The sequence below is a fragment of the Gobio gobio genome (assembly GCF_949357685.1).
Source record: "Gobio gobio genome assembly, chromosome: 6".
In the NCBI taxonomy this organism is placed as follows: domain Eukaryota; kingdom Metazoa; phylum Chordata; class Actinopteri; order Cypriniformes; family Gobionidae; genus Gobio; species Gobio gobio.
The window spans coordinates 14692868-14835130 of NC_137102.1; the positions used below are offsets into that span (position 1 = coordinate 14692868).

The window sequence follows — 142263 nt, forward strand, 5'->3', positions numbered from 1 at the left end:
GTAGTTTAAGCATGTGTCCATTTTTTAATCAACATCTTCCAGTTTAGATTGTAAATTTAATCACTTTCATGTTTTTAGTACATTACAGTACATTTACAGTGACTCAAAGGGAAAAAAGAAGGCTGTTAAATTTGTTCCATTCCTTATTTATGAAGGTTACTCTCAGAGATCGAAGACATTTCTGGCACCAGCTCAAAAACCATTTCACAATCCAAATGAAAGTGTCCAAGGGCAGACTGTGAAATCACATGAGCTGGAGGAATCTGTTTTGTGGACCCATGAACCCTCTAGAGAAAGAAATCAGGCTGTCAGTATGAAGGGTTTTGTGGAATCGAGGCCTTTACCTACTTCCAGTGCTCCTCCCTTCAAGACCAGGTACTCCTTGCTACATCTTGATTGAGTTAACGAAATGTGCTGGTGGAACAAGCAGTTCTTACTTTGTGTTTGAAATGTATATTGGCAGTAGAACAATAAGTGGGTAAACAAACTGCATTTATGTCGCTGTTGTTAACATAGGTTGTTCAGAGCTCCCACAAGAAGGATCTCAGGGAATGGTGAAGATGCTTTCCTAAACCATATGACGTCAACAACGAATGACACTGGTTTGCTGGGTCAGGTTGCTATGACAAGCAGCGGCCCACAGACTACACATGCTGTTGCTACTTGTAGTCCCTTTATTGGTTTGGGCCAAACAGAACAAAACTCTGATGTACATGCAAACACAAACCATAATCTCCATCTTGGTTTCAGTCCTGCACAATTTGAAGGTAATATAACACTATTAGTTAACAGGAATGCCATTATACAGAGTTAGTTCATGTGGAACAGTCCATATCGCCAGATATGTACTACATTAACCAGCTATTCTATATGTAGTTAAACCTTTGTACGTTTTATTAGAGTAAAATATACATACAGCCTTTTAGGGCATACGTAAAAACTATAACATTTCCATACATAGAGAACAATTAGTGCTATACTGAATATTTGTCCCATTTCTAATACTGATGATGTTTTTAAAGGATCATCTGGAAAAGGAGCACTCCGCTCAGTCTCTGAAATTCGTATCCTTCTCCATTCAGCCCAGCTGCTAAGAAATAATATTTAAATTCTATTAAGGACCTCATGAAATCAAAGTTTTGCATTAGCAATGAGCTTAACTAAATGCTTGTGTACTCTTAAAAACTGACAAAATTCACTTTTAGATGATATTAAATTTAAAAAAATTATCATCTGGGAATACAGATAAAAAAAACTTGGATGTTGCACTAAACAGATTTTTGTCCAATTAACCAGGACAAGTTCTTTACGTTTCTGATTCAATAGCGAATATATAGGAAGGACATCTCTGATTTCATGGGGATTTTAAATCACTCCTGTAAGTCTTTTTCAATGTACATTTATACCTTTGGACTGTGAATGGTGTATTTATTGTCATGTTCATTGTTTTCCTTAATATACGTGTAGCTGCTAAATTCAGAAGTGTGTTTAAAGAATTCCCTTACTTTAACTATGTGCAGTCCCAGGCATTGGATGATGTAAGTCTCTAGAATTTATATCTATATAATGTAAAGTTCATAAACCCAGTATGTGGTAGATGATTGGTCTATTTCAGGTTCTGTACACCGATAAAAATTTTGTTGCCTGTGCTCCCACGGGCTCTGGGAAAACGGTGTTCTTTGAGCTGGCCATTGTTCGACTACTGATTGAGTCTTCTGAGCCCTGGCATAGGGTCAGAGCTGTGTACAGTAAGTTACAAACTGTAATTATTGTTATTTAAGCGTAGTAGGATTATAAAACAAGCATTTTTATTTGAGTCATTTTATTCAGTAATTTATAACAAATACTGTTTGACATTTTTTGGTTTATGCTTTAGTGGCACCAATTAAGGCTCTTTGCAGTCAACGATTCGAAAGCTGGAAACAGAAATTTGGACCTCTTGGACTAAACTGCAAGGAGTTAACTGGAGACACAGAGATTGATGACATTTTTGAAATCCAGGATGCTCATCTAATTTTTACAACTCCAGTAAGTTGCCACACATGGTACAGTCTAAACATCAAACATCTTTCCAACAGGTCTGAAAGTTTTTCTCCCCTTAAAAGGAAAAATGGGACAGCATGACAAGGAGATGGAAGGATAACTGTTTATTGCCATCTGTTCGTCTCTTCCTCATTGATGAGGTCTGATTTATTTACCCCCACATGATCTGTATTTGAAAATGGATGACAGTGATTAATTAATCAATGACTTTTTTTGTCTGCGTCTAAGGTACATGTGGTGAAAGACAAAACCCGTGGAGCCACTCTTGAGGTTGTGGTCAGCAGAATGAAAACCATGCACTCGTATCACCTGGCTGTAAATTCAGAATCAAAAGCATCTGTGAGATTTGTGGCTGTCTCAGCTACCATCCCAAATATCCGTGACGTACGTGCCAAAGAAGTCATTTAAATGAATCTCTTTATCTGTGTTCAGGTTCATTTAGATCATTCCTGTGCTGTTCTCTACAATTTTGAAGGTATCTGAATGGCTCTCGGATGAGTCAGGGCCTGCCACTTGTCTGGAGATGGATGATAGTCACAGGCCAGTGAAACTGAGGAAAGTGGTGCTTGGGTTCCCCTGTGGAAGTAATCAGAATGAATTTAAGTTTGATCTTTCTCTTAACTACAAAATAGCCAACATTATTCAGACCTACTCTGATCAAAAACCAACCCTTGTGGTAAGTGAATCTTTGTGAATGCAAATGTGTTGGGTTGGGTATTTTAAAATGAAAATTGATATAATACATTTATTTGAAATTAACAGTTTTGCTCCACAAGAAAAGGAGTTCAACAGTCTGCTGCTGTGCTTGCCAAGGATGCCAGGTTCATTATGAATATTGACCACAAACAAAGGTACTATAGTCACATTACATAGGCCAAAATTATACATTTCCATTTTGAAATAAATTAAACTTATATCATATGATTTTGGTCTGGAGATTAAATCTATATATACACTCTGCTCCTGACAGTGTCCTTAAATTAAACACACCTGAACCAGCTAATCAAAGTCCTACTAGGCATGCTAGAAACTTCCATGTTGCGTCCCAATTCGCATACTATCCGTCCTAAATAGTATTTGAAATTAACATTAGCTTGTTTCAATTCGAAGTATGTTGAAATGAGTATTCCCCATAGATACCCGGGTGGTCTACTTTTTTCGGTTGGAATCCGAAGTAAAGATTCCTTTGCGTGTTGGACAAGGATTCAATTAGAACTACCAACACAAGTAAAACGGGTAAATAAAAAAAAACGACGAACATGGCAGATGTGAAGGACCGACAGTTAAGTAGAGAGGTTTAGATAAAGGGGTTTGAGTGATTAATAATCAGTATCTAACCTGACAAAAATGTATTTATTCAATGTTATCCACATTATATTTAATCTGCAACAGCATTTGTGAACTTTTATAATGATTCGTTTGGTCGTTAACTTTTCAATGCATCGTTATTCAAACACATGAGGAGAGTCTCCACATGAAAGACCCACAAATGGCAGATCAATGTGCTAATATATTTCTCTCCAAAACGGTAGTAAATTAAATTGAATTGAATTTGGGGGATTTTAACTGTGACAGAATGATTGACCGGGCAGTTTAAACAGTGACAGGATTGTGCAACAGCGGTAGGGCTGAACGATACATCGAATTTTCATCGTCATCGCGATATGAACTTGCGCGATGAACACATCGCAACAGACAGCCTGACACGATGAATAAGGGAATACAGTTTATTACATGCGCCAATCTGAGTAACGTATTCTGAATACATGGATTACTTCCACATTGAATTGCATTTTATAAGTGTAGGAATGCGGCCATCAAATCCTGCTTACTAAACATATATTATAAAATATTTAGCTAACGTCAAACGGGGCCATCGTCTCTTGGGCTGGTAAATCAGCACATAGGAGAATGTAAAGTTGCACGTCAACTAAGCAGGGAGCACCGGCGGTGGTCGGCCAAAACACTTTTTTTTTTTGTATGTGAAGCTGTTTTACGTGAATATTATGACACAAGTGAAGTACAAAGCTTTATTTACAAAATAAATAATAGGTTCGCAATTGAATGTTACATCACAGCCATGGAAACATATGGATTCATGCCGAACAAGAGGGGAAGCTTTGTGTGGTGAGCCAAATTTAAGTTTGCTTGCGTTTTGCTATCTGGTCACACAATTTTCCACGAATTTAACAATAGGCTTACTCCATTTTATTCTACTGGACATGGAATCTCTTATTTATTTTCCTAAATCCTCATTTACGTCTCTCACAGGGGATTAAACGTTTCTTCCTTGTTTGATTTATTTAGGAGTAGGCTATATTCGCATAATTTACTGTGGTAAAGTAGAAAACGGAGTAGGACATACATTTTACTTCAAACTTTACTTTATTTAACACAGTTTGTGCTTGCTATTAGACTTGGTCAAATTTATGTGTATAGCGTATTTCATACACGCCGGAGATTTTTAGTTTTGCTTTCTCTCACAGCGCATAATCAAACAAAGCCTAAGTTCTTGACCCTGCAGAAGATAATTTCGTTCTTTTTTTTTGAAGATTTAATTTCGTCACATTTTACTGCAAGTATCAGTTTTGGAACATCAGGAGAAAACATGAAGGTATTAGAAAACGATGCTTCTTTCCTGCTCGTGTCATCCCTTTCAGCGCAAAGAGGCATATGACACACGCCTATGGGGAAATATAAACAAATTTTTCCTTTAACTAATATTTAACTAATATTATTTATATTTCGATTATTTACAGATATTTATTTAAATGTTTTACAGGCTGTAGTATGTTGTTTCACTGACGGAAGTAGGCCTACTAAAAAAATACGCATGTTTGAGCCTTATATTTTTTATTTTCAAAATGTAGGCTATTTAATTGAGGTATATATGAATACACCTCAATCTCAATTAAATAGCCTACATTTTGAAAATAAAAAATATAAACAAATAATATATTTAATGAATATATAACAAATTTATTAAAAATATAGGCGTGCGTGAGTGTGTAGCCGCCCCCCCCAACCACCACGCCACTGCACAGTTGCACTGCCGTGTTATATTTCGTTCTCCCTTCTCTTTCTTTAATATGAAATGCTGTTTGAATTTCCAAGATAGAAACGCATTCTTGCCCTGGCTCTGTTGTTCTGGCTCCATCTCTACCTCTAGCTCCCGCTGCTCCTCTTCCGACTCCATTGTGACTGATCACGCAAACCGTGCATTTTTTCGTTTTCATATTGGGGCGTTCTGAGAAATGCATTGAGTTGCCTTAATTTATTTAGAGAGTAAATAAACTCATGAAACAGAGAAGTATCGTTAATGTTATCCATTGATTTCAACAATGTAACTGTATTCTAATTATCAACTATTTAAATTGTAACTGTAATGGAATAGTTACTCATAATATGTATTCTGAATACGTAATGCCGGTACATGTATTCCGTTACTGCCCAACACTGAACACGACCTATTAAAGCACTAAGACATGGGAACAGTATAGCTAACATTCACATTTGAATATTAATCACAAGTCATATCGTCATCGCAATATTAAACAATGTTATCGCACATCGCAGCTTTTCCTCATATCGTGCAGCCCTAAACAGCGGTCTGTTAAAGACGCAATTATGACGAAGTAGTATGTCCCAAAGCTTGGGTATTATTCTGCTACACACTCAAAAATACTTTTTCTTCACAAAAACAGTACATACGTTTAGGGCATAGTATAAGTAGGTGAATTGGGCTGCAGCACCAGGCAGTTCTGTTGAGGCAAGTTGGAGTTAGTTGGAGCAGGACAGTGGCCCTCCAGGATCGAGTCTGGACACCCTTGATATAAATACATATTTGAGCATGTTGTTGACCTTCACAGATATATTAACTGTACTTTTAAGATTACTCTTGAGATGTGTACATGTCTTGGTTTAACTTTTCTTTTTCATAGACTGATGAAATATGCAAACTCTCTGCTTGATGCAAAACTCAGAGGTGTGTACGATAATGAGATTTCTTCTTCTGTAAGACATTCATGAATACATAGGTCACTGTTTTATGAAGGTAAACTAAACTATTTTCCAGATCTATTTATTTTTGGCATTGGATATCATCATGCTGGCATGGATGTGTCAGACAGGAAATTGGTTGAAGAAGCCTTTACAATGGGTGACTTGCCAGTGTTATGTAAGTTCTGCAAATATATTTTCACTCATGTACTTTTGATTGTTCATTATTCAGTATATAAAGTATTATTAAACAAAAGCACACATAGGAAAACCTTTTTTCTTATATTCAGTTACAACCAGCACCCTAGCCATGGGTGTGAATTTGCCAGCCCACCTTGTGGTAATCAAATCCACATTGCACTATGTTGGTGGTGCATGTGAAGAGTACAGTGAAGCTGACCTGTTACAGATGATTGGGAGAGCTGGCAGACCACAGGTACTGCTAACAAATTCAGAGCATGACTTCAGGAGGCCTCCCCTGGCATTCTGGAGTCTTTATGTGTATAGGTTGTAATAATACAACCGGTTGTAAAATGAACTATATTTTACTCAATTGGAAGACATGAACCTATCAAAACAATCTACAAAAACATGCATATGTTACATATAAAATAAGTGGGAGCTCCATAAGCTGCAATAATATGAAGTCAAGCCCTTTGGCTAAAAATCAAGTGTCAATGCAAACATAGAGCTGTTACAGTATTAAGATTGAGACTGCAGTACACACTGGCCTTGTTTTTTGTTTAGTTTGATACGACAGCGACCGCAGTGATCATGACCCGGTCTCAGACAAAGGACAAATACACAAATTTCTTAAGTGGCATAGACAGCATAGAGAGCAGGTATGTACCATCTAAAATGCATTTTGTTCTTGGAGGAATTTGTATAATCCCTAAACATATGATGTAGGCTAGTTGATTTATGTGTTATCTATGGATGTGATGAGTACAACATTATGAATATTTTCAGCTTGCATACAAACTTGGTGGAGCACTTGAATGCAGAGATAGTTCTCCACACCATATTTGACGTGAACATGGCTCTAGACTGGATCCGCTCCACCTTCCTGTACATCCGTGCTTTGAAAAACCCCAAACACTACGGTAAATCCTAAACCTTGTCCACTCTAGTTATAGACATTAAAAGCACTACTAGCTGTTTTTTTTATTAGTCTCATATTTTGTCACAGGTTTTCCCCCTGAGCTTGACAAATGTGGAATTGAGACAAAACTTCAAGGTAGGAAAAAATGATTAGCTGATTTGAATCAGTGAATCAGTTGATAATCATTCATTTGAAAAACCTACTAGACAGGAACTTGTGGTGTGAAAACGATTTACACGGTGTGTTTCAGAACTGTGCTTGAAGAACCTCAACTCTTTGGCCTCTTTTAACCTGATTACCATGGATGAAGACATTAACATCAAGCCCACAGGTAACTGATATTGCTCTTTTTCCCATTCAAAATATAAAAGCTTACCTCATCTCTTTGTATGAGTATTTTAATGACCCTACCGATTTTGACTTTGATTTGTTCATATAAATGAAATGTACACACACAGAGACTGGAAAACTCATGGCCAGGTACTGTGTTGCCTTTGACACTGTGAAGCAGTTCAGTAGGGTGACTGGAACAGAGACATTACCCGAGTTGGTAAGAAAGCGTTTCCTGATCCATTGCTATTTTCTTCTTTGGAACAACATCTACTGAAAGAAAAAAAAAATTCTCACTTTTGTAGATTGAAATGATATCGAAGGGTAAAGAATTTAGTGATGTGCAATTGAGAGTAAATGAAAAGAAAACCTTGAACATGCTGAACAAGGATAAGAACAGGAACACCATCAGGTCAAAGTTGTCTTTAACTACCCAATTCTCATAGTTAACATACAGTTTATAGGTGGACAGAAGAATGTCAGCTGTAATATTTTCTTTTTAGGTTTCCTATGGAAGGAAAGATCAGAAGTAATGACATGAAAGTGAATTGGTACGGTCTAGCTTGCTATTACTGTTTGAATGTACAATTTTACCACTTTATTGGTCTGCATATTTCTTTATTTATGCATGCGATTATAATCTCATCCTAGTCTGATTCAAGCTCAGCTCAGCTGCATTCCCATTCAGGAGTTTGGACTCGTACAGGACACTGGAAAAATATTCAGAAATGGAAATAGAGTCAGCAGATGTATGTTACTAACATAATCTTGCGTAATGTATCTCTTTAAGCTTTTATTGTCAGTCTGATAATATGGCCATGAAATTGCAAATGTACAATTCTTTCTTGTGCCACTTTACTGAACATAAAATTATTTTACTTTTGATCTCTGCCAGATTTGACTGAGTTTCTCAGTCATCACTCCAAATCGAATTTTTCAGCTCGACTCAACTCTTTAATTCTTGCCAAATGTTTTCGTGCTAAACTGTGGGAGAACTCATCTTACGTCTCCAAACAGATTGAGAGGATAGGTCAGGGAGCACATCTAAAAGTTTATTTATCATCATTGAAAAAGAATAAGTGAATGAATCGAACCCACTGATTAAAAATGCAGTATATTTGTTGAGACGGATGTATGTGTTTCTATATTTGGGGTCTTCTTTCCTAGGATTTACACTCGCTACTGCTATGGTGAATGCAGGGTTTACAACATTCAGCAAAATTGAGCAGACCAGTCCCAGAGAACTAGAGCTAGTAAGCCAAAATTTCCTCCATAGATTGTTTAGGAGTTTAGAAATACATTTATTCATGATGAAGTCATGGTGTCCCTTTCTGTTGTTATAGTAGTAGTACTGACATAATTATTATTTATTTTATTTTTTTCAGATTGTGAACCGAAACCCTCCATTTGGGACTCAGATTAAGGAAGCTGTCGGCAAACTTCCAAAATATGAAGTTAATTTGAAACAGGTATGTTATACGATATATATATATATATATGTAATGAAATTATATATATATTACATTGCAGTGTCATTCTTGGGTAGTTGTCATAGAATAAAGTTGTGGAAAGTTGACAACATGTAATTATCCAAATAGAAATAATTTTAAATAGCCTTTTGATTTAACACTAATTGAGAGAATACATTAAATATTTGTACTTAAAAAAAAAAACAGAAATAGTGAAGGCAAGCAGATGGTGAAATTTGGTGAAAAATATCTCCACAAAAATAGCAACCTATTGCAGGGCCTAGAATACATATTTTCGCATATAGATTCAAACAAATTTTAAGTTAATATCTTAATGATGATTAAAAAACACTGCAGTTTGAGCTATCTTATTTTAACAATTTCATATATAATTTTATATGATCCAATATTTTTCTAGATTTCTCGATACAGTCTGTCCACAGCTGAGATTGTGGCCACAGTGAACTTGCAGAATTTTAAGGAGTTGGCATCGAAGCGCACAGCAACAGACCACCATTATGTTACTCTCATTATCGGGGACTGTGACAATAATGTAGTTTTCCAGCAGAAAATCATGTAAGATCTCTGTGATTGAATAATCATTGGCAAGTTATCTTAAAAAAAAATTTTTTTTTAATGTGTAAGAGATCCATGAATTGTTTTTCCAGGGACTCATTGCTCTTGAAGTCTGGGAGCTGGTCAAAGAGAATCGAGGTGACAAGAACACCTAAGGGAGAGGAGCTCAGCATTCATTTGATCAGCTCAGAATATGGTCAGTGGTCATAGCTGATGCCTGGCAGCCACTTAAACAAGCCATAATGGCTTTTTGGATGTTCAGATAGTCATTCAATAAAATATGAAATATTTTACACGTAGAGTGATTGTTCTATCTGGTAATATTTTAGAGTAATTAATAATTGTTGATTGTGTAGTGGGTCTGGACGTACAGCAGAAGTACAGTGCCTTCCACTCCGAAGTGAAGAGGTTTGGAGCTGAGTCCTGCATCAGAGAGAGCCCTACATGGAGAGTGCAGAGGATTCTCGCCACATCGAAGAGACAAGGCCCTACGTCGACAACTCCTGATTCTTCAAACGGAGGTCAGACTTCTTGACAACACCAATTTAATCAGACCTCAGATAGAGTTACAATACATTTGAACTAGAATTTGTACCATACCAGATATAAATAGTCTGATAAATCTGCTGAAACTAAATTATATATATAAATGCTTTTGGCTCAAACACTTTGACACTTTCAAAGATTGTATTTAACCTTAATGTAGACATTATCATCATGGATCAAGTTGCTCCAAAAACAGTTAAGAGACAGTGCCATCATCTCTGCAAAAACAAGGAGCTCTGTGGACACGAGTGCTGTGAGTATTGAGATTTCTAGATGATCTGGGATTGTGCCGTCATTAGCAATGTTTCCATCCAAAGTTGTGAATGTAACTAATGCCAAAATTGGAATATTGCTTAAAACATTTGCAAATAAAGCACTGTTTATATCCAGTCATTTGAAGAGAACAAATGCGTTATTTTATGATAAACTGGCGACAATTATCACTAAGAAAATTGGATGTTGATGCAGTATGAGAAGCCACTGTATAGCCTATAATATATTACTCCTCAGAGCGCACCGACGAAACGCAATAAATGCGGTCATGTTATCTTGCTTTCTGAAACGGATGCCTGCTGTTTGGGAAGAGGAAGTTATGAGAGGTAATTATACCGAACCACTTTGACAACAGACTCAGAAAGACCAAAACAGCATTTCAGAGTCCAGTTATGCCATCCCATCGCAAGTCACGTCTTTTTTGATGCGCATCGAGGAATTTATTCAGTAAATGTGTTTTCATCGTAGTTAATGCGCATGTTTTCTATGCTCATTTTTAGAATTTATGCACGTCTTGGCGTTTCCATCCAGCGTTTTTTATGCAATATCCCAAAATACGCATTAAAATACAGTGGGGAGAACAAGTATTTGATACACTGCCGATTTTGCAGGTTTGCCCACTTACAAAAGCATGTAAGAGCTCTGTAGACGGAATCCAAAAATCCAGAAAATCACATTGTATGATTTTTAAATAATAAATTTGTATTTTATTGCATGACATAAGTATTTGATCACCTACCAACCAGTAAGAACTCCGGCTCTCACAGACCTGTTAGTTTTTCTTTAAGAAGCCCTCCTGTTCTCCACTCATTACCTGTATTAACTGCACCTGTTTGAACTCGTTACCTGTATAAAAGACACCTGTTCACACACTCAATCAAACAGACTCCAACCTCTCCACAATGGCCAAGATCAGAGAGCTGGGTAAGGACATCAGGGATAAAATTGTAGACCTGCACAAGGGATGGGCTACAGGACAATAGGCAAGCAGCTTGGTGAGAAGGCAACAACTGTTGGTGCAATTATTAGAAAATGAAAAGTTCAAGATGATGGTCAATCTCCCTCGGTCTGGGGCACCATGTAAGATCTCACCTCGTGATCAATGATCATTAGGAAGGTGAGGGATCAGCCCAGAACTACACGGCAGGACCTGGTCAATGACCTGAAGAGAGCTGGGACCACAGTCTCAAAATAAACAATAGTAACACACTACGCCGTCATGGATTAAAATCCTGCAGTGCACGCAAGGTCCCCCTGCTCAAGCCAGCGCATGTCCAGGCCCGTCTGAAGTTTGCCAATGACCATCTGGATGATCCAGAGGAGGAATGGGAGAAGGTCATGTGGTCTGATGAGTCAAAAATAGAGCTTTTTGGTCTAAACTCCACTCGCTGTGTTTGGAGGAAGAAGAAGGATGAGTACAACCCCAAGAACACCATCCCAACCATGAAGCATGGAGATGGAAACATCATTCTTTGGGGATGTTTTTCCCCAAAGGGGACAGGATGACTGCACCGTATTGAGGGGAGGATGGATGGGGCCATGTATCGCGAGATCTTGGCCAACAACCTCCTTCCCTCAGTTAGAGCATTGAAGATGGGTCGTGGCTGGATCTTCCAGCATGACAACGACCCGAAACACAAGGCCAGGGCAACTAAGGAGTGGCTCCGTAAGAAGCATCTCAAGGTCCTGGAGTGGCCTAGCCAGTCTCCAGACCTGAACCCAATAGAAAATCTTTGGAACTGAAAGTCCGTATTGCCCAGCAACAGCCCCGAAACCTGAAGGATCTGGAGAAGGTCTGTATGGAGGAGTGGGCCAAAATCCCTGCTGCAGTGTGTGCAAACCTGGTCAAGAACTACAGGAAACATATGATCTCTGTAATTGCAAACAAAAGTTTCTGTACCAAATATTAAGTTCTGCTTTTCTAATGTATCAAATACTTATGTCATGCAATAAAATGCAAATTAATTAAAAATCATACAATGTGATTTTCTGGATTTTTGTTTTAGATTCCGTCACTCACAGTTGAAGTGCACCTATGATAAAAATTACAGACTTCTACATGCTTTGTAAGTGGGCAAACCCGCAAAATCGGCAGTGTATCAAATACTTGTTCTCCCCACTGTAGTTGGATGTAAACATAGCTATCTGTGCTTCTTGATGACCTAGTTTCCCTTTTAGGCAAAGTTGGAGTCATGAAAAGGGCTCAATCCAATTTCTCCTCATACCTTGACAATCTAAAAATGAGGAATGAGAGACTCCATGAGACTCCTGTGAAACGTTTGAAGGTCAGAATTCTGACTATCAAGGGTTACATGTACACAATTGTCAAATTCAATTCAATAATAGTTTAATAAGAGTACACTTAAATGCCTAGAATTTATTTTTGTAAGATATACTGTATTGTGTCAAAGTCTTAATCTAGTTTTCTTGAGTTTCCGTTTAGACGATGATGAATAATGGGACCGCAGCTGTAAGCATGCAGCAGTTCTCATACAAATCCAAAGACACACTGCCTGCTGCCAAGAGGTATTTTCTGCTGACAACAAAAGTTGTCCTATTATTGTTGATGAAGTTGATATTGTTGGTATTATTTCCTAAAGTTGCCATTTATTCTTAAAGGTTTGAGGGAAGTCAGTGTTATACTCAAAGTACATATGAAATCAAGGAGTTAGAGGCCAATTTTGTCACTCCACACGAGAATTTGTCTTCATACCATGATGGTACTGTATGTTTACTCTCATTCACATACACTCAAGTTTGTTGACAGAAAATACTGCAGTTACAGTGAATGTGAGGTTAGAGTTTAATAAGAAATCTCAGAACTCTGATGTTTCAATTGTCAAACTACAGGTTACAATGATGAGCTGGGAGACTTTTATTCTGAAACTGGAGATCCAGCAATAGAAAATCCCCAACCTTCTACTTTTCCTCAAAGTATGATACTTTAGAGCTTCTAATGTTTGCCTCATATTGTTCATATTAATAATAATAATAACAATATTACCATCATATTTTCAGGCACTTTGCTTTACAGTCAGCTCAAGCCACACAACGATGGACAGATGCACAGAGTTTCTCTTAATAAAGCCAGTGTTTATTCTGTCCATGCAAACCCAGACCACAGTACTGAAATTGGTGACCTCTGGTCTGGGTCCCTGGATGTGACCTTTGACCTGGGAGCAAATTATTGGGATGATTTTGATGATGGTAACCTGGTTGATGCTAGTGAGGTGTCCTGTGAATCCCAAATATGTAACCTGATGACAGACCATGATGAACCTACAAAATCTGGTTTGTTTATTTTTTTTTGTATGTCAGATATTGGTAAAATTTTAAATGTTAAAACTTTCTTTTTTGTATTTTTGGTTTCAGCCTCACAATGTCCAGCCCAAATCTTGCCACAAAGGTAACTGAATGAAGAGGAAAAAATGTCTCCTTTCAAAGCAGGAGTAGGCTATATGTTATGGGGTATTTTTAATATCACTCACTAAGTCACCCATTTTCCCACTGGCTAAAAGCTTGTTTAATAGGGTTTCAAGAGCAGTTATTCTAGGATTCAGAGGGTGCATAATGTTACTATATAATATCTGCTGAACTATCCTTTGCTTTCGGTCTAATGCCTCTGAAAATATGTTTACTTTTTTCAGGATCCTACCAATGGCTATTACACCTCAGACTGTAAGTGTACATACAAACATTTCCCTCAAATTTTTCAAGACAATATGGTACCATACATTTTGGTGGCACTATTTAGAAAGCACACAATGATTGTGTTTCAGTCACACATAGTTAGTAATTTATTTGACAGACTGTGTGCTTAGAAATTTGTATGAACTCCCTCTCAATCCAGAGTCAAGCCAAAACACCTTCAGTCCAAAGAAGATTTGATTTCTTCTCAAGGGCAGATGTGGTTCTGAAGGAAAACACACCTGATAGCAGGTATTTCAAGAAATAATGACCTAATTAACTTTAGTTATCATATTTCCTGTTTACAATGTTAACATTGCTTAATAATTGCAGGGATCACGCAAATGACACCAGCGATGAGACCAGTGTTTTTCTTGGTATGTTTGATGGCCTTTTTTAGAGTTGTTGTGAAGGATTCCTGACACATTTAGCACTACGTTGTAAAGACTCCAAGTTCCTCTGCCATTTGTTGATTTTCTGGTGTAAAGACATTCTTGGTTTAATGGCACTGTATGGACAATTTGCAGCAAACAATGTGAAATATAATGACAAAAAGTTGTTTTCTTTTGCGTCGCAGCAACTTATAATATGTTGGCAAAGAGCTTTCTATCGATTTTTAAAAAGGCTGCACTGTATTTTAATGTTTAATATTTCAAATCATATTCTTAAATATCATTTCACTAAAATATTAGAAGATTGTTCTATAAATATCACATGAAATAAAAATAGATTGTCAAAATTAATGCAGTAATGAATGAGAAAAGTGTTTGTGTCTCTCTCTTTTTTTATTCTATAAATACACATTTGTCTTTTAACAATTCGGTTAGGGTAGAGTTTTAATTAGTTTTTAATTAAAAAACAATAAAAGTCTATGATATGTCCCTATTTAGATAGCTGTAAGGTACTTTGAGTTTAGTTTGTGAGGACATTCCTCTTTTCCCTTTCTTCTCCAGTCTCTGTAAATTGAAGAAATTGCTTTGAGCTAGGCCAAACAATTCAGCTGCCATGTCAAGTACAGGTGTGGCAAACGTTTATTAGAATTCCAAACAGCAAATTAAATTATCTCAAAAACCTGACATTCCCACCTTAACTGACCAATTTACCCATATACAATCAAGACTTTTCTATAGAGACATTAAAAAACAATGAACACGTTTTTACTGCGATTACCCCCAAAAATGAATTCAGTTCATCAGTGCAATTACATAGTGCATTACATAGGCCTAACATGAATTTCTTTGTTCTTCTCTGACTCTCTGGACATGGGCCTCTTCATCTTGTGCCCTGCACTGGGCTGGGGCGTTGTATATATATCCTTCTCTCATATCAGTGTTGCTAAAATAGAACATGCTAGTTAGTTTACAACCTGTACTTTTAAAACTCAATATATGTTACAGAACGTCTATAGATAGATAGCTTTAAAATGCAGAGACTCACGTTTGCATTCTTTTGAATGCGATGCACTTCAAAATTCCTCCCAGAAGTAACAGAGCTCCTCCTACCCAGGCTATATAGAGGGCGGGACCAAATGTGTACCTGACCATTCAAAACAAAGATGGAGAAAACAGGAAGTGATGCGATCGGCACATAACAGACACCCGTTGAACATCTGCCAGTGGAAAATCGATGGTTTTTGATCTTACTTGGAAGCAAATGAATCAATTCCTCCCATGCCATTCGCACATTGTACCCCTCCCTTCTCTCCTTGCTTTTGATTGTATGGGCTCGTCGTGAAACTAGGCACAATTTGATCAGCATACACTGATGCTCCAGAAATATCACAAAGGCCTGAAAAGAACAAAGATGATACGGACCATGTGTATTATAATGGCAATTATTGTAACAGTTTAATCTGTAAACCTAATAGAAATGGATAAATGATAGATCAGTGGGGTTTAGTGAGTAATGAATAAGCGTTTGTTTACCAGCAATAATAAACATGATCCCTGCGCTTAGCATCAGTTTGGCCCTGGTCAATAGCGCCATATTTCTCATTTTGAGGCACTTTAGGCAGAAGAATCCGATGAACACTGCGATCATACTCACTAAAATTGCTACCACCAATAAAGCTCTTATAGCCTGAAGGAGGTCTGAAAAAGAAAACACACAGGATATTAAAGGGCCTTTGAATCCGTGCTTTTTGTTTGATTTCTACCTGATATTATTAAGTATGGTCTAGAGCAGATGATAACAAAATCAGATACAAAAAAAGTGTATATTTTAATGTAACTTATTATTGAAAATCATTTCACATTGCTTATCATTCCTCCAACACGTCTGGCACAAATTTCACCCTCAATGCTAAGTGCTGTTAGAGGTTCAGAAATTAACTCTGATGTCCATTTTCGGTTTGTACAAAATCTCACTCAATCTCAAAATAAAATAAAAAAATCTCATCTCACCTGAGTAGTTCAGATGGCTGTAGAGAGCTTGGCACTCAGTGAATCCAGAGCTGGACACCTCACAATCCTTCCACAGGCCCTTATAAGTGTAGACGGACGTTAACTTGTGCTCCTGCTGGTTTCTGGCGCACCAGACATCCATAAGCGTGGCTGCGAAAACTCCAGTCGTACCGATGACGCCTGATACAAAACCTGTGGTCTGCAGCATGGTAGCACTCATTCTGCTTCTGTCTTCGGTTCTCGGTTAAAGATCTGGTGACAAGCGTTGAGTTTAACTGAAGCTGGACAGAGTGAGGCTGCTTTTTAAAGTGTGAAGGCTCGCATGCACACTCATAAAGTGATGCTTGTGATGCGCTTTGAGTGGTCATAGTTTCACCTACTTTTAACAGAAACATAAAAGGAGGATTTTAATCATCATAATCTGTCTGAGCATTAACACAAATTACACCTGAGGTCACTTGTGTGTAATATCAAAGAACCGGTCAGGCACACCTAATCGTTAGATCATTTTGACTCAGTGAGTAAACATTTGGGCTAATTCAGGATTAATTCAGCTTTGCTTTTTCTTCGCCTCTGATTGTTCCTCTGAATACTAACACTGATGCATGAAGAATCAGCAGATGATGAAAAGAGTCTGATAACAATGAGTAATTCATTACTTTTGTGAGGAAAGAAAACAAATGATGAGACATTATAAATGGAATGAGCAAAGATTAAACATTTTTAAAGCATTTAATTGCGTGGTAAGATGCACGTGATCAGGTGTATGTACATTATCCAATACATTTATGTAAAACCCTTAACTCAGTATAGTTAAAGCACATTTACAGCCTCAAATCTTTTTGGATATGGTGTGACGAGCTTTGCAGTGATGATTGTCCTTTTGAAAATTTCTCCCATCACAATATATGATCATGGAGCTCAACCAGTGTGACCATCAGCTTCTTGGTCATCACTCTAACCAAGGCCCTTCTCCATCGATTGCTCAGTTTGGCCAGGAGACCAGCCCTAGAGAGAGTCCTGGTTGTTCCAAACTTCTTCCATTAAGGATTAGTTTTCCCCAGTTCTGTGTGTTGATACAATCCTGTCTGAGCTCTACAGGCAATTCTTTCGACCTCATGGCTTGGTTTTTGCTCAAATATGCATTTTAAGCTGTTAGAGGGTTGAGTGCCTTTCCAAATCACACCCATTCAATTGAATTTGCCACTGGTTAAATGGACTCAAAGGGTAGTAACATCTGCAAGTGAAATTGGAATGGTCCTGAGGTAAATTTCAAGTGTCCCAAAAAAGGGTATGAATACGCAATATCATTATTGCAGGGTTTTTTTTATTTTTAATAAATGTACAAAGTTATCCTAAATGTTTTTTTGTTTTTGTTTTTTGCTTTGTCATTATGAGTAGATTAATGTGAAAAAAAGTAATTAAAAGTAGAAAAAAACGAAGAGGTTTGAATACTTTCGCAAACCACCGTATTACATATTAAAAGGTTACAAATATTACAAGAATCTTATGAGATGGACATAACACAAAACTAAAGAAAGGCTTATAAAAACCATATATGGCTAAGGCAGATGGTTCTATATTTTCCCACCTATTACAGTTACTATTTATAAATTATTAATATTTTATTATAGACAGTTGAATTGTAGAAAATGTGTAATTAACAAAAACATAAGGGGTTGTTTAGGCTAAATATACATGTTACTGTCTAGAACATCAATAAATGTATTTCAGTGGCGAAGGATAGAGAGAAGGAAAAAAAGTGATAAAGATTTCAGGATATAAGAGGCAATAGCAAATGCAAATCGGTTACAAAAAAAGTTACAAGACAATTTGTTTACAATTGAAAAGTGTTTTTTTATTGATACAATGTTTTTTCTTTTAGGATTTCAATTACAGCTTTTGAGTAGAGAATTGTTGCCTGAATATAATTCATGATTCATAGGACCACAAGACCATATCAATAACCAGCAATAATCAAATAAAGACAAACTGTGAAATTAAGACATTTTAAAATGAAATCAATAAACAGTATAGGTATGTGGAATAACAAGCAATAAGCCCCATGAAGCTGTGATTTATAGTGAATTTAGCACAGGGGGGTTTCTAACAACGCCGCTGAGCTGTTCTAAATTCACAAATAACCACGGCTTCACAGGGCTTATTGCTTCATTTGACAGGTTCAGTACTGTGACTTTGTAACTGGACCAAATTAAATTCAAAGTCAATATTAATGTTCTGTTCTGTTGTATAAGATATACAGTATAAACTGAGCAGCTTTTAAAACAAGTGTGTTATCTGAGATGGACACTTGTGACCCTGGAACACAAAACCAGTCATAAGTTGCACAGGTATATTTGAGGCAATAGCCTCAAAATTATGAATTTTTCTTTTATGCTAAAAATCATTAGGATATTTAAAATCATGTTCCATGAAGATATTTTGTACATTTCCTACTGTGAATACATCAAAAATGTTTTATTATTATTAGTAATATGCCTTGCTAAGGACTTCTTTTGGACAACTTTAAAATCGATTTTTCTGAATATTTAGATTTTTCAAGAAAATTCCAGATTTTCTCTCGGCCAAATATTGTCCTATAACAAACCACAATGGAAAGCTTATTTATTCAGTTTCCATGTTTTTTCGTTAAAATAAGAAATGAAATGACATGACTGGTTTTGTGGTCCAGGGTCACACTTTTACAAATCAGCAGGTCATGTGATGTATCATTATTTTTGTTTTGGCATTTTAGAATGTAGAAAATATCTTTGAAAGAGCCACTGCATTTTCATTCATACTACAATTTTCAGGTGGAGGTAAAATTTCAATATACAAATGACTCTGATCAAATCAATTGATGTCTGGCATTTGATTTTGTTAAAATTAATCTTTGGCTCTGAGCATTGAGTAATTATATAATTTATAATTATTACAAAAATCCTATGGGCTTCATTAATCAATGCGGAAACAAATGTAAAATTCCAAAACTACATAACTAACTCACTAAATAAATAGTTGGTGTGCTATTAGTATTAATACTATTCTAATTATTAATAAAAGTGCTGTACATTTTTAATGAACATTTAACCCTATTTTAGCTGCACTTGAACTTAAAGTGAGAGTTAAAAAATGTCCTCGATATGAGTCCCATCTTAATGACCGAGTCACATCGCTGTAGAGTTCACTGCGGTCTTGCTCATACCTGGAAACACTATATAGGCAAGCGGAGGTGTGAGACTGGAAGAAGACCAGGGCGAACAGTTACAGGGCAGCAGGTATCCGGGGTTTGCAGGGGACAGGTGAGTGTGCGCGTACTGACCGGGGCAACCCAGACTCCCGATGGACCTGTGTCCACTCTGATAGCCTAAAGCTGGAGAAAAAGCCAACGAGCCTGGGGTCAAAGCAGGTTTTTCATGTTGGAAAGCATAAGTGGATCGGCTCGGCTCAATGAAAGGATGTTGCACGGACGCAGCTGAATGGAGGGGTCGTGGTTTGGTCAAAGCTGAGATGCTTTGAAAGTCTCGCTCGCTGTGAAGCGCTAAAGACAGCAGCGTGTCCTTCCTCAGCAGTCCTTTAGGTTTGCGTCTCGGTCGGTATTTGTAATCTGGATGCTCTCTCATGTGTTGCGCGCGAAGTCTTTTGGCCTCGTCGATGTACGGTCTTTTTTCAGACTCGGAGAGCAACTTCCACTCGGCACCGAGTCTCTTGCTGATCTCAGAGTTGTGCATCTTCGGGTTCTCCAGTGCCATCTGTCTTCTCTGACCTCGCGACCACACCATGAACGCGTTCATTGGTCTCTTGATGTGCTCCATGGGCTGCTTCGCCATATTCCTCGAGTTCATTTGCTGCTTTGCGTCACGGATGGGAAAAAAAAGTTGTTATAATAACACCTGAAAGTATATTGAAATCATCTGTGGAAAGAGAGGGTTCCTCCTCTGGTGACTCTTCAGATGAAATCTGCACTGCAAATCTATTTGATGGGGATGGAGCGGAATGAACGCGCTGTTGGAAGGGCAGGATTATTTCTTTTCAACTAACAGTGGAGTGTGTGTGTGAACGACCTCTTGGTTTGTGAGATATTTGTTTCAAATCTCTGTCAAGTGTAGAGAGTTTCAAAGGAAGCTTTGCAGCGAGGAGCGCGCGCTCTGACACATCACCTCTCGCGCCCAATCAGCGCGTGAGCGACACATACAGTTACAATGACAGCAGAAAACCAGTGATTTCGGCAAAAAAGGGACTCAATGAAATTACAATTACTTTAAAGCTCTCTATAAAAGTTTAGGTAAGCCGCTCTCTTGAAACACGCGCGCGCGCACACCTAACTTAACTCTCGAGCGCGAGGACACTATTAAGTGCTGTCCTTGGTGCTGGATTAATTACCATAAAAGATGTCATAGCAATATGTCCATAAACTTTTTTTTTTCCTCAACAGTTTAGCTTAAAAGCTATGAATGCGTAAGGGAAATTGTATGCTGTGACACTTTGTTTTATAGTCCCTTTTTCTTTTAATCACCTGGTCAGTTCATTTCAAATGCTCATGCGAGTGAATGCATTTCTAAAAGTACAAACATTTCATGTAGTCTCTCAATTAATTTGAGCTCATAAAACTTGACAGTGATAAAAGAATAAGGAAAATGCTGTTTTAGATTATTTGATGATTAAATGCTGTTTTACATTTGTGAAGCATTTGCTATTCATCTGAACAGAATAATGTTATTTCGTTTTTAGATATTCTAGGATTTTTTTTTAAATCTCATTTATGTAACAAATTAATTTAGTAAATTAGTAATTAGTAAATTCACTAATTATTTACATGAATTGAAATTCATATAATACTATACAGTATATTCACTCTTTTGTTTGAGTTATTTGTTTGTCACACCGATCAAATGAATTTCCACCTGCTTTGCTATAGCTGAACTAGTCACTGACCAAGGCTTGTTTTTAAAAGGTCAAGGTTTTTTATGCTTTTTATCTGCATAGCTGTTACAAATGTATGGCCAATATGAATTTAGAAATAAAAAAGATGTGTTAAATTCTCAAACAAAAACACTTTCCATATTACCGTATATTATTTTTGTTTTCATCATAAACTGATCGATGTCAAACGATTAATCGCATCTAAAATAAAAGTTTGTGTTTACATAATACTGTGTATAATTATTATGTATATTTGGATACATGCACAGATGTATATATTTAAGAAATATTTGCATGTTCTGTATATATATATTTATATAATTTATATATAAATATAACACATTTTTCTTAAATGTATACATGCATGTGTGTGTATTGAAATATACATAATAATTATACACAGTACACGCATATTATGTAAACACAAACACAAACTCTTATTTTGGATGATCACGATTAATCGTTTGAAAGCACTTCCTGAATGTACCCTTTTTTAAAATATGTAAACTTATAGTGATTTGGTTAGTATGCAAAGTGCATGAGAATGACTGAAGTCTAAAGAAATGTTTTTGCATCATGTTCAAAAAGGAACATCTGCAGACTCCTGGCTATGCTGGCCATGGATAAGCATGTTAGCCATGAATAATCTTTCCGTGTCAAGGAAAAGATACTTTCCTAATATATGTCTGGAGCCCATTGCTTGTGTGAATTGTTCAGATAAATGAGAGAGAGGACAGCTAGTGATTTGCTGTGTCCAGCGTGAGATTTTATTTTCTGCACTGAGGGATTTCTGACACAGGGGGGCACTGGTCATGCTGTGAAGCTGATTGCTTTTTATTTGCCTTTTACAGGTAGATAATAAAAGCTATCAAATCTATATCCTGCTTTTTTCTTTCATTGCCTCAAGTAGGATGAAAAGAGCTTTGCATACACCTCTAAATAGGCACAGACACTATATTGCCAAAAGTTTTGGGACGCCTGCCGTACATGCACATGAACTTTAATGACATCCCATTCTTTATCCGTAGGGTTTAATATGGAGTTGGCCCAACCTTTGCAGCTCTAACAGCTTCAGCTCTTCTGGGAAGGCTTTCCACAAGGTTTAGGAGTGTGTTTATGGGAAGTTTTGACCATTCTTCTAGAAGCGCATTTGTGAGGTCAGACACTGATGTTGGACGAGAAGGCCTGGCTCACAGTCTCCGCTCTAATCCATCCCAAAGGTGTTCTATAAAGTTCCTCCTCACCAAACTCACTCATCCATGTCTTTATGGACTTTGCTTTGTGCACTGGTGCAGGAAACTGGCCATCCCCAAACTATTCCCACAAATTTGGGAGCATGAAATTGTCCAAAATGTCTTGGTATGCTGAAGCATTAAGAGTTACTTTCACTGGAACTAAAAGGCCAAGCCCAACCCCTGAAAAACAAACCCCACCATAATCCCCCCTCCACTAAACTTTACACTTGGCACAATGCAACCAGGCAAGTACCGTTTTCCTGGCAACCACCAAACCCAGACTCGTCCATCGGATTGTGATTCGTCACTCCAGAGAACACGTCTCCACTGCTCTAGAGTCCAGCGGCGGCTTGCTTTACACCATTGCATCCCACGCTTTCAATACCGTTATCAAAATACCATTTCTTTTAAATATCATGTCAAAAGACATTGAGAAGGATTATACGGAAAATGCAGTGCTTAGGGAAAAAAGGCATTGACAGGTAGTCTACACACCCATTAAAACTAAGTATTAGTTTAGGGTGTGCACACTTATGCAGTTAGTTATTCCAAGTTTTTTTATTTGATTTATCTTTTCTCTGAAATGTGTCACTTTGGTTTTCAGTGGCATTGCACAGATTATAATTTTCTACATTAAAGGTGCAAAACTTCTGATATGAGTTGTCTTTGTTTAATTTTTGACATCACAAAAGCCAGCTGTTTAACAGGGGTGTGTAGACTTTTTTATATCCACAGGTATGCCCCAAAGTCCTTTGATTGCTCCAAATTATTTCAAGCAATATCTACTCTATGTAGATATTTAGGCATGGAATAAAACCTCTCTCTTTTCTGGTGTGGTAAAGAGCTAGTGACACCTTCAAGCGGTGCGTTTTGAAAACCTCTTCCAGAGCAATCCTACAGATTTCCTCTGCTCTGGGGGATAAAGCTTGTGCTTATTTTAATCATATTTAAGAGAAGTCAAGCTTTGCTTTAATAGCCTTTCATGGAAATATTGGTGGTAAAAATGTATTGGAGGAATGAAGGGGGCAGCTCAAATCCTGAGAGGTGTCATGATCTATCCCTAGCCACTCTCTCGCGCCTGTGAAATTAATACTACAGATAAAGCTGGGAGACATTATTGCCTGCCTATCTGCTAGCCCCAAATCACAGCAGTCAGCAGTCAGTTAGAGACATTTGCAATAAGACATTTCTTCCAAAAGCACTAAATGCAGGCTAAAGATTTCAAATGTGCTACAGCAAATTAAACGGAGCTTTTACGTGAAAGGTGCCCTGTAAGCATTGCAATACTTACTCAGTATGAGTTAATGGGGGGTGTACACAGAATACAGAGATGCAGTTCTTTGGTGGTCACATATTAGTGTCATGTCATTACAGTTAAATGCTTAAATGCTTAATCCAGAAGGTCTTATTTATTTTCACTACCTTTATTTTCTGCTTTAACAGAAGCTGTGTATCATGGAATGTTACTTGCTTTGATAAGACCTGGTTTGGCTAATGAAAGAACATTTTTAGAAAATGTACATGCAGTTTTTGAATGCAATTTTCCGTCTTACGAGAAATTTTTGTGCGTGGGTGAGAGAATAATACAATCTTCAGCAATTGATATATTCTTATGTATAACTATAAAACGGTTAAATTTGTAAATAGACTTTACAAATGGGCAGTTTGAGTAAACTGTTAGTAGCTTATTACATTTATTTACTCATAAAAGAAAAAAGTAAGCATCATAGAAATATTGCGATTTAAAGGCATTTGCAGGTATGTATTTATAAATTAAATTGATATTTTAAAACAAATCTAAGAAAATACAAATTAATTCAAATATTTTCATTGCTTTCCTGTCTAGGCTGTGATGTTTAAACCTCAAGCCACCCTCACATAACAGCCCTTAATCCCTTCTTCGTGGACACATTTGGGCACGAAGGTCACAAGTGTGATTCCAACATTTTTTTTTAAAATAAATGTTATATCACCATCTTTGATCAAATTAATTATATCAATTTATGCCTTTTTTGTGATTTTGGGGGTATTAATGAATATATTTACCTCTAAAAGTACCATATTTTTTATTGTAAAATATGCTTATTTTTATGTTATATTTAATATTTCTTTAACTTCAGTAAAAAAAAAAACATATCAGCAAGTCCAGAGAGCCAAAACCTAAAAATGTGGTGACTTTAGTGACATCTATGATGGTATTAATTATTTTTTAAAGCTACAATATCAATAGCCACTAGATGGCAATATAACTCAATTGCTGCATATGGGCTGAACTCTGTAAAACAGTTATTGGCTCATTTAATTCATTTGTTTGTGTATGTGTGTGACTGTGTTTTATTTGACAGAAATACAAAAATAAAACTCACTCTGTTATTGGCTCATGCAATGGCTTTCAATGCAATGCTTTTGTGGATGTTTGCGTGTGTGTGTGTGTGTGTGTGTGTGTGTGTGTGTGTGTGTGTGTGTGTGTGTGTGTGTGTGTGTGTGTGTGTGTGTGTGTGTGAGTGTTTGCCACATTGAGAATGTTGTATAGGCTCACTCCTTCATTTGTGTGTATGTATGATCTGCATTGTGTTGGATTTATTGATTTTTATTGGACAAATAAAAAAAATATGCTCGGAATTACAGTTTTTCCCATTCATTCCTATGGGTGCCCATTTTTGTCCACGAAGAAGGGATTAAGGACTTTTTTTTCAAGCACTTAACATTGTAGAATCGAATCGATTTTTTTTTGTTCATGTGGCAAATTTAGGAAAAGTAGCCAAGTCTTGTACCGCTCAGATTAAAGAAAAAAAAGAAAAAAAGATTTTGCCCTCATTTGTCCAAAAGATAATTTTGTATCTGTGAGAATCCGATCTTATCTGATTAATTTGATGTTTAAAAGACTGTATGTTGGCTGTATAATTTCTTAGCTTATTGTCGAGTCGTCTTGATGATATTTAATTATGAAATTAAAATTTGGGATATGAAATCCGAGCATCCATAAAATACTGAAATAAATATTATGTTGAAGAAACAGTTGTTGAAAAACATTTAGAACAAATTTAGAGCTAAAATCTTAAAATACAAAAAAAAGGCAATCACGTAAATAATAGAAAATAAATTAACCCGCTTTCAATCATTTAAATGAGACGGTTTTGTGCATAAATTCTGAGACTGATGGGACTTTTAATTTGTAACTACGTGACTTCATCGTTTCTTACTTCACACTTGTGCTTTGCTGTCGGCGTCAGTGAGAGTTCCGGAATCTCAGGAATTTGGGCTGTTCGTCTCCTCAACCCCCTGCAGTACCGAAGTCAAGATTTTCCGCGCCTGAAAGGTATATCTAATCGTTTTATTCAATTCATTTCTGTGCCTCAGATCACAGGTCATGTTTTATCCGTTGCGTGACTTCTGCTTCTCTGAAGATTAGCGTGTCACTCACTCGTTACCTCAGTTGAATGAGATCCGTTAACAGAGGTGTGTCACTAGTGCGCGAGAAAGAAATCAAACATCACAATCCTACATCATCCTACGACAACAAAAGCACTTGTTGTGCACTACTTATTCACACTTTTCCCGCGATAATCTTAAGAATGTGTTTTTTCCCCTGTCCAAAGTCGTTTTCTGTTTGCTTACTGGAGGAACTGAGGCGCTGTTTTCGTGTAAAGCTGCTTTAAACAATATGTAACATTACTGTAAAAGAGCTGTACTATACGAATAAAACACATTGATTGTATACTATCAATGCTAACCATTTCATGTTTTATAATGTACGTCGGCGGATTATTAAAAAAAGTGTACTATATTCAGAGTACAGAACAAACTATCGTTTTATATCTAAATAAAGAGTCCTTATTTCGTATTAAATATGAAGAATCGTATTCATCAATGTCTGCACGTTTGATTCACATTGATTTATATGATCTCTGTCTGTCCCCGAGTTCTTATCATTATGTCTGGGGCATTTCATCATGTTTGAGTCCCAACCCTGTCTCTCAACCTATTGTTTCACTTCTACAAGAATACATACGGCTAAATCAGTCATTCTCAGCCTTTTTGACTTTCCAATGTCCCACAATAATTTCAAAAACCCCATGAGTTTTTTCTTCTTCCACTGCATTCAACAAACATACAAAAATATATACACCAAAGTACTTTTAATTTATGCTATTTGAATTAAAATGAGTAAACAAGACCTTGGTTTTAGTGCTCTTACTGGTTAATGTAAAATGGCTGGTGCAGGTTTGTGGTGCGACTGATGCTCGCAGACAGGAAATGACTTCCTGTTCCTGTAGAGCTGTGAAACCTTTCTCTTTATCAACAGCTTTTCTGTGCCTGTAAGTTCAACTCGTTCTGTGACAACGATAATTTTAACACTTGAATTTGTTCTCTCATGTGTTGTGCTTACATCCATATTGTAAATAAGCCTGGTTTCTAAAAATATTTTTGCAGGTTTGGTTCGAGCTCAAAATGTCTCAAGCTGAAAAACTGAAGGTAAGGAAATGAGAGCTGACGAATGGATGTTGTTGGTTTTAGTTTTATGTGGAGATTGATGTGCAACGAAATGGGAGACGTAAAGAATTCAATTGCATTTGAGATAATCAATTATTATAGACTTTTTTTAATCAGTGTGTTCATAGATTGTTCTGTTCTCTTGTGATCAGCAGGGACAGTTTACAAACCCAGAGACTCCCGGGTATGTGGGGTTCGCGAATTTGCCAAACCAGGTACACCGGAAATCAGTGAAGAAGGGCTTTGAGTTCACTCTCATGGTGGTGGGTAAGTAGCATTGATGTGATGTTTTGAATGTACCTGATAAACTTGGAAATATTACCAATAAACACCAATGAGTCTTTTGAGCAACTTTTTTGTTTCATATAATGAAAAATAATATTTGTGCGTATGCACAAATTTGTGAGTGAACAAATTGTGATTCACCTATAACTTTAGTACCAAAATGCCCCCCCCCCCCCCAATAATTGGAAATGGGCAAATTGCCCCCCTCCCAATATATGATATTTCTTAATGTTGTTCTCCATTACGTACCACTTTGTTTGTTGTTTGTTGACAGACCGTTAAAAAAAGATACATTTTAGTCTGGTCTGCCTCAGCGGTCTAACAGCGCTCGTCAATGTCAAAATGATGGCCAATCAGATCAAAGAAGGTGGGGCTTAAAGCGCACATTGCAGGTTAAATTGTTTTCAAAATTAATATATAACCTTGTATGAAAATACCATATGAAAAAAGTTAATGCAGGATTTATAATATGTACATTTATTTATATATGTAACATACAGTGATGCAGAAAATATGCTATCATTTAACGAGGCATGAATTTTTAAAAATGTTTTTGACATATTAGACATACAAACAAGAGTGAATGTGTGCATATTTTTAATAAAATATTATTTGCAAAGAGTTTAAATGGATTACTTCACAAATATATAGGCTATAATTAGACCATATAATTATACCCCTCCCCCAATGTTCAAGACATGGTTATGGCCTTGCAGGAACAACTTGAACCACGTATCCAAATATTCATATAATCAAATAATGCATGTCCAGTGTTTCCCACAGACTTACACTGTGGTGGCACTAATACTGCAATACAAAGCAACAGAAAAATATGCTCCAATGCAAATATTTCAAACTGCGAAGAACTTTATTTACATAATTAAATTGCGTCTGAACTACCTGGTGAATCCAAATCGCTCTCTTCATTATCGATTTGTTCCTGACCCTCTCTATCTGTCCCGAATGGGCCAGTAAAAAAATCCTTAGCGTTGAATGGAATGCTAAATATTATTTTGGCTTTAATAAGATTTTCCCAATTAATAGGCAACAATAAACCTGTGTCCTCCATGTTCTTTCTGAAAACAAAGCACTTAAACACTACAAGCTCGTAATCACGACTTCAGAAGTGGGAAGTAGGAAATATCCAATAGCATGTGAAGGCATCATTAATACAACTCCGTATGGGAACATACAGGGAAATGTCACGTTCTAGAAACATCAGTCTTTTTGTAGAAGGAAACTTAGTATTTCATGATTGAATGGTTATTGTGTAGTGAAAGTGACTGTGGGAACAAAAGTGTTTGGCAGCAGCACAGTGCTGATGAATCGTAGTTTTTTTTTTTAAGGCGACTGGACTCTCCCCTCAGCCCTGTGTGTGAGTGTGTATGTGTACAGCTGTTGACACGCAAATGAGATCTGCTGTGGGGGGAGGGTGGCCGCTCAGCAGAGCCCATTGTACAGTCATCCCATCGTCTTAAAATAAATCACAGAGGAATGCAGAACCTCGGCCGCGAGCCCTTTCACTGCTGCACAACTTAAGCAAATGATGGAAGACAGCTTGACTGAGACATGGAAACAAAAACACTGATTATTAGAGGAGCAGATGATAAAACACTGAAGTCTGTAATGTTTGCTTTGACATTATGCTGTTTATTAGTTGCGAAGGGAAATGCAGTCTGCCTGTCAAAGTGTGTTTGTAGTTGATATGATGATTTCATGTTTGTTCATTAACACTTCTGCTGTTTTCAGGTGAGTCGGGTTTGGGGAAGTCCACGCTTATCAACAGCTTGTTCCTCACTGATCTCTACCCAGAGAGGGTCATTCCTGGTGCTGCAGGTGAGAGTTTTAACACCGATGAAATGACATCAGTTGTTATTGTTCAGGTTTTTATCCATGATGGGGAAGGGTAAAAATAGTGGGCTGATATCTGAGGCAGTTTTGCACAAGGTTGGACCATGGCCTTGTTTTATGAGTCTTGTCTGGTGAATCTTTTACGTGTGCTCTTGTTGTACAGAGAAAATTGAGCGCACGGTGCAGATCGAGGCCTCAACGGTGGAGATCGAGGAGCGCGGAGTGAAGCTGCGTCTCACTGTGGTCGATACACCTGGGTACGGTGACGCCATCAACAGCCAGGACTGGTGAGGATTGCTTTGATGGTCAAATATTCTCAGCTCACATACAGTCATAATACATATTGTGTATGTTGTGTGGTTTTGGCTTGATTTCCCATTTAATGCTCGTTATTTAAAGGGACAATTCAATAATTTTTTTAATTCTAATTAGTCCATGTAATACAAGAGAATGGATTCCCACATTGAAGTTTAAAATATTGCTATTTTTCTTACACGTACCTAGTGTTTTGCTTCAGAAGACGGTGATATGTTCACTGGGATCGTAATGATTAGTCCATTCACTTGCATTTACATGTAACATTCAAAATTTTGAGGTCAGTAAGATTTTATAGGTCACTTATGCTCACCAAGGCTGCATTTATTTGATCAAAATACAGTAAGATTGCAACTTAAAGGTGTATTGTGTAAATTTTAGCAGTATCTAGTGGTGAGGTTACCCTTCCCTTTCGAAGCACAGAGAAGTTACGGTGCCGTGCCTAGAAATCTAGACGCACCCTAGTGGCAGCAAATGTAATTTGCAGCCAGGGTAGACTAGCAACTCTCTGTTGGCTTGCGAGCTGGAAAAACCAAACTCTGGTCAGGCCAATCACATCGTGTATAGAGTCGGTGGGCGGGCTTAACATAATGACGGCAGAGTTGCGGCGGTTCCGCGTGCTACTTGTAAACATAGAAGCTGGCGAACAGCGGTCTTTAGAATCGGCTTTGGACGTGACTCTGGAAGACTTGGAGTTAAGCTTTTCTTTGAGAAAAGAACAAAGAACGGCACTGAAGTCATTCTTAAGAAAGGAAGATGTGTTCAGAGTTTTGCCGACCGGATACGGCGACAGTTTAATCTATCAACTAGCTCCGCTTCACCTTCTTCATTGCTCTGGTTGGTTGTAGCGCTATCCTATTGCGTGCAGAGGGAATTTGAAAGACAACCGTTTATCCCGCCCCTCGGATTGAGCAGGATTGAGCCCTGCCAATGGTAAGGTCCCAGACCCAACATCTTGATGTGGGTCTGGCTTGTCAGGCTAACGGTGGCCAACACAGGACAAAGATATCGTTGTCTGAGACAGCAGAGAGTAGCTAGCGCTCTGTAGAGTTTGTCCGTTTAGGGCTACTGTAGAAACATGGCGGCGCAAAATGGTGACTTCTCTGTAAGGGAACCCGCGGTGTATGTAGATAGAAATGGCTCATTTTAAGGTAGTAAAAACATAACGGTTCATTATGTAAGGTCTTTATACACCACTGAAAATAGATCCTCAAAAATATTATGCACTGCACCTTTAAAAGATCTGTTTCTGGTTTAATATATTTTCAAATGTAATTTATTCCTATGATGGCAAAACTGCATTTTCAGCATCATTACTCGAGTCTTCAGTATCACATGGTCCTTCGGAAATCATTCTAATATACTGATTTGGTGCTGAAGAAACATTTCTTATTATTATCAATGTTGAATACGGTTGTGAAATTTCTCTTTAAGAGAACTTTGGTTGACACGAAACACTTGATAGTGTAATTGGAGACGGTCTTTGGTAGGAGACATGAAGACTAGAGAGTGCATTGGAGGAATGAAGGAAGAGGTTTTTTTCTTCTTGAGCTCTGGGAATGCTGTTCTGCTAGTGTGGAAGTGGTGAGACAGGAAACATGTGTGACCTCTTCCTGACTGCTCCCTGACCCACTTGGGCGCAAAAACAGCAAAGAGAAGATATTCAATTGCTCATGTCTGAAAAAGGAAATGCATGCCCTCACATATTTATGCATTTGGCAGACGCTTTTATACAAGCGAAAATTTACATTTTAATGCCCTAGTTTTGTACCAGACCAGAGTCAACGAAATATATCACTACAATGTGCGTTAAAATAACTTCAGCCTTTTTACTTGAAGGCCTGGTGCATTTTTCATGTTTTTACATAGAGGTTATTGAGTGCAACAGTGCCCTAAGCACTTTTTCAGCGGCCTTGGTTCTGAAAGTATTTTTCCCATAATTTTTTCCATAGGGATTTAAAAACAGTCTTTATACACAATTGTAAAACTTATATTTTTAACTGTTGTTTAAACGGTTGGAGATGAAGATCCCTGATCATTCTTCCAGTTTGTACTGCACATTTTTTGAATGTGTTATTTTGATGGAGCTGTTAAAATCTGTATCTGACATTAATTATTTTCCTGGACAGTTTTAACACCATTATCGCATACATCGATGACCAGTTTGAACGCTACTTACATGACGAGAGCGGACTCAACCGTAGGCACATTGTGGACAACCGTGTGCACTGCTGCTTCTACTTCATTTCCCCTCTGGGTCACGGGTGAGATCTTATATTTAACAGCTAAGATGCTTTTTATGACACCTTCTATTGTCATAGGTGTGAGTTTAAGTGTTCACATGTCTCATTCTCCAATTTTGTAGACTGAAGCCTCTAGATGTCCAATTCATGAAGGCCATTCACAACAAAGTGAATGTTGTTCCTGTTATTGCTAAAGCAGATACGCTGACGCTGAGGGAGAGAGAGAGACTCAAGCGCAGAGTAAGCATTCAGATTTCTTTCCAAACATGGATAGATCATAAGTTTGGCTTGTTGGCTATATGCATCTCTTTACATGCTCTAGATTCTGGATGAAATTGATGAGCACGGCATTAAGATCTATCACCTCCCTGATGCGGAGTCTGATGAGGATGAAGATTTTAAAGAGCAGACCAGGATTCTCAAGGTATGTGGGTCTTATTTTTTTCCCCTTTAATTTAAAAAGACTGTTCAGCCAAACTTTAAAATGGTCATTTTCTCACCTTCATTTTGTTCCAAACCTACGAGTCTTTTTCATATAGAACAGAAAAGCACCATTAAAAAAAAAACACACAAGCACCATGCACTACCATTCAAGATTTTTATTATAATACTTTTATTCAGCAAGCACGCATTACATTGATAAAAAAAGACTGTAAAGACAACAATGTCACAAGATTTCTGTTTCAAATAAATGCTGTTCTTCTGAACTTTCTATTCATCAAAGAATCCTGAAAAAAAAATCTAACAGATCTCACAAAATATTAAGCAGCACAACTGTTTTCAACAATGATTAAAATCAGAAAGCAGCAAAATTCTGCATATTAGAATGATTTCTGAAGGATCATGTAACACTGAAAACTGAAGAAATTATGCTGAAAATTCAGCTCTGCATCTCAGGAATACTTTGTTTTATACTATATTCAAACTTTTCAATTGTAATATTTCACTATATTACTGTTTATATTGTATTATTGTAATTAATGCAGGTGACTAAAAAAAGTGTCATAAAAGTGGTCCATATAATTTTTACTATATTCCAAGTCTTATTGTAGCATTATGTGAGGAACAGACTGAATGTTGTAGAAGAATGAAGATTAACACAAGTCAAACTAATTTAGACCAACATGAAGGTGAGAAAATGACAACAGAAATGTATTTTGGTCATCTTTTTACTCCTCTCCTGAAAAGTAGGAAACCGATCTAAGCATCCAAGCTAGGCCGCATTCTGTTCTAAGTTTCCTCTGGTCTTTCTGTTGTAGGCCAGCATACCGTTTGCCGTGGTGGGATCCAACCAGCAGATTGAGGCTAAAGGGAAGAAAGTGAGAGGGCGTTTGTATCCCTGGGGCGTGGTGGAGGTGGAAAATCCAGAACACAACGACTTCCTTAAACTTCGCACCATGCTAATGTGAATAACTTTATGTGCTGTGTAATGTTCTAAAACTTTTGATTTTACATAAATGAAAATGAGGTTGTGAGGAAACTTTGTGTCAATCACAACATAATTTGTTTCAATTATATAGCGCTTTTCTGGGTACTCAAAGCGCTTTACATATAGAAGGGGGGAATCTCCTCAACCACCCCCAATGTGCAGCATCCACCTGGATGATGCGACGGCAGCCATATTGCGCCAGAATGCCCACCACACACCAGCTTATGGTGGAGAGGAGACAGAGTGATGAAGCCAATCAGTATAGGGGGATGATTAGGAGGCCATGATGGACAGATGCTGGGGTTACACCCCCTACTCTTTTTCCGAAGGACATCCTGGGATTTTTAATGACCACAGAGAGTCAGGACCTCGGTTTAACGTCTCATCCGAAGGACAGTGCTTGTTACATTATAGTATCCCCATCACTATACTGGGGCGTTAGTACCCACACAGACCACAGGGTGAGCATCCCCTACTGGCATCACTAACACCTCTTCAAGCAGCTAGCTAGTTTTCCCAGACGGTCTCCCATCCAGGTACTGACCAAACTCAGCCCTGCTTAGCTTCAGTGGGAATCCAGTCTTGGGCTACAGGGTGATATGGCTGCTGGAGATGACAAAATGTAATGCTGAAGAAGAAAGAGTTGTACCTTTAAACAGTAAAATCATTAAATAGACTACTTCTGTCCCTCTCAGCCTCATTTTCATTCTAGGATAATGTAATTTATCACTGTCATTATTGTTTAATGATAGTTATTGTAATCTGTGCAGCACCCACATGCAGGACCTGCAGGAAGTCACTCAGGACCTTCACTATGAGAACTTCCGCTCGGAGCGCCTCAAACGGGGCGGCAGGTTGTCCTCCCATGGTTACATTCTGCCTCTGTCGCCTGCGTACGTACTGCTCTGCCTGTCTTTCTCCACCTCCTCCCTCAACCTCCATGAAAAAGCAGAGCTTTGTGAGTTTAGTCACAGATTATTTGAATATCCCGACACCGTCAGGACTAAGCAGATGTATTGAAATAGCACAACTTTACATAGTCACTTCTCATTTTTTGCTAAAGACGCTTATAAACAGAAATAAAAGAAGAGCAGCTTTGGTTTAAGTTGAATAAACTGTCTTCCATATACGTACTCTAGTCTAGAGAGACGAAAGCTTGAGTTTTAATGTGTGCTGTGTTGACTCAGTCTCATGGATCTGCAGCGAGCTGTGGGATCTGTGTTCATCAGAGGATAGGAGGGGGAGGTACTGCTGGGAGCTCAGTCACAGCTCCACCTGTCCTTCAGCCTGACGCTAGCACTGCTAGCCTTCTAACACAGACTCGATTTCACTCTCGCTCACACAAATGCTCAACTTCCGTAACTTTCTGCTCAGCTTATTACACGCTTGCACTACTAACTTGGGTTTGTCTTGCTCATCTTGCCTAAACCCTGCACCGCAAAACACTCTGCTGGTGGTTTACTAATACAGTTTTTGTTCAATCACAATGTAAATCTGCTGTGTAATCTCAAGGGCTGTCAAATTTTTTTTCTTTTTTCAAAATTAGCAAAAATAAAGTATTTAAGTCCCCCATATATTCCTATCAACGGAGCACTTACATTTTAAATTGCAGACATTTTTTTCAGTGAGATAAGCGATATATAAAATGTTTATATATATAATATATATTTAAAATTATATATATTTGTATAAATATAATTATATGGTAACACTTCATTTTACAGTGTCCTTGTTACTGTAGTAATAACTTTAAGGTTATTTGCATGTAATTATGCATAATTTAAACCAACCCCTATTCCTAATCCTATAGTAAGTACATGTACGTAGTTCATTATTATTATTATTACTCTGTACTTAGTTATAATTGTACTGTAACATGGACACCTTCAAATAAAGTGTAACCATATATATATATATATATATACCTATTTATTTGAAGTATTAATATTATCTACATTTATTTTCTCAGCAAATATCGATATGCAGTTAATTCTGAATAATTGACTTAATTTGCATGCCGTTTATTTCAATTAGAATTTGACCACATTTGACAGCCCTAGTAATTTTGTTTTGCCAACAAGATCATTTAATTGTGAGATCTGTGACATAAATGATCATTTATTAAACTTCTCTGCCAAGTGAAGCTGTGTGTGTGTCTCTTTACACCTGCTTTGTGTTGTGCAGGAACGGTCCGGAGCCTGAGGAAATGGACAAGGATATAATCTTGCAGGAGAAGGAGGCTGAGGTACGGTCTCTCAAACCAAACGCAGGCAGAACGCTAATAACACGACCGCTTTAGTGTGAAGGTCGGTGTGTGATTCTGTTTGTGTCTCTCTCAGCTGAGGCGGATGCAGGAGATGATCGCGAAGATGCAGAAGCAGATGCAGAAGCAGGGAGATGAAGACAGCCCACACATGTGAGAAACACGGTAAGAGCACATTACAAACACAGAAATTAAAGGGTTAGTTCACCCAAAAATTAAAATTCTGTCATTAATTACTTACCCTCATGTCGTTCGACACCCGTAAAACCTCCGTTCACACAAATGAAGATATTTTAGTTGAAATCCGATGGCTCAGAAAGGCCTCCATTGGCACAATGTACTTTACACTCTCAAGACCCTTAAAAGGTACTAAAGACGTCGTTACAAAGTCCATCTCACTACAGTGGTTCTACAATAACTTTATAAAGCGACGATAATAGTTTTTGTGTGCAAAAAAAACCTAAATAACGACTTATATATAGTGATGACCGATTTCAAAACACTGCATCATGAAGCTTCGAAGCGTTATGAATCAGCGAGTCGAAATATGATTCGGATCGCGTGTCAAACAGCCAAACTGCTGAAATCACGTGACTTTGGCGATCCAAACCGCTGAATCGACTCACTGATTCATAATGCTTCGAAGCTTCATGGGGCAGTGTTTTGAAATCGGTCATCGCTAAATAAGTCGTTTATTTAGGTTTTTTTTTACCCACAAAAACTTATCTCGTCGCGTCATAAACTCATTGTAGAACCACTGTAGTGAGATGGACTTTGTAACAACGTCTTTAGTACCTTTTAAAATATACATTGTTACAACCATCTAAAACATATTACTATATAAACATCGTAGAGTAAACATTGTCATTTTTCATCAGCATTAGTTCATAAACAATTGCCTGGCATAAATGTGCGCTATTCATTGATTGTGAACCGCTCTGGAGCGCTGTATTGGGGATGCGTGAGCCTGTAGAGCGTGCAACAGCGCCGTGTTTTCCAGCGGTTAGACCAGTTCAAATCAAATGTGCTTATCTGTTACACAGGACATCAGTTCTGACTGGATCTCTTCCCTAATCGTCCCTCCCTAACAATTGTCTCATTTTTATTTGTTGAAGAAAATGACTGTTGATTTTCGTTATAGTTTTTGTCATCCAACACTAGTTTTTATTTAGTTATCGTCTCGTTTTCGTCAGTGAAAAAAGGAAATTAACACTGTACAGGTCGAGACTGGATTTGCAGACCGGATGAGATTAAAACGATGATTTGTCTGCAGTGAAGTTTTGCTGATGCAAGTACCTGGCGTGTGTGTGTGTTAGTGATGCGCCACCGATCAGGTGGGCAAAGTAATAGAATATAACATTCATATTAATTGTGGGTGGATGAGAGCAAAATCATTGTGTTTGTTTGATAAACACATTTTGCGTGAGCCCTGTGGGCGGATTACGGTTGCTGTTTCTCCACAATGGTTTTTAGTTTTTCAAAACAATTCCCCACATGTACTGACTGGGGAGCCGAAGCGTTTATCCAATCATAGCAGTGGGCGTTTACTTCCAAGTCTTCAGTGCAGCATGCCCATAAAAACCGAGCGTTCCAGGAGAGAGGCTCAAAACCATAGACTCTAAAAAAATATGGACGTAGTGTCCGTGACGTCACCCATAGGATTCTGATAAGGCGTTCTGAAGCGCAAAGTAGGGACGAGCTGGCCGTTGCCATCATAGCAGCGCGTCATCGCGCATCACTCCCGGATAACAGAAAATGGGCAAAAAGGCGGGACGTGGGCGGAGCTTAAGTGACGCGATGACTAACAGACAGCAGATAAATGGCTATCCACCTGTCACTCGAAGTGGCCACGCCCTTAATTATGCAGAACTTTAAGGCTTTATATAATGTAAACGAATGAGTTATAAAAAAATTCCCCCCCCTCACAGTTGTCATGAAGGGCAAAATTAGCCGTATAGATCAAAACCACAATTTGTACCAGGCTGTAAACATGTTTTATTCTGCTGTGAAGTTGGCCATTTTAACATGGGGCTCAATGAGATTCTGCTCCCTTCTGGAGCATGTCCCTGGCGGCCAGTCCATGAATTGCAGTTTAAGGCACTTCCGTATTGGCTTCAAGAGAAACTGCGGGAGGTTGCCGCTTGCTCAAAACCAGGATAGAAAAATAGCCTATTACTAATTCATTATGAGGTTTTTGAATGTAAAAACCACGCGAACGTAATACATTGACCTCAGACAACAGTATAAATTTTTTTTAAACAGCCAGTTCATGACCCCTTTAAATTATACATTGTTAGCTAACTGCGTGATTTGTATTTGTACATTTCTGAAATAAATTACTTTGACAACAGATCACTCTAAATTGTAATGTAGACACATGCACTTTCTTTGTGAATTGATTTTTGCTGTTGCAGATGTAAGTTGAGATCTTCAAAAATCTGTGGTCACGATTCTGTCCCTGACACATTATGTATAAGCAGTTCTGCGATCTGAGCTGCTCTTCAACATTTGATGTTAAGATTATATATTATTGCATTGTAGTCTCTTTTACTTTGTAAAAATGTAATATTTTGAAATATAATTTCACTTATGTTTCAGAGAAAGTTGGCAATTTATTTGTTATAAAATATGCAATTAGGGAGCTTGTTTGTGTTTCTTATAGATGCTGACTTGTCATTCGAGCTTGACCCAGTCAGACGGAACAAGAGGAAGTGTTGCTAAATGTGGAGAAAGAGGAGAGACTGGTCCTCAGTTCATCTTGCTTGCATTCTCTTAGTTTCTTTCAATCTTGTATAATGGTTTTCCCCCATTTCTTTTAAGCAGTGTTAACTTTTTTTCCCTCATTTTATTCAAATACTGTTGCTAATATTCAAAAAAAATTCCTGTTCCAGTAACCAAAAATGAAGAACAACCATCAGTAATTAAGAAAAAGTGTGTTTTTTTTCTGTTACAAGAGCCAAATTCTGCTGTAGAGCAGCTTTAGTAGTAGTGTAGCTCCAGACAACTCTAAACAAACACTGTGAAAATACAAGCAGCTGTTGAATTTGAGTGTCACAGTGGCAGTTGTTGCACCATGTTTTTGGAGAAATCATTTTATACTGTTTGTAAGTATTGCCAGAGAGATTGCTGTTCCTTTTCAGGAGGTTTTTTCTCTCGTCCCTGCATGAAGTCTTGAAATATATTTGCTGTTCAGTCGAATGGTCCCCTAACGGATGCAAAACATTATACTGTGACCCATGATTCATTCCCTATGCTGTCTAATGAAGGAAAATAATCTTTTCTCTGATGTTGATGCTGGTTTTGCTTATTTTTATTTGTACCAACCTGAGTGGATACGGTCATGTATTTACAATCAGACATTGTTCTGGTATGAGTGCAATGTAAAATTTCCTTTGTGGAGTGGCATTTGGATACATTGAAATACGCTGTTGTGCTCTTTGAGCTTGATGCATGCCAAATTTGTACCTTCATTTAGGATCTATGGTTAACTTTTATCTTATTCCTGTGGTTAAAGCAAATTTGCATATCATATATATAAATAAATTCTGATTCAAATGTTACAATTAAATAATACCTGAAATGTGGGTTTATATCTGTTACACAAAAAGCAAATATAACTCTTAAACAGTTGAGCTTTACTTCCATATTTGGTCATGAAAACGGCAGTCGCCCACATTCCAGTTTTAATGTTACTCTTGAGAACTTTCTATTAAACCATTATTGTCTATCATCTTGTAATAAAATTTTGTATTAAAACAGTTTTGGGAGCTAGCCTTTTTTCTTTATGGGTGTTCAGATATCAATTTGCTGGTGATTATAGCAGGAAGGACTTGTCAAAATGGTGGAATGGCCTTTTTTCTCTTTACTTGCCGACTAATTACAAAACAGTAGCTCTCAATGGCCACTAGAGGTCGTGAGACAAAGAAATCATTGTACCAACGAAGACCTCAAAATATTTCGAGGTATTTCGAACGAAGTAATATCGTTCTTTCCGAATCAAATTAGGTTATGTAATTTTGAAAGTGTGAGGGCGTGAGTGGCCCGACCTATTGACAGTACGTGGATTAACGGGCTTGAGCTCAGATGAGGAGGACAGTCTCGTGAGACATTTACATTTATGCATTTGGCAGACGCTTTTATCCAAAACGACTTGCATTGCATTCAAGGTACACATTTCACAATGAAAGATAGATTGAGAAACGGAGCAAACATGATACAAGTAACCATTGGAATATAAATTGAGTGTATATAAAAACAGAGGACATCTGAGAATATTTTCAACTGTCTGATAACTGGATATTATATTTAATAGTAATAAAATGTCATGCGTGCTTTTTGCACAATGGTAACTAATTACTATTTTACTACAAAAATACATCGTTTTGTATACGTTTTGGCTATTCATAAATAAGGCCATAGACTCCCCTACATGTATTTATAAATATAAATGTCTATGCCCCTGGTCAGCTGAGGACCTTTCTTTATGATGCACATTTTATCATTTTTTTTTAAATGAAATATATTAAGAGGTCTAGACAAATGTGTAATTACCACAAGCCACAACAATAACCACACAAACACAATGTTTCCATAAACACTTTATAATAGGATTTTGATCTAACAGGTAAACACAGTTCGCTCCATGACATGGCTTTTTCTCTTAAATACTTTCCATTCTATAAAGAAAACTGTAAAAATATTTAATCATAACTAATTAAAAGTTCTCTGGGAGTAAGAGAGGGTGGATGATGGGCAGTTGTATTGTGGTCCTGATGGGGCTCTGATGATTTCGGGTGGGCGGATGGAGGGAGGAGCAGCAGCAGAGGCAGGGCTTCACCGTGATGATGGCGTGGTGTTGCCATTCAGAGCAAACCTGGTACAAAAGAAGCGTGTTTTACAGTAAAATGGGACATTTGCACTCATAAGAGCTTTTCACTTTTTAATGAATCAACCCTGGGTCATTGTAAACCCTTGGTAAAACAGAATCCTGGGTTGTCTTGCTTTACATTGCTCATAACCTATCCAGAATTAACAATTAATCCTGGGTATTCATGGACTTTTCAGACTACAAAAAGATGAGAATGAAACGGTCTCTTTTTCACTCATGTCGTGTTCAGTCACTATTTGACATGTTTCCCCCTCAAACATTGACTCTACGGTTTATACAACACGCAGCGTTTCTGTGACTGTCCAGAGCTTGTGACTATTGGTTGTTGGTTTCTAAGCATCTAGTCGTAACCAGACATGTTCACAAGTCCCTCAAGTTTTTTTGTCCAAAGTCTTAAGTCTTTGGGCTTTGAGCACATGGTCTGAAGCGGCGCAGGTGCACTTTTGCTAGTTTAATGACGGAAAAAACAGTCGGCGCACCAGGCGCGCGGTCCAAAGCGAGTCTCTTAATGAGTCACGGGTGTGTTTTGGGCGTAATGTGCATTAAACCAATCAGGGTCTCATCTCCCATTCCCTTTAAAAGCCAGTTGCGCTCACACCATGGTGGATTTGCTATTTACATGGCGGAATTTTCAAGCGGAAAGTCTGAACGCTTCTCTAGAGAGGAATTTATTTTTAATATTTAAAAATGTTTGTGTGCCCTGTGTGTGTAACAAACAGCGTACGCACGTTGTGCGCTTGCCTAAATGCCATATTATTAACATGCCCTTAAAATAACCAAAAATACTGCGCTATTGACTTTAAACCAGGTTTTTGTTGGTCTGTTGTTTTCAGTTGCCTTAAAATAGCAACGAGCCAACAATGCGCCTGAACACACCTCGTTTCCAGACCAGCACGCCTATAGACGAACAGATGGGCATTTGCTATTTAAACAATGTGGTGCTGGATGTGATTGTGAAAATGCGTCAGGCTGAAACTTGCAAAAAAACACTTGCGTCGCATTGCGCCGGGTGTATGATAGGGCCCTTTGAGTCAAATCTCAAGTCTTTGTTTTACTTTTAACAATAGTACTTGCTAGTGTTTGTAACTAACAATGTTTTGAAACATCAATACTGATTTCTCCTTCAAAAATGTCTAATAAAGCACACAAAGTATTTCTTAAATCATTGATTTATTTTTATTCACAATCCAAAAAATATTACATTCAAACTATATAACATTTTACCATTTGGAAATCAGGGACAGTCACCATGAGATTTTTTGTTGTTGTTGTATTTTTAGCTATTTGAGTTGCCATAATTTGCTGTAGTTCTCAAGCAATGATGGGTAATGTAGTCTTCCAGTGTGCACCGGCGGTAACAAAACCCATGTATAAACAAGCGTTACAGTAAACAACACAAAGAACAACATTCCCGTCTGTGTGTTGTTTGTGATAAGGCGATATCATAAATGCACCCCAACATGAAAAGGACATGGAAACGTGTACTTCTTGAAAATGGACAACAAGCCTCTTGACAGCTGTGTAACACTGCAGCTCCCCTTTAAATGAATTGGTTTTCAAATTAAATGACACAAACACAAGGATTATCACAAGGTGAAACTTGGCTACATTGTTACTGTTTGTTGTTCATTTATATAACGGCACTTTTCCAAAGGGTGATGAATATGTGTGCCCTTAGAAGAGTCCCGGGCGTATATATAAAAATGCTGGCTTGGTGTGTTGAATGAACAGGAATTTAGGAAAATGTTTCATGCTGTCATATGGGGTAGCAAAACGAGAACGTAATCGGGAATGTTATGGTTTGTGTGCATTATGTCTTTGATCAGTGTATGTGTATGTGAGCACCAGAGTCCAAGACAAATTTCCCCATTGGGGACAATAAAGTGCATTGGCTATACCAAAAGTCTCTGTCATGTCCAAGTCAAGTCTTGAGTCACTTCCACGAATCCAAGTCAAGTCGACTTAACTCGAGTCTGCGACTAGAGACTTTCCATCTTTGGACGTAAAATTCTATACCACTGTACTCTTTCTTCATACAGATCTGCTCACCTGCACACTCTCTCCATCATATGCGTGACCAGGAGGTCAGAGATGCCAGGGCAGGACTCTTCTGCCAGGTTGAAGGCATTCTCCAGCTCCTCTATGGCACCCATTCCTCCTCCACATGCCCTTCTCTTCTCCTTCAGCTGGAGAACAGATTGACTTACATTGAACTCCATAACATATAGAGTTTATCACCCTTTATTACTTTACTGCTACGTTATCTGCTGCCACCGTGATAAAAAGCTTAAAGCATACAGCGAGAACTCCAGTCAGGATAGGTTATATGAGGTGAGAGTTTGATATTGTGTGTTTTTACCTCTCTGAAGATGGGAGAGACCAGCGCTGACAAACATTGTGACTTAGGCTGCCTCTTTACTGTCTCAGCTGCCTGTAAAACAAATTTGAGTGCAAAACATTACCTTTCGTGTAGGGATGTCAAAAGTACTGGTCAATACTAAAATAAAATGGTGTAAAACAGGTACACAGAAGTGTTGTTTTAGTATTATTGAATTTTTTTCTATTTTCATTTAAACTTGTTGTTTTTACCATTTAAAAAAAAAAGTCTAGTTTTTATTAAGTTTTAGATATCTTAGTTTTAAAACTAAATGAAAATGAGAAGTGTTGTATTGGCACATTCATTTTCTCTGATGCAGGAATTGTATCTATGTACACTGGGCCTTGCAGTGTAAATGCAGCCTAATAGACCTTATGTTATTATATATTAAATATTAAAGAGAAAAAAAGAACAGCGTATATGCAGAGTATTTAAAAATCTAATTTAGGCTTTAAGACCTGCACAAATAAAATCAATACTGTGTGTCCATAAAGAACAAACCCATAAAATCTCAAAATAAATCATGTATTTCATTAAACATGCGGCACATTCATCGTTTTATTCAATGTTTACAAATGTATTGAAACGATGGTGTTTGAACAAAAAGGCAATAAAGGAAATAAAATTAGCACTTTTACAGCCATTTGCAACATATTGAGATATAAACATCATAATGTAAAGATCCTCATAATTCATCACCAGTAGATCATAAGCAGGGATGCCAGGTCAAAACCTGCATAATTACTAATCGAAACTAGTCCATTTGCATTCCGGGGGGGGGGATCACTTTCCAGGATGGTTCGCTTTAAAGGAACACGCCGACTTTTTGGGACTTTAGCTTATTCACTGTTTCCCCCAGAGTTAGAGAAGTCCATACATACCATTCTCATCTCCGTGCGTGCCAAAACTCTGTCTGACGCACCCACCGCTAGCCTAGCTTAGCACAAAGACTGGCGGTAAACGGCTCCAGCTAGCCTACTGCTCAATAAGTGACAAAATAACACCAACATTTTCCTATTTACATGTTGTATAGTTACATTGTGTACTAAGACCGACGGAAAATTAAAAGTTGCGATTTTCTAGACCAATATGGCTAGGAACTATACTCTCATTCCTGTGTAATGATCAAGGAACTTTGTGCCGTACCATGAGTTCAGCGGTGCAATGATATTACGCAGCGCCTGAAAATAGCCCCCAGTGCACACTCTGTGCAAGCAGATTGTCACGTTGTGTAGCGCAGTGTTTCCCAACCGGGGTGCCGCCGAGAGCAGGGGTGCCGTGTAAAAGTCCTTAAAACTATTTTTTTTTCTTCAAATTTTTCAAATAACTCTCTCTTTGTAAACTTTGTTCAATGCATGCGAGTGCTGCCGGATGTTCGAATATGACCAGTCATTTTCGCCGTCATCACCCAGGTGTAGTGCCAGAAGATGCGAATGAGAAGTCGCGTGCTGTGACAATTTTTCTTTGTGTACTCATCCGAAAGCGCGCACACATCTCACAGCGCGCAAATATTGAGTTATCTTTCAAGTCTTGCTTTTGAACAGACAAACTCACACAAAAAGTATGTCAACATGTCCATCTTGATGAGTATTCTAGCAGACAGTCTGTATATGCCTTAAGTAAACTTTATACAGTCGAGAAAGACAACGCATATCCGTGCATTAGGTCTTAAAGGGGCAGTAGCCTTTGAATTGAATAGCTTTTGTAAGTTTAATAGGATTAATCTTTAATTTATACACTCAAATATGCAATGTTATTTTACATTTGATCAATTTCTGTACCTGAAAACTAATGTTAGACGTACCTGAAAAACCTGAAAAGCATAGTTTATTTTATTAATATCTTTGCTCAATAGTATTTATTTGTGCTGCTGCTTGTATTTAAATTATTTGTTCTTATTATTTTCTTTATTTTTATTTGACAGAAGTCCTTTTTTCCCTGAACATAGCAAATACTGAACCGTACCGAAAACGTGAACCTAAAACCGTGATACAAACCGAACCATGAGCAATCTTTACCGTTACACCCCTAGCGTAACGTATGAGAGGGGGTGCCACAAAATGGAGAACATTTTCAAAGGGTGCCATGACTGAAAAAAGGTTGGGAAACACTGGTGTAGCGGACCCTGTCCTAATGATGGCCAGACTTTACTGAGGTTTCATGGAGTTTATTGAAACTGTTTGTTCTCCAAAAAAATCACCGTAAGAGCTGAACAAATAAAGCAAAGAAGTGTGCATTAACACCTCGGCTCGCACACAAACTCTCTCTTATCATAGCATTATCATTAACATACAGCGATATACACAAAAATACTCATTACAAATGACAGTAAACAAGCACATACACACCTTATGCCTTTTCGGGGGGTGCTTAACAAATTGAAAACTTTGAATCTGCCTAACCACTGCACAGATAATGCAATAAACCTATTTAAACACACAGAAATGTCAAAAATGTATACAAAAAACAAATTATAAAGTTAAATCACAATGAAGTCTGTTACATGGAAGTTAGCCTATTTTCAGGCGCTGCGTAACATCATTGCACCGCTGAACTCATGGTACGGCAGTAAAATTCCTTGATCATTACGCAGGAATGAGAGTATAGTTCATAGTCATATCGGTCTAGAAAATCACAACTTTAATTTTCCGTAGGTCTTAATACACAATGTAACTATACACATCACAACATGTAAATAGGAAAATGTTGGCTTTATTTTGTCACTTATTGAGCAGTAGGCTAGCTGGAGCCGTTTACTTCCAGTCTTTGTGCTAAGCTAGGCTAGCGGTGGGTGCGTCAGACAGAGTTACGTCACGTACCGAGATGAGAATGGTATGTATGGACTTCTCTAACTCTGGGGGATAAAGTGAATAAGCTAAAGTCCCAAAAAGTCGGCGTGTTCCTTTAAACTGCGGCAACAGTGTAAAAGTAGCAACACTTGGTATAAAGGCATGGTATTCATCGACTGCAAACTGCTATGAAACCGTGAGCCTGTAAAAGCCTGCAACAGTGCTGCATTTTGACCTTAAATGTGAAACGCTCACATTTATTTAATTAAATCACATCCTTTTGAAGTTTAATAAATCACATTAGGCCATGTATCGTGAAATGTAAGACCTCATAAAATCTATGATTAAGACTTTTGTTATTACATATATTATAGAATTTTTGTGACCTTGAATTTTTATCAAACTGAATTTAAGTCTTTTCAAAGACCTGCAGGAACCCTGGAATAAAAACACCCACTACTCCACATTTCTGTCTTTATTTCTGACTGATTATTTGAATAATTATGCGAAACATTTGAAGCAATGTTGCGTCTTTGAGAAATTAAACATTTCATTGTTTTGTTTAATTTATTAATATTTAATTTGAACTTTTTTACTTCATATTACTTTTGCTGTGATATCAAAATTGGTATCATGAATAGTGAAATTTCACTATTCAAATTTTAGTATTGTGAACTTTGTGTCTACAACGACAGGGCACAACCCCAACTGATGCATTTCCAAAACAAATGTTGAATGTTGAAATCCTCACCTCTGTGTCTGTGTTTGTGTAGCCCTTTTGGAGCTTGTTCATGGAGCTGGGTCGAACTGTGGGGAACGTCCACATGGGACACTGGTCTCTGTCATCATTATCGCCATCCCTGTTTGAGTATGAGGAGAAACAGAGGCTATAACTCACAAGGATCAATTCACCAGAGATCTAATTAAAAGGACACGGCTCAAGTAATAGGAAATGAATAATACATCATGATGAATTAGAGGGCCGTTATTGATTGTAGAGTATGCGCATTATAATAGATAGATGGATGACATACATGTCAGAATCATCAGAGCTAGACTCGTCTCCATGGCCTTCAGACTTCCAGCGGCGATATCGGTCAATCAGCTCTGTTAGATAGGAGGTTTTCTTGGTGTAGCGTGTGATGAATTTGTGCTTCAGTAACTCCTTGGCGGTGGGCCGCTGCACATAACCAGAATAGTGATTCCTTGCTCAGGATACACAAGGTTTTTATTGAGTCATGTCAAAAATCTTGAGATGTCTGACTACAAGTGCTTGATCATTTAATTGAACAAGTTGTGTGCTATATTACAGCTACTTTACGGTTCAAAAGTAATAATTATTTTATGTTTTTGAAAAGTAATGCCCACCAAGGCTAAATATTTATTTGGTAACACTTTACAATAAGGTTTTATTAGTTACCATTTGTTAATGCATTAGTTAACATTAACTAACCATGAACAACACCTCTGTTCAGCATTAGTTAATCTTTGTTAACGTTAATTAATAAAAATCCAGCTGTTCATGGTTTGTTCATGTTAGTTCACAGTGCATTAACAAATGTTAACAAGGCTTGAATAATGCGTTAGTAAATGTTGAAATCAACATTAACAAAGATAAATAAATGCTTTAAAAGTGCAGTTCATTATTAGTTCATGTTAACTAATGTAGTACCATTTATTTGATGAAATATTGTTAAAGTGGTGATGAATTGAGAAATCAACTTTCCTTTGAGCCTTTGATATATAAAAGTTCATCGTGATATAAGAATATCCTGTAAATTTCGGAGCTGAAAACTTCCTTGTTAGTCAAAGAAAAGCTTTTATAGACACCAGGCCCAGAAAACGAGAGATCTCAGAATATTTCGACCATTGACGTCATAGAATGCAGAAGCGCCGCCTCAAGCCCGCCTACGACTCGTGGAGCTAAATGGGTCACGCTATCGAGCAATAAACATGCTGGTTCCAGCTCACGTGCGCAAGACATTGCGTATTTGTTCGCTTCATTTCACCGAGGAATCGATTGTAAACAAGATATAGGTCGAGACTGGATTTGCAGACATATTGAGATTAAAACACAGTGCTGTGACTTCTATATTGGATCCGACAGGAACGGTGCAACACACTTATGTGAGTAAAACATGTTTTTTATATGTGTTAGTATTGTATTGTTATAGATCGCTTGATATCTATTGATTACATACCTTAGCACGCTGTCACAGGCTTCTTTATTTGAGGTGTTATTGGTTCATTTGTGATCAGACTCGGACTTGTAATGTTATGGGCCAGGGCTCGCAAAGCCCAACGTCCCGGGCCTATGTGTTTTTCAGACGGGCTACTAAAACGTATCACCGGCCTGCCGACTGGCTATCTTAAATAGTGAAATAACATGCGCGTGTGTACGGTTTGCAGTTATATTCACTGATTGGGCCGGCCAAGTAATACAAAAATAACATTCCAATCAATCGCGGGTGGATGAGAGATGAATCACTGTTTTTGTTTGATAAAGATATTTTGCGAGCCCTGTGAGCGTTTCCCCAGACGCTTTCAAAACAATCCTCACATGTACTGAGGGGAGCTGAAGCTCATTAAATATGCAAATCTTATCCAATCCTAGCCGTGGGCATTTACTTCCACGTCTTCAGTGCGGCACGCCCATCAAAACCGAGCGTTTCTTCAGAGAGCCTCAAAACCAAGGCAAAAAATAGTCTATTACTTATTCATTATCATGTTTTTGAATGTAAAAACCACGCATATGTCATAAGTTGACCTCAGACAACAGTTTACATTTTTTTTAAAAGCCAGTTCATGACCCCTTTAATAATGAAATAAACTGTTTTCTATTCTCCTATATTTTAAAATGTAATTTTCAGCATCATTACTCCAGTCTTCAGTGTCACATGATCCTTCAGAAATATTTATTATTATCAGTGTTTTTGCTGCTTAATATTTTGTTGAAACAGTGATAGACTACTATTCAAAAGTTTAGGGTAAAAGAAAAAGTTTGGGTTAAAGAAATGAATACTTTTAAAAAATAAATAATACATGACTAAATTGATCAAAAGTGACAGTAAATACATTTATAATGTTTTTTTTAAACTTTCTATTCATCAAAGAAACCCACAATATATTAAGCAGCAAAAACTTACAAAATGTTTAATAAGAATTATTCATAATTGAGCACCAAAACAGAATATTAGAATTTCTGAAGGATCATGTGACACTGAAAACTGGAGTAATGATGCTAAAAATTTAGCCATCAAAGGAAAAAAATTACAAAAAAGTAGAAAACAGCTCTTTTAAATTGTAGTAATATTTCACAATATTACTTTTTTACTATATTTTCCCATCAACTAAACGTGTTTTGACCAGTATATTGCGGTCATCTGGATAAATTCAGTGCCGAATACTCACAAAGCGAGGGTCTTTATTGAGGCAAGCCTCCACAAACTCTTTGAAGGGTTTGCTGTAGGAGCCCTCCAGCGTTGGGGGAGTGTTCTTGGGAATGAGAAACAGCACTCGCATCGGATGCAGTTCCGAGTTTGGGGGTTCCCCCTTTGCTAGTTCAATAGCTGTGATTCCCAAGGACCAAATATCCGCCTGCAGCCAAAAAAGCAAACCAAACAGTCTTCATTGATCTCCACTGGATATCATACAAATATGTATATGATTAGCTGCTACTACGCTACAATGTAAACTCTGTTAGTGACTGGTTTCCATGCCTACCACTTAAAAAAAGAAAGAAAGCTGAATGCTTGGGAACAGTTTTACCACTCCAGCCTTTCTGCCAGAGTGTTGAACGTGTGTTTTCACAGCTCTGCAGACACATTTGCACATTAATATTCATATTGTTCTTGTGCACGCTGAGAAAAGTCCATTTATCTGGATCTCCGCACCTTGAAATCATACGCAGACTGTTTGATGACCTCCGGAGCCATCCAGAAAGGAGTTCCCACAAAAGTGTTTCTCTTGATCTGGGTGTCTGTGAGCTGTCCCGCCACCCCAAAGTCTGCCAGCTTCACATCCCCCTGCTCAGACAGCAGCACGTTGGCAGCTGCCACAAGACGCAATATGAATCATCAGCACAGAGTTCAGATTTCACACAAAGCAAATGATTCAATATGAAGCCATTTCTAGCTGGCCTGATTGAGTAGGCAGACGTGCATTTTATCACACCTTTGATATCACGGTGAATCTTCCTTTCCGAATGCAAGTATTCCAGTCCCTTCAGAATCTCCCTTAGAATAGTGGCGATGTACGTCTCCTCTAGTGGTCCTGGTTTCAACTGAGACGTGTGGAGGAAAGTAGAAGACAAATTCAATTTCTAAGTCGAAAGCTGAAGACTCGTATGATCACATGAATACACACGCAAGCCGCTGTTATTCTACTTACAAGATCTAAAGCAGAGCCGCCTCCTAAATACTCCATGATGATCCACAGCTTAGTTCCCTATAGACAAGGGCAAAAATAACAAGCACCATTTCTTCAAGTGTCACATGACATTTGTTGTATTTAGTGGTCATATTTCAATGTGACTCCAGTAGGCATTTTATCATGCGGCTTAAACTAAAGGTTCTTTATTGCATTGATGGTTCAATGAAGAACCTTTAACATCCATGGAAACGTTTCCATTGCACAACAGTGGAAAATGTTCTTCAGAGTAAGAAAAAACATGGTTCTTCAACCTTTAACCGTTGAGTAAAATGTTTTTTGGGGAGCCTGAAATTGTTGTTCTGTGGCATTGCTGTGAAAACATTTTAGGAGTAAAGGTGCAGAAGAATTTGTCAGAAATCATGACAGATCTTGTATTTTGCATGTATGTCAACATAAAGGATTATATAATAATAAATATATATATATATATATATATATATATATATATATATATATATATATATATATATATATATATATATATATATATATATATATATATATATATATATATATATATATATATATATATATATATAATATATATATATATATATATATATATATATATATATATATATATAAAAAATTCCAATTGAAACAGGATATTTAATGACAGAAAATATAGGGTGGGATTGAGATCATCCATAAGAAATGGATTGGACAATGGACATTACTAACTAAATGAGTTTGGGAAGGGCTCAATGTTTGGCATAGCCCATCAGTCCCTGCTTGCAGATGCAGTTATTACACCATTGAGCAACAATGAGCATATTTTTCCTTTTGACAACCATTCAAATTAGTTGAATATTGACAAATTTTCAAGCAACATTGAATCTGAAATATTTCAGGATATTATAGTAGATGTTTTTTTGGTGTGTGTGTGTGTGTGTGTGATGCAAACAGCATTATGACATCATTAGTAACATGTCATTTCGGTTAAGGTGATTGACTAAAAACAACCTGGCATCAGAACAGAGAAGCCATGAGTAAATATGGCATATTTAAATTAAAACATGCCCACACTAGCTAAACAAGAGCTACTGAAATGAATGAGAATGCTCCTTGTAGAAACCTAGCTATTTGGGCATTGGTTAACATTTTTCAATATCTCACATGGCTTAAAGGGATAGTTCACCCAAAAATTATCCCATCATTTACTCAACCTCAAGCCATCCTAGGTGTATATGACATTCTTCTTTCAAATGATTACAATCGGAGTTATATTAAAAAAATGTCCTGGCTCTTCCGAGCTTAATAATGGCAGCTCAAAATTTGAAGCCCAAAAAAGTGCATCCATCCATTATAAAAGTAATCCACACAGCTCCGGGGGTCAATATAAAGAAGCAAATTGATGGGTTCTTGTAAGAAAATTATCCATATTTAACACATTATAAAGTAAAAGATTTGGCTTCTGGCGGACCGCCTTCTGTATACAACTTACGAAGAAAGTGTAGAGACTCTCGCAGTTCAAAATGCTTACGCTACTTCCGTTTTTTTAAAAACTTGTGTTAAATATGGATATTTTTCTGACAAAAACCCATTGATTCGCTTCAAAAGGGCTTCATTAAACCCCCGAAGCCGTATGGATTACTTTTATAATAGATGGATACACTTTTTTTTGGGTCTTCAAATTTTGGGCTGCCATTCTTAAAGCTTGGAAGAGCCAGGACATTTTTTTTTTATAACTTAAATTGTATTCGTCTGAAAGAAGAATGTCATATACACCTAGGATGGCGTGAAGGTGAGTAAATCATGGGGTAATTTTAATTTTTGGGTGAACTTTCCCTTTAAGTGGTGACAGCGGAGGAGGAAAGTTACTTCAGAAGAAGAACAAGGTATTACATTTTGATAAAAGGTTAAAAAAAATGTCTTTAGAATAATGCATTGATAAATCATTTCAACATGCATTAAGAAAGTGATTTAATGTTGATTTTAAAAGATGCTGTAATAACGTTCAAAGAAAAAAACTCTTACTATTGTTTGTCTGTACACGCCTGAGATCCCAAACAATGGGAGAGTGTACCTTCAGATATGAGCCATAGTATTTGGTGACATAGGGGCTGTCACACTGGCTGAGCACCGTGATCTCCTGCTGAATGTCCTCGATCTCATCTTCCGCCTCCTCCAGGTCGATGATCTTGATGGCCACCACCTCTTTAGTGCGATTGTTGATGCCCTTGTAGACCTCACCAAAAGACCCCTTCCCAATGCGTTCCTGCTTTGTGAAATACTCCTCCGGGTCAAGTCGGGAATTCTGCGCGAGAGAGACAGTTCAGTTATGATGTGAGATACAATGAAAGGTGTAGAAGAAAATCAGTGAGCATTTACTATGGACCCTTGACACCATCATCCTTTGGGATGCTCTACTTTATGTTTAAGCAACATATTAACTATTTACATATATACAATTATATAGCATTTCAACTAAATGAAACAGATATGACATGAAATGTAACAATAAACAGACGTTGCTTTCAAAGGATCTCCATTAAAACAGTTACACAATGTCAAGACAGCCTTCAATTACTCTTAACAGAGAATGTCATGACATGACAGGCTCCCTAAACATCACTGTGATTTGACTGATTATGAGATTAATACCCCTGCATGCAGGGTGAACACACTCGGCTGGGCAACGGATTTACCTGGTTCTGCATGTCGCGGAGGTGCGCCATCCTTACGGCAGGTCGGTGTGGATGAGAGCAGATGTAGCCCTTTCTGCCAAAGGAGGGGTGCTGTAAAACTCTTTAAGGTTTTGCTGTTCCTCCTCCGATCCCCTGCTTAGCTAGCTAGCTTTTACATACAAAAACACCTCTGCATGTCCTGTTCGTCTGCCGTGTTTTCGGCCTCCAATCCCCTGATGGCGGACCCCGCAGCCAGGCGAGAATGACAGTTAGGTGTCGTGTGACTCCATGTATGAAAGTATCTGCGTAGAAAATCGCTTTCCGCTTGTAACTGTTTTATATTGATCAACGCACGTTCGGGCGGCTCTTCATTTATTGCTTGCGGGAGAACAAAATAATAGGAGCCACAGCGCACGCGCAGCTTCTGATTCATGGAGCGGGGAATTGTGGGAGTTGTAGTTATACTTGCAGCAGGGACAGAATTTAACATAAACATGAAAACATTATGTACATTTCAGAACTCAAAACTTCCTCTCGGTAAAACAACAAAAACAAAAGAGCATGTATGTGCAACAAGCTGCACAAATTATTTAGTTTATTCAGTGATACCTATTGGGTGATGAGAAATGGCCCACCCAATCACTATGTGGTAATAAGGAGAAAGCAGGATAAATGCTATAATTTCTAAACAAGACAACAACTAATGATAAGAGTTTGTCTGCAAGGGTACTGTTTAAACGCACAGTTACCTTACAAATATTTATAAAGTAAACCTGACTCTCAGTTTTCTTCCACTCAAGATGGAAGAAATATATCTATATACTATATTATACTATATATATTTTTTTATTTGATTCACTTACGACTATTTTAATTCCATTTCTGTGTAAAGCACTTTGAATTGCCACTGTATGTGCTATACAAATAAACATGTCTTGCCTTGCCTAAAATGAGGGTAAAATTGTCACATCTTGTGATGTTCCTGGCTGCATGTGACCCATTTCCTTCAGAAGGATCCCAGTAAAAGTCGGCATGAAACGGAAGTTGTGATTATTCTTTCCTTCCTTACTGTGACGTATATCTGAGTGAAATGGCTTCTCAAAGAAGAAAAAAAATGTATGTCGGGACTTGATTTTGTCAATTTAGAATGGATTGGAATGTTGTGGTTTGCTACTGGTCAATCTCATGAGAGTGACAGGTTGTCCCGCCCTCACGCCAGTAAACATGCCATCAAAGAAGAGATGTCACTGCAAGAGGGAGGGGAAGTTATTTTGATTAAGTTACATGGGGACATGAATTCAAATTAAAAAAAGAATGATGTTCATGGATAAATAATTTATTATAAATACTGCAATATTCCATTAAAAAAAAATCGAGAATTGTGATTTTGATTTCACAGTGACTTTAAAGTCGGTATGAAATGGAAGTTGCGATAGTCTTTTCTTCCCTATTGTGATGTTTAAAAAACTTAGGGCGGGACAGGGACTTGATTTTGTCCATCGGGAATTGATTGGATCAATGGTTGTGGTTTGCTATTGCTGTGGTCTCATATGAGTGACAGTTTGTCCCGCCCTCGCACCAGTAAACATGAATTTAAAAATAATAATATTATTCCAAAATATTCCATAAAAAAATAAGATTCGTCAATTTTGCTTTCATGGTGACTTTAACTAGCTAAAGGCCTATTACCACTTAAATCTACACTAAATACATGTATATGGCTTAACAGTATAATACGATTGCATAAAAATGTAATGTTCAATAAATACAGTACATAGGATAATGTGTACAGTACTTGGAGCATGAGCAGGATAAACTAAATAAAGTCTATGAATTAAAGTTTGCATTCATTTAATATCAAAGGTATATGGGTCAAAACAAACAGTTTTGCTACCCACTGGATCCACACAAGTACTTTTTTTTTCGTCAGATTACATTATTTTAGTTATAGTATGGCATTCAGTGAATGAGCCTATATGAATAAAGCATGAATGAAGGTGACATTCCTGTAAACTTGCAAGTGAACTCTTCTGGAATTAACACTTTCACCAACATGTGAAATATGACTATCAGATAAAGATATATATGCACATACCCACACCGAGGTTCACTCACGAGTCAAACACAGGACTTTAAACTGTTGTGTTGGTTTGTAGTGAGAGGATTAGCTCGCTAAACATAGACAGATAATAACTTACACGGTCACCACTAGAGCAAAGCATGAATGAGCTTCCCACTGATCATTAGGGAACAATCATTTTATGAAATTAGCATTTTATGTGAAGCCTTCACGTCTGGGTCTGTTTGATAAAAGCCTCCTCTTTTAATATGAGTGTGATTTTAATATTAATACGAAAGTAATATTAATGTTACGTGATAGCCTACTGTATTAATTTGACAGCCTAGGATTTGATCTGATTGTATGAGAAGTTTAATGGACTAAACGTATTGTGAGCCGTGCCAGGATGCCATAGACTGTTTATATTTGGACTAAGCCGTTCACTTGGTTGATTAGTGGTTACCTAAGCGTTCCAGGTAGAGAGAAAAATCGCTTCCAGTGCCCGTTGCGAACAGCAACCTCAGACAGAACGATGGCATTATAACAGAAAGTCCATTTCAACATGCGAAATATGGAAGAAGAGACATTTAAGATGAGAAATGATAAAATCGGTAAGCGCAGCGGAAGTTGGTCGATCGATCAGCGTAAATCAATTTGCTAGCGAGGGATTTTAGTTAACGTTAGCTGTTCAGTTGTTTTTCCTGATTGGCTATTGACGTTTCGGCGAACCTGTTTCATATTTAATTTGTATAAACTTTCGTCGTTGAAATGCGCTTCGTATTGTCAGTGGAGTCTGTGGGGTGTTTATGTAGGCTACCTGTCCAGTGAACACGACCAGTGAAGTTGCTGTAGCTCGTGCCAGACAAACATGCGGGACATGAGCGTGTTTGAGCGATCCCCCGTGACCGTGTTCGCCGCGGAAATGATGGTGTTTGATCGGACTCTCGCGGACAAAGAGCTCGTCTTTCAGTCCAAGGAACTTTGTAGAGACTTCATTCACTCCAGACTCATAAGGGAAGGTCTCAGCTGGTCAAAAGTCGAGTCAGACCTGCCCGAGCCACACGGAGCTCTTCTAGATGTATCTGTGGTGCTTCTTAAACTGGGTAAGAGAACCAGGAGTGAGTGTGAAGTGATGCTCGTAACAGGTGTGATGACATTTCTGTTCTTTCTTTCATTCTTTTTGTATATTTCTTTCTTTCTCTATTGTATTTGGGAAAGGGATTAATTTGTCTTTAATATCACAATGTTATACTGTGATTTATAAAAAAGTGTGTATCAAAGCTGTAAGCACACATTGTGTATTCGGGGGGACCAAATGTTGTTTTTGGTCTGGAGGACATATACCTCTCATTGTCTATTGCAGGGGTTTTCAAACTTTATGATGCCAAGGACCCCGGCATATGATGAACCTTTTATGAGGGACCCCCTTCCTAAAAAACATCTATTTTATGTATGAAAAAAACATTTAAACTGTTAGATAAGTAGGAAGTGTGACATTATAAATACAACATACTGTTTCCAAACGTAAATCGACTATGCTTAATGTTGGATGTATAAACCCGAAGAAGAACATTTTCAATTAAAATTATTTGTATTAGCAACTTTAACAATAAATGTATGTAAGCAGCTTGCGTACTGTGTTAAGAATACTGCCTTACAACCCCAGTTAGCAAGATAAAGGGGACTATAGTGTGTACAATTCTGGAAAGTATGTATACGGCCAGAAAGGAGAGAAACATTTGGTAATGGAACCGTTAGAATTTTCGTTAGACTTCATCTATTTTTGCTTTGTCTTTTTAGTCTTTGAAATTTTCCGGGGACCCGTTAGAACATTCTGGAGGACCCCAGTTTGAAAACCCCTGGTCTATTGAGTGTATATTTAAGGCATTTTACAGGTTTTGCTTTGTTTTACAGGTGATGAACTGGAGTGTATACGCCCATATGTGTACCGTAATATCGCAAAACAGCTGAACATCAGTGTAGCAGTTGAGGCTGTGGTGTCAGATGCGTTTCTCTCTGTAGCAACAGAGATCCTAGCCATGGGTAAGTGAGCTTGAAGACAATATAACAGGTGTTTCATAGGCAGTGTTTGTGGGCATGACCTCACTGGCCCTGCATTTCATTTTATTTATATATGTGTGTGCTTTTAAAGTTGGCATGAAATGTTTTCCATCCAGAAACGTCATCAGAGAAGAGATGTCGTTTCAAGAGGAAGGGGAAGTTATTTTGATTAAAGTTTACAAGGGCATGTGAATTTAAAAAAGAAAAAGAATGATGTGTTCATGAGTAAATCATTTGTAATAAATACTTAATGTTCCATAAAAACTATTTTGATTTCATGGTGACTTTTTTTGTTATTATTATTAATACTATTATTATATTCTGAACGTAATTGGCAATTGAGGCTATTTTGGGACAAAAAAAAAAAACCTGCAGCACTGCACGAGGGCATCTTTACTATAAATGGAGGGAATTTGGAGATTGTGGGATTCGTTCCAAATGTAAATGAAGCGATAGCCTGAGCAGAGTTTGAGCTCAGGACATTAATTTATTATGTTTATGTTTTCATTAAATTACATTAAAATTGTCTTTTCTGGAAGAGCTATTGACTTTAACCTATTATTGGGTTTCAGTAGTGTGTTTGAGAGGGGCACTTTGATCATCAACATCTCTTTGGTTTAATGACAAGATCTTCAGTGCTCTTTTTTCGGAACATGGAAAAAACCCAAAAAAGGACATACCCACATTCTTCTCTTTGCACATATTTGGTCACATATTTTATCTGGGTTCTGCTTCTTCTTGATGTACATGGTGGTTGTGAATGATAGAGTCCAAAACCATGGCAACATCGTTCTACTCTGCCCGACAATCTTCCCACAACATTTCTATCTTCTGTAGTAAGATATAGATCTGTGAGGAATTATCTTAAATGAATGCTGAAGATGAAGGAACGTAAACAATTGGCGTCGTCCCTGACTCTTGGCTCATCATTAGTGATGGCAGTGTGTTAATGCTGAGACTTAATGGTGTTAGCCTTCCTGTTACATCATCAGCACAGCAGAGCTGCGCCTCTATGTAGTTGAATAGATTTTCAAGGAAACTAATCTAAACTGTTAGGTGCTGTTTTAGATCTGCCCTGCTTTTTACTTCGAATGTTTTTCATGGTGGAAAGTCTTTGTTGTAAGTTGTAGACACTAATTGGAGGTTGCCATTTCTAAAATAACTATGAATGATGTACAGTAGTTTAACTATTAATTCATTTAAATGACCTTTGAAGGCACTCTTGATTGAAAGAGCGTAAAGAAAAGAGTGTTTTGTGGTGGAAAAATGGTTTGAATGTTTTGCGATACTTTAACATTTAATTTGCATTAAATATGAGCAAATCTAGGACTCGCAGCCCTTACAGAATTCTCATTATAAATATGATTCATGCGAAAGCAAAATAGCGTTCTAGTTCTTCTCACAGAATTTCTTTCACTTTCAAGGGATTACATGGGGCAAAGTGGTGGCCATCTACGCTGTAGCTGCTGGGCTGGCGGTGGACTGTGTGCGACAGGGCCATCCAGTCATGGTGCACACCATTGTGGACAGTCTGGGAGAATTTGCACGTAGGAGCCTGGTCCCATGGCTCAAAAAGAGAGGAGGATGGGTAAGTGTTCATTCTCTGCACTGCCTTCTGCATAAACCAAGATTGGTCCTGACCTCTAGAGGCCATATGAGGAAATGAAGTATTGTTGTTACCCACCTGTAGCCATTCTGTGTTAAAAGTGGGGTTAGTGTTATTCCAAAACTGCTTTAGCAAAGTGTCTCGGGCCGTGGACCAAAACAAACTTGTAGCCAATCAGCAGTAAGGGGCGTGTCTATTAATGACGGGGAGAAGAGATCGCTCAGTGCACGTCGTTATTCAAAATACACGACACAGGACGGACATTAGCCGAGCGACGACAGAAAGAGAGATGGCAGATAAAAAACAAAAGAAGGCTTCCGATCAGGCAAGAAGTATCAGCTTTCCAGCACTGGAGAGAACTCATTGTAACATTGGTTTTGTTTTGTTTCACAGAACTAATATATGCTGGCTTTTGCTTAAATATGTTTGTGTGTCATGTTCGCTTGTTTGGCCATTTGCAATCGTATCGTCGTTCACTTTACTGATGATAAAGACCCATTCATTTCCACATCCTATAACGTTAAACCACTGTCTGTTTCAAGCGTCAGCTCACAGTGTGTCTGAAAAGTAAGACCATAAACTCAGAATATATGTTTGATTCCTTTGGTTCCTCTTTTCGTGATCGATATAACCCTCTAATCTTGTCATATTTGTAATATTTTCGTATGTTGGTCTGTCGTGCTCGTGCTAGCGAGTTGTTCATGAGAACTGTGTTTGTGTTTTTGGGATGTAAGGGATGACTTTTTTTCACTGAGCATTCGATCTGGATTACCATAGTAACACACATTGCTTTCACTTATTGATGGCATCATACCCTCGGCCAGCTGGCACAGCAGATTCCGCCATAGTCGTTGCCTGGGTTGCGTATGTGTGGGGCGGAGCTATCAAAATAGGGGCGTGTTTGTTTTGGTGATTTGAAAAATCAACATCGGTTACTACCAGAAAGCACTTACCCCACCTTTAAAGGCGCATTTAATTATTTTCTTTGTGCTACTGTAATTTCATACTAAATATTTAAAAGCATGCTACGATACTACCCCCAGAATTTCTTTTAATTTTGAGCAAGAATAATGTTGCAAAAGATTTCTGTCTCAAATAAATGCTGTTCTATTCATCAAAGATTCCTGAAATAAATGGATCATGGTTTCCACAAAAATATTAAGCAGCACAATTTTTTTTAACATTGATGATAATAAGAAATGTTTCTTGAGCAGCAAATCCGCATATTAGACTGATTTCCGAAGGATCATGTGACACTGAAGACTGGAGTAATCAGAGATTCTTTCAAAAACATAAAAAAATCTTATCGACCCCAAACGTTTGAGTGGTAGTGCATGTGATCGCATGTCAAATGACAAATGTTTTCTTTTCATCTTTCATTCCAGGGGGACATTTCAAAATGTGTGGTGAACATGGACTCTAGAGTGCATGCCCATTGGTTATCAACAGCTGTGTTAACATGGAAGGAGTTCATAAAGACCATGTACGTCCACCTGACGAAGTAGCCTTGTGCAGGAAGTCATCCTGTTGACTGACAACTGAGAATCTTTTCCTCCCAGAACTATTTGAACGGTCCATTGTACGGTTTGTGGAGCCCTGGGGAGCAAACGGCCCATGACAAAGGATATAGCACATCACCCAGGTTCAACTGCACCTTAATCTTAATCTTTTACTTTTTATTATTTCTTTAAAATATATTCAAAAGAGTGAAACAAATACTATGAGCTGATATTGTGTGGAGGGGACGGTACTGTGAGGGAATACTGTTATATTCATTGTTGGAGTGTCTTCCTTACTTTAAAATGACTGAGAAATAAGGTCTGCAGGTAAAGGAGCTCCTTTCGTGCTGATGATGCATTGCATGGATTCATTCTACTGATATTTTTATATTCAATAACTGTGGCATGAGTGAAACATTTTAAATGTTTGACCATTTTCAGATTTGTTTTATTTTTTACAAAATTGCTTATGATGTTTGGAGTGTCACTTTGCACTTTCAGTTGTTTGTACAGTTTATATGGTGTGTGTGTAGCACTATTGTCACCAGTTGTATACATAAATAAAGATTTTAATGTGGGTACTGAGAGAGAAATTCAAAGTTTTTACACAGAGTGGGTTCCAGCAATCATTGAAAACCTGGAAATTGTTGTGCCCAAGAAAAAAACTAAACTAATAAAGTCACAAAATAAAACATAACAAAATCTTAATTTCTATGATGAATATTTACTGTTCAACGGTTTAGGGTTGGTCTGTTTTTGAAAGAAGTCTCTCTTATGCTCACCAAGGCTGCATTTTTGATCAAAAATACATTCCTAGAATATAATTTATTTTATACAATAGAATTTATTCCTGTGATGTCAAATCTGAATTTGCAGCATTACCCAGGTCTTCAGTGTCACATGATCCTTCTGAAATCATTCTAATCTGATGATTTGCTGCTCATGAAACTGTTCTTATCAATTCTTTCCATTAAATAGTTTAACGGAACAGCCTTTATTTGATTTAGACATATTTTGTAACATTATAAATGTCTTTACTGCCACTTTTGATTAAATTAATGAATCCCTGCTGAATGATAGTATTACTTTCAAAAAAGTACATTTGAACGATATTAGAGTAGATTTTTTTTATTGACCTGATCATTGTGAGTACAATCACTATTAACTGATTTTATTATTATGATTTAAATTATTCTCCATTTGTTCATGATTACTGGAAATGCCATGACAATTTATTAAAAGTTAAAGAACCTTATTGAGTCTATATGAAATATATATAATATGAAAGAAGACGTTTAGTGTTAAGTTTTACTGGAGAGAAAATGTATGTGATGTGACATATTTTGATTATTATTCAATTTGTAAACTTAATCTTATGGAAATAGACATGCGAAAATGAACAGCATTTTCTTCAGAGACAGACTTTGCCATGAACTACCTCTAAACAATTTACATTTGTAAAGAGATTTTTTATTGTGGTTGCTCGACATTATACCCCTTTATTTATTGTAACAATATTCGCAAAGCTTACTTTGTTGGTAAAACAGGTCAGATCACATCTATTACTTTAGATAACGCTCTTAGTCACAAATATATTGCCATCACCTGCGGGTTGCTATATATAAACCATCAATATTTTAGGTCAGATGAGTGCATTACTTCAAGTGCTTTTCAGAAACACATCTTCCTCCCACGTAACAGCTAGTTAATCAGTCCTGCGGTAAGTGATGTGCAAATGCTGCGTCAGAGGCTGTCCTTCCAGTGCCATAGAGACGGTCTGTTCCAGCCTTCCATCCGGCTTCAACTGGATGTGCCTGGAGATCTAATCAAAAATCAAAATTCTTAGTGGAACATTTGTTTTAGGTACAATAGTTCTGCACAATTCATGCCACATTTTCTGTATGAAAATATTGCTACATTAGAGTTTGCTGATCTGAAAAGGCACAAGTCAATCAGTTTGTTTTGTGAGACCTGTTGAACATGAGGCTGCTTGGCAAAAGATGTTCTAGCCAGGGCAGTACTGTGTAGAGTCAGCTGCTGCCCAGTGAGTTCCCCCTCCTCAATCTCCACAAGACCTGAAAGAGGTGTAAACAGATACAAATTAAAACGATATGCAGTAATATAGATGAACGTATCTGATGAACGTCTTTTATAAATCAAACACCTGAGTTCTGGGCAATGATGAAGGCCACCCTGTTGGTGCCTGGCTGAAGCCTGATGAATCCACATTCCCTGTGAAGAGGCTTTTTGCTCTCAGCGTGGAATGCATTAAACCTGAGAAAAAGTTCACAACTTTCTCACCGTCTGCATTGCATTCTGATTCGCAAAGTCTCTGGGTTATTTTGTTACTTACATAAAATTGACCACGGGCTGTCCTACATGTGAGAAATGAAGAGTCTCTGTGTAATGAAAAGGCGCGATGGAGGGGAAGGAGCCCTCTCCTGGCTCATCGGACTGCCAGGTTCCCAGGAGCCAGTCCAGCGGCAGCACTGCGGGGTTCGGCTCCGCTGCGGAAACACAATCGGCGGGTTAAATCAGATCAAAGAGCGCCTCTCCGTGATATAAAATATGTTCACGACACGGTCACATTCTGATGCACCTGCAGTTTATTTAATGCTTGATTTGTTTTAATGATAACAAATTTGACGATTGATCTACAGACGAAATCTCGGAAATAAGTCATTAGAAATAGGAAAAATCAGGTGTCTATGAATTTAAATGGAATCGTCAGGTTGTCCTACCAGAGTGATTGAATGGGCATGACATTCCGCTCGAATATTTTCAAATAACTTTAGATTTTAACTGTATAATTGACACTAAATGTATTTCTAGCTGCGGCTGCTGAACTACTATCTGTTTGCCATCACAGTGCGTAATCTACTTCCTGATTAGACACTATGAACTCTGGGAGATGTAGTTATTAGGCGTTCTGACGCTATTCAGAACGAAGTCTGGAGAACACCTTTGCTCCACTACGCATTTGATATAGCACAATAAAAATGAATGTACATTTTGATAATATTATATATTTTTTTATTTCGTTTTTTTATGTCATTACATTGTTTAGAGCACAAGAAACCAATGGAAAAATTCTTTTTTTGAAAAATGATATTTTATTCATATGTTATGCTATGTCCTCGTAACTGGACACCAGGGGCCAGTTGCATAAACTAAGCCATTATGTTAAGACAGTGTCTTAAGATCTAGTAGCTATGAGCCACTAGCAGTTAGGCAAGAGGCATTCAGTCTTACTTTTCGTATCAAATTAGGCCAGTCTATGTTTTGATGTAACTGATTTAAAAAAATTATGAACAGTCTTAAAGAAAAAAATGTATGTCTAACTTGTAAGACTAGTCTTAGCGGTTTATGCAACCGGCCCCTGGACTCAGTTGTTTAAAATATATATATATATATATATATATATATATATATATATATATATATATATATATATATATATATATATATATATATATATATATATATATATATATATATATATATATATATATATATATATATATATATATATATATATATTACTTGAAATGACATGTATAGGCAAAAACAATGGGATTTGTTTTTAATTCACCAATCAATTTTTAGGTTTCATGATTTTTTAAAATAAGACTTTGTAAAAAGATGATTCTCAACTATGTTATGAAAGATATAACAGAATTAATTGATATACCATTGTACTTTATGCGGTAAAATTGTCATACATGGGTTTTTCCCATTCAATTCAATGCAATGTATACATTTATCTATCTCTAATTTGCATATTAATGTGTTCTTGGAGCAAAATGTAATGAAAAAAGAAGTTAAATAATGGGAGTAATAGTTGGCAACATTTTATAAGAATATAAGTGAATATATTCACTTGTTTTGTCTCCTAAAATGCCTGATAAACGTCCTGGTGTCCTCTACAGTGGATATGTATGAAATCAATGCCCTGTTTTGTCATATTTTGATTAGAAACCACATAACATTTTCCTGAGATGTTGATTTTTATAACACACAATTTGAAATGATTCAGATTTAAATGATAATAAATAAAATGTTACAAAATATGATCATATTTCCATAAGAGTGCTATATTTGACCATTCAGTCATTTTTTAAAAACCAAAGTGATGGGTGTTATTTATAACAATAATAGGCCCAATAATAATGATAATAATATTTTTTGTTCCCAAAAATAACTCTGTTGTTTTCCTGGTGAAACCTCAAAACAAATGGTATCTTTGAAAAGGCCTGAATGTGCTCTTTAAAACGGTGACAGTGTCAGAGAAGTTCACTAAAAATAATGTCCTCATAGGAGGACAGTGGCACCCAGGAGGTTATGTAACTACATTTAGATATTATATAAAGGTAATATGATACAGGCTTGTCTGCAAATAGCTGAAAGGGTAAAAATAATGACCAAAGACTAATACAACCCACATAAATAGAGCTGTCAAGGCTAATATATATATATATATAAAATAGATAACGAGATTAAAAACACTTTGATTTACTTGTAGGCCTACTTGTACGTTTAATATTAGGCTACTTTTAATTACAAAAGGCTTCTTCGTGAAATAAAGAAAAGAAAACAAAGCTGTTTATCTTTGTTTATAGTTTTAAGCAACAGCATTTTTAATGAATATGAGGGACAATCTGTGAGAATCCAATATAACACATACACGATTTTAAATAATTAAATTGGTTTTAACTTGATTTTATAATTTATATTTCATTTGAATTCATTGTAAAATCTACATTCAAACTGAAAATAAAGCATTATGGTCTGCGGTATCTGTATCTCAACATAATATATATTGCCCTCTAGTGTGTTAAGCTATCAGTCGGGTTATCAGTAATTAGAGTGAGTTCAAAACGCCTCGAAGTCATGGCTACTGGTCTTGGTGATTTTCTCCGGCGTTTAAGACAAGGCCACGTGAAAGATGAAGAAACTAGAGAGGCTCAGAGAGGGGAAAGAAGGTAGACAGTTGAGTTATTTCCAAACCTGTTTTGGGCTACTCATTCGCTAATGGCATAGACTGAATGCTTATTTTCCATTTGGCATAGGCGGAGAGATCATGACATCTCCTCGACGTCTTTGCAACCTGGGTCGTGTAAAACGTTGCCTGTGTCTGAACAGTGCGGTAGGGGCAGCTGTAGACATTTCTTCGAGAGGTAAGTTAATCAATATTTTATACATATCCACCTTGTTTCACAGACGAGGCTTAAACCTAGTCCCAGTGCATGCACGTGAGCTTTTTTAAAGGGGACCATGCCCCCTTTTTATTAGACGTAATATAAGTCTCAGGTGTCCCCAGGATGTGTCTGTGAAGTTTCAGCTCAATACCCCACATGTCATTTATTATACCATAATTGTAAATGCCCATTTTTGAGTGGAAGGAAAAACATGCTGTTTTCATGCATGTATCTTTCCAGAAGAGGCCGGAGCCTTTACAGCTCATGCCTCGGACGCTCTGACAAAAACTAACAAAACATCTGTTTGGTTTTGATTTATCATCTCTATCGCAATCACTCTCACGTGACATTGCAGTTCTTCATTATCACCATAGTTTATTATCTGTATGCGTTTTAAAGCCATATCAGTCTAAACTTCTGATATATGGTTTTCTGAGCGCACACCTGAAGCACGCGCACAGAAAGCTGGATGTCAGACGGCGCATCCCGTGAGTATTAAAGTATTAAAGTTCTCTTTCACGTCTTATTGTGCTTACACCATCAAATACACAACAGGGTTATGTAAAAAACACTCAAAGTGCACATAAATGCAGTCGGATATGTCTGTGAACGTAAACAGCACGTAAAGAAATCGCATGTGTCTATTAGATCTGTTTATTAAAGTGAAAGCAGCGTAATATTCAATACCTAGTGCTATATATGCTTTTAAAGGGATAGTTCACCCAAAAACGAAAATTTGATGTTTTTCTGCTTACCCCCAGGGCATCCAAGATGTAGGTGTCTTTGTTTCTTCAGTAGAACACAAATGAAGATTTTTAACTCCAACTGTTGTCAGTCGTATAATGCATGTGAATGGGGTCCAATTCTATTAGAGTAAGAAAACATGCACAGACAACTTCAAATTAAACCCTGCGGCTCGTGACGATACATTGATGTTTTAAAGGAACACTCCACTTTTTTTGAAAAAAGGCTCATTTTACAAGTCCCCTAGAGTTAAATAGTTGAATTTTACCGTTTTTGAATCCATTCAGCCGATCTTTGTATCTGGCGGTAGCACTTTTAGCATAGCTTATCATACATCATTGATTCTGATCAGACCATTAGCATCTCATTCAAAAAATGACCAAAGACACTTTCGATATTTTCCCCTTTTTAAAACTTGACTCTTCTACAGTTACATCGTGTGCTAAGACCAACTGAAAATGAAAAGTTGCGATTTTCTACACCTATATGGCTAGGAACTACTTTCTCATTCCTGCGTAATAGTCGCGGATCTTCGCGGCCGTACCATGGCTGCAGCAAAAAAAAAAGTGGAGTGTTCCTTTAAGACACGAAACGATCGGTTTCTGAGAGAAACCGAACGGTATTTATGCTATTATTTCACCTCATATCAGACGAATGTCATCAGCCCTCCAGACTGCCATAACTTCCTGCGAATAAGGTCAAAATACCCGCGTGATCATAGAAATATATACGTATATTCCTCATTCGACCGATCCGCGCAGGCACTAATGAGGCATCTATGTATACATCTATGACCACGCCGGTATTTTGACCTTATTCGCAGGAAGTTATGGCGGTCTCGAGAGCTGATGACATTTGTCTGATAATAGGTGAAATAATAGCATAAATACTGTTCGGTTTCTCGCAGAAACCGATCGTTTCGTGTCTTAAGACATCAATGTGTCGCCACGAGCCGCAGGGTTTAATTTGAAGTTGTCTGTGCATGTTTTTTTACTCTTATAGAATTGGACCCCATTAACATTAGAGGATGGATACCCGACCCGGGCCCGATGCGACCCGTCGGTAACCGACGGGCCGGGCCGGGTTCGGACAGACATTTAGAAATAATGTTCGGGTTCCAGTCGGGCTCGGTCACATCAGCGCTATAAGGCATTGAACATTTGAAAATTAAAACGGCTTATTATGTAGGTAGCCAATGGGCCTGTTTAACTAAATGCAAATGTATGTTTTTGTGATTAAAATAAACTAAAAAATATTACCCTAACATCCGTCTTCCTGTGTGCGGAAATTTGTTTATATAGCTGTGACAACGCGCAACACATGCGTGCATATTAGGCTACATGTGACTGGCAGCGCAACTTCAGCGCTGCTGGCAGGACCATCGAGCAGAGGAGGACAGCCAGTTGATGCAATCCTTTTTCTGCATAACCTGGATTAGCCTAAACTTTGATGGATTATGTAAATAGATCCCATGTTGCAGTTTAGTAGCCATACAGTTTTCGAGAAAAATGGTAAGAGTGATTTTCATTTCAATAAGCTGCATTTGTGTTACGTTAATGCGTTTAGCTTGGGCCATTTTTGGTAGACCTTTGTTCATTTAATTTCAATTGGCTATTAGATTTGGCCCTGTGTCAACGTGTGTAGGCTTGCTATTTGTTTCCCCGTCTGCGCGCTGATGCGCTCATCTGTAATCATTTCAGAATGCCTTCCTACAGTTGCTTAATAAAAGCGGGCTTTCCACACGAACAAACGTACATGTGTCATTAGTATGAGAAAAAAAATTGATTCGGGTCGGGCTCTGACATAAATATCTTAATGCCTGTCGGGCTCGGGTCGGGTTCGGATACTACTCTGTCAGACGCGGGCCGGGCTCGGACACAAAAATGCGGCCAGGTGACAGGTGAGAAACCTGTCGGGCTCGGGTCGGGTTCGGTTACTACTCTGTCAGACGCGGGCCGGGCTCGGACACAAAAATGCCGCCCGATCCGCACTCTAATTCACATGTATTATTATACGACTGACAGATGACAACGGTTGGAGTTAAAAATCTTCATTTGTGTTCTACTGAAGAAACAAAGACACCTACATCTTGTAAGCAGAAAAACATATTTTTTTTGTTTTTGGGTGAACTATCCCTTTAAAGTTAAAACGAGATTCAAACAATAAGACTAACTGTGTTGAGATGTATAACAATGATTCGTTTTCTGTCGATGAATGTATCCAAAGTTTCTCACCTGTCTAATTAAACACATAATATATTACTATATTATCTTTGGTGTTTCTATGGTTTCTACAAAATAAAACCGGAAATCGAGGGTAACACCGGTATGATGTCATTGGATTGGCGACGCACGGACACGGTTCGTGTCCTGGTTAAAATTGTTTATTCCACTGAATTTAAACATTCTTGGACACATTTTGGATAATGTAAGTACACAAGTCAACAAAATATATAACATTGTTCTATTGGTTTTTGGATATTTTAATCCAGAAATCTTACATATTGTGCCTTTTAATATGAATCAAACAATAAAAGAGATACAGACAATCACTCAATGCTCTTGATTGAATAATACGTTTAGTAGCTTTAATAAAAATACATTTCTTCCTTGAATTCTGCTGTTAAATTCTCTGACGAGGAGATAAACATGGTGGACTGGGTACAGCTCATTCGGGGGATGGGGGCATCTATGCTGATAGTGCAAAGTCCGTCAGCAGTCATAAGCGGGGTCTAAGTTTGTGACATTTGTGACGTCACAAAAGCTACAATCTGCAAACAGCTTGTTCTGAGACACTGCTTATTATATGGGGATTAAAAAAGAGGAGTGGGTGGATTTTTACCATTTATAGGGTGGTTGTGTACACACACTGCTGACACACGTTTATGTTCAAACACCATGTAAATGCGAATTTTGCATAATAGGTCTCCTTTAACTAAAAGTAACTTCACTGACATATCTTAAAATATGTCAGTTTTCTCTCAAAATGCACACCAGTAATGTTTTTATTTCTAGTGCACATTTATAAAAACTACTCAAATGTCCAAATTTAACTAAGGCCTAAGCCTTGTCTGTGAAACCAGGCCTTTAAGGGTGTCAGATTTCAGTCTGGGTGTCACACTTGGCCCTTTTCAGGGGTCTGAGCGCAGTTTATGTAATTTTTATTTGTTTTATTTTTTATTTTTGGCATATATGTGAACACTCCTAACGATCTCAGACCCCTTTAAATGGTTTCAGCTAACGGTACGGTTCGTTAAAAATGTCCATTGTGAACACATCAGTCTGGTCTCACTTTTTTCCATTTGCGAATTCCAATGTAGTTTCGTCATCAGATGCCTCGGTACAAATCGGCTTCATGGATGCTGCTTCTGGCAGATCTCTACAAATTATTAGTTCACAACATACACTTGTTGTAATTTTAACCACTTCCAAAGTGTGTATACGGGGCAAAACCTTTGATATACGGTTTTACAAGTGCATATACCTAAAGCGCGTGCACAGAAAGCTAGCCGTCATAGCACGTGTACTAAAATAAATTCTCTTTTTATTGCATTTAAATCGCGTATTATTGCATTTAATGTGTCAAAAACACACAAATTTCACATAAACAGTTGGTTTTGTCTTAAGTGAATGTAAACATCTGGTAAATAAATTGTGTATGTGTATCATAATGTGGATCTGTGCATTACTGTAGTTCTTAAAGTGACAGCAGCCTAATATAAGAATCTGTAGAATTTTTTTGTTTTGTTTATTCATACAGTGAAGAATAAGTTTCTCACTTGAATGCTGCTTTTAGGTATACCTACTGTACCTGGAAATTTTAAAGCAGCTTGTTTAATTTGGATCTTTCTTTTATTGCATTCTGCAATAAAAAAAAATATGATTCAAGGAAAATAATTCAAAACAAATGTTATTTACTGAAGCTCATTCTACAGCATTTGTAGCAATGCCATTTTACAAAATATCTTGGTTAATGAGGCACATACAATGTAAGTGAATGGGATCACGTGGGGTTAGGTTAGCCATCAAATATTGAACTGGACTAGATACAAAAAGCAACAGTATGAACACAAAGAGGTCTGAGACCACATTCCTGCTTAAGTGGACCAAAAAAGGATCTGAGGGTTCAGGAACAGGGATAGAGTGAACGTAAAGAGAATGGGTCCTTTTTCACTTGGTTCCAAGCGGCAACCTCCCCCAGTTTCTCTTGAAGCCAATACGGAAGTAACTGAAACTGCAATTCATCGACTGGCTGCTAGGGCTCCAAAAGAGAGCAGAATCTCATTGAGCTCCATGTTAAAATAGCCAACTTTACAGCAGAAAAAAACATGTTTACAGCCTGGTACAAATTGTGGTTTTGGTCTATACAGCTAATTTTGCCCTTTGTGACAACTGTGAGGGGGGTGAATTGTTTTATAACCCATTCGTTTACATTTTATAAAGCCTTAAAGTTCTGCATAATTAAGAGCGTGGCCACTTAGAGTGACAGGTGGATAGCCGTTTGTCTGCCGTCCGTTAGTCATCACGTCACCTCAGCTCTGCCCACGTCCCGCCTCTTTGCCCATGTTCTGTTATCCGGGAGTGACGCGCTGCTGTGATGGCAACGGCCAGCTCGACCCTACTTTACGCTTCAAAACTGCTCTTCAGAATCCTATGGGTGACGTCACGGACACTACGTCCATATTTTTTTACAGTCTATGCTTGGTTCACCTTTTAGTCCACTTAAAGGAGTCTGAGTTCAGTTCTTTTAAAGAGGACTCAAGTGTGAAAACACCCTAAGTTTAAGATGCATTTTTGCATGCCATTTTTAGTCTTTCATCATACAAAAAGCTGCACTATTCCTTGTCTGTCCAGGTTGCCTTCTGAGATAATCCTGAAGATTTGTTCTTTTCTGGATGCCTCCTCTCTGTTCAATATCAGCTTTGTCAGCAAGCGGTTTCATGATCTGGCTAACAGCAAGTGAGTTCATGATATAAAGAATTTGTATAAGGAATAATATATATTAACATAGATGTCCAGTGCTCTGTGGTCTGTGTTGTACGCTTCTGAGTTTGAGAAGAAAAAGTGGAGACCCAGTGGAAGCATGACGACAGAAGTCGTGAGCAGCACAAGCGTGGAAGAGAAACCTGCGGGATACTGGAAGAAGCTGCTACTCAAGGAGATGGCTGGCTACAAGGACACCATGTGGAAAACAGAGCTAAGACACATGAACCCGCACACAGGCATGCCAGCTCTAACAGAGCAAGTTCTAAGGTAGGCCATGTGTGCTGCTTTTCTTTGAACAGGGCAGAAATAAATCTCTAGGTCCACAAATGCATGTTTCATTATACCTACATAACATGTATCTTGTATTATCTAGAACTAAAGCAGACCCCAAAAGTAACTGAGCACTTTAGCCTCACATAAAATGTATGAATGCATCAAAATATCAACCCAAGTGGGAAAAAATAGCACACTCGTTCATTAATTTTGTTATTCAAAATTAATATTAGTTTTAGAGTAATTTTTCCCCAAACACTGTTTTTTTTTTGTATTTGTTTGTCCAATAATGGATATAAGAAATATGCAGAATATTTGTAATCGTTCTAATATGATTTATTACAATAATAAATAAGTATAGTTTCACCACTAAAACATAAAATGTATTATTAAATGTAAAATATTTGTATATGTACTGTAGTGGCCAAAAGATATTTACATGATCACCCTTTATTTAAATACTATTAAAAATGTAAGCATATTGCATAGTTGTGCTTGGAGATATTTGTTTTTGATAACGCAATAAAACATGCCAACTTGTGCGGACATAATTTTTGGCCAGGCTGTCATACAAATAAATTTTGAACACATGATATACAATAAAATATGAATATCTTATGTTGTAGTCAGTGAATGCTTTGTCCTGTCAACTGTTTTTTTGCATAGTAAAATAAAACTTGTAGCTGTAGTTTGGTGCTTGTTGCCAAATAATGTGGTCAGATAATTTCACATTTAAAATATTGAAGAAATATTAAATATTTTCCTCATACTTTGAACGTTTAATTCAACTTGTAGGGTATCCCCTCCGGACGCCACTACTGTACATGCCATTGTATTTCTGCGGTTTTACAATCTAAATGGTCAAACATTTAATTTAATTATTTTCTTTAATTTATTTCCTTTGTTTTGGAATGCCTCATATAACATGGCAAGGCGTATAATATTTTTAAATATGTTCTACATTATTTAAATAATATGCTCTTGCTCTGATATGAGAGACAAATAAAAGTAAATGCATTTTTAAACTTACTTTTAAATCGAGTAAATTAATTGAAGCAGAAAAGGGTGAATACAAGTACAAACAAAATTGGTCAAAACGATTATTTATACTAGCTATAAAGTTTAAAGCATCTGTCAAGTGGAACATGTCCATAGTTAAAATGAGGAACTACATCTTTGGTTATTTTGTTTTACAGGAGATTACACATTCAGTGGGAGATCACACTCACAAACATCAATGGACGTGAAAGTGTCTATAAGCAGACGCACACTTTCTTCGAAGATTCATCGGTTACGGTGTGCTGGAACCACGGTACCTGGCCGTGCATGAGCAGTCTTAATGGCCTGCAGCTTCATGGAATAACGTGTCCAGCTCTACCAGCACCAGGAGACAAGTAAGGAACACAGCTGAAAAATCTGAAGCATACATCCGCTCATACATTCATACCCTTATCTGACTAATGCCTCTAATGTGTAGGCCAAGGTGGCGCTCTCTGATTCACCAGGCAAATTTAAGTAAAACTGTACACTGGACATTCCTTGGTGCTGACAAGTTTGTGAAGTTGCTGCGCTTTAATAAAGGGATCGTTGTCGGAGTCTGGCGGGTATGTTGACATATTTAGCCAAGTTTAAATAATTTCAATATATTAGAGATGCACAATTCAGTAAAGTATTCCTGTACCGTATTGGTTAACGGACAAGTTTTTATACAATCTGATATCGGATTGGTTGATATTGGATTTTTAGTTGAGCATTTCACGTTTTACATTTAAATGTCATCATCTAAGCTCACTTAAAGGAACTTAATAGGAAAATAGGTCAATTTTTAACTCCCCTAGAGTTAAACAGTTAAGTTTTACCATTTTCAAATCCATTCAGCCAATCTCCGGGTCTGGCGGTAGCACTTTTAGCATAGCTTAGCATAGATAATTGAATCTGATTAGACCGTTAGCATCTCATTCCAAAAAAATGACCAAAGACTTAAGATATTTTTCCTATTTAAAACTTGACTCTTCTGTAGTTACGTCATGTACTAAGACCGATGGAAAATGAAAAGCTTTTTTATGCTCTGGATGGCTAGGAACTATACTCTCATTCCTGCATAATAATCAAGGAACTTTGCTGCCGTACCATGGGTGCAGCGGCGCACCTGAAAATAGTCCCCAGCACGCTCTCTGTGCAAGCAGGTTGTCACGATGGTTATTGTAGCATCCAATCAATATTGAGAAGGCCAGAACTGATGGTTAAGTGAATTTTATTGCCGTCCTTGTCATTAACCAACGTAAGAGCTGAGTAAAAACAAATAAACCATGCATTACCATCACATTTCGAACGTTACACAGCTCATTACATTAGTTTCAATCCGATAGCATTACAAAGTTATACATTTTATGATAAACATTTCCAATAGCTCAAATATATTTCTTTACAAACCTTGTTCTCCAATTGACTGAAGCTAAACCTTGTAGTTTTAACTGTTTTTAACCGTGAACCTTTTCCTACTTTCCTTTCGTCTTTTCGCCGATCGCCAGGTACATTTCCGTCACCATACTTCCGGTTTCTTTGGTTATCAAAATAAAGGCCTGATACCGTAATAATAAAACCATATAGCGTAGCTATAATCAAAATAATACTTAACTACTCTGATGGCCTTTACACTCCCACCAAATTATTTGACGTTACACATATAAAAAAAAAAAACACAAATAATTTCTTCACGTTACATATCCAGAATGCAGAAATAACCTGATAAACAGGTTACAACTGTAACTTCATCATTTCAATACACTTAAGCATTGCAAAATTTACCTTTTACCATCTTCTAGTAGCAGAACTAACTTATGTACAGGGCGTTCTACTACAGACATTTTGTTCACCCGTTGACCTCTTTTGTTAAGATTTCTGTCTGCAAAGCCTATTTTGACCTTTCTGACAAGTCCATCTGTATCTTTTACAGTGTCCAAGATTCGTCCAAGTTTCCACTGTGATCGTGGTTGCATTTCATCCTTGTCCATTACTATGTCGCCTATTTGCATGTTTCTTTTAGGCTTGTGCCATTTTTGTCTGACCATTATGTTCTGCAAGTACTCCCCTTTCCATCTGCTCCAAAATTGTTCGAGCAAGTACTGTACATGACGCCATCGTTTTTGTGCATATAAGTCCTCCTTAACGAATTGTCCTGGGGGTGGCAGAGGAGTTGATGTTTTCATTGTGACAAGATGATTTGGAGTTAGTGGCTCCAAACTGTTTGGATCGTTGAGACTGTCTGTTGTAAGGGGGCGGCTGTTTACTATAGCAGCCGCTTCATACAAGAAGGTTCTGAGTGAGGAGTCGGTGAGTCGACCTGGTGTGAGAGCCAGTGTTGCATTAAGAACGTTTCTCACAGTCCGTATCTGTCGTTCCCATACTCCACCTGCGTGGCTAGCATGAGGTGTGTTTAGGACAAAATCACATTGATTATCTGCAAGGAAGGTTGTCAGTTTGTCAATGTCAATTTCACCTTGTGCTGCACTCAGTTCGTTTTTGGCACCAACAAAGTTAGTGCCCTGATCACATTTTATTTGTCTGACAGAGCCTCTTAGAGCGATGAAGCATCTGAGTCCATTTATAAAGGTGTCCGTTGATAGGTCTTCTAACATTTCAACATGAATTGCACGTGAATAAAAGCATGTGAAGAGGAGGCCATACCTTTTATATTCTTTCCTTGCTTGTTTGGTCAGGAACGGTCCAAAAACGTCCATACCACAGTATGTGAAAGGCGGAGAGTGTTCAATTCTTTCTGTGGGTAAGTCTCTCATTTTTTGTCCTTCCACAGGTCTCCTTTGTTTCCTGCAAAACACACACTGGCGAATGTAGGATGCAACCGTTTGACTTAACTTTGGAATCCAATAGCCAGTGGATCGTATCTCATTCATTGTGTAGCCCTTTCCCTGATGATTGACCCTCTCGTGGCAATGAGCAATTATCAGTTTTGTGACGTGATGTTCTCTGGGAATGATTGTTGGATGTTTAAATGAGCTGGGAAGAGATGAGTGATGGAGCCTTCCTCCCACCTTAAGCACATTGTCCTTGTCTAAGAAAACATCCAAGTTGTACATTTTGTTGTTCTTTGGAAGTTGTTTGCTTTTGTTTAATGTCTCTATTTCGTTTTGATATGCTTGTCTTTGTAAGTCTTTGATAATCACAGTTTCTGTATTTTGTCTTTCAGTTACAGTTGTGAGTGTCTTTGATTTGTCTTTGAGCAGGTATCGTCTGAGACGTGCGACTGCGCTGACTGCACGGGACCAGGATGAGAACCTTGTGAGTCGGTCACTAAGGCTTGTATGTTCAACGGTTTCTGTGCTTAGTGTCTGTACCTTTCTCACCTCTGGGTCTCCTACTGTAAGTACAATGGTCTCTTTTGTTTGAAGCTGTATTTTCTTTTCCCACAGAAAGTGAGGGCCTGTGAACCAATTAGATGAAAGCAGTTCATTTACAGATGTGCCCCTGGATGCTATATCTGCTGGGTTTTCACTGGTAGGCACATAAAACCATTGTTGCGGTGAGGTACTGTTGCGGATTTTTTGCACTCTATTAGCAACAAACGTGTGAAACCGCCTCGCGTCGTTGTTTATGTATCCTAGAGTGACCTTTGAGTCTGTCCAGAAGAACTCTTCAACATTGTCATAGAGCAGTTCCTCTCTTAGCGTGTTACTTACGGCGACTGATACTGCGGCTGCGGTAAGCTCTAACCTTGGGATCGTGGTGATCTTTGTTGGAGAGACGCGTGCTTTGCCCATGATGAAGGTACAGTGGACCTCTTCCCTTTTGTTTATGAGTCTGAAATAAGAACACTGTCCATATCCTGCGGCACTTGCATCAGAAAAGTGGTGTATTTCTCTTTTTACCACTTCTCCAAAATCTGCAGGAACATAACATCTGCTGATTTGCACATTTTTTAGATTGTGTAGATCTCCTTTCCAGCACTCCCACCGTGGCTTAAGCTGCTCAGGTAGCGGGTCGTCCCAGTCTGTTCCTTGACGACACATTTCTTGGAGAATCCCCTTTCCCTTGAGTACATAGGGAGCAATGAAGCCAAGGGGGTCGTATATTGCTGAGACTGTGGACAAGATGCCGCGCCTGGTTGGTGGTTGGTCCTTTAGCGTGATGTTAAATGTAAAGCAATCCTTCTCCACATTCCAATAAATGCCAAGTGCTCTTTCAGTCTGTGTCTCATTAAACGTCAAGTCCTTTGTTCTTGTATCTGTTGCATGCTCTGAAGCTGGAATGTTTTTTAAAACTTCAGAGTTGTTGGACACGAATTTGTGTAACCTTAGTCCACCCTTTGCACATAGTTCACGTGCTTCCTTTGCCAGTCGTATAGCATCCTTTACTGTCTCTGCGCTGGTGACTCCGTCGTCTACATAGAAGTCTCTTGCTATGAACTGTGAGCCAACTGGATATGCAGAACTGTTCTCTTTGGCTAAATGTTTGAGTCCATAGTTCGCACAACCGGGTGATGAAACAGCACCAAAGAGGTGTACTGTCATCCTGTATGCTTGTGGTTGGCTGTTCATATCTTCGTCTTTCCACCATACGAAGCGTAAGTAGTTGCGATCATTTTCTTTGACTTGGAATTGGTGAAACATTTTTTCGATGTCGCACATGAGCGCTACTTGGTGCTGTCTGAAGCGCACAAGCACACCAGTTAAGTTGTTGATCATATCCGGACCGTTCAGCAAATGCTCATTAAGACAGGTGCCTTTGTGTTTTGCAGAGCAGTCGAAGACCACGCGCAACCTATCAGGTTTCTTTGGATGATAGATGCCGTGGTGCGGTATGTACCATGTCTCTCCGGGCGGTCCATCATCATCAGTCTTTTCAGCGTCACCCCTTTTGATGATGTCACTCATATATTTCATGTATTCCCTTTTGTATTTTTCATCTTTCAGGAACTTGCGCTTGAGCTGATGTAGCCTGGTTTCGGCGAGTTGTCTGTTATCCGGCATTTGTGGTCTTTCTTTAAATGGTAATGGCATTTCAAAATGTCCATTTTCAGTCTGTGTTATGCCATGCTCGAGTTTCTGAAGGAATACTAAGTCCTCTTGTGACACCGTCTTTTCATTCCCGTCAGTCTCTTTGAAATCTCTCTCCAAAACACGTATTGCATCCGCTGGAGTTGAGGGAGGGATTTCTTTAACAATGATTCGGTGACAGAGACTGCTCGCTGAATAGATTTCGTTGTATGGTGTCGAGTTGCCAACTATGCTCCATCCCAAATCAGTGTGAATGGCATAGGGCTCATTTTCTTTGCCTAAGATTACTTGTTTGGGTGCGAGAGCTCTAGGACAAGTATAACCTATGAGGAGGCTTACTTCACAACTGAGGAGTGGAGGGACCTCGTCTACAATCGGTAGCAAGTGACTCCATTGTTTGGCTGTTTCACATGTAGGTATGTGTTCTCTGTTAGCAGGTATGTAATCCTTTGTGTATGCAGTGGGGAGCTTTATGACTGTGGCTGAGTTATAACCTCTCACTAAGAGATCAGACACCTTTCCACTGCTTACAACTGCATTTCTACCCATCATGGTAGTTAGTTTCAACTTAACTGGACAAACATCTGCCTGCAGCTCATGTGTGACATCCTGATCAATGAATACAGTGTCGCTCTGTGTGTCTAATAACGCATAGACCAGTTTTTCCTTGAGTGGATTAGTGGTAGTGGACAGCCACACTGGAACTATCATTGAGGTGCTGACTGACTGTTCAGATCTAGCAACATTGAGTGACATGGCTGTTGCTGTTTCAGGTGAGCTGCCTTGAGCTGCATTGTTTGTGCTAACACATGTTTCTCTTTGCAGACCATTCCTGTAGTTTTCATCGTGAAGACATGTCGGATGTCGCTTTGTGCAAGTCTCACAAGTAAGGCGGCGTCTGCAGTCCTTAGCACTGTGTCCTGGTTTTAGACAGCCATAACAAAGTCTATTGTCTTTCACATGCTTCTTTCTGTTTTCTAGAGACATTTTCAAGAGGTCAGGGCACTTGTGAAGTTGATGGTTGCCTTGGCACATTGTGCATGGAGAGCCATTGAGTGTTTTTGTTATTGTCCTTTTATCACTTTGTTCAGTGGTGTTTGTGTTATATACACTTGCCTTGTTTCTTTTGATTTCCTTTGTGTTCCTTCTGTCACTGTTTGTTTCAGTGCAGCGAAGTGCATGAATGGAGGTGACTGGGTTGCAGGCGACTTCAGCTTCTACTGAGAGGAAGGAGGCAAAAGCACTAAAACTTGGAAACTCACCGCCCTCCATTAAAGTCTTTGTTACCTGTCTGTTCCATCTTGCGTTTATCCAGTCTGGTAGTTTGTGCAACAATTTTTGGTTTTCTTCACTGTCATTGAGTATTTGTAGACCCTTTACATGTGGCATTGCAAGCATGCATGCATTTATGAAATCTGCAAATGCCCTTAGTCCATCAGCATCTCTAGACTGCACTTTAGGCCAATTTGATAGCCTTTCTCTAAATGCCTTCTGAATCACGAAAGGCTGGCCGTACCTTTGGTTTAGTTTGTGCCAAGCGTCCTTATATGCTTCCTCATCATTTCTAAAGAAAGTGCCTTCAAGGCATTTTCGAGCTGGGCCTGTTACGTATCTTTTCAAATAGTACAATTTGTCTGCTGCTGAGATGCCCTTTTGTTCAATCAGTGATATGAAAGTGGATTTCCATTCAATGAAGCTTATAGGGTCGCCACTAAACACTGTTGGTTCTGGCGTGGGAAGTCTGTTCAGTTGAATGCTATCCTGCACTGCTTGAGCTAGTTGAGTGACACTAGGGGGAGCTGTTTGCACAGGAATGAAAGAGAGCGCTGGTGTGGGTGTGGAATATGGGCTCACCTGTTCACTTTTAATTGACTGTACATCATCCACCTGTGATAACTCTCTGTCATATGCTTCAAACCTGGCTCGAGCTGCTTTCACTTCCCTCTGTGCTTTCAAGCGTTCCAACTCTGATGTTTGAGCTGCCATTTGTTTCTTGTGCTCCTCCTCTAGAGCTTTTATCCTTTCCTGTTGTCTTTGTTCCTCTAGTACGATTTCATATTCAGCTTCTTTTGCAGCTAGCTCTGCTGCTGCATCGGCTCGTTTTGCTGTGAGCTGTGAAGCTGAGGACCGTTGGCTGCGATTTGAACCTGCGGTTGAGCCGTATATGGACTGGGCATACTCATGCTCTAAAAGTCCACGTAAACGAATTCTTTCGCGCTCTGCGTCAAAATCCTCATCAACACCACTTAATCTTTCCAGAATTATCCTTACGATGTCACGAGTTATTGCATCGCATGCATCAATCTTTCTCCTTATGTCAGATGATGGTGCCATTTGGTTTCTTATTTCTGAATATAACTTCAATACATCATCTCTCCCTTTCTCTATTATGTCCGCGAGTTCTGACATCTCCTTGTCTGTGATATCTAACTTTAACCTTTCTCTTGTTTCGCGTACCTGTATTTTCCATTGTTCATAAAGAGTTGTTAGTCTTTTTTCCCTTTTACTCATTTCTTCCTTTTGGAATGTTATCATCCTTTCTGTTGGTACTTTAACTCTTTCAGAACGCCTTGGCAACCTTGACATGCTTTGAGCTTTGTCTTGAAGCTCTGTTAAGATTCGTTCTTTGCACCTGATTGAATCCATAATGTTTTGTCTATCCTCACTTTCGTCTTTAAGTGAGTCTTTCAAATCTTGAATTTTTTGTTGTAAATTTGTGATCTGTTCATTTATGTCCATTTGACTTACTGAAGCAGCCTGTGATTCTTCCATTTTGAGCACCTTTCGTTGAACTGTTTTATTTTCTGACCAACTTCTGCCCTCTGCTGGATTTCACGGGAATTGCCGATGGATCTTGCAGCCCCGTTGTGCAGCGTGTGGCGGTGGTCAAGCTCTTACTGTAGCATCCAATCAATATTGAGAAGGCCAGAACTGATGGTTAAGTGAATTTTATTGCCGTCCTTGTCATTAACCAACGTAAGAGCTGAGTAAAAACAAATAAACCATGCATTACCATCACATTTCGAACGTTACACAGCTCATTACATTAGTTTCAATCCGATAGCATTACAAAGTTATACATTTTATGATAAACATTTCCAATAGCTCAAATATATTTCTTTACAAACCTTGTTCTCCAATTGACTGAAGCTAAACCTTGTAGTTTTAACTGTTTTTAACCGTGAACCTTTTCCTACTTTCCTTTCGTCTTTTCGCCGATCGCCAGGTACATTTCCGTCACCATACTTCCGGTTTCTTTGGTTATCAAAATAAAGGCCTGATACCGTAATAATAAAACCATATAGCGTAGCTATAATCAAAATAATACTTAACTACTCTGATGGCCTTTACAGTTATGTTGACGGAAGATAGCCTATTATCAGGCGCGGTGTGTAATATCATTGCGCCTGCGGCACGCATGGTACGTTCCTTGATTAATACTCAGGAATGAGAATACCCGTATAGTTCCTAGCCATATCGGCCTAGAAAATCGCAACTTTTCATTTTCCATCAGTCTTAGTACACAATGTAACTACAGAAGTGTCAAGTTTTAATTAGGAAAAATATCGAAACAAATTTTTTGATCGAGATGCTAACGGTCTAATCAGATTCAATGATCTATGCTAAGCTATGCTAAAAGTGCTACCGCCAGACCCGGAGATCAACTTGAATGGATTTGAAAACAGTAAAACTCAACTGTTTAACTCTAGGGGAGTTGGAAAATCAGCCTGTTTTCAAAAAAAAGTGGCGTGTTCCTTTAATGTAATTTTTTAAAAATATTAATAATAGATCTGCATGATTAATTGTTAAAAGATTGCGATCTCGATTCAAACACCCACGTGATCTTGTTCCTGAATGACAAACATTCGGCTATGTCTATTAAACCTTTGTCAAGTATGATCACAGTGGAACATTCAAATCTGTGTTGCTGCTGCCGCTGACCCAGAGAAAGCAGTTATCATGTATAGGTATGAAACAGCTTCACAAACAACTTTTCAACCACACAGTATTATTATTTGCGTGTTACAATAATTCAAAAATTTAATTCAAATCACTGAATAACTGGGCTAAAAGTGTATAGTTTGGATATAGACACTGTTGTGTACAGCAGTGGTTTTCAACCAACACTTTGGATGTGCAGGGCTGGGGTGCCTCCAGGACAGGTTTGAAAACCACTGGTCTACAGTAGTGATCAAAATAGAGTAAATCATGTTTTGATAGTAACTTGCAAATAAAGATTGTGTCTATTAAGCAGGATTAAGATTTTATTAAGTCTTAATGAGTGAGTCATTGAATCATTCATTCTAACAGATTTAAAAAAAAATAATCGATTCAGGCCACATCCACACGAAGCCATGATGACATCACCATTTCACAAAATGTACGGATTGGCTGTACACACGAAAACGCAAGTCTGTCGGTTTCAGATTTATCCTCTCTGGAACCCGGTTTAAAAAAAATACTGGTTTCAGGCCCCTAAAACGCCAGATCCGTCTGGACGAAACGCTGATACGATACAACATTTTTATGTGTGGACGGGGCCTCAAATTAAATAAATAAATGTTATAATATTTTAATCTATTTTAAACCAAAAAAATTCTCAATTTACAGAATTTAATAACACCGTTAAATATAATCTGTAGCAAATCAAAAAATGAAAATGTACCTTTTAATGTGTGATGCTTATTTACTTGCAGCATTTAAAAGGACTTTCCCATAATGTGAAAAAAGTACATCTATTGGCTTATTGTTGCATCCCTAATATAAATTATACTGATTGTTTTTAGAAAAGAAACTTTATATTGTTATATTGTACCACAATATTGTAAATGTTTTATGCATTTTTATTTTATTTTATGTTCATTGGTGGTGTTTGCAGGGCAATTGGAAAATTGCCTTTATCATGATCAACCTTCACTTCCACAAACTGATTGAAAGAAGTCTCCTTGGGTCAAGATTTTGGTATTGAACTCTTAATGGGCATTACGGTTATTTAGTATGCTGCTAAAGTTGATAATGCATAGTCGCTAAACATTCTTCGTTGACATCAATAGTCCCTACATACCCACGGAGGACCCTGCTCTGGACCCTGGCCGTGGACGCCATGGATACACTCTGCACATTGTGCTTCACAATGCAGTTCGGCGAATCATGTGTCAGCGCTTTTCCCCACTCTACACCAGCAGAAGTAAATATATAATTCATTTTTGTAATACAATTAATAAAATTTTTTAAAAAGTATGCTAAAAATTAAACCTTGACTAGACTAATTTATTTTCAACATTTTGATATTTAAGTGGTATGATATGAATGTCTATCATTTTAATGTTTTATTACAATAATTAATAAATAAATAATCCTCATGTTTCACCACTAAAACATAAAATGTATCATTCAATTTTATTTAAATTTTTTAAATATATATTTTTATATGTACATGCCATTTTTACAATCTAAATGGTCACACATTTAATTTAATTGTTTCCTTTAATTTATTTCCTTTGTTGTGGAATGTCTCATATGGCCATAGCAAGGCGTAAATTGCCAAAAGCCCATTTTTACTTTATTTTTTTGCAGTCTGATGTGCTAAACCTGAAAACTTCACTAAATAAATTTTCAACATTTTGATATTTAAATTAAATGATATGAATAACGTGTTTGCACATTTGTTCTTGTGCTTTAAAGTGCCGTTTCGAGAGGACTATGTGCGGTTGATCGCCATTGATTTGGGTGATGTGCCTGAGTACAAGCCTGTGGCGAAGATCAGTGTCCCATGGCAAGCTGAGGGATTTCAGGGAGATGTTGAGGTACCTATGATTCATTCCTGATTCTTACACTCAAGACTTAATTTCTCCCTGGAGCTGACTGGTTAGTCAGTGCTATGCTATTTTTAGGATATTGTCTATAAATAGATTTATAGTGAATGGGGCAAAATGCTGGAGGCTTGCTGTATGCATTGTGATAAACAAGTGTGCACCACTTATTATGTATTTTGTTGAGATATACATGTCGTCTTTATCGAGAAATTACAAAAAGTTACAATGTTTACTTGCAATGTTAAATTACAAAAAGTAACAGTGTTTACTTGCTCCATCATACAGCGTTGCTGTATGATGACTCTGACAGTTCTGGATGAGGCTCAGCGTCCCTTCTGGTGTGTGAGTTCTCCTGTTAAGATGTTCAATAGACTCCGAGTGGTGGACTTGGAATACGAAGGTGAGCAGTTCGTCATCCTGTACGAGGATATGGAGGGAAAGGTCAGAATGACCTTTGTGTGGATGGAGGAGCATCAGCAGTACTTTTTGGTGCAGTTAATCACTGCATTCCCAGCAGCCAAAGTGAAAAGGCACTTTGGGGGGAAATCTTGAAAATTTTGCAATACCTGGTTGGTTTACGTTGAGAAAAGTTGGGAATGATTCTGGCAGTGCTTTGAGTTGTAAATATCCAAAGATAATTTTGGAATATTTTTATTTTCCTCAAGCTTGTTTCTTGTTCATGAAAATTGTTGCTTTTTTGTCAGTTTGTTAATATATATGTATGACTTTTTTTTGTATTGAGTTTCAGGGACTGTTTTTTAGTCTGGAAATGCCAGAGTGCTATTTTTATTTTTAGCACCAGTTCAATTTTGGTAAAAGTTGGCCATCAAGTTCTTCATAGTTTAATGAAGTAGAGTAAATTCAGTTAAGACAATCAATAACACAATGGTCTGAACACCCTGTTTACTGTGTATCTAAACTCAGATTGTAAACACAAATGTTGAATTTATATGAATGATTTATTTCTCAATAATGTTTTTATGAAGTTCATTCAAGTGCTGGAGTGATGCTTTTCGAAACGTTTAAAAGGACATTGAGAAACGCTGTTCAAAACAGCTGGTTTTGACTGATATGGAGACATAATCAGTTAAAATTCTTCTCCATTATACCAGCTGTTGTGAGAACGTGTATATAATACCTCTTCCTTTACATTCATGTGTAATATCCACACTACAAGCATCACCATAAGAAATTGCAAAAATAAACAGGTAAACAGGTAGCCTTTAGGCTTTGGTCTTTCGACAATGCTTTAAAGCGTCTTCCAGAGCTGCAAGAGCCATCGCAGCATTGGCCTTGTTGCAGTTGTATCCCATGAGTCCAATCCGCATTACCTAGAAATCAGTTCAACAGACAATTATCCAGCCATGTAGTTGAATCCGTTTTCATGCACTTATGTCTAGTTGACTATTTTTTTTACTCACCATGCCAACAGAGGGCCCTAGACCTCCTGTAAACTCTATTTGGTGATGCTTCATGATGTAAGCCAGCAATTCCTTCCAGTTATATCCCTCAGGGATGGCAATAGTGGTGACTGACGGTAATCTCAGATCCTTTGGAAATGGGAAAATAGTTTAACTGTTTTCTCTTTTAGCGTTTATTATTATTATTATTCTCAGAATTAGCAAGTGAATTCAACAACAAAAGTTACCTTGTCCTTGATGAACAGCTTCAAGCCCAGGTCTTCCAAGCCTTTCCAAAAATACTCTGCAACTTCTTTATGATGCCTCCACGAGTTCTCAAGCCCCTTGAGTAGGCATTTTAGAATTATTAACCTCATGACATCACATACTACTTATTAAAGGTCCTTAAAATGTATTAACTCCCTATTAGCAGACATATTTTGTAACAGATATACACTACTGTTCAAAAGATTGGCGTCAGTAAGTTTTTAAAAAAAAAGAAAGTAACACTTTTATTCAGCAATGTCACATTTAAATTTGACCGTAATTTATATATTTTTAGAATATTACAAAAGATCTCTTTTTATCAAATAATCCTGATAAGAAATGTTTTTTGTGCAGTAAATCAGCATATTAGAACGATTTCTGAAGGATCATGTGACACTGCAGTAATGATGCAGAAAATTCAGCTTTAGTATCACAGAAATAAACTACATTTTAAATTATATTACAATTGTACTCTTTTTACTGTATTTTTGATCAAATAAATGTAGCCTTGGTGAGCTTTAGAAAAAAGGAACTCTAATCGACCCCAAACTTTTGAATGGCAGTGCATGTAATATCATAGATTCATAAATCTAACCACCCAGTCTGTTATAGTTTAAACCAAGTTGAGAAAAAAAGCAGTAGGACTAAAAGGTTAAACAACATCTGAGATTGAACTATTATGACCAGCTAGGTGTTAAACGTTTACTTTGAGTAACATATATCTGGCCCCTACCTTTTCAGCAAGGATAGCTAAACTTTCCCTCAGGGCAAAGAACCCAGACACAGGTCCTGTGTGATGATATCTGAAACATAGTTCAGTTAGTTTTACGCAATCCTTAACTCAATACTCTACTGAGCCAGTTTGTGTTTGCCATACTTACATTCTGTCTGGCCTGCCATCATTGCCCCAGTAATTGGATAAGTGGGTCATATCAAGGAGGTAGGATACTGGCTTTGTTTTCCTGTTGAACATCTTGTGGCTATATCACATTTGAGGGGAAATGGATAACATTAGTTAATTCCGCTAATTGTTAGAACGATTCTGTGTGCATATTTATTCACAAGTCCCTCCTCACCATGCTCTTTCGTTAAATGAAACTGGTGCTGTGCCAGGTGGAGCATTCAAGGCCTTTTGGGATCCAGTATACAAAATATCAATCTCTAGAAAAAAAATAAGATTCATTATGTAGAACACAAATGGTTGAATTGAATCCACAGGATTTTACACAGAGATTTAGGATCTGCGTCTGATGCACATGATCAAATCGTCCTTCACTCACTTTGATGGTCCATTAAAAGTGGTGCAGCTCCCAATGACGCCACTGAATCCACTAAGAGCAAACAGTTGTGTCTGTATAGACAAAACCACGCAAGAGCACATCAGTGGACAATACAGACATTTCACTTTAAAACTCTTAGAACACAATCAGGTTTTGAATTAACCTTTTATTTTCCCTTTTAACATATTCCTCAGACCTCATTTAAACCCAGTAGCCAGATATTACATTTTTATGTTGTTTTACACACCTAACAGTTGAGTATTTGTGAATCTCCAGTGTGTATACCAATCATAAAATCTTGCATTTAAACAAAAATGCATTTAGTCATACATTAAGCTAAATGACTGTAGAATATTCTTACTTTTGGCACATTTCACCTATGCCGTCCACTGGGTGCACCAGACCAGATGATGACTCTCCATGTGTAAGAAAGAAGAGAACTGGCTTATGTTTAGCCAGAGCCTGTAAAATGACAAATGTTGGTTATAGATCAGGGATTTGCTTTGCTAGTTATATAACTTACAGTGGCCATAGTAGACACCATATGCAATGGAAACTTGTCTTAACATAATTTATATATGAATGAAAAACTCTTTACCTGTTCGATTTCTGCGTTTGTAAAATGTCCTCCAGGTGTTTTTACCAAGGTGTGAACCTTTGCCCCTATAGAAAGAAAGATGTTTAAAGTGTGCTCTCATCAATAGAGAAAGCATTTGTACAGAACAATTGAATGGCATTATTATTAGATTCATACCCATCCGCTCAGCGATTTCTGCAACTCGTTCTCCCCAGATTCCATTGACGGCAACGAGGACACTTTCTCCCGGCTCCACAATGTTGAACACTGCACATTCCATCGCCGTGTGGCCAGAGCCACTCATGGCCAGAGTCATGTTGTTACTGGTCTGAAAAGCGTACTGGATTCCTTTCTTGATATCATTCATAATCTACGACCAAATATGTGCATTGACTGTTAAAATCTTCAAAACATCCGAGTTTAATAGTTTCCACAGATCAGCTCATATCTATGACTCGATTAGCCTATTAAAAATAGATTAATATGACTTTTTATTGTTATTTCGTTAGTGCAAAAACGCAGCGCAAACTTTACCTCAAACATTTCCGAGTGCATATGACCTATTATAGGTCTCCCTCCTGCCGCTAAAACACGAGGCGGCACATTGGATGGTCCTGGTCCAAACAGGTGCCGGAATGGAACCTCAAGCGGCCGAAGCATGCATGCAGGTGGAGGGATGGTCACAGAGGACATCCCGCGCTGGACGCTGTGTTTGGTGGACCGCGCGCATTCCACAGGTACCTGCTTCGCCAAGCGCGCGCATCTGGAGAGGACAGTCCTCGGCATCATGTTTCTTCTCGATGCAGTTCGTTAAAAGGATCAAACTTTGCGTTCGATCATTTTAAACAAACGGGTATTTGACCCCTGGAACACAGCAACATGCGTCATGCTTTTAGCACAAAATGCCCCCGCCCTTCATCTTCCAAACAAGGTATAACGGTCCAGAGATATGAGGGATGTTCTGAACAGCATAACAAAATAGAAAAAGGGTGGTAGCAGCCTAATAAGCGAGAAGCTGTCCAGTATTATTATGTAAGGCTGTGTTTTTTTGTTTTTTCGTCCATTGATTCGATATTTTAACCATTCTTACAACTCCCAAAAATAAGTAAACAGAGCACATGTGTTTATCTGAAACTTTTTCACAGAGTCAAACTGCCCTGAACTGAGGGAACAAAAAGGTTGCTGTCGATAGTCAATGGGTTGACAGGGATTTAAATGCAGTACTGTATATTTGTAATAAATATCAAGCCTATACGTATTCGTATTTTTAGATTTGGAGATAAGTGAGTTTGATGCTGGTTTAGTTAGCTCTCTTCAGGTAAGAGATATATGTAGAAGTTCTTAAGGGTTTTATGAAACAGACAAAAGTGAATTTGTTTACATCCTTGAATACAAGGTGCTTTATTGATTAATTTATTGTCCACTTGTTTACCAGCTCAGTACTGTTGTTGTAAACAAACACACAGAACACACTGATACTTACAACTCGCATTTCATTTGTTCCTCACATGGTCAGTGCAGCACATGGCATTAGATCATCAGAGCATGTTAGTGGCTTGTGTTCTGATATTTTGGTATACAAACAATTTTGTTATCTCTTTTTTAAAATGTGGTTTCAGTGTTTAAAAGAAGCTATTAAAACTTGTCTGAATTGTTTCAACATGTCTATGGTAATAAGATGAAGGGCAGCTGGTGCGCTTCTTATAAGTTCACATAAGCTGAAGACTAATAAATATGTATGTGTGTATATAGGCCTATATATATATATATATATATATATATAATATACATATATATGTATGTATATATATATATATATTATAATATATAATTATATATGTATGTATACATATATATATATATACATATATATGTATATTTTATATATATATATATATATATATATATATATATATATATATATGTATATTTTATATATATATATATATATATATATATATATAAAATATACATACACATATATATGTATATATATATATATATATATATATATATATATATATATATATATATATATATAATGTATGTATGTATGTATGTATGTATATTTTATATATATATATATATATATATAAAAATATTATTATATATAATATATATTATTTATATATGCTATATAACTACAAACAGAGGATTTTCCACATTATTTGCATTTGAATAATTTCTATAATGTACCTAATAACTAAATGCTAATTTTTTTTAATTATGTATATGATTTTGTGAGTTTAAATATTTAATATTCAGCTATATTTAATATATTCTATAGCTATGTATGAGCAAGGCGTTAACATGAATGGATTGTTCTGTTCCCATTCAGTTCAAAAATGCTTACTCCGTACAAAAATACCTGATCAGAACACGGTGATTCTCCAAAAACACACACCAGTCGTGTGTCATAGGAAGCAGATGCTGATGTCAGAGCAGGGACTTTGACCAGAGCACTGGTCCCCATCACTTATCCTGCAGTAAATAATTAGTCTGCACAGTAAATAAGTGGAAACGCAATGTTTACCCTTGTGTGCCCTTTGCACTGTGGCGGGGCTCAACACCCACTTCACAGGCCAGATGCAACTCAACTCTTGCTTTTGTGAAAGACAAGACATGTATGCAATGCGTATTGACTAATGGAGACATGGGTGACCTTGACCCCATTCAACTACAATTCAAATGCTAATTCAAAAAACGAGTATATATTTAAATGGACATCCACTTGTAAGCAGAATGATGTCAGCTGCCCAGTAGATGGGGCTGTTCTGCTAAAACTATTTTAGTCCATTGAAGTTATTACATATATATAATTCTTTTTTTTTTTTCAAAAGAAATTTAAAACCTTTTTTTCTTGCTTATGTTCATACATCAGAGTAAAAAAGGAGATAATTGTATCTTTATATATTACAATTTTACTTTACATCTTATCTCAAAATTACTTTATTTACTTTTTATGTTTTAGGCTACATTGAATTTTTAACAAGCTTTCATAAAAAATTTATACATATGCATTGTTTATGAAAGCTTGTTAAAAATTCAATGTAAAACATTAAATGTATAATGTGTATATACATGTATGCGTGTGTATTCAAATATACATAATAATTATACACAGCACACACAGATATATTATGTAAATACAAACTTTTATTTTGGATGCGACTAGTCCCTATTAAAGGGGTACTTCAGCGCTGGGAAGATGATTGTGTATTTAAACTGGGTCATTTATGTAGTGTGAAATGTGAAATTATTTTTGAATTTGGTGCCTTCTAGACTCAGAAAAGACAGAAAATGTATTTTTGTCTCATGTGGATGAAAGACAACAACTCCCAGAATGCACTTGCTTCGCAGCCACGGTTATCACTTGCCCACCATGACACCGCCCCCACCGTCGTTTTGATTTTCATAGTAATAAAATAATTTTGTTCAGTTATAGAATAGACTCTACAATTAAAAACTGAACGTGTCTTTTCAATAAAGTGCGAGTGAGCCGAGCGGTGTGCGCATTTACATTCTGTGATGCGGAACTACCTCCTACTACTGGCTGTAGTCTCTAGCCTCTGGCCAAAAAAATTATTGCATTTTATTTCTGGAAAAAATCCTCCGACGGGAGGACTTTTTCCAGAAATAAAATTCAAAATTCTCTCAGGGGGACATGAGGGGGGAAAAATTCAATAATTTGAATATACTACCGGGTTTCTACTGATACAAAGCTAAATTCTAATCGCTGAAGTAACCCTTTAATCGTTAAACAGCCCTACTTGGTTTACTTGAACTGTTTTCTATTTTTATTAGGGCTGTCAAAAGATTAATCGCGATTAATCGCATCCAAAATAAAAGTTTGTTTTTACATAATATATGTGTGTGTGCTCTGTTAATTATTATTTATATATAAATACACACATTTATGTATATATTTAAGAAAGATTTGCATGTATATACTGTATATACATTTATATAATCTATAATATATATAAATATAAATGTTTTATATATAAAAATAATATTTTTTTCTTAAATATATACATGCTTGTGTGTGTATTTATATATAAATAATAATTAACAGAGTACACACACATATATTATGTAAACACAAACTTTTATTTTGGATGCGATTAATTGCGATTAATCTTTTGACAGCCCTCATTTTTATATATTTTTAAATAATATTTATTCCTGTGATGGCAAAGCTGAATTTTCAGCAGCCACCACTTCAGTCTTTTCTTATTACTTACTACGTGTCTTATTATTATCAATGCTGAAAATACTTGTGCTGCTACAGGCTTAAGTGTCACATGATCTTTCAGAAATCACTCTAATATGCTGATTTGGTATTCAAGGGACATTTCCTAATATTATCAATGTTGAAAACAGTTGTGCTGCTTAAATTTTTTTTCTGGATTATATGATGATTGAAAGTTCAAAAGCTTTATTTGACATATCAATCTTTTGTAACATTATAAATGTATTTAGTGTCTCTTTTGATCAATTTAATGCATCCTTGCTGAAAAGATTCATTTCTTTCCACAAAAAAAACATACCCCAAATTATTATTATTATTATTATTATTTTGAATAATTCAGATCCCCTTTTTTAAGTGAGCCCAACTTCTTTGTCCTCTTGCATAAGCTTAGCCGGCACCCTCTCTACCCTTCATAATGAGTTCATTGAGATGGGTCCGTGCTGTGCATGCTGAAACACAGACTCTGCCGGCTAGGCTTGGAATTTAAAATGAGCTTTTTGTGCTTTTAACACTGTGGTTTATATTCGAGGACACGGAAGCAAATCCATGACCGTGGTCTTTTTTAACCGCGTCCTGCTGTGATGCTGTTATCACACCCTTCCTTTCTGTCTGTGGCTCCCAGCCTCTCTCCCTCCCTCCCTCCCTCCCTCCCTCTCAGTGCTGCATCAATGCTGCTAGCTCCCACACTGATGATGTCATCAGCGACTCACGGCTGATCAGCATCCTTGGCTCCACCATAAGAGCCATTTTGTGTTAGTCTGAAGAAACGCTCTCTCTCAACACATCCCCACATCCATTAACCCCTCCCTCTGCTTGGCCCTGTTTGATGCACCACTGCGTACCAGGCCCTGCAAAACCAGACTCCCTCAGTCTGATGGTCTTGCCAGGGGGGGCTCCACCTGCATTGGTGTTGCTGAATTAGGGAGAGGCTGAGAGCCTATAGGGAAAAAAAAAATCAAACAACTGGGTGAGGAAGAAGACGGCGTATGGAAGCAGACTTGATGGAATAACCCACTGCTGTCCGCAATCTCAACAGGATATTGCCATCAGGAATCAGTTAAGTGAGGTCTTGATTACTGTTTGTGTGATTTATGTAGACCTATTTTATAACCAGTGTTTTTCATGTGTCTTATGAGAAGGAGGGTGGTGCACTATTCCACTCTTGTTTTGTCCGGAAAGCCACACAGAGGCTGTTGGAATACATCTGAACAAGATGGGGATGGATGTTTTTAAAAGGAAAACTGTCTTCACAGAAAATATAGATATAGAATTATTTGATCTTGTACTATAATTATACTATTTTAGCATGTATACTCATAAATAACATTATTATTATTTGATATCGAAGGATATTTAATGTATAATTGCTGTATTCAGTCTTATTTACATGTAGACTATTGACAGTTCTGAGATTGGCCACAGTGCTGAAGGATGCTGTTTATGGTAGGGTGAGGCCATGTTATGAAATCTGGGCCTTTTTCATCATTTGGATGTTTTCAATTTCAAAGGTCGGTCGGATTTACTCAGTGAAATGCCTTCTGTATTAATATATAGCCTATGTAACGACGTAGCGTTTTGTTTTAATTATTATTTTGATGTGCGTTAGGGAGGGTATATACACTAGCGCTAAGGTTTATGGAGCAGGAAACGATTTTATCGAAAATCTGTATTTTTGACCGTATTCTGCTAAAGATTCGGAGAAAATATTGCCATAGTAACAGAGGCGTCACACACTTTAACACCCCACGTCTACAGCGACGCAACACGCCGAAACGCTTTTATAGTAACTCGCGATTATACAATGCAAAGATGTCGATTATAATTGTGTAGATATTATTCGTTATTATTATATTGGGTGCGTTCTTATATTTCGCGTCTCTGGCTGTGTAGCCTATGTGGGGTGTTGCTGCCGCATCACAGCATCTACGCAGAGGCAGCTCTAAATAAACAGATGAAATACATATTTATATATGATAACCTTGTTTTGGATATCTGTGGTTTGCTTAGTGGTCGTTGAAACGGATTCGTTGCGTTTGTTTTGCCGGGTGGGCTCAGCTGACGCAAATGCCCGTCCATCACAGCTGATTCATGGCTGTATTGGCTGACGGTCAGGGCAGCCATTTTCAGTAGACTCTACGAGGACTGTTCTGTCTGTAACATATGTGCGAATAACATTTGCTCAATGCGCCGTTGTGTGTACAAACAGAACTATGATTTTGACTCGAAGGATGACACCTAGCCCAGTCCTTTTCTGGATATGAGAACAGTGGACAAATCTTGTTCAAATTTACCCACAGCTTGTTTTAGTAGCCTAACGTTACATTTATTTTTTTATTTTCAATATTTCACTTATTTTTGACAACCAGGTTGTATCCCACATGAAATTGGCAATAAAACGTAGAAAGAATCAACTGTAAATGACCAGGATAATTTTTCGTTTTAAATCTTGAAATAGGCTGTATTTCTATATTCTCCCATTAAAGGCACCTGAGGTAAATGTGGTTCTTTGGTAAAGAAGAAACTTGAACACTTTTTCCTAATCCATTATTATGTTTTAACCATGATTTGTAGCCTGATATATTTTGTAGTATGAAATCATTTAAGCTACATATAACTTTGACCCACTTCCTTTTTTATGGATTAAGACTATATCCACTGGACAGTTATTAATTGGGTTATGTGAGGTACCGTGTCATAGTACAGTGTTGTTGAAATGAAATGTCACTAACCCTGAGTTTGATTTACAGTGTGTATAGGTCATTGTAACATATGTTGTGTGACTGTTTGTTAGTTATTTTAGTCAATATGCACATGGATCCTGAACCTGTTTATAAGTCTGATTTGCTACAGAGGTTATGAATTCACATCGCCATATCAAGTGTACAGTAATCTACTGAATGTGATAGTCCTGATGAGTCATGGTCTGGATCTCAGAGAGCTCCATTACCTAAATTAGATTATCAATAGCGTAACTTAGCCAGCACATTATCCTGAACAGATTCATGGGGATTTTCCTTAATTATTTTTCGAAGAAGTGAATTGCTGAGGTACTAAATCTAAAGTGTAGGACTAACACATTTTTAGCCTCGTTTTGCATCTTTACTGTACTCTTAAAGGGTTAGTTCACCAAAAATGACTCACTCTCAAGTCATTCTAGGTGTATATGACATTCTTCTTTCAGACAAATTAAATCGGACTTATATAAAAAAAAGTCCTGGCTCTTCCAAGCTTTATAACGAAATTTGAATGAATGAATTTTGAATTTTTGAAGTCCATAAAAGTACATCCATCCATCATATAACTGCTCCACACGGCTCCGGGGGGTTAATAAAGGCCTTCTGAAGCGAAGTGATGCGTTTGTGTAAGAAAAATATCCATATTTAAAACTTTAGAAAGTAAATTATCTGGCTTCCACCTGATCGCCGTCCGTATTCAAGTCACGGAAAAAGTGTAGTGCCCCTCGCAGCTCAAAATGCTTACGCAATGTCTGACGACATTGCTCACCAGTTACGTTTTTTTCTGATCTGCCGGAAGCTAGATATTTTACTTTATAAAGTTTTAAATATGGAGATTTTTCTTACACAAACGCATCACAAGGCCTTTATTAACTCCCCGGGCCGTGTGGAGCAGTTATATGATGGATAGATGCACTTTTATGGACTTTATAAGCGGAACAACAAGTCATGCCATTATAAACTTGGAAGAGCCAGGAATTTTTAAATATAACTCTGATTGTATTAGTCTGAAAGAAGAATGTCATATACACCTAGGATGACTTGAGCGTGATTAAATCATGGGCTAATGTTTATTTTTGGGTGAACTAACCCTTTAATTCTGTAGTGAAGTAAATTTCACATATAAAGAATAGAAACCTTTTTTTATGATTCTTTTGAGATGGCAACACATAGCATGTCAGTTTTTCTCTCTACAGGTGGCAGGTGGCCTCTGATTCCTGGCTGGGCTTCATTCCATCAGATCCTGTGCTGTAGCAAAGCCCCAGCACTCAGACACCATGGCAGGTGCCTCGGTGAAAGTAGCTGTGAGGGTCCGACCCTTCAATTCACGAGAGATTGGAAAAGATAGCAAGTGTATCATCCAGATGTCAGGCAACACTACCAGTGAGTGCTCTTTCAAAACATCTGTTTTCACTTGCTGTCAATGATTATTCGAACTCATTTGCATAAGAGATGAGTGTCAGTGTGCTCACTGTGCTGTAGCAATAATTTATGATCGTAATGAAATATTTATTGCAATGGTCTCTTATCAGCACCCCATGAGAGAAAATAATGCATCTCTAGGCTTACAGGTTTGAAAATGTCGAAGGGGTCATGCTTTTGTTTTCGGTAAAGGTTAGCTTTAATTGATTGGGTGTGCTGTCATCATCTGGCCAGATTTGTTGACTTAAGATTTACTGTTTGGTTCACAGTTACACAGTTTTTGGTAGTTCTTAGTAATTTATCCCCCAGTTTCACAGACAAGGCTTAAATTAGTCCCAGACTAAAATGCATGTTTGAGCTGTTTTAACTGAAAGCAACTTGCACTGACGGATCGTAAAATATGTCAGTGCCATTGTTTTGTCTCAAGATCAGCACACCAGTAATGTCTTTTTTAAGGCAGGTTAAAAAAAAGCTACTTAAATGTCCTAATTGAACTAAGGCTTAATCCTGGCGTAATCCTAGCCCTGTCTGTGAAACCAGGCCTATATGTAATATTCTTGCATTAATCTATGGAAACAAAAATATGAGGAACAAAATCACATTTTCACTAAGACATGGAGACGGGTTCATCTCACATACAGCATAATGCTGAGAGTGGCACAATAACACTAATTATTTGCCAATAATATGCAAGAAAAACAGCAATATTATCCTGCCATAATGATATAAAAATGTGTAATATTTTTTTAATGAAATAATGAAAACTACTGTTTCATGGACATTAAGAAATATTTTTCAGTGAAATGAACAGTGTCCATTTCAGGCCAATTCTGTGGCATTTCCAGCCCCCGTTTCTAGAACAGTTCCAAAAACTGTAAACCGTCCTGTTGTTCTGCCTGCAGTAATGAGTGGTAAAACATAGTCAGCTGATGCAGAGTGTGAGGTCAGACACACTGCACGGCTTTGTGCTGGTGAGAGGATGCAGGGAGGTTCATGACCTCATTCCCAGAACCCAAGGGGATGGCATGATTCACGCTTCCTTAGAATCATCTGTCTTGAAACATGCCTACATTATGCATATATAGCCCTATACACTGTAAAAAAAAAAAAAAGTGTACTGTTCTGTATTGTTTTTTTTACAGGTGTTTTATCTGTATTTTGAATTGTGTTTTAAGGTTTAACGAAAATTTCCGTAAAATGTCTGGATAATGTCCTGGCAGAAAATTACCAGTACATTTTGCATTTAAATTTTTTACAGTGTAGAGTGTATATCCAGTATCATGTTATGATGGCTACATTGAGATATTGATTGATTTGTATTATATTTGGACATGGCTTTTGTGGACAAATAAAAAGATGGTCATGTCTTAATTCATATACAGTAAATGGCATATCATTTATAATTATAGTTAAATATAATAAAAGTTTGGGTTTGGTAAGATTTTTTTATTTTTTTTATTTAGGAAAGAAGTCTGTTATTCTCACCCAGGCTGCATTTATTTGATTAAAAATACAGTAAAAACTGTAATATTGTCAAATGTCATTACAATTTAAAATAACATTTTCTATTAAAAAAAATGAAATGATGGCAAAGGTGAATTTTCAGCATCATTACTCCAGTCTTCAGTGTCACATGATCCTACAGAAATCATTCTAATATGCTGATTTGCTGCTCAAGAAACATTTGTGCTGCATAATATTTCTGTCGAAACTGATTTTTTTTTTGTCCCCCTAAAATTCTTTGAATAAAAAGTTTAAGTTTTTAACATAAATATTGTGTAACATTATAAATGTCTTTTAATGTCACTTTTGATCAATTTAACGCAGCCCTGCTGAATAAAAGTATTATTATTATTTTAAATATTACTGAATTATATATATGTTCACAGGAATAGTGAATTTCTTCTATCCTCATTATGAAGTCTTTAGCACTATCTAGAAATTTCAGGACTGATCATGAATGAAATTTAATGAAAATGTGAAAATAGTTTAATGTATGGTAGTTTGTTGTTTTGTCCATTAGATTGTAGATGTATTCTTATAGACATGTTCTTTTTGCTTTCTAGCAATTATAAATCCAAAACAGCCCAAGGAGAACAAGAGCTTCAACTTTGACTATTCCTATTGGTCACATACGACGGTGAGTTTGTTGACACAATTAATTGGTGAAAATCTGCCTCTTACGCAACTCACTGCAGCTCATTTTTATTCTACTATGATCATGATGGCTGTTCTTGAGACATTTAAGATGATTTTCTTTGGTGCTCTGTGTGTTTCTTTCTTCAACAGCCGGAAGATGTGAACTTTGCATGCCAAAGGCAGGTTTATAAAGACATTGGGGAGGAAATGCTTCTGCATGCCTTTGAGGGATATAACGTCTGTATCTTTGCCTATGGGCAAACTGGGGCCGGAAAGTCATATACCATGATGGGCAAACAAGAGAAAGACCAAGAAGGCATCATCCCATTGGTAGTGTACTATAATACCATCTGTTATTGACATTATCACTGTCTAGCTTAGATGCTTTCAAGTTTGTGGAAACACATTCTTAATGATTCATCTCTCTGTGACAGCTATGTGAGGACCTGTTTACCAAGTTCAATGACAATAATGACAATAACATGTCATACTCGGTTGAGGTAAGAACAACACCTTCATTATAATTATAAATTGCATTCTTTACTCAGAATCTGTATAGCAAGTGAAAATTGTTCTGCTTCTTCAGGTCAGTTACATGGAGATCTACTGTGAGCGTGTGCGGGACCTTCTGAACCCAAAGAACAAAGGGAATCTGCGTGTGCGAGAGCATCCTCTGATGGGGCCGTACGTGGAGGACCTATCAAAACTGGCTGTTACTTCCTACAATGACATTCAGGACCTGATGGACTCTGGAAACAAAGCCAGGTGACACAAATTTAAGTGCAGTATGGGGCAACTCTGAACTACACTACCCTTCAAAAGTTTGTTTGTGAAAGAAGTCTCATACTCATCAAGACTGCATTTATTTGATCAAAAATATATATATTTTTTGTGAAGTATTATTGCAATTTAAAATAACATTTATTATTTTAATACATTTAAAATGCCATTTATTCCTGTGATGGCAAAGCTGAAATTTCAGCATCATCGTCTTCGGTGTCACGTGATCCTTCAGAAATCATTCTAATATACCGATTTGCTGCTCAAAAAACATTTCTTCTTATTATCAATGTTGAAACAGTTGTGCTGCTTAATATTTTTTGTGGAAACTTGATACATTTCTTTTTTTTGCAGAATTGTTTGATAAATAAAAAAGTTCAGCATTTATTTATTTGAAATCTTTTGCAACATTTATTAATTAAACTATTTCTTAAAATAAAATAAAAAACACTACTGACCAAACTTTTGAATGGTAGTGTATCGTATTTTGTATGGTATAGTGTATAGTGTATTTAACAAATAATATCACCACTGCTTGGCTTTTGCTTACTATGCTGTTCGTCCTCAGGACTGTGGCTGCCACCAACATGAATGAGACCAGCAGCCGCTCCCATGCTGTATTCAACATCATCTTCACACAGAAACGACATGATAGTGAGACAGACAACACGTCTGAAAAGGTACCGCATCCTCTCCTTCTGCCTTTTCCACCAGGCCTCCATGTATGGCAGTGTTTAGCATTGTTCTATAAGAACTGTTCAGAAATAGACTAGAATGTACTAGACTCTCTACAGTTGGAACATCACTAATGGATATTGGCAGTTTGACAGTCGCTGAAGTTGCTGGTATATGCATTTGAGTGCTTTACCGTTCTGAGACACAACATTTTCGTTTTCAAACAGGTCAGCAAAATCAGCTTGGTAGACTTGGCAGGGAGTGAGCGGGCTGATTCGACTGGAGCTAAAGGCACTAGACTCAAGGTGGGTCACTTTAAGTTCAACAGAATTTCAAGAAATGTGTCATTTCAGATGAGTGCATCCATTAAATGTGCATGCTCTGTCCCTTTTCTAGGAAGGAGCCAATATCAACAAATCTTTAACAACACTGGGTAAAGTTATCTCTGCGTTGGCCGAGGTGGTAAGAATTCTTTCAATTCAAATAGGAATGTTATTAAAAGAAAAGTAACAATCTGAAAACATTTTTAAAAATCTGTTCTTTTATTGTTTTGTAGGACTCTGCCCCAAACAAGGTGAGGATCGGTTTAATCTGTCTTTAATAATCAAGCATCATGGCTGTAGCTTTGACAATTGACATGACTTCTGTTCTCCCTACAGAACACCAAGAAGAAGAAGAAAGTCGAGAGCTTTATTCCATACAGAGATTCAGTTCTGACATGGCTGCTGAGGGAAAACCTTGGTACGTGGCTTCATGCACCTTGTACACACCTTTTTATCAATAATCATTGCTCTCCATCAGTTGAAGCATTTCATATTGCAGTCAACATGGCCAGTTTAACTCAGGCGTGCAATGGACGGTGCAATAACTTTCGTTTCACTATACATTTGTGTTGTTTACATTACATGCACTTACGCGCTGATTGCCAACAAAACACAGATATTTGATGCAGTTTCACTCACCGCCTGCGGTTTCGACTCATGACCGGGAACAAACAAACACACTTGCAGAACTCTGTTGCTGCCCTGGAAAAACAAACTGCATCCACTGTCTCCTTAACACTGGCTTATTTGGGAAGCTGAACAAGGTTATCTTTCCCTCACAACCAAAAACAAACTTCTTTAGTGACATTGTTGATTTTGTGGTCTAAAAAAGCTCGTTGATGGGCGCGTTCTTGTTTTCGCTCTGGTTGATGTACGCACACGCTCATCCGGGGGAAGTGCCCATACAAGGAATTCTGCCCTTAATGACGTCATACAGGGCCATACTCGAAACCTTCCGAAATTTGTTCAAATCCTGAAGGAGTGTATTTTGCACAGAAATACTCCGTCATACATCCAACTCATTTTTTGAAATTTTGGCCATGTTTAGCATGAGAATCCAACTCTTTAACTGTGAATAAGTCAGAATGCGTGAAATAGCATCCTGAAGATCACAATGTTTTTCACTTATCAGGAGGTAACTCTCGCACTGCCATGGTAGCAGCTCTAAGCCCCGCTGATATTAACTATGATGAGACGCTCAGCACGCTCAGGTAAGAACCACATGATGCCATTAAGGCATTACAGAATATTAGACTAATAGGGTCACAAAATACTACACACTTTTTTGGTATGTTAAAAAAAATGCATGTGTTGCACTTTATGGAAAACAATGATGATCACCCTTATGTTGTTCAAAACTCATATGACTTCCTTTCATTTGTGGAAGGCAAAATGAGAAGTGTTGCTCTTTTGTCCATTTAATGAAAGTAAATGGCAACCAGATAATGACTAAAAGCACCTTAAACCTATATCTATTGCCATATGATGGCTGATGTGGGTGTTCAGTTGTGAGTTGTGATTACTACAAAGAATGTATCTACAATATTTCATTAGATGTCATTAGGCTTTGCAGTTGATGTTGATTCTGAATACTAGACTATTTGGGACATTCTGATGCTGTTTTGGATAATTGATAGCAATATCACTGTCACAGATATGCTGACCGAGCCAAGCAGATCCGTTGCAACGCCGTCATCAACGAAGACCCCAACAACCGCCTGGTGCGTGAGTTGAAAGAAGAAGTGGCTCGTCTGAGGGATCTGCTCTATGCTCAGGGTCTTGGAGACATCATTGAGAGTGAGTCACCTGTGATGCATTTCAAACCGAGGAGTTACAATATTCCATTCTTCTTTAAAATTTCAAATCAAATGCAAATGCTGCCAAGACAATGATCCTAGTAAAGCAAATATTCTCTACCTGAGGGTCAGACAGCTCTAGGAATGTGTCTGAAAGTTTTGTCTTCTCTCTCCGTTTCTCTCAGCATATCGCGCACAAGCTCCTGGGATATCTGCTCTCAAATGTGTGTATTTTGGCACTCTAAATGCTTTACAGCTTACAATAACCCAGGGGTCGGCAACTTTTTTCAATTTTTTTATGTGAAATGCAGTTTATTTATGTATTTATTTGTAACAAAGCCATATTTTTTGAGTGCAAAAAAGAAAAAACAGAGCAGTGCCAAAGCGTGTCACCCATGCAGCACTGTGAACTGGACTGCACGACTCACAGGATAGGCATTTATTGGGTTTGCACAGGTCAGTTTTTAGTTTGTGCTGGGCTGTCTGAAATTGTTCTCACATTTTTGCTTTGGTGGTTAAAAAAGATCTCTCTTTAAGATTTCACCAACAAAATGAAAATTCGGTCATTATTTGATCACCCTCATGTCATTCCAAACCCATATGACTTAATTTCTTCTGCTGAACATAAAATATATTTTGAGAAATGCATTTTTTCCCCCCATTGGAAGTCAATGGGGTCCAACGTTGATTGGTTACCAACCAATCTGCTCCATAGAAGAAAGAAAGTCATACAGGTTTGGAGCAATATGAGGATGAGTAGACAATGACAGAATTTTTGAGTGAACCTTTAATTTGAGGAATATTTCACATATGTGTTGCCACTTAGAGTTTTGGAGAATTATGGATGTACTTGATGAACTGAGGTTGCGACAAATTATCAATTTAGTAGAAGATTAGTGTGCCTTTAATTTGAATTGTGCACGTCACATATCAATGTGTGTTAATATTATTATATATATATATTTTTTGCCAATTCAGCTTCAGGTCATACAACATTTACTCTCCACAAACTATTTTTACTCATATTTGTAGCTTGACAGAGGTTAATTTTGGACTTTGACATCAACATTTTAGAATAAACAACTAAATAATATTACAATCATAAATCCTCTGTCCTTTTCATGTGTCTGCCAATATTGACCATTCGTAATGTTGCCGACCCCTGCGATAACCAAAGCAGGAATCTCTGGACCACCAAAGTCCAAAGTCTGTGTGGTTTCATCTAATCAGATTAAATAAAACGTATTATTCTGACATGATCGTACACTGCTGCTCTGATGGTCCAGAGGCGCTCTAGACATTTGCTTGGAATTTGCCTCTATGTAAAGCACAGGCATGTCATTAATGCGGTCTGTGCAGTCACGGATCAGTATTACATTGAGTGTTCAGTTCATCTCCATGCTCATTATCTCAAGCATGGTCCAATGAATTTGAGGCATGAGGGATAAATCAATTAATAATCATGTTTTTTATATTCTGATTTACTTAAAAAAAAAAAAAAACTAAAAAAAAAACACAACAGCGTCTGAAGTCCTCAAATTGATGCCGTCTGCCCTGCGCCCTGCAGCTTTATTACCTCTTTAATTAGCTGTTAAGCTTTATGTTTGACACTTTCTACTCTTCCTCCTTCCCCTTCCTTTCTGTTTCCATGGTTTTCCTTTTTCTCTTTTCACAATTTTCTCCATTGACTCTCCGACCTGACGTTCCCACTTGTTGCCCAGACTTGTCCAGTTACAAGACTAATATCAATAGCATCCAGGCTGTCAATCAAAGGGGTGATTTCTCCACAGTGTCCCATGCCATGACAGGGATGAGCCCCTCCCCCTCTCTCTCTGCCCTGTCCAGCCGAGCTGGCTCCATCAGCAGCCTGCATGACCGGATCATGTTCAGCCCTGGAAGCGAGGAAGCCATTGAGAGGCTGAAGGTGAGCGAGAGGATGATGGGATGGCTGGATCGATGGATGGTTTGATAAATTAATAAGGGCCAGTGCTGATCTTTTTAATGTCGACCTCTTTTCCAACTAGGAAACTGAGAAGATAATCGCAGAACTCAATGAAACTTGGGAAGAGAAACTTCGGCGCACAGAGGCCATTAGAATGGAAAGGTTGGAGACCCCTGGGAGGGCTTTTATCTGAAATTATGTGTCTGAAATTATTCAAGTTCAATTGTAAAAAACAAAAAAAAACATCTATTGTCATTAGGGAGGCACTTTTAGCTGAAATGGGTGTGGCGATGAGGGAAGATGGAGGAACCGTTGGGGTCTTTTCACCAAAGAAGGTTAGAGGATTGTTTAATGTATTCTAAAAGGAAGTTTGTCAAGTCGTATGCTTCAACCAGCACTTCTTTATGTTTCAGACTCCACACCTGGTCAACCTCAATGAAGATCCACTGATGTCTGAGTGCTTACTATACTACATTAAAGATGGAATCACCAAGTAAGAATGTTGTTTATTTACAACCAAGATTTTCAACCAAGATATTGCAGTGTCTGTAGACACATAAATAAAAAGGCCCACCCTGCCACCTCTTACATTTTATAAGATTTTTAAACAAAGCAAACCAAGTTTGTGATTTTATTTTTCACACAAAATGTGTTGGCCTATCAATGTTTAATAAAAACATGTAACATGTACATATATATTTATATATATATATATATATTTTTTTTTTTTTTTCTGTTGTCATACACTATGGGAGTATTGAAAAACAAAACATTTTCAAGGTGTGCCTTTAGCCCCGTTGTACCCTAAATTAAATCCAGGATCAAAAGGATGGTTTAAATGTAAACCTGCTTATTTTTAAACAAGGTTTATAGTTTGGTGCAACAGAATTGTTAGATAAACCTTGATTAAACCCTTATTGGTGCACCCCCCCCCCCCCCCCTTTGTCCTAAGTGATTCACATGCTGTATTTCTGTGATTTACCATCTATTAAGTAAACTGAAAAATACACAAATCATTGTTTAATTAGTGTTCAAATTGTGTAATAAAGACAATTTGACCCTCTGTTCTAAAGTGAACAGTATATCCACATTAATTATTGTTTTGGCACACATTAAGTGATGTTTATTCACTATATTAAATTAATCATTAACTACTAGTGTGTTAATGCTCAACTAACCACCTGATTATGGACACTTAATACAATACATTTTACCAATATTTTTTAATATAAAAAAATCATATATTGATATTAAATGATCATTATAATATAATTTATATAAGAGTATTAATTAATATTGTTTTTTTTCTTCCAATATCTATTTTGTACTTTCACATGGCATTCCTCTATCAGTATCTGTTTCCCTTAATCCTGACATATGGCCTCCATATTTTCTTCTGCAGGGTTGGCCGTGAGGATGCCAGCAGTCGGCAGGACATTGTCCTGAGTGGCCATTTCATTAAAGATGAACACTGTATCTTTACAAGTAGTACAAATGCCTCTGGAGAGGGTACGGTGGTCCTGGAGCCCTGTGAGGGAGCAGAGACTTACGTCAATGGCAAGAGAGTGACAGAGCCCACTGTTCTCAAATCAGGTAACCCCTCAGTTTCCAGGCTAAAAACAGGTTCAGTCTGATGAACAACACTTTTTTGGTGCCTGTAAGACCCAGATTGTGACCCTGTCTGTAATCTTAGGTAACCGTATCATTATGGGCAAGAGCCACGTCTTCCGTTTCAATGACCCAGAGCAAGCACGGCAAGAGAGGGAGAGGACCCCGTGTGCAGACACACCTGTGGAGGCGGTGGACTGGGCCTTTGCCCAAAGAGAGCTATTGGAGAAACAAGGCATTGATATGAAACAAGAGATGGAGCAAAGGTAGCACTTCTGTCACTGGCCCTTTTGTGGTCCTAAAACAGCATGAATCATGCATTTTTATCATCCATGAAAATTACATCAAAAGGCACTAACAGCCCATCTAAAAACATCAGATTAACCGGCTAAAACCAGCAAACCAACCAACCTATGATTAGTTCCAGCTGCAATATCTATTTTTTGTGGCTTTATACTGATGCTTACATCATTTACAGGTTACAGGAGCTGGAGGATCAGTACCGCAAGGAGAGAGAAGAAGCAAGTAACCTTCTGGAACAGCAGAGACTGGTAAGCCATTTCAGACTAGTGAGAAATGAATTAGTCTATAAGTGGTAAAAACCAGAAGAAGCTGGCAATTAAACCAAATGTATTTTTGTTTAGGACTATGAGAGTAAGCTGGAAGCTCTTCAGAGGCAGGTCAACTCCAGATATTACCCAGAAACCACAGAGGAAGAGGAGGAACCAGAAGAGGAAGGTTGGTAACACAGTTTGAATGACATGGGTATGATCTGATTAATATATATCAAATACAATAATAAGCTGGCAAACTTGTAAATCACAGAAAAAATGTAGAAAAGGTTTAGATGTTTCTCATTTGAAATGGGTTCATATTTTGATCCTACAGTGCCGTGGACAAAGCGAGAGACAGAACTGGCACTCTGGGCTTTCCGCAAATGGCGATTCTATCAGTTCACCTCTCTAAGAGACCTGCTCTGGGGAAATGCAATTTTCCTCAAGGAGGCTAATGCCATTAGTGTGGAGCTGAAGAAAAAGGTACATTGAAATCATTTTAGGTCAGCCTAATGATCATTTATATAATTCTTTTTTTGTTGATAAGTGCTAATCTTAAAATAAAATAATTAATAATAATGTTTCTCCTCTTTTTCTCTACAGGTTCAGTTTCAGTTTGTGCTGTTAACGGACACACTGTACTCCCCGCTGCCCCCTGACCTGCTGCCCCCCAGCATAGCCAAAGACAGGGAGAAAAGGCTGTTCCCTCGCACCATTGTAGCAGTAGAGGTTCAGGACCAGAAAAATGGTGCCACACATTACTGGACACTGGACAAACTCAGGTGCAGTGAGATTAAATATACATAAACATACAGTTTATCCCTATAGTCATGGATCAGGAGTAAGTGACCAATTAAAAGCAGCGACACTGTTACTAACCACATAGCTTAGCTATTTTCAAAATGCTGTCGCTTTTCCAGTAATTTGCTACTTTTCACACCAGAAGTGGTGTAACATTAAAAAAAAAAAAGTCTCATATTGGGAAGTCTGATTAATTTCAGTTGTTAAGCGGTTAGTTCAGATGGTTCATATAAATAAACAAATTACTGAAGATGCATCTTTGAGTTTTACAACCCTCATTGTTTTAGCTAAATACTTCTCTGATTAAATTATATATCATCTGCTTATGCATTCAAAAAGATATTGTCCTATTAAAAATCTTTGTTAATAGTAGTCTTTGTTAGTAACTAGTAGTGTCTAACTATTTTTTTTTTTTAAATTGAGTAGCTTGGCTGTAATTGAACTACTTAAAATTATGATTGGCCTGTAGCTTGTTAACATCCTCAACGCTCAAAATCTCAAACAAATTCTCATTTTCTGCTCTATCAATGTTTATCCTCTTGAATTTACGTCATAGCAATGAACCATTCTTTTGGATTGCTAATCAGAGGCAGATGGTATTAGGCTGAGGTTCATTCTTATTCTAAAAAGCTTTTGATTAGACAAAAATTTAGATACATCATGTGCAGAATGTGTCATTAATATTTTTGCTGTTTTCCTAGAAGAGGAATATTGTACATTTTAAATGCTTATAGCTACTAAAGGTTAATTTCACTTATTGTTTTCCTTTTGGGTTATGCTTAAAAAGTCAGCAAATAGAAAGAACATAGCAGATAAACATTACAGTGTATTTTTTGTTGATGCATTATTATTATTATTATCTCTGCAGACAAAGGCTGGATTTGATGAGAGAAATGTACGACCGAGCAGCAGAGGTGCCCAGTACAGCAGTCGAGGAATGTGATCATATGATGTCCGGTGGTGACCCCTTCTATGACCGCTTTCCATGGTTCCGCCTGGTTGGTCGGTGAGTAATCAATAAGTCAAGCTTGTACTGTATGCTGTGCAACTCTGAAGTGCCAAGTGGATGCTGGTTTTTCCACTGTACATGACTGGAAACTGCCTATTATTTGCATTATTCCTTCACTTTTGAGTGGACTGGCAAGCTATGTGCAGCGTTCGTTCAATGAGCAATCTTGCACTGATTTGTCAATATTCAGACAATCCAAATGCTAAACCTAAGCTTGGACACTCCTTACCAAACACCCTAGATAATTAGCCGAACACAGATTTGGAGGTTCGTGGCCGGGTTTATGCTGGCATACTACAGTGCCCTGTACATGTGAGCGAGTATGTGCACGTGTGTTGTACTAACCCAGTTCCCGTGTCTCTGGCTGCACCAGCACTCCCATTCTCAACACGTGCATGAGTGAGCGCATGAGTGACCTTACCCTCTCCCCCACCCTCTCCGACCCTGACTCGGACATAACCGAGCTTGCCGATGAACGGCATTATGGGAAAGTCGAGGTGGAGGATGAGGAGTTGGAGGACCTGGACGATGAGATCTTTTTGGAGGACCCTGGCTCAGAGCTTGGGAGAGAGGAGGAGGAGGAGGATGGTGTGGGGGAGCACTGCCCAGGTGTCAGCGATGGCCAGGACCCCTTTTACGACCGCTGGCCTCTGTTCAGTTTAGTGGGAAGGTTGGTGAGGTTTCAGGAGCATGCTGTCAGAGGAAACTAGCTCTTTCACACTGAGACACAGACAACAGGGTCTGTTACTAGAACTTCCTACCAGGGCATCAAACACATTAACCGTACCGGCAGGGGTCACAATGTCTATTGCCAAGAACTAATAAATAATTAACAATGATGCCATTATGTCAACAATATACATATCCATTTATTAATACATGTGTGAAACTGTTGGCCTGAAGAAAGTTTTCCTCTTTGTACATGTTTTAGACAACCCTTTCAATGGTAATTGAAGTGTTCAGTAACTGAATGAGAGGAAACCAAACAGAAGGATTTGCAAAGTGAAGATACTTCATGTGAAAATCACCATAGACTACTAGTGACAGATCCTCAATGGATGTTTATTGTTACAAGGGGCAACTTTTTTGCGTTTGAAGCCATTTGAACATGGGTGGCTATACAGGACTAAATTAATATGCAAGTGTTTTGAAGGCCAGTCGCATCAATTCTGTTTTGAAAGACACTGCACTGAATGGCAGTATAATACATTTTTGTCTGCTCTTTTCTGAAATGATATTGGCGTCTGCAGAATATCGTCGTTTCTGTGATCTGAATAATTCAGCAGATTGTTTTGTCTGAAAAGCAACAGCGCTCAAGATGAAAGAGCTGGTTTCGACTACAGCAGTTTCAATCAGGCATGCCAGAGCTAAAATTTGTATCACGGTTTTGGATTGGCTCTCACACTCTCACTTCCCTGCACACATGCAACATACAAGATTTGTGACGTGTGTTGACTTTGATTTCTTTTTTAAGTTGATGGCGGTCAAATTCATGTATGTTAATGTCATTTCAATTTTTTGCTTTCCAGTTTGCATCTGGCCCAACAAGCCAAATTTGGAGTTTATTTTTTATCACTAAACATTTTGTTTATCTGAGCATGCTGTATTTGCGCCTCACCAATCTTGTCGAAAGCTCCTCCCCTCTGGCCACGCCTCCTGCCACTCTTGACCCCTGCCTGTCAAGCTTCGTCCAGCAACACATTGGGATCAAGAGGGCAGATCTGAAGTGAATTATTGAATTTGTAGGCCAATCTGTTACCAAACTTGACTGCATACAATGTCAGGGATTTCATAGACTCATAAATGTGACATTTAATTGTAGTTAATCCTTCAATCAGTTACTGAAACATCACTAAAATCTTGATGTGTGACAATGCATTTCCCAATCTTTGCTTGTGAATATGACTCAACAATTTAGACAATCAATCAGTCAAAAGTTATAGTGTAAAGTAGCTTGTGGTGCAGTTCTCCTCAATATGCATGTTCTTGAAACACTTCACCAACCCCCACAGAGACCAAAACCCACGCTATCACCACTTCTGTATCATTTTTTGAGAATGGGGGCTATAATAGAGTGTTCACAGATGAACCGCAGACCTAAAGGGCACTTTTAGGCTTTTGCTGGAGCAGCTTCTTGTTTGGTTGCTTTTTTGTGTCTGATGTTGTGTTGTCTAGTGGCAGTGTGGCTGAATTGATCTTCAATAACATTTTTTCCCAACTTTTTTTTCCATTAATTTTAACCCTCTTTTTTTCTTTTTTCTTTTCACCCATCAACTGTCTCAAATCCCTCTTCTTTCTTCGGCTCTCCTCCTTTTTCCCATCATCCTCTCCTTTTTCTCCCATAGGGCATTTGTGTATCTGAGTAATCTGCTGTACCCTGTGCCATTAGTGCACCGTGTGGCCATTGTAAGTGAGAAAGGCGAGGTCAAGGGGTTCCTCCGTGTAGCAGTACAAGCCATATCAGGTAAGATCATCTTCATGATGCTTTGACAAATCCGTTTTGAACAGATTCCAAACAGAAATTACTTTTTTTTTTAAATATAGTAAAGGAGTACCACAAGGCTCAGTATTCAGACCTATTATGTTTTCTTATTTCGTTGGTTAATTCCCTTTTTTATGAATACAGGATTTTGTTTAGTTTTTTGCTTTGTTCCTCATAATTTGTTGCCTCTGGTCCTGATTTGGTTTAGATACACTATATTGCCAAAAGTATTGGGACACCCCTCCAAATAATTGAATTCAGGTGTTCCGATCACTTCCATGGCCAAAGGTGTATAAAATCAAGCACCTAGGCATGCAGACGCTTCTACAAACATTTGTGAAAGAATGGATCGCTCTCAGGAGCTCAGTGAATTCAAGCATGGGACCGTTATAGGTTGCCACCTGTGCAATAAGTCCATTTGTGAAATTTCCTCACTACTGAATATTCTACGGTCAACTATTAGTGGTATTATAACGAAGTGGAAGGAATTGGGAACAACAGCAACTCACAGCGGTGTCAGCACATGCTAAGGCGCACAGTGCGCAGAAGTTGCCAACTTTCTGCAGTCAATAGCTACAGACCTCCAAACTCCATGTGGCCTTCAGATTAGATCATCAGATCAAGAACAGTGTTTAGAGAGCTTCATGGAATGGGTTTCCATGACCGAGCAGCTGCATCCAAGCCTTACATCTCCAAGTGCATTGCAAAGCATCGGATGCAGTGGTGTAAAGCACGCCACCACTGGAGCGTGTTCTCTGGAGTGACGAATCACGCTTCTCTGTCAGGCAATCCGATGGACGAGTCTGGGTTTGCCTGCACAGAGTCCTGACCTCAACCTGATAGAACACCTTTGGGATGAATTAGAGCAGAGACTTGCGGGCCAGGCCTTCTCGTCCAGCATCAGTGCCTGACCTCACAAATGCGCTTCTAGAAGAACACACTCCTAAACCTTGTGGAAAGCCTTCCTAGAAGAGTTGATTCTGTTATAGCTGCAAAGGGTGGGCCAACTCCATTTTAAACCCTACATATTAAGAATGGGATGTCATTAAAGTTAATTTTAAGGCAGGCGTCCCAAAACTTTTGGCAATATAGTGTATGTTTTGTATATCATCAAAATGACCTTAAAAATTAAATATGAATAAATATTTAAATGTTGATCAAATATAATCATATACAGATTCTGTGTATGGCATCGCTTGTACTCAGTCCCACTTCTCCCCCTACTAGCGATGTCCCTGTACAGATGAAATGTTCAGCCATAATCTTTAATTTCTTGTCACAGCTGATGAAGAAGCTCCTGATTATGGCTCCGGTGTGAGACAATCAGGAACTGCTAAGATTTCATTTGAGGATCAACAGTTCGAGAAGGTTGGTTGTGTCACTCATTTTATGTAACTGTTCATTCTCACAATTATTATCTCAGTAGTTGAGTTGGCTTTGGAGTTTCAGGCATTAAATTGTTTTCATAGAAGGTGAGACACCATCAAGAGTAAAACCATCAAGTTTTTCTCTCTGCTCAGTTCCAGACAGAAACATGCACTGCTGGGATGTCTTACTCAAGCTCATCTCAAGAGGAGCTGCGCATCGTAGAAGGAGAAGGACAAAACTCAGAGATGGGGCTCAGTGCTGATGAGGTCAACAACAACACCTGTGCAGGTAAAAAACAGTACTGGTGAATAAAACCATATTCATTTATTGATTAGTGATTGATAAAAATTGTGCAGAATGCATTATGATGAATTTATACATGCCACAACATAAAATAATGCCCAATAATCATGCTGTGATAATTAACTGTTAAAGTAGTGGTATATGTGTAAATAGTGTTTGTATTCTAATCTGGTGTTTTTTCATGCATTGCATCTAGCCTCTCCTGATATTCCTGACAGTCCTCTGAAGGGTGTTCTGGAATGTCCTCTTGATGTGGCTCAGGAAAAATCATTCCAGCACTTAAAGATTGGCAGCAACTTCACCTTTAGGGTCACAGTGCTTCAGGCCTCCAGCATCTCTGCTGAGTATGCAGATATCTTCTGCCAGTTCAAGTGAGTATATGTATTCCAAGTAAATTGTATTCATTCATAATTTATCAGGGTTTTCCATAATAAAAACTGTGCTGCACATTGTCGTGGCTGACAGATTGTAGGATTTGAAAGGCAAACCCTTTTATGCACATTTCTGCCACAGTGTTAACATTGTCTTAATTTTCAATGTCAATTCAAATCTTTCAAATTGTTTAAAGATCCCCCTAGAAAATAACATTCCCCCTCCGTTTGAATGGGGTTGCCGCTATTGCATTGCACTGAACACTGATCCAAGAAGCTTGTAAGACATCTGATGCAATCTCGTCTCAGCCTCCCTGTCTTTTTCTAGCTTTATTCACAGGCATGACGAGGCATTTTCCACTGAGCCATTGAAGAACACTGGCCGAGGGCCTCCTCTGGGATTCTACCATGTACAAAATGTAACCACGACCTTTGTGCCATTTACTAATCAAGTAACTCAACCATATTGGAGATGTTAGAAATAAATCAAACTTAAATTATGTATGTGTGGTTTGCTACTATTTGCAGATAACCGTAGAGGTCACCAAGTCCTTTGTGGAATACATCAAGAGTCAGCCAATTGTTTTTGAGGTATTTGGCCACTACCAGAAACAGCCCTTCCCTCTTCTCTGTAAGGACTTGATTAGGTGAGTAATCTTTTTCTTTGATTATTATTATTATTTATTTACTTGGTCACCTAAAATGTCAACTAAAATCTTCTTGCCCTGTAGTTCATTACGTCCAACAAGAAGGCAGTTCCCTAGGGTTATGCCTTTGTCAAAGCCAGGTGAGTTGATATTTTGACTCAGTTCTTGACCATTTCTTGTGGTCTGTCCATGTCTGAGCTCTGCCTCTGTCTCTGTCTCCCCCCAGTGCCAGCCACAAAATTGAGCACACTCACACGCTCCACCGCTGGCCCCTGTCACTGCAAATATGACCTTATGTCATTCTTTGAGATCTGTGAGCTGGAGGCCAACGGGGAGTGAGTATCTGATAAACTCATGACTTGTGGTATATCAGTGCCTAGTAAGTTACTGATTGAAGTCTGTATGTATGGTAAGTTATAAATATGTTATGTAACCCTTGTACCTGTTTGTGTACTTTCTTAGCTACATCCCAGCTGTTGTTGATCACAGGGGTGGAATGCCCTGCCATGGTACATTCCTGTTGCACCAGGTAAACATGAATCCATCATTCTGTGCCTAACAACAGAATACAGAATAGATGATAACAGATTATATATTACTTACACTACTTTTCAAAAGTTTGGGGTTGGTAAGATTTTTTTTTCAAATGTTTTTTGAAATAACTCTGTTCACCAAGGCTGGATTTATTTGATCAAAAATATATACAAACAGTAATATTGTAATATTGTTTCAATTTAAACTGTTTTCTATTTGAATATATTTTAAAATATAATTTATTCTTGCAATGTCAAAGCTGAAATTTCAGCAACATTACTCCAGTCTTTAGTGTGTGTCACATGGTCCTTCAGGAATCATTCTAATATGTTGATTTGTATAATATTTCATGTGATCAATTTTGAATTATATAGAAATCTTTTTTGTAACATTATAAATGTCTATACTGTCACTTTTGATCATACATCCTTGCTGAATTCTTGTATTAGTGTCTGTCAACAAAAAAAAAAATCTTACAGACCCCAAAGGTTTGAACAATAGTATACTTTTAGATTGAAATTTTCCCTTTTCAACATTTTCCGCAGGGCATCCAAAGGAGAATTACAGTCACTATAGCCCATGAAACCGGCAATGATATTGTGTGGAAGGAGGTTAAAGAGCTTGTCATAGGTTAGAAAATGCTTTTTTTTTCTCTCTTAAAAAATTGTTTATCAGAAATTCTGGCTTCCATCACATTAAACGCCAGCTGGCATTGAGGACAAATGATGATGTAATGGTAAATATTCAGGCAGTTTCTTATGACTCAGCATCAATTCTGTTCTTTTTTAGGGCGCATCCGTAACACACCCGAGGCAGATGAGACTATCATCGACCCCAACATCCTGTCCCTCAACATCCTGTCTTCAGGCTACATACGACCATCTTATGATGACAGGTACACCACTGATATGTAGAGATCCTTCCTCCAGTACCTCTAAATAATATAATGTCTTCAAAAGCAGTTTTTACTTCCTATTGTATAATTTTTAATTAGCAATGTTAGCAATACCAAAGTATTTAAACAATTTGTGTTAATCAATTACAGTATTTTTATTTTTATTACTAATTAAAGTGTTAACAACACTAAAAATTCTTCATTTAGATGGTAATTGAAACAAATTAAATATAATTATCTCAATTAATAAATAACAACATTGTAATTCACTAACATGGGAATTTATTGTTTCCTGTCAGAGTGTCATTGGGAATTGACCATAGGTATGTTTTTTTCCTTCAGTATACTGTATATGTTTTTTTTTTTTATTGTAACCCCGTCTTATAAATATATAAGCACTGACATAAATCACAATGCTGTTTACTACTTTTCAGGACATTTTACCGCTTTGAGGCAGCATGGGATAGCTCCATGCACAACTCCCTTCTGCTGAACCGTGTCACTCCATATGGAGAAAAAATTTACATCACCCTCTCCGCCTATCTTGAGGTGAGGAAAACTCACCTTTTTCCACAATAAAGCTATCAAAATATGACATTTAATCAATGTGGGATATTTTGGAACTCATCAAAAGCAATATCCACACAATCACAAATATAGCTTTTTTTCATTTTAATTGTGAATTTAAATGCGTGCCTGTTAGTTGGTTAGGAAATGTTCCACTAAGTTTTTGCAATAACTTTTAGATGGAGAACTGCACTCAGCCCACTGTCATCACTAAGGATTTTTGCATGGTGTTCTACTCCAGAGACGCTAAACTTCCTGCGTCTCGCTCCATTCGAAACCTCTTCAGCACTGGTGCCTTTAGGCCCTCTGAAAGGTGAGGAAAGTTTGCTGGCCTCTTTCTGCTGTCAAGTAAATTGATCTTGAGTCAACCAATGCACCATTTCGAAGCTATGATGCTCAAGACTTGATATCAGAAAACCTTTTCACTTGAATTATCATCGCAATAGCAGAGTTAAATGTTTTTTTAAACACTATGGTGCTCTTTTGTGTCTCAGTAACCGTGTGACTGGAGTGTACGAATTAAGCCTCTGCCATTTGGCTGACATTGGAAGTCCTGGTAAGATATCGTGTACAAATTCAGACAAATAACCTCAATTTTATCACATATATATGTACATTTATCCCAGTTGTTTGATTCATTTTGTTGTTCCGTTTTGACCATGATGGTGCAGGTATGCAAAGGAGGCGCAGACGGGTGCTGGACACCTCAGTGGCATATGTGCGTGGAGAAGAGAACCTTGCGGGTTGGAGGCCCCGCAGTGACAGCCTCATCCTGGACCACCAGTGGGAGCTGGAGAAACTTAGCCTCTTACAAGAGGTAAAATATGATCCATCTGAAAGTTTAAGGGCTTTTAATCTTGGCTATAATCTGACATTTGTTTTCAGTCAAGTAAATGACTCTGAGGTGCGTGTTTGTTTACAGGTGGAGAAGACCAGGCATTACCTTCTGCTGAGAGAGAAGCTAGAAGCATCTCTGCTGCTGGGACAGGACTCTTTCTGTGGCAAAGACCTTATGGACTCACCTAAGGCCTCCAGCCCCTTGCTCAGCCCGGTAGTCAGTCTGGGTCTGGATAGTCCCAACGAAAGGCAGAGGGAGCTGGCTGCCAAGGTGAACGCCTGCTGTTACATATCCACATAATGTCACACTAATAGCTTATTCACACAAGTTCAGTTTGACTAAATCAGACAAAAGTATATTAAATAAATTTAATTTAAATAAATATTTGCCAATAATGTTTTGCACAAAAACAACTCCGCAAACACTGCAAAAATAAATCATTTTTCTTAATTGCTCTTATTTTCTGTAAAAAAAAAAATATTGATTTATTTATTACAGTGTACTTTGGGGGACTAAAACTTTGCAATATATTATTTTAGATTCTGTTATAATTTGCCCCAGGTAAGACTAAGCCAAAGTTTTTAAGCAAGTTTTTATTTTTCCTGCTTTTTTCTCTCTCTTCAGTGTGTGCGACTGCTCATGCACACCTTCAACAGGCAGTACAGCCAGGTGAGCAGCAGTCTCAGTGAGAGCAAGGTGAGCCTTTACTGCCCTAGTGTCCATACAGACCTTGCCTCATTCTCTCGCCCATGCAGACCAGATCTCTCTCTCTCTCTCTCTCCCTATATCTCCCTCAGTCTCATTTATCAGTCCCTTTGTCATTTAAAAAGACATTAAAGAATTTATGTTCACTTCACTTCTCTCATTTACTATTTAGAGTAGAGCAGCATGATTAGTGTAATAGATGCTTTAAGGGTAAGCATGGCATTTTCTGGAATATGATGAATGAGACATCTCAATGTGTTGCCCGCTTTATCATCTGGTGGTGCTCTTTTTCTTTTTTTAGCTGTCAGAGATGTCCGCATCCCTTTTAAGAGACGGTTGTTCTTCACCTCTGAGCACTCTGACACCCTCCTCCACCTGCCCATCACTGGTGGACAGTCACTATGGCAATTCAGACCTCAGGTCAGTGTATTTTCAAAGCAAAACCCAGGCGTCAGCTTCTAATATTATTAGGGCTGGAACGACACATTGACTTAATCAATTACATTGATTATGCACCATTTATGTTCCCTCACACAAAACAAAACTCTAGAGCAGATGCTAATGGCTAGTATGGCAGTTCCGATTAATACGAGGCTGCACATTTTCAGGATTCACAACCACATTCAGCGACAGTATCGGTCCAAATGGTGGTCCAAAACAATGGGTTTTATCCATAGACTGTAAAAAAAATATGGACGTAGTGTCTGTGACATCACCCATAGGATTCTGATGAGCCGTTCTGAAGCACAAAGTATGGACAAGCTGGCCGTTGCCATCATAGCAGCGCGTCACTCCCGGATAACAGAAAATGGGCAAAAAGGCGGGACGTGGGCAGAGCTGAAGTGACGTGATGACTAACAGACAGCAGATAAATGGCTATCCACCTGTCACTCGAAGTGGCCACGCCCTTAATTATGCAGAACTTTAATGCTTTATATAATGTAAACGAATGAGTTATTAAAAAATTCACCCCCCTCACCAGGGCCGGATTAACAATTTCCTGTGCCCTGGGCAACAAGACTCAAGGGCCCCCCCTGCCCCTGCCCGTAAGCAACAATCGCAAAGTCGCTATCACCAAGAGCATATAGCCTATACTTCTATACTAACAAATCAGGCTTCTGCAATGCTCAGTGGCGATGTATGTAATAGCCTCAGCATAAAGTGCATTCAAGAGACAGAACACTAATGATGCACTAATGTTTAACATAACTTTTTACAATGAATCTTTCACAGAACTTGGTGGCTGCTACAGAGTAATTATTAAATGTTTCAATATAGCCAATCAATTATATTTTGACTGCAACAGTGAAATAAAGCAGACCGCTAGTGAAGCCTTAACTTAAAACCAGAGATTTTTTATTTCTAAAATGCTACAATGTGAAATTGTGGCTATTTTTGGAATATGTTTCACAATGTCGACTAATTTCTATTCATTTTCTCTTTTAAATTTTCTTTTAGCGCTCCTGTTTAAATTTCAGACAGTGTTGACTGATTGGGTCGACGATTTCAAGCCCAAAAGCTCACTAAAACCCACCCAATTCAAGAAAAAGACACCCAAAATTTGAACTGCCAAAATAATGTTATATAATTTTATTGCCATGTCAATCAAGGCTGATTAGCACCATTTTATCTCCTTAAAACAAAATAATGTCAAAATAAAATTAAAATAAAAAAACATTTCTCAGGAAAATGGATCAAAACAGGGCATTCAAAAACAGTCATGCATGACTAAAATGTCCAAGTGGAAACTGTCAGAATCACAAAATTAACCGATGATTTTAACCCATGGAAAAAACACATGCATCATTTTCAAATGTCAACAGTAAGAATAAACTAATTTAAGTGCAAAAAGTGCCCAATATAATCGGAATAAACAATGTAATTAGCAGGCATTACGCACACATTACTGCACACACCACAGCCAAAATGTATCATTCACTATACTGTACAGTAAAAAATTAACAACAATAATGCGTTTACCTTTGTGTTGTGCTTTAACTTCAGATAGAACTACAGTAACGTTATGTCTTTCGTGAAGTACATATTTATAGAACATAACGCAGAACTTAACACAGTCAAAATGGATTAATCGTTGATTCAAACCTCTTTCAGCAGCTGTTGGGACGAGTACAGCGCAGTCTAGATGGTTTAAAAGGTGCAGATGTCCTGATCAGGCCAGCGTGCACACCATGATGGACAGGAGTCATATACTATTTCAATTCAATCATTCAACCGTGCTCTTGGAGTTAGTTATTTGTAAGAGTCTTTGAGTCACAGGTGTAATCCACGTTTTGAGAGTTGGGTCACTCTCCCACTCATTACTGTAGATAACTAACATATTTATGCCACTTTGGCATAGCGATCATTTGATATCCAGCTACAATTTCGCGCTGAAAACCTGTCATGAATGAGCGCGAGTCGCGACTCCCTGCTGATCGCTGATTGGCTGAAAGTGCGTGCTCGTCGGCGACGTCAACACCAACGCCAGCTGACTCTACGTCATAGAGAAGGGGGATGTGGGCCTGTGTGTCATGATGCACACTTGAGTTTATTATTAACCAATTAGACTATAAAATGTAGATGTTTGAAAACAACCAAACTGACCCCAAACCAGGCCAAATTTTGTCCACACGCCCAACTCCGTTTTTAACCGCACAATGCTGATTTCAGAGCTTCAAGTCACGTGATTCGACGTGACAGCTCGTCCTCTCGCTGCCAGCAGCGCAAGAAGCTACAGACACTGTTTTTGACGTGATTTAACATAATATTTTGATCGAACGGGTTGCAAAAATCTGCATATAATTAGGAAAGTGAGGATTGCGTTTATAACATGATCTAACATAATATTTGACAGTGCCCAGGGCCCCTTAGATGTCCTGTGCCCCTGGGCAAGTGACCAGTTGCCCTAATGGTTAATCCGGCCCTGCCCCTCACAGTTGTCATGAAGGGCAAAATTTGCCTTATAGACCAAAACCACAATTTGTACCAGGCTGTAAACATGTTTTATTCTGCTGTAAAGTTGGCCATTTTAACATGGGGCTCAATGAGATTCTGCTCCCTTCTGGAGGATGTCCCTAGCGGCCAGTCGATGAATTGCAGTTTAAGGCACTTCCGTATTGGCTTCAAGAGAAACTGCGGGAGGTTGCAGCTTGGTTTTATCACAATTATTAACCCTCTCGAGTCAGCCATCGCGCCGGCATGATCGACTCACTTTTTTTCTTATCAGTGCGACTCAATGAACTCTGTGGTTTTTATCATTCAGGCAAGTGTTATACATCATTATAATCTGTTAAGTTTCTATTTTTTGTGTGTATAGTCACAATAAAAACAAAATGTTTTGCTTTTTGCAAAATAAACAAAACAAACATGATGCGCGATCTGCAGCCTCTCTGTCAAAGACGTTCATTCAGATAGTCTTCAGAAAAGGAACTCTAGCTTAGTGAATACTTGTCTCACAAACATGAGACATATGTCTAAAGAAACGTTGAAATGTCAGGTTTTAAACAATGTAAACCAAATCTAAAACAAATATGCTGTGTTTATGTAATCTGTTTGAAAAGAGAGTGATGTCAGTCACCCGCGAGCCACTTCATTATCGGCTAATGCGGCCACGCCCACGGAGCGCACGCTCTTTCAGATTCAAATACTGACGATCCAGAGTCGACGCCCACACATCAACTCATACAAACACATCTAGTCAGTGAAGCACTGTAACGTTACTTCAGCCACATCGTTTTGAGATGCGTTGATCAATAATCCTGGAATAATAAACCTCATGAAAAGCTGTTCATTTCTTAAAGCAACAGATTCAGGGCTGATTGTAAGGCAGGCTTTATTCTGTTAAGTTTATTCTGTTAGCATCTGTGAGTATAAAGCGCAAAAAAGACTGTTTAAATATGAATCCTGCTGCAGCGTAAATTGTCATACAAGCAAGACTGTTTAGACAAGATTTTTTTTTTTTGGACACATTATAACATGTTTATTGTAAAAGAGCCTATTGTCACATCAATAAAGCTTTTATTCGCAAAAGTCTGCTCAGATGCGATAAATATAGTACCAGTCAAACTATTAAATATTACAGCCTAATGTTATTTTTTTAATTTAATATCAAAGTTTGTTTTATCGAGTTAATATCGAGTTTTGTTTTGTAGAAAGTTAATTTTTTTGTTTTGTAGAAAGAGAATTGCTTTCTTTACAGTGAATTTCGTTTTGTATAAATTGTATCTTAATTTTAATTATTTATTTATTATTAAATTTTTTAACATGAGACTACTTTCAAAAACAAAAAAAGTATAAAAATGTATAAAAAATGCTCTTCTAAGTCATTTTTGTCTTGTTTCTAGTCTAAATATTTAAACATTCTTAAATCAAGATGCATTTACTAGATAAGTACAATATATAATATATGTCCTTTGTCCTGTTGCTCTCTGTCACATAGGCCTACCTGAAGCTCATTCATTATGCAGCTCATTATGCAGGTCATTATTCGGGCTATTATGTTCTTTTGTCCTCTCAGGTGATACCCATCATTATTCATAAGATATCCCGCCTCCTCGCATATGGGCTTTGTGAAGAAAAACTGCCTTACAAATTTTAAATCAGTATATTGTTTTATGTGAATGAGTAGGCTAAATGATTCTCACATCAGTTTAAAGCCCAAACTCTAGGCAAATACACCCATTAGTCAAAAGTCTTGTGGACACATATCTATTGTGTGTTTTTAGGCCTTAATTTGATTTTTTTTTTTTTTTTTTTTCAAAAACCATGCATAAACTTTTTTCTCTCAAAAATACAACCATGTACATACATGATGTTCACATATTATGGTAGCCCAGTTTGGGCTGAATACAATGTAATTACACTTTTGCCATTAATGTGTTTATAAGCAACTGAAAAAAACACAAATGTCAAAGCATGTCAAAACTTCTAAAGGGCCCCAAAACAGCTCAGATTCCTAGGGGTTAACCGACAGTGTGTTGTTAGTCCTGGAAAGGTGTAATTTCGGTTATAGAATGGGATTGAACGCAACTATATTAAGCGCCGCTGCTGTACTAGCCATTAGCATCTCTTGTAGTTTTGTTATGTGTGAAACATGATAGGGGATTAGGGATGAACATAAACCGTGCATAATCGACGTAATTGATTATGTCAATGCTAAATATGATCACAGTATGGCTAATGCCAGTTCTCTGAGAATCAGATCTGTCTGTTCAGTCTCAATACTTTATTTCTAACTGGACTTTCTTGTTGTGTGTGATTTTACAGAGGAGCTGAGGCTAACTCGGGTGCCTCTAGCCCTGATCTCGACCCCTTCAGCCCCATAGAGAGAAAGCCCAGGAGCTGCACCTTCATCCCGAACATCCAAGAGATTCGTGTCAGGTAGCACCCAAAACAGTCTGTCTGAGATATTTACATGGACTTTTTGGTGTATCTGAGGGGGGTAAAAAAAATTTAAACAAGGGTCATATTTTATATTAGGTGTCTTTAACTACTTTGTACTTGCATCAATAAATAAGTACAATGTACTTATTGTATTCATATTGTATTTCAAAACACTTTTGCAGCTGAGGTGGGATATGGGTAAGAGACAGGTTTGGTGGTATGGGTAGGTTTAAGGGAAGGGTCAATAGTGTAATTATAGATGTAGTTACAGAAATTAATTACAGCTGTAATTACATGTAGGTATTTTAAAAGTATAAGTACAATGTAAAAACATGTACGTACACAATAATAATACACGATAATAATCATTATTGTACGTACACAATAATTTGTTAAAAGTGCATTTTAACAAATTATTATTTTAAATGTTAGTACATAGTAATAAAGACGCCTAATATAAAGGTTGACCAAAAACAAACAACAACTCTTAAATAATTTCTATATCTGGTGTATCTACATCAGTTTAAAATATTTGTATAAATTAATCAGATCACTTGCAAAAGGACAGTGCAGACACTCAGTCCAAAAAATCTGATTAGAAAACCAAATCAGATTAGTACGCAGTGTGAACAAAGCCTATGTAATAAATTCCTCCATCCAGTTTTACAACTTAAAGCCACAGACAGGGCTAAGACTAAGCCAAGATTAGGCCTTAGTTCAGTTAGGGTATTAAAGTAGCTTTTATAAACGTTATTTAAAAAAATTACATGGTGGCTGCCATGTTGAGATCACATGACAAAATCTCTTTAATTGTCCCAATGGACCCTTTTCACATTTCCGGGGTTCTTAGAAGTGGAATTTGTCAATTTGTCTGAACACAAATATAATTTTTTCCCCATTTGCTCCATTAACAAATACAAAAATCCATGATACTTTTACATTCTATTACTTTTTATAAGAAAAGAAAGATAAAAATTTAAATATGAGAACTTTCTTTCTCAAAATATTTGTGCAATGGTATTGATAACTGAAAGCTTTTGCTTATGTATTACGTTGCATCGGCACCACTAGGTGTCAGTATAAAGTCCAAGACCACTGTTGAATTGTGCAATGAAACAAACTTAAATGTAATTTAGTGCAAACTGTTCTTTTAAAGTTGCACATATTGCAAATATAATTACAGCAAATAGGAAAAACTCACTGTCCTTAACACTTTTAACATCCTAATGTATCATGTTATTGATTGCCCTAATTTGTTGTATATCTGTTGTAATTTTTCCTTATAACTGTAGCCCAATTGTGTCAAAGAAAGGCTATCTACACTTTCTTGAGCCACACACCAGTGGCTGGGTGAAGCGGTACATTGTGGTGCGACGGCCATACGTCTACCTGTACCGCAGTGAGAGAGACTGCGTGGAGAGAGCCGTCATCAACCTGTCCTCTGCTCAGGTGGAGTACAGTGAAGATCAGCACACCCTGCTGAGGGTAAGAGCCATTTATTCCTCGTCCAGTGACATTAAACACATGATTAGCAATCTCTGCCTAGCTTTTTTTCAGCTGATTTTGTTAACCCATGTGATGTTTTGTTTCCAGGCTCCTAACACTTTTGCAGTGTGCACTGAGCACCGCAGCATTCTCCTCCAAGCAGGCAATGACAAAGAGATGCATGACTGGTTGTACGCATTCAACCCACTGCTGGCAGGAACTATCAGGTATTCAAAATAAACTCAGTGATTTCATTTCCTTCAAGTCTTCATTCAATAATGGTCTCTCTTTAATTTTATAGTCAGTGCTTCTCAACTCATTTAGAATTTTTTAGATTTTACATTACATTGAACATTTAGGAGCAACCCAACACAATAATAAATGTGTTTATAAAGCAAAAAAAAAACTACCAAAATGCCCGTAAAATCAATAATTTAAATGTATTGTTATTCTAATAAGCTAGTAATTCACTACTCAAAACAAACTAGCCATGTTTTTATATAATTATATTATTTTTTTATTTCACCTTGCATGGTGTTTTTTTTTCTGTGTTGAACACAAGCATTGTTATTGTTAATCATTTTTGGTAACACTTTACAACAAGGTCTCGTTTGTTAACATTAGTTAATATATTAACTAACATGAATTAACAATGAGCAATACATTTCTTACAGTATTTCTTAATCTTTGTTAATGTTAGTTAATACAAATCCAGCTGTTCATTGTTTATTCATGTTAGGGTTGGAGCATTAACTAATGTTAACAAATTCAGAATTAGATTTTAATAATGTACTAGTAAGTGTTGAAATTAATATGAACTAAGATTAATAAATGCTGTAGAAGTATTGTTCATTCTTCGTTCATGTTAAAGGGGCTATATGCGTTTTTCTGAAATTTAAACTCGCGACTGACACCTGTGGCCAAAAAACAGAACTGCTCTCATTTTCTGCTCGCTCTCGCAGCGGTGGTGACGTCACATCCGCAGACAGCGCGGGAAAAGACGACCCGCCAGAAAATAGGAAAAATAGGATACAGGCTTATAGGTGCACCCACTGTGAGCGGACAAGGTGTCAGTATGCTCATCAGGAGATGTTTGAGTCATAAATGGTAAAATAAAAAGGCTATTGTTACGTTTATTTTGGGGAAAAAGTTGCATATAGCCCCTTTAACTAAAGTAGTTAATTAATATTAACTAATGAAACCTTATTGTAAAGTGTTACCCAATTTCTTTCATTAATTGAAATTGAAAAACTTTGGCAACTAACTGAAATAAAATGTTTAAGTACTGAAATGACTAAAAGCTATATATAAAAAAAAAAAGACAAAAGCACAAAATAAAGTGACTAAAACTTAAACTACAATTAAATCAAAAAATCAAAATATGAATAAATACTTTAATAGTATTTGAAGTGCAGCTATTATGCTTTTTTGAATATTACTTTCATGTAGTGTGTAATATAGCTGTTTGTGAATGTAAAAATTCTGCAAAGTTTTAAAGATTAGTGCATGTTATTGCCTCCTAAACGAAAGAATCGATTCTGTACTGCTGAAACGAGTCATCAGCAATTCCAGTCTCACTTCCTGTTACCTATGGGCGTCATTGGCTGCCGCGAACAACGTCTACTGACCCGACCTCAAACACTGTAGTTGTAGCTAAGGCCTGGAAGAGTCTGGTCCATTTTGTCAACATGAAGAGAAGACGTTGTTTTCAGCGCTGTAAATTCACTTCGTGCACTCCAAAAGGATGAGGACTTGCTCTGGAATTTATACGGAAAAACTGACCCCATCGTTCAGGGCTCCAGACTGCGACCAAATAAAATTTGAGAGTGTGCTGCCTGCTGTTGGTACTGGAGAAATTAAGAGAATACACTTACTATTTATAATTGATAGACGTTATATCTGGCAAATTCTATATTTGCCAGCCGTTTCTATTTGAGATAATATTGAACCATTTGTCCGTGATGCATTTTTGCTATTCGCAATCCAGAAGAGAGAGAGAGAGCGAGCTCTCTCACATGGAGCTACAGTGAACACAACACGTCAGTCAGCTTAATGAGTGACGATGGCCAAGAGAACTAAACAAAAGTTTAGTCTGCTCAAACTTTAGGGATGTGCTGTGATATGAATCATATTTTGTTTTCGATTTCGGCTTCCAAGAATTATAAAAAGATAAGGTAAAACTATTCCTATAGCCATTTCTCCCTAAACCTAAACTTAACGTCAGAATCAGTGATTGTTGTAAACTGCAGTCTCTACTGTTGCTAAACTGCGGGATGTGTTTGATAATAAAGAGCTATTAAAGGCACAATAATCTGCGCAAGAGACGCTGTTTCCAACTTCAAGGCGGTTTATGTGTGTGTGCTGCGAAATGGACCGATTTGCGCTTAATATTTTAGGCTTCGTGTGCGCGTCTAAACCATCAAATACACAACAAATAGTCTGTGTCAAAATGACCGGGTTGGAGAGTAGTTACTTTAACAGTTTATATCTTAAAAGGGCGTACATAGTTTGGAGAAATAGGAGAATATGATATTATTAGTTCTGCATTCGGTCTTAAAGGGGCAGCGTCTAATAAACCTGCTGACGATTGAGCCATTAATTAGAATCGAACAAAAGGCAAATAGAAAATATTCACATCTCTTGAATGAATAACTTTAGCTTTTATAATCAATTTATACAGTGAAAACTATGCAGTGTTATTTTACATTTCGTTACTTTATTAGATTTCTTTGTAGGTTTGTTCTTTCTATGTAATATTAATGTTAGCAGACCTGGTCCATTTACAAATAGATGTTTTATATTTTTGTTCAAACATTGCTGTTTATTTTCTAATAATATTTTACTTTTCAGATTATAAAGCCATGTTAATTATGTTCTTAATTATGTTTTTTTAAATTAAAAAAAATATATACAGTATAATAAAAAGAACCGATAAGAATACTGTTAAAGTTGTTATGAGAAAATTAAAGTGTTTTTTGACCCTGGATGCTTATTGTAGCAGACCTCCGATACAAACGGAACCTTTTAAATTGCATAATAGGGGCACTTTGAATAATACTAAATTAACACTAAAGTGTTGACATCTGCTTAACCAAGACAAATGAATTTGCACCAAAATGGTCCTGTCCCAAATGGCACCCTAAACCCTTGCGGTATTCCTACGAGTCCGGACTTTCAAGACGTAACGCCACTTTGACTGTCGGGAAGAAGGCCACTGCGAAACCCGCACCAGTTCGCGCTAGGCAGAAGTGCGCATCGAGGGCGCATGACGACCGCAAAGGGGGCGCTCGCGAGCACCCTTCTGAGACCTAAAATGACAAATGGGACTTAATGGACACGCGGACGCGGCAGCCATTGTAAGTCCACAAGACCGAAAGTGCATATGAAGTGTGCCATTTGGGACAGGGCCAATGTCATATTGACATTAAACAGAGTTAGTTTAGACAGACACAAGGTCTTTGATATCAAAACAGACCTGTGACCCATTTTTGGGTTGCAGCTCAGCAGTTGAGAACCACTAGAAGTGGTCATGGTCAGTGATATCCCTGAATTTCTCCCAATCTCTCTCTCTCTCTACCCACAGGTCTAAGCTTTCCAGAAGAAAATCAGGACAGATGAGGATGTGAAATCATTTTTTTCTCTGGCTCCAACCATAAAAAGGCCTAACAGGCCTTTGTGATGTAATTAGGTCATGTGATCATAAGTGCCCTGTCCCCATGTCATCACAGCTGCCTCTTGCCTGCCCGTCCCAGCATTCCCCCTTCGGTCTGTCCATGCCAACCATAGACTGTGGACTTGGCTTCACAGAGTGTGTGTTATGTGTGTGTGTTCAGGCCCTATTTAGTGTAAATTTACAACATTGAAATATATTCAGCACTTCCCGCTAACATAGCTAAAAGCTAGAATGGCAAAACAGCATCATAGACACAGCCCTACTCTTAACGGCATTCGTTCATTTGTAAATGCGACTCGATGCTCTGTTTGTGAATGTGCTGCTTCAGAGTAGATGTCAAGTGCTTTACCTGGGCCTCAGTAGTTGCCTCTTAGTTTTGATCATTCCGCCATGATCATTGTGGGATGCAGAGCTTATTTTGAAGTCACCTTTTATGCATTGGATGATAGAAGATAGAATTAGGATGGGTTTCAGACTAAAAGAGGTAATTGTCTGTTATTTCGACAATAATCAGCATCGGCAAAGTACAAAACGTCTACCATACAGAAGTTTAGTTTGTGTTTTACTTTCATCTGTAATGTCTTTTTTACATTACATCTTTACGTTTACTTATTTATTAAGCATTGTATGTTTTATAAACATAATTTATTAAGAGGAAAAAATACTTTTTCACCTTGCACTTTTGATAATGAGCTTTATTTACCAGGTTCGTTTTGGTTCATTTGCACAAGAGCTCTGCTGCTAGGAGAATCTGCTTCTTTAACGTTCCTCATTCATCAGCTTATTTTTGCGCACAAAATTAGAGAGCGGCGTTGCTAAATGTCCTGTTACTGATACACTGAACGCAAATACATCAGAGCACGTTATATCCCATATTTCAAATAATATTATACAGGAGGTTTATGTTCAGAAACACTGCATAGTTCCTGTTTTGTAGCTGCTATGTTTAGGTCATCCCAGCCTTATATGTTATAATAGAATATCTGCATTCAAACCTATGGTGTTTTCCTAGGGAGGTGACGTCTTGTAAGAGAAGATCCGGTTTCAAAAAGTGATGCCCAATATAGAGAACATTTTATTTAGCTCAGCTAAACAGTTCATTTTTTGTTAGATGCATCAGTTATAATAAGCATATACCATACACCTTGTTTTTCGCTTCACCCACTGCCTTGTACGATGAAGATGCGTGTATACTAAGTACAGAAAAGCCTTGTTTCCAGTCATGACAGCTACATCTTAAAGAGGTATTACCAAAGGCCGTGTTCACCGTAGCGCATGCTGATGAACTCAGAAATCTTTTGTTTGGTTTGGGCTCATGCTATTGGTCAGTCAGCCATTTAGCGTGTTGCTCATGAGGATTGATGTTTTGTGCAATGGGTCAGCCAATCCAAAGAGCACAAAACGTAGCAGCAACGTTTTAGCTGTGAACGTATCTGAGAGATTTGAGCGGTTCTGGTCTTTACCTCTCCAAATGGTTTCTTCATAAGGAGCAGAATAAGTATGCCTTTATAGACTCTTGCATTGACTGTGGATCTGAAATGTAAAGTAGGGATGGACGATTAAGTTTTGGACAATATGTTGACAGTCATACCTCCCAGTGCCCTGACGTTTTTTGTTTTTTTTTAATCCATTCCTGTCTTTGATAATGCTATGTGTATGATAGCATGCTGTACATATTTATTCAGCTTTTAAATGAAATGTATCAGATATCCCATTTACCTCCATACAGTATAAGAGTAGCATTTACATAAAATAATAGATTCAGAAGTATTATTTTACCACTTTGAAGGATCACAGTCGACTATGAGCATGTAGTGTTCGCATTAATGCCCTGAAAACGAAGCATTCAACAGGAGTTTGTCAACATACATATATATTGCAGATAAACAAGATTTTTAGGGTTTGTAGTTGATGTGTCTCTTTTTCTCTCTTTCACTCTCAATGGAACCACGTCTTTCCGAGCATCATTTTGAATAAACATCTTTCATCCATCCAAATATTCCAAGAGAAACTCAATATAAACTAAGTGTAGCTACTGTAATTGCTTCAATATTTCTGTTGATTTGCTCTGTATATAAACCCAACTGTGGTCTAGCACACAGCTGTAACCACTTTATACCATAATGAATGGGCTGTAGTGTACTCAGTGCTCAAGTTCTTTGAGTGTTGGACCTGTGTCTTCTAATGTCTGTGGACACTTAACACTTTGTCGGGTGTGAAATAAATGTGAAATATGCGCAATGTTGCAAGAGTTTGGACTTCTTATTTTGTATAGATGCAGGTTCTTTTTACTATGAAGGGCCAAACATCAAACTTGATTGAAAGTAAATGCTACATTATATTTGACTATATACAGTGGGGAAAACAAGTATTTGATACACTGACGATTTTGCAGGTTTGTCCACTTACAAAGCATGTAGAAGTCTGTAATTTTTATCATATGTACTCTTCAACCGTGAGTGACGGAATCTATAACAAAAATCCGGAAAATCACATTGTATGATATTTAAGTAATTACTTTGCATTTTATTGCATGACATAAGTATTTGATACATCAGAAAAGCAGAACTTAATATTTGGTACAGAAACCTTTGTTAGCAATTACAGAGATCATATGTTTCCTGTAGTTCTTGACCAGGTTTGCACACACTGCAGCAGGGATTTTGGCCCACTCCTCCATACAGACCTTTTCCAGATCCTTCAGGTTTTGGGGCTGTCGCTTTTTACGGACTTTCAGCTCCCTCCAAAGATTTTCTATTGGGTTCAGGTCTGGAGACTGGCTAGGAAACTCCAGGACCTTGAGATGCTTCTTATGGAGCCACTCCTTAGTTGCCCTGGCTGTGTGTTTCGGTACGTTGTCATGCTGGAAGATCCAGCCACGACCCATCTTCAATGCTCTTACTGAGGGAAGGAGGTTATTGGCCAAGATCTTGCGATACATGGCCCCATCCATCCTCCCCTCAATACCGTGCAGTCATCCTGTCCCCTTTGGAGAAAAGCATCCCCAAAGAATGATGTTTCCACCTCCATGCTTCACGGTTGGGATGGTGTTCTTGGGGTTGTACTCATCCTTCTTCTTCCTCCAAACACGGCGAGTGGAGTTTGGACCAAAAAGCTCTATTTTTGCCTCATCACATGACCTTCTCCCTTTCCTCCTCTGGATCATCCAGATGGTCATTGGCAAACTTCAGACGGGCCTGGACATGCGCTGGCTTGAGCAGGGGGACCTTGCGGATTTTAATCCATGAAGTGTGTGTTACTAAGTGTGTGTTACTAATGGTTTTCTTTGAGACTGTGGTCCCCGCTCTCTTCAGGTCATTGACCAGGTCCTGCTGTGTAGTTCTGTGCTGATCCCTCACCTTCCTCATGATCATTGATGCCCCACAAAGTGAGATCTTGCATTGTGCCCCAGATCGAGGGAGATTGACCGTCATCTTGAACTTCTTCCATTTTCTAACAATTGCGCTAACAGTTGTTGCCTTCTCACCAAGTTGCTTGCCTATTGTCCTGTAGCCCATCACAGCCTTGTGCAGGTCTACAATTTTATCCCTGATGTCCTTACACAGCTCTCTGGTCTTGGCCATTGTGGAGAGGTTGGAGTCTGTTTGATTGAGTGTGTGGACAGGTGTCTTTTATACAGGTAACGAGTTCAAACAGGTGCAGTTAATACAGGTAATGAGTGGAGAACAGTAGGGCTTCTTAAAGAAAAACTAACAGGTCTGTGAGAGCCGGAATTCTTACTGGTTGGTAAGTGATCAAATACTCATGTCATGCAATAAAATGCAAATTAATTATTTAAAAATCATACAATGTGATTTTCTGGATTTTTGATTCCGTCACGCACAGTTGAAGTGTACCTATGATAAAAATTACAGACTTCTACATGCTTTGTAAGTGGGCAAACCTGCAAAATCGGCAGTGTATCAAATATTTGTTCTCCCCACTGTGTGTGTGTGTGTGTGTGTATATATATATATATATATATGTTCATTTTAGGTTAATTGATCTAATTTTGTGTCTTGGGAAAATAGTGATCTGTGACATTGTATTATGCTGAATACCCACATTTTTTGTGTCTATTTGTTAATGAGGGATTTGTTGGCACATTAAGTACAATAGCTAAAATTAGACACTTGGAGTAAGATGCACCCCTCACCCCAGAACTGGCACAGAAGGCCGAGTGGCATGTTGTTACTAGTATTACTATATTTTTAGTTACACTTTATTTTAATTTAATTTGTTACATTTATATAGCGCTAAAGCGCTTTACATAGAAGGGGGGAATCTCCTCAACCACCACCAATGAGGTGTTAAGGTGTTGTTCTTACAGGATAATTATATTTTAAAGTATTTAGTAATACATTTAAGTATTTTCTAAGTGGAGAACTATTAATTAACAAGCATATTGTTAAATTGAGTCAAACTTAATTTATTTGAGGGCAGGAATTCCATCCAATAAATGTGTATGTGAGTGCCCACAGACTAAACACATGCACCCCTCTTCTGCATAATGGTAACCACAAAATTACAGAAACTCCTCTAAATGTCCAACATAACTGAACATTAAACACTAACATAAACTAACAACATCTTTCCCTTTACTGAAAAACACATAAAATAACACTTTAATCCCCAAATTTACTCTCCTAATGCAGTCACTTGCAAAGCATGCTGGGAACTACAGATCCACTGCCTAGTTTGTTCGTTTCACTCAGCAATGTTAAGTTGACTGAAAAAACACTTATTAAGTAACGCTGACAATACTCATTTTTAGTAGAAACAACTAAGTACATTTAAGTTCAAGTAGTTACATGAGTTTTTTAAGTAATGTGAACAAGGATGATTTGAGTGCAACTAACAACAGTGAAAGTACATTTTTTGGAGTGTATAGTAACATATGTAAAAAGGATTTTGGATTTTACATTAATAACATTTTAAATATCTAATTATTAACAAGAACGATATCATTTCCTTTAATAACAATGCCTCATCATCCAGCGCATGCTAAACTTATCTCTAAATATGTTACCATTTAAAAAGCACATTGTTCTTAAGCAGAGCATCTTCTCCCATCATCCTACTTTGTCATTGTATCTGAGAATATAAGCAGATGAAAATGTTCAAATGAGGGCTCTCGTTACATTTCTGGCTCAGTGCTATCCACCCCCTTCATCTCTCCCATGGACATCTGTCAGCAAGCTCAGGTATCATTTTAGAGAGGGAGCGGGAGAGATAGTTGGGTACAGCCCAAGGACCCCTGCCACTTTTGTTTCGACTTGCTGAGGTCTAGCATGGTGCTTCACAGGGCCGTTCAGGCAGCTCGAGAGGGGGATGTGGAGGCTCTGAGGGCCCTGCATGTGTCCGGATGCCTCAGTCCAGCCATCACAGACACCCAGGGAGCTTCACCTGTCCACCATGCTGCTCGCTGTGGCCAACTGGGCTGCCTGGAGTTTTTGGTAAATGAAGCTCGTTTCCCCTGCCACACCTGTACGAGAAATGGAGCTACGGCCGCCCATGATGCTGCTGCCACTGGGCACGTGCGGGAGCTGCAGTGGCTGCTGAGACAGGAGAGGTGTGGGATTGAGGTGAGTGCCATGATGTATTGAGAGACAAATTACAATTGACAGCGGGATTGATGGTGTTCTTTAGGATGGGCTGCTGTGTCAGTTTCCTTTACTGTCAATTACACAGGTCATTGATGATGGATGTACAATGTAAGCAAAAAAGCACCTCTTTTATTAATATCACTGACGGTATAATGGCGGATCAGTGTACTGAAAGGTCATTGTGATGTACTACTTACCATGCCCATAATTCAGACCTCTTCAAACTGGGTATTGGGTGCTGACGTCTGTCTTTGTTTTGGCCTACAGGATCGTGATGGCGAGGGAGCGACAGCCCTGCACCTGGCTGCCAGGTTTGGCCATGCGGAGGCAGTACAGTGGCTGTTGTTTGAGGGAGGCAGTACAGAGGCAGAGACGGATTGTGGAGCTCGACCTGTCCATTACGCTGCAGCCAGCGGAGATCTCACCTCTCTCAAACTGCTCATGTCCAGCTCCCCACGGTGAGGCTCACAGACAGTCACTGACTGGCTAAAAGCTTCCACTTTAATTCACCTTTCAGTACAGTATGTATACTTTGAACCTCTGGCTTGCCAAGTTAGAAGCTTCTCGTAATTTAAAATAGTTAAGCTACAGGCAGACTGCTCTTTTGAAAATGTTGGGTACAAACTACCAAACATCGTTTATTCACCCTCATATCATTTCAGACCCCAGAACACACAAAAAAAATTATTTTTTTTTTGTCCCCATGGAAGTTAAAGGTAACCAAAACTGTTTGGTTACCAGCTTTCTTCAAAATATATTTTGTGTGTGTGTGTTCTGCAGATCACACAGTTTTGGAACGGCATGAGGGTGAGTAATGACAAAATTATTAATTTGAAATCGCAATATATTGGATAAATATCATCAAAATCTGCTGGAACAGTAACAGAGAAACATAAATAAATACAAATTAAAATATAATTTAATGAATGAGTCGAAAACATTTAAGAACCGAACAATTATGAGTCAAAATTAGGACATAAAAACAATGACAAAAGGTCACAATTATGAGATAAACAGTCATAAAATGTCAAATGTTTATCTCATATTTGACTTAGTATTTCAGAATTAATGGCCGGTTTTACAGACAAGGCTTAATTTCAAAGGCTTGTTTATAAAAGCCACTTAAATTGAACTAAGCCTAATCCTGGCTTAATATAGGCCTTGTCTGTAAAACCAGGCCTTAGACTTTTTTTTATTGCATAATTGACTTTGTCTCTCATAATTTTGACTTTTTATTTTGTATTATTATTACTTAGTTTCTCAGTAATTCAGTAACTCAGTAATTTTGACCTTTTATGTCATACTTATAGCACATTATGAGCACATTTTTGGTTATGTGGCGGAAATAGACTTCCATAGAAAAGGGTCCATTTCAGTGTTGTGTTGTTATTGCTACTCATTAGAAAAAGGAACTCAAAACCAGAAAAGCTACATTATTTAAAATGTATGTTTGCGTATGGGCAAAACCATGAGTCATCATGCTTACACAAATTCACATGAAGGCAGCAGTTTAGAGTCATGTTGCCAATTCTTGGGAGCTGTTGCTCTTCAGGGAGGCTGAGAAAAGGTCATCTGACACATGTCAAACCCACCATCTGGGCTCTGTCCTCTATAATACATGAGGAGCCTCTTACCTGCCACATGACGCCACCTGTGTGTTTACTGTACATCTGCACAACCACCAACTTCTACTTAATGATGCAATAGAGCGTATACCTCTTAGCTGTGTTTACATGCAAACAAATAATCTGTATGGGAGCTCAATCTGAATGAAATTTCGATTGGAAGGGGTGGTGTAGACCTGAAATAATCAGATCAATTAACTCTTTTAGAATATTAGAATATTACAATAATTAGCTTCATGCATTTTTTTTTTATCGACACTTGAAGTTTCATTTTAAAAAAAGCAACATTTTGAGCAAACAACTGAGAAAATCATGGATGGGATTCAGAATGATGGAGTAGATTGAGGCCATCAACACCCCCAAAGCTTGCACATTCCTATAGCTCAGCCTGGGTTTACATTTCATTCGGTTTTGATTTATACATCAAATTCCAATCGGAAGTGATTGATTAAATAATTATTAAAGCTACACTGTGTAACTTTTTTAGTCTATTCTTAGCTAAAAACACTTAGTTCTTTCAAAAATATATGTGCTCATTAATGTATATTTACTTCTTTCAAGTAATAAAGTATTCTCGTAAGTTTATAATATGCCATTGAAAATACATAAGGTAATGGGATCTAACGGTGGTCGCCATGTTGCCCCTCCATCTTGAAAGTACATTAGCCAAAGAGGGACATACCCGTAAATTCAAGCTTCGCATTTCGCGTTTTAACCGGTTTTAATACTCGATGGCACTGTACAAAATTCTCTGCCTCGCGCATGTGCGCGTCAACTTGTTCAGACTTGTCTGGTGCATGTGCAGAGAGTTTTCATCTCAGCAGCGTCCAGTAACAGAGTTATACAGAGTTTTCCTGGCTTGTTTATTCCTCAAAAGTCTGTTTTTCCTTGTGTGGTATTTCTGTGCGTTAATAATTCCGTAAGTAATAATAGTTATTGTCATTGTAGATGTGTTTCAGAGTGTGTCATCCAGTAATTCAGTTGATGTCACCTCAGAAGTATTTTTGTGTCAACATACGATAGCGTAATGGCCTATTTGAATAATCATTCAGTTATTTTGTTATCAACAATGTTTATTCGTTTTTAGAAAATATTTGCTTGTAATGTATGTTGATGGAAATATGTATCAGGTCTGATCGGCATATTAACAATTGTTATACAGAGCGCACTGCAGTGCTAACGTTAAAGCGGCGCACACACTTTTGTAACCGGACACCGCTTGTTAGCAGCGGCAGCTCCGCTCCTTTTAATGGAGCTGCATTTAGCGCCTATATATGGTACAATAAGCTCTGGTTTACGGTTACATTATACAAATGTAACGTATAAGTATAGTTATACAGTTCTTGACTGTGTATGTATATTTACCATCCTTATTTGTTCTCTCACAGAAACCACATTTATGTACATATCCACGCAAACCTGTTTATGCCTTGCAATTGGATGACTGAATAAACATTACTATCATCAAAGTTCACTCTGGATTAGCTGCAGTTCTTTCTAGCCGAATAATTAGGCCAGTTGAGTTCCAACCATCCCACTGCGCACAGAATATCCCACAGGCACCGTGTCGAATGTGGACGAGGTCGAACTGGAAGCCATGTTAATCTTGGACTAAATCGGCCACGGTAGGAGTTGAAACGAAATCGGAATTGAGAGGAACAGAAACTAAAATTCACTGGATGGTCATATACCTTTTCACCACTAGATGGGGGAAAATATCACACAGTGTAGCTTTAATAATTGATTAAATTACTTCCTTGAAGTGACCGTTGTTATGTTCCCTTCGCTAACGGACCTGTGGAAGGGCCCCTCGTGAAGGGATTCAGTTGTTCACTTTCGTTTGGAACGCTCCTACAAGTGTCGTCCCGAAATGACCTTCAAGGGTGCACACATGCTTTCTGGAATTTGCACATATGCTGTTTAATGTTGATGATAGCGTTATTATTTTACATATGCATACGCTTACATATGCTATCGCTTGTTTCTGCTTCTTTGCCTGTGGTGTCACGGAAAGACAGAAAATTCCATCAATGGCGGGGAAGCATTGTTAGCCTGGTCTTACCAGACTCCCGTACATTTCATTTGTACAGAGAGCCTGGCCACTCTCCATTGACAAGCGTTTACTTCCTTGAAGGTGGGTACTCTGTTGAAGTTTAAAACTATTGGATCTGCCAAGAGCCACTCTGGATCTGCCATAACCAATCGCTAACATTTGGTTGTGAGGTATGTCATGCGCCGTTCGCCTCTGTTTCTCACATGGAAATCCGTCATAATAACTGTGCAGATTGTGCACGCCACCTCAGTGATAAAACCTAAAACTTGTGCATTCGTATTGTGATTTATTCACAGTGGAGGAGAGAGTTTTGTGATCGGGAATGCATTGCTCACGTGGTCCGTAACATGATTGTATGCTGTAAATAAAATATCATATGCTTGGTAGGATAAAAATAAATGCTGCCGTAAATAATGGCCGAATTCAAATGTTTACGTGCTTTTCTTCTTTTTATTTTTTGAGCGGTGATGAAATATATTGCTCTTGTAAATAGTCTAGAAAGTCTAGAAGTCTAGAAATGCATCCAAATTACAGCGAAGCGCAACCGTACGGTGCTCTGCAGTGGTCAAAAAGGATATAAACAGTAAATTTTGAAGTGATATATTCTTGAAAACTCAGAGATGTGGATTCGGACAGCAATTAAATTACCACACGACATTGGTGTTTGTCTAAAACAGTAGGTCATTCGGCCGGGGATTTTTACGTGGGTGGTGGGAGAAGGACGGCAATAAAATCACTGTCTAGCCCCTGTAAATGATGACAATACCTTCCGACCCCACGAGAAACAATTATCGTCCGAATAGGGCTTCAGCCAACTTCTTCACCACTAACGGAGCGAGCTGGAAAGGCTTTAACTTCTGGATATTCGGCAGCGGTGCCACAACGCAATGAATGGCTTCGCTCGCATCTTTCTCCGCCGCCATTACTGAACTACAACTCAAACTAGCACCAGGGGCGCTGCTAAGGGGGGGAAAGTTGGGACGATTCTAAGAGCCCACCACTTTTGGGGCCCCCAGAGATTGGTTTTATTAGTAGTAACAGCACTAGTAGTAATGTAATAGAAATTATAAATGTATAATCTACGAAACAGTTACAAATATAACTAAATTATGGCTTATTACTGCATTTCCAGCAAAAAATCCGGAAAACCGCTCCACTTATGAACCGCTAACGCTCATGGGTAAAGCGACATTTGCTCAAATCCCACTCCGACATGAAATGTATCTGTACTATAGGCTGCTATATTGTTGTAGCCATTATGAAAAGGTATTTCGTTTTATATTTATGTTTAAATATAATAATGTTATTTTTTTATGTCTATCTATGTTGTCAATCTGTCAATCTATGTTGGTTATGAAAAGTGAACAGCATGAGTGAGAAAGGACACATCGTAAGATGCGCAATGCCAGGAGATATGGAGTGGGTCAGACATGATTTTGACCGCTTCATTAAGTTTTGTTTAGTAGAAAGCCTTTCTTTAAAGTTAATTTCATTTTGTATAAATTTTATCTTAATTTTAATCAATGTTTCATCAGCCAATTGGGGCATTCTGGGTTGAGCGAGCGGAGCTTGATTGGTCAGTATTATTAAATAGCAGACAAAGATTTTGGATAGCTAGGTTGGTGCTGTAGGGGGCCCAACATCATATTCTTTCATAGGGCCCAAAATTGCTAGCGGCTCCCCTGACTAGCACACAACATCAACGTCATTGTTCTTAGCCACTCCCTCTGTTCGCTGATTGGACCGGTAAAAATTTGTTCGGAGAAAACCTAAGAATATATCGCAGACCCAGGTGGAGTACTGAAGGAAAATTAAAATAAAGCGGAAGTACGTAGGAGGGCGGAGCCAGGCTAAAGCATTGTCTCATAAATGACGGAAAATTCCATCAATGGCGGGGAAAGAGTTAAGCATGTTAACAATTTAACTTGACAATTTAACAATAGCCTACTTTATGCGCAGCGCTGTGATGCGTATATTTCCATACGTTTTACGTCTTGGGTGAATAGTTTGGTCAGTGGAGTTATATGATCTGACATGTAGCCAATGTCAGCTTTCTGTCAGGTTTTTTTTTTCCTCCAGCAAAAAAGACAATTATGAACACAGCGACCGGGCACAGTTTTGTTTGGAATACATGCAATAGGCCTACACATATAAGCGAATTGGATTGTAAATGGATTGTAAATACCTGACACTGCACTGAAATGAGCTGAAATATTATAAATCCTTTCTTAAAAGTCAACTTCAATATAATGCTGTTAGTCTATAGGAACAAAGTCTAATATGTATTATTTTTGCAGGTGTGTGGACTGCCAGACAGGTACTGGGGCCACGCCACTCTATCTAGCCTGTCAGGAAGGGCATCTGCATGTGGTTGAATACCTGGTGAAGGACTGTGGTGCAAATGTCCATGTGCAGGCCAAAGATGGCATGAGTGTGTTGCATGCAGCTGCCCACATGGGACACTATGCCTTGGTGGTCTGGCTGGTGAGTTACAGCTGCTTCGGTCACTTTGGCATGATTTCACTCAGGTTTTATTAAATATATTTGAGCGTATTGTGTTAGAGTTGACTCTGTCTCTGACATGGATCTTTAGGCCTCCTTCACAGATCTGGATCTGTCCTGTCAGGACAAGGACGGAGCCACAGCACTGCACTTCGCCGCTAGCGAGGGCCACCATCGCATCATGGAGCGTCTCTTGCTGATGGGAGCAAAAGCCCTGAGAGACCTCTGGGGTGGAACCCCCCTGCATGATGCAGCAGAGAATGGAGAACTGGAGGTGCCTGTCACTGTTCCTTTAATTCCAATCCCAAATCCTTATCACGATCACTCTGATTATACAGTTTAAGTAGTGTTAGAAATGCTTTCGCAGAGGTTTTGAATGACAGTTGTAATCTCTCGTTCCCTCAGTGCTGCCGAGTGCTGCTGAATAATCACGTCAGCCCACTGGAGAGAGATTCGGATGGGTTTACTGCAGTGGACCTGGCAGAATACAATGGCTATCATGATTGTGCCAGCTTCCTCCGTGATGCTGATGCTCATGTAAGATAATTAGTACTTTCCTCAGCACAGCTTCTTTAACTGCTAGCCAATTTTTTTAATTAGATGAGATGTATTTTACAAAGTTAATTCTGGCCATTTGCATACAGTTTCTATATACACTAATGTTCAAATATGTGGGGGTCAGTAAGAATGTATTTTTATTCAGCAAGGACACATTAAACCAACCAAAAATAACTGTTCCAGCAGATTTCAGTTTAAAATAAATGTTGTTCTTTTGAACTTTATATAAATCAAACAATCCTAAAAATAAAAAAAATCACAAAAATATTAAGCAGCACAACTGTTTTCAACATTAATAATAAGAAATGTTTCTTGAGCAGCAAATCATCATATTAGAATGATTTCTGAAGGATCATGTGACACTGAAGACTGGAGTGATGATGCTGAAAATTCAGCTTTGACATCACAGGAATAAATTACATTTTAAAATATATATTTTTAATTGTAATAATATTTCACAATATTACTGTTGATTAACTGTTGAACTGTGGTTTATTTAAGTTAAATTATGGATACTGTCAAAATCTTACACATTTAAAAGTCAGATTACACACTTGTAAAAAAGTGTTCCATGTTTAATTATAATAGTTAAGTATAGCAATTAAGTACATTTACTCAAGTGCTTTACACCCATTAATATTGCAAACATTGACAGCTGATGTTCTGGGTTTTGGTAATGCTCCACCTTGAAATAGCAAACTGTTACTGCCACCTACGGGCAAACACTCCACTTGTCTAGCATGAATATATTTGAGCTAATGAAATAGTAGCTCATATTGGCTGAGTCATGCTAAAAAAATAGAGGACAAGGAACACATATTAAAGTGCATTTATGTACCCCTTACACTGCGACCAACTGACTCATTCCTGCTGAAGAAGTTCTCCATTATTTATCAGATATGGGACAAGATATTCTTCACAGGAACATCCTATCCAAAGGCTGAACAGATACCTTTAATCCTTTAATAACAGAGGCATCCCTAATTTGGTTATAATTTGATCCACGTCTGCTAAGAGCAAAGGTGTTGACAAGTGTGTATTTATTCTCTTGGATAATTGTCATTGGATAATTCAAGAACACGCAAATCTAATGATTTAATTGCCTGGTCATTTTTGTGCATTTTGTAGACTGATTATTTAGTGAGTGTAGCTGGACATTTTATGTCATCCATAGACAAAAAGGTCAGAATCCAGTCGAGAGATCTGAATGAACTGAATAGTATCAAACACCAATGCTCTCCATAACTCACTAAATATTTATATTTCAGCTCCACCTCCTTTGTCACCCCTTTGCAAAAGGGCATCAGATACGTCATTTGTTCATAAATGAAGTGGAAACTATGTAGCCTAAGCGTCATCCTTTCTTTTGATAGCATAACTACGATGGCATATTAAACCGTTATGGCTGGCCTGACACAAGCTGATTAGCAAGACACTTAGTACTGTCTGGTTGGCGCATGAAGGACCTATCAGCTATCACTCACGCCCCTCTCAGCGCGAGCTCCAGAGCTCCAGGGGTGAGGAGGACGATATAAGATCCTCTGTCTCAGGTGTCAGACAGAGGCTCATAAATGCAGTGAGTGGGTTTGTCAGAGGGCATTTTACTCCCGTGTGCTTGAGACGTTCATGCTCGGTCAATGCATCACAAAGCCGACAAGAGATGTGATGTTCTCACCAGTTTGTGTGCTGAAGTTTTGTTTGGTTACGGTGGCATGGCTTCAGATCTGACAGCTTGTTCTGTGTGAACGGGTCTCCCCATAGGAAAGTGTGAGCAGGACAGTGGGGTTCTTGAAAATAATTATTGCTAGGAGGAATATTTACATATATAAGAGCAGTTTAATTATTACCACAGAAAGCTAATGAAGAAAAGGGCAGACACAATGATAGTGGTAAATTCTAATGTAGGATAATTCAAAACTCACAATATTTGCACTAAAAATCGGTTATTTATAAAGAGCACTTTTAAAAATAATTTATAAAGGACATTTTTCTCTACAGCATATAATCTCCAATTAAATTAAATTTGGCATGAAATAAAAAAAAGTAATTGAATATTATAAAATACAATAGAGCCTGTATGAAGAACCTGTTTAAATAGAATTATGGGGGGGGGGTAATGGTAAAAGACTGTAAAAATGTTACGGTTAAAAACAGTTAACTGGGTAACAGAAACTTTACATACTATATACGGTGAATAACTGTATTAGATCTAACCTTACATTTAATGTAATTTTACAGTAAAATACCGTTAACTTTACAGTTTTTGGAAGTGAAAAGGAACAAGTCGTTGTGTAATTTACAGTGAAAAAAATGTAAATTGACATTCCCAGAATTCCCTGCACGACACTTAACATTTGATGTGTTTCCGTTGAAATAACTGTTTCTTCTTAGTTTTTTCTAATCAATTATGTACTTTAGGGTTTTATGTTACATTTAATGTTGTTAAATTAATATTTATAGCATTTTTTAAATGTCATGTGTCTTACCATGATGGTGTTTAGTGTTTTTGGTGAATGACACTGTGCACCTTCTCTATATTAATATTGTCCTTCTTAAAGCTTCTTGTGATGAGCTTTGATTCATCATGTGACTCTCTGGTTGTCAGTATATATATCAAAGGCATAACCAATATTAGTATTTCAATAGGATTGGTAAAATAATATTATTTCAGTTAAAGAAATACGGCTATGTACTGTAAATATAACTTACATCTGTAAAACCAAAAATGTTGCTACCGTATTTTTTATGGTAAAATTCTTTTTGCCGTAAAATTTACAATGTTGACTGAAAGTAAAAATGTTTCGATATTTAATATAAAATAATTAAGTATATATATAATATAATATAATACAATACAATAGATCCTGCATGAAGTGCCTGCAAATGAATAGAATGGGTGTGATCTGATGCTTAGAACCGCCTGATCTGTTCCTCCTGCATATCTAATCGTCTGTGTAACTGATGTGTATTGACCTCTCTCTTTACTCCCGGTCGGCTGAGGTGCCTGTGACGCAGAGGTATTAAGTGAAGCTTGTTCAAATTTGGCAAATTACTTACGGATAGATACTAATGTGACACCACAACAGAGATTAGAACTGTCTGTTCATACATGTGTATCCATTCACCATCAAGACCTGTTCTTTGATCTTTGCCCTTTTGTGGAACTGAAGTAATTCTCTTACAAGCCATTCAGAACAGCAATAGTGTTTAGTGACTGTAGTTCAGTAAAGAAAGAAAAAGAAAAATGTGCGGAACGCACACTTGTGCTCTGGTGAATTTAAGATGCGTGGCAAGGAACGTGTGCTGAGGAACGTGTGGCAGCCTTTAGACCTTTAAAGTTGTAAAGAACATCGGTTCACCTAATCCCACCCTTGAATTATTCATACTTTACTATGAAGACCTCCTGTCTGTGCTCACTGGTTATAGTGTGCTGATCCTTAAGCATTTGGCCACTGGATGGCTGGAGCACTGATGCTCTCATTACACTCAGCTGTTGACTGGTGAAGGACTGTAAGTTATTTCAGATTTGATCAACTTTCTTTTGCTTTTTATATATTGTATGATGTGGAACCTATTCATTAAATGTGTAGGATTTTATACATTTAATATAAAATAATACTGCTTGGAAAATAATCTTTGAAATATCTTCTAAATAACTATATTGCTTCTTGGACTGAGGAATCATATAAGAGTTTTTTCTTAGGTGTTCTCAGTAATGCTTCGATAAAATGTAAGATCAATATCAGATTGAAAAACAACTGCCTTTGGGAAGATATCAAAAACGTTTTCCCTTTATGGTGAGAATAAGAAAAACTAAAACTTAAAAAATGTAATGTTATCAAGAAAGACTATCAAGCATGACTAATAACATTTCTTATTATAATCAATGTTGAAAACAGTTGTGCTGCTTATGTTTTTCATGATTTTTTGGTGAATAGAAAGTTCAAAAGAACACATTTATTTGAAATAATAATCTTTTGTGACTTTAGAAATTACTTCACTGTCACTTTTGATCAATTTAGTGCATCTTTGTTATTAATTTCTTTTTTTTTTAATGTACGTTAGTGTATGAATTCATGTATGCAGTGCATTGGAAAGGTTGTGTCTTAATTTTCTTCTGCTGTAATGTACTGTAGTCACATTATGAATGTTAAAAATAATTTAGCAAGCTTTAAAAGCAAGGCGAGAGTGGCATAAGAGGCCATAAGAGAAATCAATCACTGCAATTGCAGGTATGGGTCATTTGAACCATCCGATCAGATGACTGAACTCTATAG

At 37.8% G+C, this 142263-nt stretch overlaps 12 protein-coding genes across 17 annotated transcripts in view; 6 read left to right on the top strand and 6 right to left on the bottom strand.

Moving 5' to 3' along the window:
* The first annotated feature begins 295 nt into the window (after positions 1 to 295).
* On the top strand, positions 296 to 14784 carry hfm1 (helicase for meiosis 1). Its single transcript, XM_079820129.1, has 37 exons — positions 296 to 375; positions 517 to 767; positions 1023 to 1064; positions 1468 to 1538; positions 1616 to 1748; positions 1877 to 2028; positions 2106 to 2183; positions 2272 to 2427; positions 2519 to 2719; positions 2806 to 2894; positions 5985 to 6028; positions 6119 to 6220; positions 6333 to 6478; positions 6790 to 6884; positions 7012 to 7145; positions 7232 to 7279; positions 7395 to 7475; positions 7603 to 7694; positions 7780 to 7886; positions 7978 to 8025; positions 8126 to 8223; positions 8370 to 8504; positions 8642 to 8727; positions 8860 to 8943; positions 9362 to 9519; positions 9612 to 9715; positions 9876 to 10040; positions 10226 to 10318; positions 12517 to 12623; positions 12782 to 12864; positions 12958 to 13058; positions 13189 to 13272; positions 13357 to 13629; positions 13711 to 13744; positions 13986 to 14016; positions 14189 to 14277; positions 14359 to 14784. The coding sequence occupies exons 1-37, from the start codon at positions 314 to 316 to the stop codon at positions 14423 to 14425; spliced, it is 3924 nt and encodes a 1307-aa protein (XP_079676255.1). The 5' UTR covers positions 296 to 313; the 3' UTR covers positions 14426 to 14784.
* A 674-nt stretch (positions 14785 to 15458) lies between these two features.
* Positions 15459 to 16647, bottom strand: cldn18 (claudin 18; the record flags this gene model as incomplete). The annotated part of the gene is made up of 4 exons (XM_079819455.1): positions 15459 to 15561; positions 15669 to 15813; positions 15951 to 16115; positions 16428 to 16647. The coding sequence occupies 4 exons, from the start codon at positions 16645 to 16647 to the stop codon at positions 15459 to 15461; spliced, it is 633 nt and encodes a 210-aa protein (XP_079675581.1).
* Positions 16648 to 19594: 2947 nt separating this feature from the next.
* LOC307127961 (transcription factor Sox-14) lies at positions 19595 to 20272 on the bottom strand (the record flags this gene model as incomplete). The annotated part of the gene is made up of 1 exon (XM_079819456.1): positions 19595 to 20272. The coding sequence occupies one exon, from the start codon at positions 20270 to 20272 to the stop codon at positions 19595 to 19597; it is 678 nt and encodes a 225-aa protein (XP_079675582.1).
* Positions 20273 to 25770: 5498 nt separating this feature from the next.
* On the top strand, positions 25771 to 39224 carry septin2 (septin 2). 5 transcript variants are annotated; one of them, XM_079820149.1, is made up of 13 exons: positions 25771 to 25904; positions 27020 to 27061; positions 27232 to 27346; positions 29114 to 29200; positions 29379 to 29502; positions 31660 to 31794; positions 31896 to 32013; positions 32096 to 32197; positions 33033 to 33178; positions 33973 to 34056; positions 35387 to 35447; positions 35542 to 35630; positions 38128 to 39224. In XM_079820149.1, exons 2-12 carry the CDS (start codon positions 27038 to 27040, stop codon positions 35620 to 35622), a joined length of 1077 nt encoding a protein of 358 aa, XP_079676275.1. In that variant the 5' UTR covers positions 25771 to 25904; positions 27020 to 27037; the 3' UTR covers positions 35623 to 35630; positions 38128 to 39224. The 5 variants fall into 5 exon arrangements, with proteins under 5 accessions (XP_079676275.1, XP_079676274.1, XP_079676272.1 ...); XM_079820148.1 differs by having other exon boundaries at positions 25805 to 25904; positions 33973 to 34095; XM_079820150.1 differs by lacking the exon at positions 25771 to 25904 and adding an exon at positions 26789 to 26904.
* Positions 39225 to 40045: 821 nt separating this feature from the next.
* Positions 40046 to 53010, bottom strand: stk25b (serine/threonine kinase 25b). The gene is made up of 11 exons (XM_079820144.1): positions 52599 to 53010; positions 51977 to 52207; positions 49909 to 49965; positions 49693 to 49801; positions 49413 to 49570; positions 48931 to 49116; positions 46554 to 46699; positions 46271 to 46379; positions 42713 to 42784; positions 42403 to 42539; positions 40046 to 40338 (listed from the first exon to the last, which is right to left on the bottom strand). Exons 1-11 carry the CDS (start codon positions 52626 to 52628, stop codon positions 40299 to 40301), a joined length of 1275 nt encoding a protein of 424 aa, XP_079676270.1. The 5' UTR covers positions 52629 to 53010; the 3' UTR covers positions 40046 to 40298.
* Positions 53011 to 54784: 1774 nt separating this feature from the next.
* Positions 54785 to 61054, top strand: bokb (BCL2 family apoptosis regulator BOK b). Of its 2 annotated transcripts, none has more exons than XM_079820165.1 (4): positions 54785 to 55739; positions 56551 to 56679; positions 58122 to 58285; positions 59689 to 61054. In XM_079820165.1, the coding sequence occupies exons 1-4, from the start codon at positions 55505 to 55507 to the stop codon at positions 59806 to 59808; spliced, it is 648 nt and encodes a 215-aa protein (XP_079676291.1). In that variant the 5' UTR covers positions 54785 to 55504; the 3' UTR covers positions 59809 to 61054. The 2 variants fall into 2 exon arrangements, with proteins under 2 accessions (XP_079676291.1, XP_079676290.1); XM_079820164.1 differs by having other exon boundaries at positions 55087 to 55781; positions 59689 to 60485.
* On the bottom strand, positions 60232 to 62688 carry thap4 (THAP domain containing 4). Its single transcript, XM_079820168.1, has 5 exons — positions 62544 to 62688; positions 62156 to 62309; positions 61967 to 62076; positions 61774 to 61877; positions 60232 to 61624 (listed from the first exon to the last, which is right to left on the bottom strand). The coding sequence occupies exons 1-5, from the start codon at positions 62566 to 62568 to the stop codon at positions 61508 to 61510; spliced, it is 510 nt and encodes a 169-aa protein (XP_079676294.1). The 5' UTR covers positions 62569 to 62688; the 3' UTR covers positions 60232 to 61507.
* Positions 62689 to 64692: 2004 nt separating this feature from the next.
* LOC307127962 (F-box only protein 15) lies at positions 64693 to 83384 on the top strand (the record flags this gene model as incomplete). Its single annotated transcript, XM_079819457.1, has 10 exons — positions 64693 to 64784; positions 64872 to 64979; positions 70598 to 70702; positions 70763 to 70996; positions 72199 to 72396; positions 72480 to 72606; positions 81896 to 81978; positions 82071 to 82204; positions 82702 to 82823; positions 83118 to 83384. The coding sequence occupies 10 exons, from the start codon at positions 64693 to 64695 to the stop codon at positions 83382 to 83384; spliced, it is 1470 nt and encodes a 489-aa protein (XP_079675583.1).
* Positions 73240 to 80355, bottom strand: LOC307128343 (uncharacterized protein). The gene is made up of 2 exons (XM_079820127.1): positions 80145 to 80355; positions 73240 to 79999 (listed from the first exon to the last, which is right to left on the bottom strand). The coding sequence occupies exon 2, from the start codon at positions 79786 to 79788 to the stop codon at positions 73807 to 73809; it is 5982 nt and encodes a 1993-aa protein (XP_079676253.1). The 5' UTR covers positions 79789 to 79999; positions 80145 to 80355; the 3' UTR covers positions 73240 to 73806.
* Positions 82523 to 87347, bottom strand: agxtb (alanine--glyoxylate and serine--pyruvate aminotransferase b). The gene is made up of 11 exons (XM_079820145.1): positions 86891 to 87347; positions 86534 to 86726; positions 86378 to 86442; positions 86141 to 86241; positions 85780 to 85850; positions 85576 to 85660; positions 85381 to 85479; positions 85233 to 85302; positions 84481 to 84576; positions 84254 to 84382; positions 82523 to 84163 (listed from the first exon to the last, which is right to left on the bottom strand). Exons 1-11 carry the CDS (start codon positions 87143 to 87145, stop codon positions 84056 to 84058), a joined length of 1272 nt encoding a protein of 423 aa, XP_079676271.1. The 5' UTR covers positions 87146 to 87347; the 3' UTR covers positions 82523 to 84055.
* Positions 87348 to 91363: 4016 nt separating this feature from the next.
* kif1ab (kinesin family member 1Ab) lies at positions 91364 to 127883 on the top strand. Its single transcript, XM_079820128.1, has 47 exons — positions 91364 to 91664; positions 94540 to 94726; positions 96832 to 96905; positions 97055 to 97234; positions 97339 to 97404; positions 97491 to 97669; positions 98253 to 98364; positions 98587 to 98664; positions 98756 to 98821; positions 98916 to 98933; positions 99019 to 99100; positions 99815 to 99893; positions 100337 to 100479; positions 102269 to 102402; positions 102503 to 102582; positions 102680 to 102755; positions 102834 to 102913; positions 103823 to 104013; positions 104114 to 104294; positions 104507 to 104579; positions 104673 to 104766; positions 104917 to 105065; positions 105186 to 105364; positions 106252 to 106389; positions 106742 to 107062; positions 108738 to 108856; positions 110157 to 110242; positions 110395 to 110530; positions 110742 to 110916; positions 111245 to 111335; positions 111445 to 111563; positions 111648 to 111703; positions 111790 to 111898; positions 112026 to 112092; positions 112643 to 112727; positions 112887 to 112992; positions 113427 to 113541; positions 113739 to 113872; positions 114054 to 114115; positions 114231 to 114376; positions 114482 to 114667; positions 115022 to 115093; positions 115404 to 115522; positions 120368 to 120481; positions 121777 to 121969; positions 122078 to 122196; positions 125553 to 127883. The coding sequence occupies exons 2-47, from the start codon at positions 94621 to 94623 to the stop codon at positions 125593 to 125595; spliced, it is 5331 nt and encodes a 1776-aa protein (XP_079676254.1). The 5' UTR covers positions 91364 to 91664; positions 94540 to 94620; the 3' UTR covers positions 125596 to 127883.
* Positions 127884 to 130933: 3050 nt separating this feature from the next.
* The window catches only part of espnlb (espin like b), a gene marked incomplete at both ends in the record, with an annotated part of 14591 nt that continues 3261 nt past the window's right edge, over positions 130934 to 142263 (top strand). Inside the window, 5 exons of the mRNA XM_079820131.1 lie at positions 130934 to 131227; positions 131516 to 131706; positions 137224 to 137410; positions 137520 to 137702; positions 137834 to 137965. Coding sequence (XP_079676257.1) covers positions 130934 to 131227; positions 131516 to 131706; positions 137224 to 137410; positions 137520 to 137702; positions 137834 to 137965 — 987 coding nt within the window. The remainder of the gene's footprint in view (positions 131228 to 131515; positions 131707 to 137223; positions 137411 to 137519; positions 137703 to 137833; positions 137966 to 142263) is intronic.

What these genes read in the sequence shown, in the direction of transcription:
- hfm1 (XM_079820129.1), top strand. Translation starts at nt 314, where the DNA reads ATGAAGGGTTTTGTGGAATCGAGGCCTTTACCTACTTCCAGTGCTCCT. An exon ending in GTCTCTTCCTCATTGATGAG is followed by an intron (nt 2,184 to 2,271) that starts GTCTGATTTATT and finishes TCTGCGTCTAAG; the next exon opens with GTACATGTGGTGAAAGACAA. An exon ending in GCCCAAATCTTGCCACAAAG is followed by an intron (nt 13,745 to 13,985) that starts GTAACTGAATGA and finishes TACTTTTTTCAG; the next exon opens with GATCCTACCAATGGCTATTA.
- septin2 (XM_079820146.1), top strand. Translation starts at nt 27,038, where the DNA reads ATGTCTCAAGCTGAAAAACTGAAG. An exon ending in CTCAAGCTGAAAAACTGAAG is followed by an intron (nt 27,062 to 27,231) that starts GTAAGGAAATGA and finishes TCTTGTGATCAG; the next exon opens with CAGGGACAGTTTACAAACCC. An exon ending in GAGAGAGACTCAAGCGCAGA is followed by an intron (nt 32,014 to 32,095) that starts GTAAGCATTCAG and finishes TACATGCTCTAG; the next exon opens with ATTCTGGATGAAATTGATGA.
- stk25b (XM_079820144.1), bottom strand. Translation starts at nt 52,628, where the DNA reads ATGGCGCACCTCCGCGACATGCAGAACCAG. An exon ending in TCCGCGACATGCAGAACCAG is followed by an intron (nt 52,208 to 52,598) that starts GTAAATCCGTTG and finishes TCTCTCGCGCAG; the next exon opens with AATTCCCGACTTGACCCGGA. An exon ending in GATTCACCGTGATATCAAAG is followed by an intron (nt 49,571 to 49,692) that starts GTGTGATAAAAT and finishes GTCTTGTGGCAG; the next exon opens with CTGCCAACGTGCTGCTGTCT.
- bokb (XM_079820164.1), top strand. Translation starts at nt 55,505, where the DNA reads ATGCGGGACATGAGCGTGTTTGAGCGATCCCCCGTGACCGTGTTCGCC. An exon ending in TGAAGTGATGCTCGTAACAG is followed by an intron (nt 55,782 to 56,550) that starts GTGTGATGACAT and finishes TTTGTTTTACAG; the next exon opens with GTGATGAACTGGAGTGTATA. An exon ending in AACAGAGATCCTAGCCATGG is followed by an intron (nt 56,680 to 58,121) that starts GTAAGTGAGCTT and finishes TTCACTTTCAAG; the next exon opens with GGATTACATGGGGCAAAGTG.
- thap4 (XM_079820168.1), bottom strand. Translation starts at nt 62,568, where the DNA reads ATGTCATGCCCATTCAATCACTCTG. An exon ending in CAGCCCGTGGTCAATTTTAT is followed by an intron (nt 62,077 to 62,155) that starts GTAAGTAACAAA and finishes ACTTTTTCTCAG; the next exon opens with GTTTAATGCATTCCACGCTG. An exon ending in AGCAGCCTCATGTTCAACAG is followed by an intron (nt 61,625 to 61,773) that starts GTCTCACAAAAC and finishes ATTTTTGATTAG; the next exon opens with ATCTCCAGGCACATCCAGTT.
- LOC307128343 (XM_079820127.1), bottom strand. Translation starts at nt 79,788, where the DNA reads ATGGAAGAATCACAGGCTGCTTCAGTAAGTCAAATGGACATAAATGAA.
- agxtb (XM_079820145.1), bottom strand. Translation starts at nt 87,145, where the DNA reads ATGATGCCGAGGACTGTCCTCTCCAGATGCGCGCGCTTGGCGAAGCAG. An exon ending in CAAACGCAGAAATCGAACAG is followed by an intron (nt 86,242 to 86,377) that starts GTAAAGAGTTTT and finishes GTCATTTTACAG; the next exon opens with GCTCTGGCTAAACATAAGCC. An exon ending in AGCTGTTCATCAAGGACAAG is followed by an intron (nt 84,383 to 84,480) that starts GTAACTTTTGTT and finishes CCATTTCCAAAG; the next exon opens with GATCTGAGATTACCGTCAGT.
- kif1ab (XM_079820128.1), top strand. Translation starts at nt 94,621, where the DNA reads ATGGCAGGTGCCTCGGTGAAAGTAGCTGTGAGGGTCCGACCCTTCAAT. An exon ending in CAGACAACACGTCTGAAAAG is followed by an intron (nt 98,365 to 98,586) that starts GTACCGCATCCT and finishes GTTTTCAAACAG; the next exon opens with GTCAGCAAAATCAGCTTGGT. An exon ending in CGACCATCTTATGATGACAG is followed by an intron (nt 112,993 to 113,426) that starts GTACACCACTGA and finishes ACTACTTTTCAG; the next exon opens with GACATTTTACCGCTTTGAGG.